This window comes from Rhinolophus hipposideros (genome assembly GCF_964194185.1).
Source record: "Rhinolophus hipposideros genome assembly, chromosome: 1".
NCBI lineage: Eukaryota > Metazoa > Chordata > Mammalia > Chiroptera > Rhinolophidae > Rhinolophus > Rhinolophus hipposideros.
The window spans coordinates 51,179,994-51,301,889 of NC_138047.1; the positions used below are offsets into that span (position 1 = coordinate 51,179,994).

Genomic DNA, 121,896 nt, shown 5'->3' on the forward strand with positions numbered 1-121,896 from the left:
AGAGACATCAGAACAAAGACTGAGGGAAGAAGGCTGAAAACTGTGGTTTAAGCCCTGTCATGCAGGGCGGCCTGCGGGGTCTCTGATCCCGCTCCCCACATAAAAATGCAGGATATAGTGAGGCCAAAAAGGAACACCCACAGAGCCATAGATAGGGGAGTTATCTCACTACAGTCTCCTTGGCAGCTGGGTTGAAGACCCAGGAAGCAGGAGTCACAGAATCCGCAATCCACACTCCACCACATTCTGCACTTGCTAGATGCAATCTGTGCTTGTTAGCTCAGCCACCATCTTCTTGCTGGTCCCCATTTACTGCTAGCGTAGATAAGGAAGTTATATTAGTGGCCAATGGCTCACTGGTTACAGCTGACGGCCAACTAGCCACAGCTGATGGCCATCCAATCACAGTTGATGGCCATTTATTACCCGAGCCAGCACCTTTTCACATGAGGCCGAGAGCCTGGAAACTGCTCTCTGGAGCTCTGTCCCCACAAGCCCTCAACACTGCAGAGCAGAGAACAGAAGCCTTAGGCACTGAGACTAGCCACCCCGTCCCTACCATCCCAGAGCTCGACCTGCCCCTACTTGCCTCAGGCTAGAAGCAGAACAGTAGCGGTATCAGATCAAAAGAACAGAATATTTGCTGTTCTGAGAACTGTGGTCATCAGACACAGATTCACAGACCAACTAGTTCCAGCAAAGGGGAGGGAGCTGTGGAAGCAGGACTGGCTGTGGTGGAGGGCGCCACCATTGCTCTAGGCCACCTCTCAAAACATATCCACCCCTGCTCCACCTATCTGGGCAGATCCCTGCAGGAATAAACAGAACTGCTGAAACACACGGTCTCTGAAACTGGTGCAGGAAGAGCTTTGGAACTCCAAAACCTCTCCACATACCCACACGGACACTGCGCCCTATGACCCAGCAAACTGTTAACAGAGAAGAAGCCCATCTCTCAGGGAATCCTCACATTGTGTGAGAAACTGGAATAGTGCAGAGAAAACATAGCACTATGGTGTGAGAGAGAAAAAAAGGCTACAGTTGGAGAGAAAATAAAATATTCTACCAACAAGTACTAGAAAACAAAAGAAAGACCTCTTCTTATCAACCTGTTGCAGAAGCCACTCTTGTAGATGTCTAGGAAGAAAAATAGTAAATCAGTAATTGCCATAAATAACCAAGGCAACAAGACAGCTCAGAAAGAAAGTGAAAAGTTTCCAGAAAAATGAACTTAAAGATATGGAAATACGTGACTTAAATGACAGAGAATTCAAGATTGCAGTTCTGAAAAAACTCAACAAGATGCAAGAAAACACAGAAAGACAGTTTAATGAACTCAGAAATACAATCAAAGAACAACATGAACAATTTATGAAAGAGATTGAAATTTTACAAAAGAACTAAATAGAATTTCTGGAGATTAAGAACTCAATAGAAGAAATTAAGAATGAAATAGCCAGCTTAGGGAGTAGAGTTGACCAGATAGAGGAAAGAATCAGTGACATCCAAGATAGAAACCTGGAAATTATACGAATGGAAGAAGAAAGAGACTTGAGACTTAAAAGAAATGAAAGAACTCTACAAGAACTTTCTGTCTCCATCAGAAAGAGCAATATAAGAATCATGGGCATACCAGAAGGAGAAGAAAGAGAGAAGGGAACAGAGAATATATTCAAACAAATTGTGGAGAACTTCCCAAACTTGTGGAAAGAACTGGATCCTCGAATCCAAGAAGCAAATAGAACACCAGTTACCTGAATCCCAACAGACCTTCTCCAAGGCACATTGTATTGAAGCTGTCTAAAATCAATGACAAAGAAAGAATCCTCAAGGCAACCAGGGAAAAGAAGACGGTAACCTACAAAGCAAAGCCCATTAGATTATCATCAGATTTTTCAGCAGAAACTCTACAAGCCAAGAGGGAGTGGAACCAAATATTCAAACTATTGAAAGAGAGAAATTATGAGCCAAGAATAATATATCCAGCAAAGATATCCTTTAGATATGAAGGAGGAATAAAGACCTTTCCAGACATACAAAAGCTGAGGGAATGTTCTAATACATGACCTGCACTACAAGAAATACTAAAGGAGGCTATTAGACCACCATCAACAGGGACAATTTGTGGCAACCAAAACATAAAAAGGGGGCGAGTAAAGGCCTGAACCGGAATATGGGAATGGAGAAAGTAAGCGTGCTGAAGAAAATGGAATACTCTAAATACCAAATTTTCTTTTACATGAACTTAAGGGTAACTACTCAAAAAAAAATCCAGAACTGAAATATATACTATAATAAAAGAAGAAACAGAGGGAAACATCATAGAATACCACCACACAGAAATAATAGACAACAACAAAAAGGCAAAGAAATAATGGAGACACAGCCTTACCAGAAAACTAAAGACAGAATGACAGGATATCCTCACATATCAATAATTACCCTAAATGTAAATGGACTAAACTCACCAATAAAAAGGCACAGAGTAGCAGATTGGATCAAAAAACTAAACCCAACCATATGCTGTCTCCAAGAGACACATCTCAGCTACAAGAACAAGCATAGACTCAAAGTGAAAGGGTGGAAATTGACAATCCAAGCAAATAGTATCCAGAGAAAATCATGTGTATCCATACTGAAATCAGATGAAACAAACTTCAGTGTGTAAAAGGTAACAAGAGACAAAGATGGACATTTTATAATGGTAAAGGGGACTATACAACAAGAAGACATAACAGTCATCAATATTTATGCCCCCAATCAGGGAGCAACGAATTATACCAAGCAACTACTAATAGAACTAAAGGGAGAAATTAACCAAAACACAATTATACTAGGGGACTTAAATACATCACTGACAGCTATGGCTAGATCATCCAAACAGAAAATAAATAACGAAATAGCAGCCCTAATGACACATTAGATGAAATGGACATAATTGACATATATAGAGCACTTCATCCTAAAACACCAGACTATACATTTTTTTTAGTGTGCATGGAACATTCTCAAGGATAGACCATATATTAGGACACAAAATCAGCCTCAGCAAATTTAAGAAGATTGAAATCATACCAAGCATATTCTCTGATCACAAAGCTTTGAAATTGGATATCAACTGCAAAAAGAAAGCAGGAAAAAACACAAATACATGGAGTTTAAACAACATACTTTTAAAGAACGACAGGGTCAAAAAAGAAATTAGAGGAGAGATCAAAAGATACATGGAAACAAATGACAATGAAAATACATCCTAACTAAATTATTGAGATGCAGCGAAATCAGTTTTAAGAGGGAAATTTATATCATAACAGGCCTATCTCAAAAAACAAGAAAAATCCCAAATAAATAACCTCATGTTACACCTTAAAGAACTAGAAAAAAGAAGAACAAATGAAACCCAAGGTCAGCAGAAGAAAGGAAATAACAAAAATCAGAGCAGAACTAAATGAAATTGAGAACAAAAAGACAATAGAAAAAATTAATGTGACAAAGAGCTGGTTCTTTGAAAAGATTCACAAAATTAACAAACCCTTGGCTAGACTCACTAAGATAAAAAGAGAGAAGACACTAATTAACAAAATCAGAAATGAAAACGGGGAAGTTATCATGGACACCAAAGAAATACAAAGGATCATCCAAGAATACTATGAAGGACTATATATATGCCACCAAATTCAATAACCTAGAAAAATTACAAGTTTTTAGAAACACATAGCCTTCCTAGGCTGAACCATGAAGAACTGGAAAATCTAAACAGATCGATCACCAGTAATGAAATTGAATCAATCATCCAAAATCTTCCCAACAGCAAAAGTCCAGGACCAGATGGCTTCACTAGTGAATTCTACCAAACCTTCACAGAGGATGTAATACCAATCCTGCTCAAACTCTTCCAAAAAATTGAAGAAGAGACAGTACTCCCTAACTCATTTTATGAGGCCAACATTACCCTGATACCAAAACCTAGTAAGGACAACACACAAAAAGAAAACTACAGACCAATATCTCTGATGAATACAGATGCAAAAATCCTGAACAAAATTCTAGCAAATTGAATACAACAATGCATTAAAAAGATTATTCATCGTGACCAAGTGGGGTTCATCCCCGGGGCACAATGATGGTTCAACATCCGCAAATCCATCAATGTGATACGTCACATAAACAAAATAAAGGACAAAAATCATATGATTATATCAATTGATGCAGAAAAAGCACTTGACAAGATACAACATCCATTTATGATTAAAACACTTAATAAAATAGGTATAGAAGGAAAATACCTTAACATAATAAAGGCCATATATGACAAACCCTCAGCTAATCTCATAATTAATGGTGAAAAACTGAAGCCCTTTGCTCTACGTTCAGGAACATGACAAGGCTGTCCCCTATCACCTCTGCTTTTCAACATAGTGTTGGAAGTCCTTGCCACAGCAATCAGGCAAGAGAAAGAAATAAAAGGCATCCAAATTGGGAATTAAGAAGTTAAATTGTCACTCTTTGAAGATGACATGGTGCTATATACAGAAAACCCTAAAGACTCCATCAAAAAGCTATTAGAAACAATTAACGAATACAGTAAAGTTGCCGGCTACAAAATTAACGTACAAAAGTCCACTGCATTCCTATATACTAACAATGAAATCACATAAAAGGAAATATAAAAAACAATTCCTTTTGCAATTGCAGCAAAAAGAATAAAATACCTAGAAATAAACTTAAACAAGGATGTGAAAGACCTATATGTTGAAAACTATAAGACATTTTTAAAAGAAATTGAAGAAGACACAAAAAAATAGATAACCATTCCGTGCTCATGGATTAGAAGAATCAACATAGTTAAAATGGCCATATTACCCAAAGCAATATACAGATTTAATGCAATCCCCATCAAAATCCCAATGGCATTTTTTAAAGAAATAGAACAAAAAATCATCAGATTTGTTTGGAACCACAAAAGACCCCGAATAGCCAAAGCAATCTTAAGAAAAAAGAACAATACTGGAAGTATCCCACTCCCTGACTTTAGCTTGTACTACAGGCTACAATAATCAAAACAGCATGGTATAGGCAGAAAAAACAGACACATAGACAGATGGAATAGAATTGAGAACCCAGAAATAAAACCACATAAATATGGACAGACAATTTTTGACTAAGAAGCTAAAAACATACAATGGAGAAAAGACAGCCTCTTCAATAAATGGTGCTGGGAGAATTGGATATCCACGTGCAAAAGAATGAAACTGGACTGCTGTCCGTCACCATGTACCAAAATTAATTCAAAATGGATCAAAGACTTAAGCATAAGACCTGACACAATAAACTGCATGGAAGAAAACGTAGGTACTAAACTTATGGACCTTGGGTTCAAAGAGCATTTTATGAATTTGACACCAAAGGCAAGGGAAGTAAAAGCTAAAATAAACAAATGAGACTATATGAAACTTAAAAGCTTCTGTACAGCAAAAGAAACTATCGACAAAATAAAGAGGCAACCAACTGAATGGGAGAAGATTTTTGCAAACAGTGCCTCCGATAAGGGTCTAATATCCAAAATATACAAGGAACTCATGAAACTCAACAACAAGAAACAAACAACCCAATTGAAAAATGGGCAGAGGACCTGAAGAGACATTTCTCCAAAGAGGACATACAAATGGCAAATAGACAGATGAAAAAATGGTCAGCATCACTAATCATCAGAGAAATGAAAATAAAAACCACAATGAGATATCACCTCACCCCAGTCAGAATGGCTTTCATCAACAAGACAAATAGTAACAAGTGTTGGAGAGGCTGTAGAGAAAAAGGAACCCTCATACACTGTTGGTGGGAATGCAGACTGGTGCAGCCGTTATGGAAGGCAGTGTGGAGGTTCCTCAAAAAATTACAAATAGAATTACCATGAATAGAATAGAAAAAATTACGAATAGAATTACCATATGACCCAGCAACCCCTCTCCTGGGTATCTACCCAAAGAATTTGAAATCATTTATACATAAAGACACGTGTGCTCCAATGTTCATTGCAGCTTTGTTTACGGTGGCCAAGACATGGAAACAACCAAAATGTCCTTCGATAGATGAATGGATGAAGAAGTTGTGGTATATATACACAATGGAATACTATTCGGCGTTAAGGAAAGATGATATAGGAACATTTGTGACAACACGGATGGATCTTGAGAGTATAATGCTAAGCGAAATAAGTCAGACAGAAAAAGTAGAGAACCCTATGATTTCACTGATATGTGGTATATAAACCAAAAACAACAAAAGAACAAGACAATCAAATGAGAAACAAAAACTCATAGACACAGACAATAGTTTAGTGGTTACCAGAGGGTAAGGGGGTGGGGGGTGGGAGATGAGGGTAAGGGGGACCAAATATATGGTGATGGAAGGAGAACTGACTCTGGGTGGTGAACACTCAATGGGATTTATAGATGATGTAATATGGAATTGTACACCTGAAATCTATGTAATTTTACTAACAATTGTCACCCCAATAAACTTTAAAAAATAACAATATTGAATATCAACTGTAATTGAAAATAAAAAAAAGAAGCTACCACATGCCCACTGTCACCCCAAATGGAAGTCAAATCTTCAAAGTATACCTGCCCATGGAAAAGATTTAAGTCCAAAGGGAAAGTTTGTTTTTCTCCTACAAAGTATAAAGCAATAGAGAAACATAAACTGTGATTTTCATGAGAGATGAAGGGACTCTTGTCTGTAACTGGTGGGGGTGACTGCACCAATAGCCCCTGTGGAGTTGTGTGGGTTGAAAGACTTGACTCTGAACTGAAGGACTGTTTTGCTCATTCTTGTGGGCACTGTTTGTGTGCTTGATCAACTGATGTAAGGTCGCTTAATTATAACTGTCTCTCTCCACCCTCTTTCACTCTGATGGAGGTAGTTGTGGGATTACACAGAGGGAAAACTCTCATACTATAACAACTATAGACAAAATTTCTTCATCACTGCTCAAATCAGACTTTATGTCAGCAAATTTCTCCTAGTTAATTACCAATCATTTACCCTCTCCACATCCCATCTGCCCCATGCACTGTAATTACAGTCTGACTTGCTTTTCAAAGAAATGTCTCACAAGGCAAATCGAAGCTAGTTGCACAAACGCCATCTTTAGAAACACGCTTAGGGAAGCTTTCACACCATGCCAAACAAGTGGTTACTAGGTGAGTCTGCTAAAAGTTATGACCTTACATTCTCATATCTGATCAAATCTCAGTCTCTGAACCATTACAATAACATGCACATTTAAATGTTTTAGTCTTAACAATTATTCTAAGTGCTTTAAAGAAGTCAAATAGGGGGCATACTATATTGTTAAGACTACGCTCATGACATATTCAAAAAGGAATCATCTTTCCTCATATTCCTCTTTCTGCACCCTCTATTTTTGTTAATTGTCCCACCATATTCTGTATCACCAAAGTCTGTAGCCATCATGACCCTACTTCCCTACTCTCCTGCCCATCACATCCAATCAGATGCCAATCCTCTCCATGTCTGCTTCAACTTCCTTGTCAAATCATAAAGAAAAGTAAATGAGGTTATCTTTTAAAAAACACTTGGTAAATTGTCCAGCATATTGTAAGAATGCAATAAAGGCTGGATATTTTTTATTATTATTATTATCATTATTATTATAATTATTATTTAAGTATTACTTGTTTTCTGACCTGTAAAAGAAAATTTGACTTTTCTACTTTCACTTTCAAAGAATATAGGGATGTTTTAGGGAAGCAGAAAAGAGTACCAACCAATAACTAATTTTATGTTCTTAGAACTTAATGAATATTCCAAAGCCTAAATTTTGAAATCTAAAAAACAGGGATGATAATAATTATCCTATCTTACAGAGCTAGTGAGAATAAAATGAGACAGAAATTTAAAACTCCTTTGCAAAATATAAAGTAATATATAAACATATACTGTTATTTCCACACTCCCTTTATAACTATAAAGTGAAAATAAACAAGCTGGACTACATGATGTCCAAGATCAAAGTCTAAAGATTATGAAGAGAAATTTCAGAAATACCTATGCCAAGAAAGATGTGTATATAATATATAATTTTCATCTCACAGGAACAATGTTTCCAGAAGTTCTGACAGTGAAAGAGTGATTATATAGTCACTTCTATATTGTACAATGAAATGATCACTCTTTGCAAAAGGAAAACCTAATTACATTTTTTCTTCTTTTTCATAAAGATGGTTATACAGTCATATATTGAGAAATGAGTCAAGAAAAGAGGCATAGTTCAACCTTTTCTTTTGTAGTATAAACAGTATTTTTATGTTTTAACATTTTTGAAAATAATTTTAGATTTATAGAAGCATCACAAAGTCAGTTTCCATATACTCTCCAATCAGTTTCCCATAGTGTTAACATCTTGAATATCCATGGTACAATTATCAAAAGTAAGAAAATAACATTAGTACAGTATCATTAACTAAACTACAGACTTTGTTTGGGTTTCACCCGTTTTTCCACTTCTGTCTTTTTTCTGTTCCAGGATCCAATTCAGATCCCACATTTCATTTAGTTGTCATGTTTCCTTAATCTCTTCCAATCAGTGACAATCCTTCAGTCTCTTCTTGTCTTTAATGATCTTGACACTTCTGAAGTGTGTTAGTGGGTATTTTGTATACTATCCCAATTTGGTTTTTCCTGATGTTTTCTCATGATTAGATTGAGGTTATAATTTTGAGGAACAATATCAGAGGTGATGTGTCCTTCTCAGTGCGTCATTCAGGGGGTAAATGGTATCAATATGTCTTATGTGATGTTGAAGTAGTGTCTGCTAGATTTTGCTGCCATAAATTTACTATTTTTCTCTTAATAAATATTTGGGGGAGACAATTTAGTCTATACAAATATCCTGTTTCTCCTTAAAATTTTCACAATTTATTTTGATATTCATTTGTGGATCTTGCCTCCAGCAATGATTACTGTGAAATTCTAATGGTGATTTTTTATTTTCCTTATTCCTTCTATATTTATTAATTGGAATCTTACAAGGAGTGATCAAAAAATACAGTAAATGTTTAAATTTTTTTAATTATTACAGTAAAAGTTACATTGCCATTAATCCCCCTCAAAGTACTCTCCCTCACTTAGAACACACTTATCCTATCATTCTTGCCACCTTCTGAAGCAGTTCTGGAAATGCTCTTTCGTGAGTGTCTTGAGTTGCACTGTTATGGCTGCCTCGATGTCTTGAATCAATTCAAAATGTCTACCTTTCAAGGTCATTTTGACTTTGGAGAAGAGCCAGAAATCTCACAGTGCCAGATCCAGTGAATAAGGTGGATGAGGACACAACATAAAGTTTTTATTTGACAGAAATTGCCGCATACCAGAATCCATATGTGACACAGAGTGTTGTCATGATGGAGGATGATTTATGGCACACTTTAAAACAGACCTTCCTTCAACCATAACTCACACCCAACTGGCTGCACTGAACAAGTTGAATCTTGTCACACACTGTTACTAAGTTTCAATGCACTGCTTCCCGTATTGAAGATCCCTGCCTTTCCATTCATTGGATGGCACTTGGCAGCAGTATTCACCGCATTTTTTAATCACATCTCACATGCATATGTAAAGAAAAGTTGTCCATTTTCTTCCTCAGAAAACCTTTGATTTGTCAACCAATAGCAATCACTCTTCAACTCGCTGGATGGTTTACAATCCAAATGTCCTGACTACCTTACAGTGTTATCATGAGAATTGAATAAGATAGAACACATACATGGTAAGTACTGAATGAATTGAGTTCCATTCCTTCCACTACCTATTGTCTACTGTCCAGAAGACCCCAATGTCTGAGCCATCCAGTTAGCACTCAATTAATCATAATCAACAAAACTTTTTATCATCGGTTAACTTTGCATATATGTAACCACACCAAATAGATTAAGGCCCCAAGATGAGCAAACAGATTTCCTTTATGGCCACACAGATTCTCAACACTAATATAGTATACTATATAGAGATAATCATAAAATGCATTAAATAAATGGATGACTGAGTATTTGATGGATGTTATGAAGAAAGATATAAATGTTACGAGCCCCCAAATAAGGATCAAACACTCTTCCTTTGTTCCGGACGTTCTCCCCTATCTCTTTTTTGTGTAATGTACTTCTAGATAGACTTAAACTTCAATGTTAATAGGTCTATATTTCATAGTTCTTTGATGTCATCTTTTAAACTTGTCAGTTTTTCTATATCTTCAAGCATCTGAGATTATAGCCTTAATCTTAAAACAGGCAAAGGATGGAAATGGACAATTTAAAAAGAAGAGCTAGAACTAGATGATAAAAATATAGAAGGGAAAGCTTAACCTAAGAAGTTGAACTGCAAGTTCAAATAAAAACAAGATACAGTTTTTGCCTTATTAAATTAAGAAAAGATATTTTACATCAGTGCTTCTCAGACTTTAATGTGTGTTCAAATCACTAAAGGATTATTGAATCTTTGATCCTAATTCATTGGGGCAGAGGAAAAAAAACAAAAACAAACAGAGATTCTGCATTTCTCAGAGTCTCCAAGTGAGGCCAATGTTGCCGAACCTGGGGACCACACTGAACACTCAAGTGATCTGTGAACGTAATGAGTGTTGATGAAAATAGCTGTGTGCTACATGTAACTGATTCTCTTGTAAATCAGTACAACCTTTTTGGGAAGTAGTTTGGGTGTGTGCTTTAGAGCAGTGATTCCCAGTCCTGGCTGTACATTAAAATTTCCTGGAGAACTTTGCACGATATCTATGCTCAGATCCCAATTCAGACTATTTAAATCAAGATCCCTGGGAGTGGGGCACAGTAGTGAGTATTTTTCAATTAAAGAATAATGAATACTTTTTTCAAAGATAAAATTGTGATTATGTGGATAATTAATGAAATATAATAGTAAGTGTTAAAATGTAACATAGGAAAATGCTTATACTATAATATTAATTTTTTCAGCTTTATTAAGGTAAAATTGACACATTAGAATTGGAAGATATTTAGTGTACATTGTGGTGATTTGGTAGACATGAACATTGTGGAAGGATTCTATCTAGTTAATTAACACCCATTGCTTCACATATTTATCATTATTTTAGATGTTAACATTCAAGTTCTACTCTCTTAACAAATTTCAATTATAATACAATGTTATTAACTATAGTCATTATGTTTTACATTGTGTCATCAGACCTAGGTGAAATTTGTACCCTTTTAACAAACTCTCCCTACTTCCCCCTCCCCACCCCACAGCCCCTCGCAACCACAATTCTACTCTCTGTTTCTATGAGTTTAACTTTTTTTTGAGGTTTTATTTTTTAATTGATGTATAATTTGTATATAACATGATATTAGTTTCAAGTGTACAACATAACTCCATATTTGTATATATTGTGAAATGACCGCCACAATAAGTCTATTTAACATCCATCACCATACATAATTATAGAATTTCTTTTTCTTGTGATGAGAACTTTTAAAATCTACTCTCTTAGTGGCTTTCAAATATGCAATACAGTATTACTAACTAAATAGTGGCCATGCTGCACATTATGTCTTCATGCCTCATATATTTTATAACTGAAACTTTGTACCTTTGACTGCTTCATGTATTTTACCAATTCCCCACCATCTGCCTCTGCCAATCCCCAATCTGTTCTCCGTTTCTATGAGTTTGGTGCTTGTTTTTTTGTTTTTGTGATATTTTTTGTTTTAGATTCCACATGTAAGTGATACCATGCTGTATTTTTCTTTCTGTATTTGCTGTCTAGCTTATTTCACTTAGCATAATGCCTTCAAAGTCCATCCATGTTGTTGCAAATGGAAGGATTTCCTTCATTCTCATGGCTGAATAACATTCCTTTGTGTGTGTGCCTGTGTGTGTGTGTGTGTGTGTGTGTGTGTGTGTGAGAGAGAGAGAGAGAGAGAGAGAGAGAGAGAGAGAGAGAGAGAGAGAGAGAGAGAGATTCTTTTTCCATTCATCCTTTGATGGACAATATAATGCTAAATAAAAATGACACAATCTATATTACAGTATAATTTTAATCATTGATCAATTAATTCAACAGTTTATTTAGTTCCTATATTTGCCAGGCACTATAATAATAGGTGCTTGAAATAATTCAATACATAATATAAAAATTTCTTTCCACTCTGCCAAGGCCACCTTTGATGCCATCTCTAAGACCTACAGCTATCTTACCCCTGACCTCTGGAATTCACGAAGTCTCCCTATCAGGAATTCACCGACCATCTCGTAAAGACCCACACCAGAGTTTCTGTGCAGAGGACCCAGGCTCCAGCTGTGGCCACCACATAATTTTATACAAGAAAAATAAAGTGAAAGTCAAGCTTGAAAAAAAAAGAAATAAATAAAATAAAAATAAAAGTAAATACAGCTAAATGTATGTCATAGTTCTAGGTAATTTTTACTTTCTCCTTTAAACTTTCTGGTAGTTTCATGTTTAAAAATAAAATAGATATTTTCTTCTAATCTGTTATCCACATGGTATCAAGATTAAATAGAACTCCAAAAGTAATCATTTATTGAAAATTTAAATTAAGCTCTCTTGGCAATTTTAAGTTTATCCTTTTTCTTTTTTTTTTGACAATTGCTTTTCTACTGCCAGAAATTTCCTCCTTTCCCCATCTTGTTCTCTGATCCTGATGTGGATCTTTGCCTCCCTCTGCTGTCCAGACAGCATTAGCAGAAGATTGAACTGAGAATAATTCTGGAAAAATCACGAAGCACAGCAACCAACCTACATAATCACGAAGCACAGCAACCAACCTACTTCTTCATTCATTCAATCAAAAGAAATTTGTTGAATGCCTATTATGTGCTAGAAACCATGACAGGTGCTAGAAATACATAAGAAATAAGTACAATCCCTGTCCTTAAAACCATCCTATACTTTCCTCCAGGAAGTTACCAAATCCCAAAAGATTACTTGGGCCTGGGACACAAGATAAAGCATCCACCCTCTGTCAAGAAAGGATGATTGATATGTATTTATGCTGGGCTATGGAAATAACTTATGTCTCTGTGAAAAGCAGGGAAACCTTCCTAACAATCCCTTCTGGAAGATACTGAAATATTTAAGCTTTAAATTTTCCTAAACGAAGGCAGTCACCATACAGTAAGAGACCTAGGTACTAAATGAGAAAAGTGACCCAAAACCATAAAGAGCCTGAGGTAAAAATAAGATCAGTTGTCCCAAGAAAAATCAAGTATGTTCTTTATTCTTTCTTAACTTAGACATGATTTAAAGATTTGCATAGTTGCAAGACTATAAATTCTGACAAAACAAAAATTCTGGCAGACTTGCTGTTCTTACCCCCTTCATTACATGACCAGCAGTTATCCATTTGATGTGGTTAGCAGAAATGATATTCTAAGAATGACATCCCTGAAATGAACATTCTCTACAATTGATGTTTTAGACATAAACACCCATGGCAGACAGTTGGGATTTGAACTCTGCTTACATATCCACTAGTGAGTCAATACAACTTGTAAACCCACTGTTTTTTATCCAAGGAGCTTGATCCTTTGAACTGTGATAGCATAAAAATAACAGACATGAAAAACTACAGAGGTGTGAATTTTAGACAAAGTTAAGACATTAAAACATGTTAATAATTTCTCGAGATCTTTAAAATAAAATCTACAATCTTGGATTTAAAAATCTCTACCAGTTGGCTCTAACCAACAGAAGGCCTCCTCACTCTCCTTCAAATCCACTATACTACATATTTTACAGTGTAACTTAATTTAGCTTAAGCTTTTTTCAATGTTGTCTAGTAACAGAACCTTTGAAGGGAGATGAGACAACCCGATGGGGAGTATTTTGGCAACTTTTACAGTGTTTGTGTGTGTGTGTGTGTTTCTTAGCTGTCAAGATTAAAGCTTCTATTGATGTATAGTGAAATATCCTGCAGTCCATGGGAAAGTGCCAAACAAGGAAGATTTGGTTCACATACTGCATGACTTTCAAGTTTTCCACCAAATTTTTATGGAGGTAAATAAAGCAACTTGCATAGCTGAGCTTAGAATCCAACTCTTTTTGATCCAACACAATGTATTTTTTGCACAATATTAATATATGTGGGCTGTTTTAATCTACACCTTCCTTTTAATCATGGGAAGTGAATATTTTGTCCTAGTACAAACTTTTACAAGGGTTGCTAACCATTGTGGAAAATCATATCCCTCCCTAAAGACAAGTACCACTCATAGCATTTCAGCCAGTGCCCCATACTTGAATCATCTGTATTTGTAGCTGACATTTGCAAATATTTTACGGTGTAGATTTAAGATACCATTAATGTTGATACATGAAATGCAAAGATCTTCACATTTTACTAACAATTTTATTATTGTGGCATAATGGGTATTTATTGTGTATATTATGAAAAATTACTAATTGGAATATCTTGAAATTGCCTCATGTTCTTCAGTTTAACATTCCTTTTAATCTTACAGTCCTCAGATCTGCCACATTGTCCCTTGAATTGCTATTTCTTTTTTCAGTAGATTTCTAATTTCCTGTTGACTATCAAAGCATATGGTCTCTGTGATCCTTTTGGATATTCAAGACAGAGTGTGCATCTTAACATGTGGTTTCCGGATAGAATTTGTTTAATGGAATATTATGTCTCATTTCCATCCCAGGCCACACAAGGAATTATTTTGACACATGTAAAAATAAGAGTCCAGATCATTGCAGGAATTATCATACTTCCTCATTTTTTTACTTTAACAATCTGTAATTTGTCTTGATACATTATCCCTTGTGCAGTTAAGGTTATTTTCCTCTTTGTCTTATCATATATAGACAAGTCTAGTCTGTCGTTACTAATCCTAGCACTAGTTTTTATCCCATGTCCACTATACCTCTGCTCTTTCATTTTTCTCTACTTCTTGTTCAGCATGGCTTTTAATTTCACTTCTTCTAAATACTATCTGAGTCATTACAGATAGTACAAACAGCTGACTATTTCACTTTGGCTTCTTCTGTAGTCATGCTCAAGCATTATGTATTGAAATGCACACTGCTTATTATACTTTTCTATCTCCTTTAAACTACAATAAGGGTACAATAACTACAATATTTAATATAATATAGTTTTTAAATAATGTATGCATGTAGGTTATGGAATGAATTTAATTTCAGCAGAGGATATATTTACTATATAAAGAGGACTTTAGGTTTGAAGAAAACAAAAGGTGTACACTATTTGCCATCCCTACCTTCAGACACCTTGTCCCTCCTCTGTGTTCTATGGTCCTATTTGCTCTTCAAGGCTCATTCAAGGAGCTTTGAAATCAATGTTTTGAAATTGCTCCTATCTGTGAAGTTCTTTTCTCTGGAGTTCCATGGGCATTACTGTCTCCCCAGCTAGACTGTAAGCTTTGAGAAGGCAAAATTACTTATCATGTCCTATATCACTTAGCATTATACATTGCACAAAGATAGAACTGAATATATTCTGGTTGAGTAAATAATCCAACATCTAGACTTTATATGGCAGCACAGTTCTTGGCACATCCCTCTACTATAACACTTGCCAGATGAAATTTTATTTAGTTCTTTATGTCTCTGACTCTCTCACAAACTTTTAGCTCCTTGAAAAAAGGAACCATGATTATTCATTTTTGTAATCTCAGCGTCAGAGCACACTAACTATTTCATAGAAATCATCAATGAGTGTTTGTAAATGATGAGATAGAAGAACTAATTAAATCCATGAGTAGGAGTGAAATATAAGTGTAGATTATGTGGAAGCAATTTAATGGGAAATAATGCAATTAAAGTCTATGCAAATAGAGGAAATAGTGGAATAGAGGTTCCCCGAACTTCACCTTCAAGTTCAGATTATCATCGTTCTGTGACTTCAGATCTAATTTTCAATCTTCTCTTCAGCAAAAATGTTTTCTACAATAGAATTCTTTTAAAGAGATCTGGGGGGAAAATACAGGGGAAAAAAGATAGAGTTCATCCCAAGGTTAGAAAGCTTTCATCCTCCTTAGAGAAAAAAAAACCATGACCTAGAGATTGGATGTGAGTAAGAAAATGTTAATGGCCTCTCTTTCAAGGGTAGATTCTGCTTCATATACTCCAGAAGCTCCACATTAGTCATGACATTCCTAAGAGACCCTAGAATGCCAGCTTTGGCTTGGTCACATCACAGTTTTGGGGGACAATAATTTCTACATGGACCACTGTACTCTGGCCCAACAACCACAATGGTACATAAACGACCACAGTCTTGGCTAGGCAAAGGTTTGTAACTGGAAGTAACAAGAAAGGCTATGTATTATTTTTACAATAACAAAAATGTTTTCCTGTTAAAAAAATAATTTTTAGCTAAAAATAAAAAATTAAATATTATTCTTGGAAAAAGTTGAGTCACAAATATCAGTAGTACCTAGCCAAATATTGCCTACTGAAGAGCTCTTTTCAGGGAAGCTTCAAAATTCCAAACCATTGGTAAGGCCGTCTCTAATGTGAGAAAAACGCAGAAAGTTGTAGCTAAGGAACTCCATGTATTCTAGGCCTGGTGGAAATCCATCCCTATCCTGAACTGTATGTGTCAGAATAACTTAGTCTTTTGCTACCTAGCATCTGCATTCACAAATAATTACTTGATTATGATTTAACTTTTGAGGTAGATCTTTCTTTGGGGAGATACTAGAAGTGATTGTAAACAGCGTGACCAGAAAGACAGAGTTTTCCTGTTTGTTATAAATTAATAAAATAGTCTTTTTTTAACATTTTTTTCTTAATATTACCATGTGTCAAGAAGCTTATAACTGGAGAGGCCAAGAAAAGTATCTGATATTCAAACCCCTGTGAGGGCTTCAAAATTCCTGCCAGGCCACATCCCCTTCTAAAAGGTTCTTTAATAATGAATCTTTTCCCTTGCCTCCTTCAACACAACTGATTGGACTAGGGATGGATACTTTTTCTGGCCAACAGTCTATGACATGCTCTGATTCCAAAGCTCTGCCCAATGCAGACTTTTATGGAATGGTGACTTGTTGAATCAGTCAGATCCTCTGTCTTGGGAAATTTAGAAAAGAGGCTGTTAGTAACAGCTAGGTCATTCAAAGCAGCACAGGGAATAGCTGTGTCTCCACAAGGGTGACTGCCACTAGAGGAAAAAGAAAGCTATAGTGCCTTCTAAGCTGTGAAGCCACTGGCAGATACCAGAGCAACCACAGTGTATTAAATGACATCCTGCCTCCATGAGGTCGGAAAATGCATCTGTTCCTCTTTTGCTTTCATTAATTAAGAAGTATATTTTGTTCTTACAACTTATAACAGTGTAGGCCACATTACACTGTAAGCTCTGTAAAAGAATGGAAAGACACTTTAGCCAGTTATCCTGTATGCTGTAATGAAAGGTACATAAGATTTAGAGTGGGCATCAAAACCCAAAAGGCCTACCCAGGCAAGGCAGGTAACACATACAAGTGTGAGCGAAGCCAGCCAGGTATGAGAAAAATAAGAATGCTTGTCCAACTAAAGGAAGCAGTTTCTCTCCAGCTTCGATCATAGTTACCATTCAGAAAGACAGACACTGTTTGCCAGAACGTCCAAGTTTTAAATGAGATAATGCATGCCATGCATTTAATATATGCCCAGCACATTACAAGAGTTCATTAATATTATTATCACTTTATATCATTTACAATTATCATTAGCAGTCCCACCTCTATAGGAATCATCTGGAGAAATGAAACTACTTGGCAAATTTACATTTTCTAAATCAATACTGGGGGTGCCCAAAAAAATGTATACAGGTGGACAGTTTGGTCAACTTTGCTCAAGCAGTAGTTCGCCATAATCAGAAGTATCTGGGTGCTGATGGTAACCACTTTGAGCACCTCTTGCAACTGCAGAAGTCAAACGTGACTTATATTCATCTTTTATTATCAGAATATATTGAGTATTACAATTTTAATAGTTTTTCTTTCTTAAAATGTGTATACATTTTTTGGTACACTCTGTATATTTATTTATCTCATAAATATCTTTATGACATAGTTTTTAAAATACTTTTCTGTTTAATTAGTCTCTTCTCTTAATTGAATCATGAAAACCCTAAAATTTAAGGTACGCTGATTCTACTGGTTTACTTTCTGTTAATGATCATTTCTTTGGTTTTCTGGGGAAAGGTAGTCCACCCATTTCTTGGTTTTTCTAGTGTATATTTTCCCTGGGTAATTATCCTCATAGATGCCTTCAGACATTGCCCCTTAGACAGAAATGTTGATTGAACATAATGTGATTTTTCTCCAAGTTGGTTTAGGCCTATAATCAGAGACTGCCAGTTCTGACCAGTTCTTCCAGAAAAAAATCAGTAAGTTTTCTCGCCTTTGAAGTATTGGTAAAAGTGATGAAGTTTAGCTAAGAAATTAGCAGAGACAGTGTCTAAAAAAGCGACATGGTGGAAAAAAAAAAAAGGTATACACATGCAGAGCACTCACACCATAAGTTACAAGTCCAGGTTTTAGGATGGTAGAAACTGACTTTGTTTAAAAAATTAAAAAAATGTAGACGAGCCTATAATCGAATGATAATAATTGAATCAATTGTCTGGGCTTCCTTCCTCATTAACAACTACTATGAATTAATATTACAACTTCATATAGAACATATTCAAAGCACATCAAAGTCTCAAAGTAAATAATGCTGCATTGATATGATCTATTCAAATCCAGTTTCCTACCTAGGGACAGTGTAACGTAGGGTGAACAGCATGTACGGATTTGGGAGTCAGACTGACCTAGATTCACATTCTGACATGCTTATCAGGCATGTATCTTTGGCAAGTTCCTTAACCTCTTGGAACCTGTGTTACTATCTCTAAAGATAGTACAGTAGGCTTACTTTATAAGGCTGAAATTTACATGAAAATTACATGAAATAACAGAAAAAAGTGCCTCTCCATGATCTCATTTAACAGAAATTTAATAAATGCTTCCATCCCATTTTCCCCCAGCACAATGTGGGGATCAATCCAGTTTCACATATATATCAGAAGACATAAAGAGAGACAACTTGGACATGATAATGAGAGTAAAGGATCTTGCCTGTTACACCTGGAGTAAGCACAGTTCTGTGCTGCCCTTTCATCTCAGGTAGCTCTGTCTGGAGTAGATATTAGTTCACTTATTTGCTGAGTCATTTATTTAATAAATATTGAGCCATATATATGAACAAAAACATGTACCACGTACTGGAGATACATTACAGGCTGTCACAGACTTAACCTTAAATAGCATTTCCTAAGGTATGTGCCACAGAAGATCAGTTCCAAAGGTTAACATACTAAGAAAACCAAATTTGGGGGAACATTTTCAAAGTTTCTAGAAAACTCTAGAGTTTTCTAGAACCAGTAATATGCTTAGGAACATAGAATGCAATGTTTGTATTTAACCACAGGACCTATTTATCAAAGAGAATCTCCATACGTTTCTCAGCACATACTTTGGAAAGAACAGAACTGTAAGAGTTCTCCCATCCAGCTGCTCTGGCAAGACTTTGGAGGAGACAGAATGGAAGGCAGGCATTCTCCCCTGACACCACTGAGCTGCTATTATTTCAGCCGTATGTGTTAGGCTACATGTCTGCAGTGGGAGAGCTATGGGCTTGGACCCAGACTAGATTGGAAATTTGATTCTACAATTTACCTGCGTGACCTTGAGCAAGTTGTGAATGCTCCTTGATGCTCATTTCCATGTCTAAACAATATGGATGAGAATAACACTGGTCCCCTGGGGTTGTGAGGAATAAATGTAATTATATAGGTAAAGTTCCAGGCATAGAGTGAAAATGGAACTCAATAGATAGTCTTCCCTATCCTCCTTATTCTATGCTAGACTTTATTATACCCTGGAAAGCATAACACAGCCAGTCAGCGATAAATACATCCTGCTGCTTTAAGAGCAAAGACATGTGCTTCATCATGTGTACTTGCTCTATTATTTTTGCTTGCAGTTTTGTACTCTCTGCACTTCTGTGTTTCAGCAAGAAATGTTAAGACAAGATCTTCATTTTGACAGAATAAGAAATCCTGGCTGCTTTCTGGGAGAAGCCTTTCTTACATTTGCAGATTAATTAGTTTATCATCCTACATTTTACCACATCAACCAAACATTACCTTGCTCTATCAAAAATTCAGTAAAATCCTGCAAACTCTTCATTCCTGAGACTCTCACGGTCATGAAAAGTTTTTTTAAATGTTTTAATGATGTTTAACCCAACATCTCATACACCTAGTGAAAGGTAATGTTTCAAAGTCACAATAAAATTTCTTACTGTACAATCATTACTGTAATTCATGTCTGTCTACAAATAGTTGAAATTTACTGGTCAGTGATAAAATAAATTTCAAAGAATCATGTGAAACACAAATCTTCATATACCTTATATCATATATATTAGAATTAACATATCATGTACAATATAATTTATATTACATATACTTGTGTATTATATAACCAATAATGCTCTATTCATTGGGTTTATCAGAAAATGTGCTGTTCCAAACAAGTGAATTTTCATGGAAATGAAGTTTAAAGTTGGCCCACTTCCTACCCCACTCACCCCAACTTACTTAGAAAGGAGTTCTGGAAAGCAGAAAAATAAATGAAGAAATGTGAAGACAGAATCAAGGTCCACATCACAAGTCGAGAGCAGTGTGGACAACCTGACTAGAGATTAGGGCGACTGGGAGCCACATCCCCACCAAAGGCAGAAAAAGCCACCGCAGCCCTTCTCCTCCTCTCCATCCTGTCTAGGTGCAGACACAGGATTGTGGGGCATGGTCTTTCACAGCAGGGGCAGAGCTGCAGATGGCAGGTTGGAGCGATTTGGAGAAGTAGGCTTTGAAACTAGAGGTACTTGGATTAGAAAACTGTGTGGTTTTTTTAGTCTATAGTTATTGACCTAAAACTGAAAGATTTGAAGGCATTTGATCTGAGGAGTCTTTGGAGCTTAGAGTGAGCTTTGGGGGTCTCTGTAGGACAATGGAATGTGTCAAGAACCTCGAAAAAAAGCAAACAGGGAATTCATTGAAGGGGCTTGTTCTAGGTTCCAATTTTAAAAGAAAGAGGAATAGAAAGAGCTTTGACACTTTCTTCTGGTTTGTTAAGCCGGCTGTCCAAGGAAGGACGGGAAGTCAGAATTCCGGACTAGAGCTCTGTGCATCTACCAGAATACTGCTTGTGGTTGCCCTAGAAATTGATAAGGGTAAGAAATTCCAACACATTTCATTATTTTAGAGGCAAAACATCTATAACCTCTTTGTGTCCTTGACTTAAAGATAAAAACATAATCTAACCTGATTTTAACGGCAAATGACCATTACAAACACCAATTCCTATTTTAACAGGGGCTTTTAAGGCACTGAGAAGTACATTCTTTATCAAGTGTCCCCAGGCTGTCTGATTTTTGTTTTTGTTTGGTTTTGTTTTGTTTATTTTTGTTGTTGGACTCAGCTATTATGTCTGGTGACTATAATGTTTCTAAAATTAGGAAACTAGTTTTTACATTTTGGAATATGGATATATTAATAGTAATAACTGGGAAAACAGTGAGGCAAATCAGTTTCTCTTCTTTTTCTGCACGTAAGTTAGCTAAATTCACTATGTATGGCATTATGATTATATCACACCCTATTAATTGAATACCTTTTTCACTAGTATCATTTAACCTCAGCAGATATCCTTTTCTTTCACCATCATGTAATCAGCTTCTTTCTTTTTACAGGTCATTCCTTCAGTATGGAAGCGTCTTTCACCTTATAGCGTCTGTCTATATTCTTTATTCACTGCAATACTGGATTTAAAACTCGTTTTCTACAAGAATGCTTCTATGAGTAAGCCTATCCCATTCTAATAACCTCCTTATTTGACATCCCTTTAATATCTATGCTAAATCATTAATCATTTGCATGAATTATATACTTACAATGTACTAGACAATGTTTTAACAACCTTAGTGCACTATTAATCTTATATAGAATCTTTCATATATGAGGAAACTGAGGCACAGAATGATGACATAACAGCTAGAGAATCATGAATCTTTATCTCAACCCGACCAGTCTGACCACAAAGCCCATATTCTTAGCAACTAAGCAATTTGTACATTATCTTTTTGTATATGATATTTCATAATAAAGCTCATGTCAATTCATATATCAATGTCATTTGTGGTTTCTAAATTAGACTTAATATATATTTTTTAATTAGTTTCAGGTGCACAAGACAAGGTAATACTTAGACGTTCATCATTTATATCCCTCACACTGTGGACCCCCCTCCCCCATTCCCCCATCCACTATCCCTCCTACATCGCATTGAGCCATCACATTATATATATAAAATTATAGTTGGCATTCATTATTGTTCAGCTTCAGGTGTACAGTACATTGATCAAGCATCTACATCTTCCCTGAGGTGGTCTCCCAAATGGGACACATGTCCATCAGATACCCTACAAAATCTTTATAACATTATTGATTACGTTCCCCAAATTATTTTTCAAAAACCCTGAGGCCATTTTGTGGTTACCGACTGTTTTCTAATCCCCTCACCTTTCCCCTAGACTTAATATTTTTCTTTATTTTATTTTCTTTATTTTATTTTTTTTATTTATTTATTAGTTTCAGGTATACAAGACAAGGTAATACTTAGACGTTCATCATTTATATCCCTCACACTGTGAACCCCCCTCCCCCCATCCACTATCCCTCCGACCTCACACTGAACCATCACATTATATATATAAAATTATAGTTGGCATTCATTAATGTTTAGCTTCTGGTGTACAATGCCATGATCAGGTATCCACAGTATCCCTGAGGTGGTCTCCCAAATAGGATGCATGTCCATCGGATACCCAACAAAATCTTTACAACATTATTGAATACCTTCCCCAAATTAATTTTCAAAAAAACCCTGCGGCCATCTTGTGGTTACCAGCTGCTTCCAAATCCCTTCACCTTTCCCCTTATCCCCAACCCCCCCCCACACCCATCTAACAACTCTCGGTTTTTTCTTTGTGTTCCCAAAACTGTTTCTGATTAGTTCATTCACATATAGACTTAATATTTTTGAGGAAAAGAAGCTTGAGTGTCTCTCTTTACATCATTAAATTTAATATGATGGTCTGTTCATAGCAAACCTTTAATAATTGCTCTTCAACAAACTCAGCAGTTAAGTGACTAGCATAAAACATGTTTCCTAACTTGCTTTCCAATTATTTATATCAGAGGCTTCTTCTGGGCAAGGCAAAAACCAAATATCATCTCTACTATAAAAATAACTCTAATGTCAGCATGTAGGGTTAATGTGTAAAGAGCTGAAGTCACTCTGTATTGTATTCTGGTCAACTCTCTCATTCTTCCAAAAGATCTTCTGAAGTGGGCTTAGAATGGGTATCAGCTATCAGATGATAATAATCCTGAAGAAAAACAAATAAATCAGCACTTTAACGTACAAAGCAAGTGGGTATTTTACCTGGCAAGCTTTGTATCCATTACAGATATTTTTGCCATAAACTCCCTTGTTTCTGAAGGACCAATGCCAAATTTGTTTACTGTCAGAACTTCCAGTTATGTGTCTTTGGAATCCACATGCAAAGAAAGGCATGAAGGACACAAAATGAGCTCAACCTGACTCCAATAAATATAAATGAAGTGTACTGTGTAAGAAATTGCTGTGAAATATAAAGCCTTTACATGGAAGGCATTTTAACGTATATATATTTTTAATGTCTGCCAAAAAATTACATAAAATATGGAAAGACATTAATTTGTATGTTATATAAAATGTTTTATAATATATGCTCAATTATATATAGAAAACACAAATTAATAAGACTCAATTTCTCTGTGGTTAACAAGCTAAAACAAAAATTCTGCAAAGGTGGAAATATAACTAGTAAATAAACATGTGAGGAATATATTTAAACTTGATAATGAATGAAGAAATATAAACATTAATGGAATACTGCATTACATCTATTAAATTGTGGGGGGGATTAATTAGATTAACAAATTTTGGCAGGGCTATGGTTGGGAAACTGGTATACATAAATTTTTGATAGCATACAAATTTGGATAATTCAGTAATACTTGTCAAGAGTAATAAAAATGGGCATATTTTAGAGTAGGAATTATATACATGATAAATTACACTAAGAAAATAAATCAAAACATAAATTTTTTAAAAATATTTATTAGTTAAAATATTTATGGTAAAAATTAATCAAAAGTCAAAAAATAGGAGTCTTGAGCATCAATTTGAGAAGCTACTACCCAGACAATTTAAAATATTTATCCCTTGAACTATACCTTAATATTTATAAAGCATAAAGCTGAATACAAAATTATACTTAAACTACAATTGTAGCTATGTTAAACATGAATTCAGCATGAATAACTACTATAAGAGAAAAAATGAAAACAGTTGGTGAGGTAGTAAAAGCCTATCTAATTTGTCTTCTTCTGTATTTATATAATCATCATCACGGTTATGACTTTTTTGGTTATTTTTATTGATTATGAAATTAATAGAAATCAATAAAAAATAGATCTTCAAATATTGTCTGCAGTTTTCAAAATAAATGACTATCCTATTAGCAGGCAAAAATAATTCAAATTTGACTCAGATGTTGTAGGACTATATGATAATAATGTACCAATAGATTTCACAGAAATATATTATCCATTTTATGTAAGAATTAAAAATCAGATATTTAAAAATTAGATATAAACATTAGCCCAAACCAGCATGATAATGGGTCTTACATAACACTAGGTGAAAACAGTCAATGTGGGCGGCATGGTCTTTAGAGATTGTCTCCCAGCTCTGCTCCTTACTAACTCTACAGGACACAGTACCCTTTGTAAAGCCCAGTTTTCACAGAAAGTAATGGGTGGTTCATGAAGATGAAGATAAGGAATATAAAGCACAGCATCTGGCACGTGATAAGTGGTCAATAAAAATAAGCTATCAATATTATATTTTAGTGTAAGAACCATGAAATGTTTATTATTCCGTTTATTATTAAAAATTGGTCTTTTTCTGACACGACCATATTCTTTGCCCTTATTCCTAAGGCTTAATGCGTAACACTCTATCAGATTCTTTCCCTGGAACACTTAATACTTAGCAATTCACTCAATCACTAGCTATTGATTGAGCATCTTGTCAAATCTCATTCTGTTTCAGGGATCATTCTCCTCGTACCTGACCCCAAAGGATTTCTCCAGCATCAAAAGTTTTGTAGCATTCTTCTGTAGCAGAATTTTCCAACCTCACTACTATTGACATTTGTGGCTAGATCATTTTTCTTTGGGGGAGGGGTGCTATTCTGTGTATTATAGGGTGTTTAACAGCACCTCTGGCCTCTACTCACTAGATGCCAACAGCAAATCCTTCTTCCCTGTCACCTCCCACGGATAAGCTATGACAACCAAAAATATCTCCCTATCTCCCAGAAGGCACATTTAGAAAATTGCCTTCATACACTTCTAAACGTTCCCTGGGGTGGGGAGACAAAATCATCGCTGACTGATGGCTACTAGATTTATCAGTGATCACTTTATAAGTTATATAAATGTTTAATCACTATGTTGTATACCTGAAACTAATATAATATTGTATAATATATTGTAATTAAAAATAAAAATCCTTGACTGAGAATCACTGTTCTGTAGCTTTCTTATTTTGGCAGTTAATCCATGTGGGATTATGCCTCCTGATACTAAATGTGCTTTTTAATTAAATTATAATTGATTTATTATATGCTTCATTAACTGTTTTGTGTATCTCTCTTCTTTGAGGAAATATCTGATAAATTTCCTACAAACAGTTGTATTGTGTTGTACTTCTTTGTATCTGTCAATGATTAATTTGTCCATGTCGTCAGCCATTGGGTGATTGGTGATTGATTTATTTTGGCACAGTACATAACAGCAAGGACTCTGGAGCCAGATGTCTGTGTCTAAATTCTGGTTCCACCACTTACTGTCACTTCATGCAATTTACTTCACCTCTCCATAGTTCAGTTTTATAATGTGTTAAAAGCGGAGAATAGGTCTTTATAAAATTCTTGTGAGAATTTAAAAAATGAATATATATAAAACACTGAAGTAATGCCTTTTCCACTGTACATACTATCCAAATATTACCTATTATAATGAGCATAAAATCCCAAAGGATGCAACTTAGCAGAATGGGTGATTTCTGCCCCACAGGAATGTTTTATATGGTTGAAAGACATGAAAATCATATTCAAAAAGCTAGATGATCACACGCAAAATAAAATGTGAAAGATCTATAACAAACAAGCTGTCACAATGTAGTGTATGAATGATTGCCAAATGACTGACAAATATTTGGATTTCAGAAAAGGAAAAGTCACAGGGGAATGGAATGATGGAGTAAGAGGTCACAGAAAAGGTAAAATTTGAGTAAAACGTGAAAAAAAGTTATAAAGAGGTGAGAAAAGTGTCTAGACATAGAGAAAAGTTCAACCAAAACCCCAGGAAGAAAAAATCATGACACATTGTGGGAAGAGTAAATAAGTCCAGCTGCAGTAGAAGGTTGAAAAGGATGTCAAAACAAAACAAAACTCAAAGTCCATGCATGGTTTGTCATGTGGGATCGATATACCCATAAGCAATCAAAATCATTCCTATACATTTTGGTTAGTTGTTTTAGTTGCCATTGGTGGCTGGAATAGCTACAACCAAGGCCCACAATCCAATATGAAGCAGATTTTCAGCATACATGTTTCTTTATTTCAACAAGAATAATAATAATAACTCATAACCATTGAACATTTTCTTCATACCAGAGAGTGTGCTGAGAACTTTTTATTATTATATTTAAATTAAATTAAATTAATTCTGTCCTATGGTAGACATTTCACAGATGAAATTACTATATGAAAATACTATATATATATTAGAGTTGAGTAGCTCACCCAATGTCACATGATCAATGTCACAGAGGGGATTTAACTAGCTGTGCTCTCAGCTACTATACTAACATCTTCCACAGGATCTTCTTTCTCTAGATTTTTCTTTATAACTTTTTCTGTTACAGATGTCCCCTCATGTGTCTCAGAGCTTCACATTATAAAACTTCTGTTATTCTGAGTTTTTTTCTTTTCTGCTATACTCTGGTCACAGCATTTTTTTTAAATTGGTCTTCTCATTGTTCTTTATACAGACACATTTTTAAGCAACATTAACAGTTTCCATAAGCTGTAGTAACTTCCTTAATATCTATAATCACTATCAGAAGTATATTTGTATACTCATACTAATTTCCAACTTTTTTGTAATTAAAATACTTTTCATAAGATGTAACAGGATTATATTTACTAACTTTCCAACATAAGCCAAAAATAAAAACTGTTTACTAGATGCAAAATGAAGCCAATTTTAACTGATTAAAACAATCATTATTACATCAATGCACTGTGTCTCACATAAAGCAGGAGATATGATTGGAAAGATGAATTGAAATGTTAATTTGACTGTTTAGTTACAGAGGGTGAATTTTACATTAGAGCCTTATGGATCTTTAAAAAAAAATTTGAGTAGGACCGTGAAATGCTAAAACCAATATTTTATGAAGGTAAATTTGGTGTGAGAATGTAGAAAATTAGAGGAGAAAGCAACGAACAGGTAAACATCTGGAAGATGATAATCCAAGACTGAGTCTGAAGGACATTTTAAAAAGATGGAAGCAATAGATATTTGGCTTAAGACCAAGACAGAACATATGTATCTACCAAAACAACGTTATTAGGATGTCATTATTATGCTCATAAACCATAAAAGACACACACACACACACACCATTTCCCTGTTTAACAGTCAGTTAGGAAGCTTAATCGCATGGATTTAGTATCAACTTCCACAGAAAAGAAGTGTTTTCCATTAGGTCCCTGTTCTGCCCTCGTTGGAGCTCATAGATCTAACTGCCATTACTCCTCCTCTTATAACACACACACACTCACACTCACACTCACAAACACACAGTATCTTTGTGGTTCCATGTTTCCTGTAGGTTCTCCCACAAACAAAGACAATTACCCCATTTATTGAGCATCCACTGTGAAGCAGCTGCTGTATCTTCATCATCTCACCAAATCTTCAAAAAAAAAAAAAAAAGCCTGTGTACTAAATGATTATCCTTATATTACAGAATAAGAAACTGAAGCTTAGAGAGATTAAGGGACTTAATCAAGCACCAGAGCTGAAATACAGAGAGATAGAGTAGGAGAAGAAGAAAGAGAGAAGCCCAAAATAATGTTTTTTATTTCAATAACATTTTGCTGTTTACAAAACATATTCACATTCCTTATTTCTTTGCATCCTAAAAATAATTCTGTTATCAATGGGAAATAGTTTTTCAGGGACAACTTCTTGGATAACATTATTCGACGCTGTTAGATCTACACTTAGGTATGAAGACATCTTTCTTCCATAATACCAGCTTCCTCCATGTTCCCTGTAATTAGCAAGATCCCTACTTCCTTAAAGAGTGTACTGACTCATCCCTTCTTAAGAAACTAATCTTAAATGCTTATCCCTCCCAGGTCTGAAATCATACCTTTGGAAAGACAAGGAGGGGCAGAGAAATAACAAAAGCAGCTAAAGTTCAATCCACATCCAAGACATTCTTATCTGTTGGTGGAGAAAAACTCAATCCATGTTGATGCTAGCAATACAAATACAAGTTACTAACCTGGCTTCACACTAAATGCCTAAAAATGGGTCTATCTAAACAGTGAATTGAGAATTGTGTCCATTGACTTGATTGGTTCACGGAGAATGTTCTGATTTATGCCCCTCTCCCCACAAAGAACATACACCAAATATTTACCTGAGGTGATATTTTTCCGAGTGTCCAATTGAAATTTCTCACAAAAATTTGGCTATCTCTAGTCTAATATCTTCAGGAAAATATCTAGGAAAAATCTAAGATACAAAAATAGGAAATTGTGAGGGGAAAAAATATAACATTATCTATCCAATATTTTCATCCTCTTTCAAGTTCAGAAAGTTATTTTAGTGTTTCTTTCTAGACTGTGTGAGTGTTGGCGGAAGAGAATGGAGTTACTTTTACCTCAACAAACATGAGGGTGGAAATCGTGAGAATGTTAGCATTAAGTTACTAGCTTTATCTACAGATAAAAACCTACACAAAACACATAATGGTTTATTTAGCATCTATTTTATATATATTTCCCCCAGCTCACCAAAATGATTGTCTTCAAAGCTTATATCCATTATTCCTTTACTGTCTTCCCTGCAATCGAGTTCTCTGAATAAATACAAGGGTTGAGTTACAATTAAAAATAATGACACTCCACTGTGCCAAAGTTCTTACATGCAGTAGAAGGGTGTGGGCTAATTACAGGAGCAGAGCTTGGGGTTTTTTCCCCCCATTTGCTTCACTTTGATTGGTGGATTGGCACTTTAAATAAAGATTTCAGTTCTTCCCTGAATGAGAGATACAGAGCGAGTCCCAGGCACACACAATCCAGAAAAAAAAAATAATCTTCTTTTCTTAGAACTATCTTGGCATCACCAGGCCCTGAGAGCACAGTGCAGGCCAGCATTGAAGGTAAAATGTGATTTTATCATTTCCATCTGATTCCTGTAAGTTCTTTTTTCCTATCTCCATGAAACTTTTTAAAGAGGACTTATCATTTGTCACCAGAAGCTGAATAGTTGATTATTGTAAACCATTAGCATGTTGCAGAGAAGACATGCCTAATACCCTTCCATTACAGACAAAGACTTATCTATGGACTTTTTTTTTTTTTTACTGTTTGTGATTGTTAGTGACCGTGCCTAATTTATAAAGTATTAGAAGATGAGCAAATCTCTTGGTTAGACAGATTTCCATTCATGTAAGAGTAAAGAACCTTCTGAACTTATAAAATAATTTTAAAGAGACAATTAATTTTAGAAAAAGGATAACTCAATTTAGAGACATATTTTCCACTAATACCATAGGAAATTTAAATATTAAGGTTATTCTTATTTTAAAAATGTAAGTTTGGGCATGGTAATCTGAGTAACCAAAACATGGAATGATATACCCTATATATCTGCAAATAAAGGTTTGTTATGAAATGTCTTTATCACATTTCAAATGCATTTCAAAACTTGCTCTGGAAGGAAGCAAAGCATGAACTCCTGTGAATGATACTGAATAGACCAAACTTTCACATAGTGGAAGAGATTTTCAAATTCATCATTCATTTTATAAAATGAAACACAGCAGTTAAAGAATATGCAGGAAGGATGTTCCTACGTGTTCATTTAGATTGTAGTTCCATAAAAAAAAAAAAAGTACTTGAAATTTTTTTAATTGCTGTTAATTCTTTCCTAAAACTAATACAAATCAGTTGTTCAGCAACATTTAGTTTTTTGTTTTGAACCTGGTTGTGAAGAACAGAGACTTGGCTTATTTGAAATATTGCCTTTTAACCATTCTGAAGTAAAAATCAATTGGACTTAACTTTCCAATCTAACTCTGTTTTAGATCCCAGTTTTCAAAATGAAAGACCTGATACTGATCTTGTGCCTCCTGGAATTGAGTTCTGCAGTGCCGGTAAGTCAGTCTTCTAGAGTGTGTCCTAGAAGAGACATTGTCAGGAACCACACAATACTGAAGGACGTGGGCTGAGAATCTCTGCCTGCACTCATTTGAATTAATCCAGTGGTACATTTCCTTCTGAGCCAAAAGTCGTAGTTGCCCAGACATCAGTCTTAGTATCCAACAGCCGTAAGTCAAACATAATTTTTCTATTTCAAAAAATAATTAAAATATCCCAAAGACAAGTTCTATGCCTTATTCCACTCATTAAAAGATAAAAGACATATGTGGTCTCCACAATGCCATGGCATGATTTTATTATCAACTACTTGCTACCACTGTGAAATGGAAATGCAAAGAGAAAATTCTCCAAATAAGAACACTTTCTTCATATTAAAAGAAAAATATTAGCCAAATTACTGTGGTTATAAAACTGAACTAAGTAATTCCATTTGAAGCTTGTAATTAAGCAACAAATTTGCCTTAAAGGGAAGATATTATGTGACTGAGAGCTGAAGTTTCTTTAATCAAAACATTTCCAGGGCAATGTGTCAGTCCTACACATGGTCCACTCTATCCTACATTGAAGTGATCCCATACGAATACAGTTTCCTTTGAGTACTGCAGTACTCCAGCCAATAGTGTGTGATTCTGTTTTCATGAGGCCTTTATTCAGCTGCTGTATGCATTTGGCAAATATTGACTGAGTACCTGCAGTGTGTTGGGCAATGGAGACCCAAAGGTAATTACCACATGGTCACTTGTCTTGAGACCTCAAATCCCGTGGTCTCAAATATCTTTAAAGTATTTCAGTTCCTTGAGAAAAAAAGTTAGCTACTTAGGCTTCTTAAAGTTAAATGTTTTGGAGAAAAGTAACGAAAACTGATTCCAAGGATGAAAACCGTAATTCTACAAATAAAAGGAGTTTCTGTTCCATTACTCAACATGAATTTTAAGTGAAAAAAAAGGCAAAGCTGCCACCCTAGCCTACCTTTGTATGATACTAACATTGGAGTCAGCCTCAGTCATCCATCATTAGTTGAATAGCTTGACAGTCTTGGAACCCATGCTGGTCCACACTTGTGCCAGTCAGGTCTACTCTGAGGAACAGGGCAACTGCTTAGGATGGCCAGCTGACTGCCTGCCAAGTCAGATGTTCTTCTTCTTTTACTTAGGTATGGGAAATGTATCCCCTGTTTCTCTATATTCATGTAATATTGTTTAATTCATGACTTGGAGCAGATGGAAAGCAAAGTACACTTTGTCCTATAGTTGAATCTGTTCAAGATACCTTGTTCGTATACTGGCCAATGGGAGGAAAGAAGGCTCCACTCTCACCCACCACACACACACACACACACACACACACACACACACCACTTTTCCTGCCCACAAGTAACCTTTTTCTCTACTTGGAATATTTATTCACATTTGTAACTCCTTGTCCTCTATTTCCAAAACTGAGTTATATGGAGAAATTCACACCATGACTCAGAGGATAAGATTTTACCTATATAAAACAAGTAGGAGGTGGAGGGTAGATAAAATATTCCTGATCTTCTTACTCATAAAGGAAAAATACATTTCAACTACATTTAGTGGAGACATCATAAATATTTGTGGTGTAATGAAGGAAGGAAGGCATTAAAACCCCTTGACCCTAGATAGCAAAATATTCAAAGAACTAGAGATCCTTAAATCCAATTTACTCCATCCCTGCTCTTCCATTCTCCATTTTTCCACTGATACTTGTGTATATTAATAAGGATTGGTTTAAAAAGGAAAATAATTTACATTTCAGAAACCTAGCTATAAATATAGCTACATTTTAACTTTTAAACAAACATATAAAGTACAACAGTACTTAGAGCTAAAATGTTTTTCAAGAAAACACTTTTGATACGATCCCCAAAAATATCAACACAGATCAACAGGTTTATACATAAAAGAATCTTGCACTAAAGAAGATGGAGGATTTGTTGAAGCCTATGAATAAGAGGCAAGTTAGGTTTTGCACGTGGTTTTGCTGAATGCCACATGCCATATTCCATAAACCAGAAGCATGTAGGTTTGTCAAACACACGAGAAACTTTGCTTTTCTATGTGATAATTATTTCAAAACATAAAGTACTCTTCGTTTTCTATTTTGATGCTTTATTTTACTTCTCATTTGTTTTCAATGTAATTTTCAAACTAAATCAGTTTACTTTTAAAGCAACATAGTATTAAGATATAGACAAAGGGTAGATGATTCGTATGGGAGCAAGGTTATTAAATAGTATGCTAATTCCCCAAATAATTCAAATTCTTCATTCTGCCCAAAAGTTCAAGTCATTGGGAAAATAAATCAAATGGGGACCTCTTAGCTATACTTTATTTCCAGTGAGTAAGGAATTTCTCACCAACAAGAACTCAAAATTATTCTTGTTTCCATTTAGATGTTTCCTCAGCAACCTGGAACACCAGGCATGGCTAGTTTGAGCCTGGAGGTATGTATTGTCAGAGCATTTGCATTTAATTTTTATATTTGTATGTTCTTGATAGGGGAGTAACATGATGGGCTATTTCTCAGCTTGCCCTAGTCAGAAGTCAGTGGCTGTCCTCCTGTGCAGTTCTAGTCTCAGCCTGTAGAATGTCTTCTGTATGTGAATCAAAACAATACTAATATTTAATATGTAATGATATATACATTAGCATAACTACTGTATTAATATAATTACTACATAAATTAAAGCACATTGTCCTTGTAAATGTAATTGATTTATATTTAGTTCTTCTCCTTATAGTATCTTATATGATAAATTTCCCATGAAGAAAATTAGCCTTACAAAATTTAGTTTAAGAACTCCCGCAAATAGCATTAATTATACTATGGTACCTGCTTCTTAACCTGTGTTAGTCTCATTGCACTTCTCACAACTAATATATATTCTGTTTAGAAAACTCCCAGCAAAATACAAATGTTTGACCATATTAATAGAAAATATTGACAGTTGCGAATAGCAAAATATTTATGAAATTACAATTTTTTTCACAAGACCTTGCAAAATTTATTTGTATCATGACAATCCGAGGGCATTCAATACCTGCATTGGCTAGGCACTTATTTCACCTGGAAGCTAATTTCACTGAGTTATTTTTTTATCACTTTCTAGCTTCCTTCAAAACGCTCTAAACCTCTTCCCATTAAATTAAAACTGACTTTCTGTTGAATTGGCAGTATTTTTGACAATCTATCCAGATACAATTTTTCCCAATGTTTTTTAAAATTTTTTATTTTGAAGACTTTTTTATTTGGGAAGGAGGTACAGATTGTCTTATTTTGTTTTGTTTGCCTGCTTTTTCAAATTCTTCAGGTTGAATTTTAAAAGGCAAAGTAAGGTAAAGGAGGAAAAAGGAGTCAATGAAGCAATGTCCTTGGGATTATATTTATGTTTCAGTTGAACGAGCTATTTTCCCATGTTTCAATGGGACCTCAATTAAATGATGTTAATTAACTAATAACCTCTTTTAATTAATCATAAAAAGCAAGCTCACTATTTTAAGAGCAATAATACCAACAGTAGCAGAATTACATTTAACATTTCCACATTTCAGTGGAGATTTATGTCTACCTCTATTTTATTCAAATTGACCCACCCCAAACTTTGTGCTAATGATGTCATATGTTGAGAAATCAATTGTGTCATATAAAGAAAATGTGTTAAACACTAACCCACTTTTATTTTTTCTTTACAGACCATGAGGCAGTTGGGCACCTTGCAGGGATTAAACATGCTTTCTCAGGTAACCTTATTTTCAAATATTTCTTATTGCAAATATTAATGGTGATAGTGGGAGTGATATTAGCAGTAGCATTGTCATTTATAAAATGTTTGTGAACAGACATATTAAATATTAGAACAAATTAGTATAAGGGATAACCTAAAACAAATTAAAACACTAGGATGGGATAGCAAGGGCAAATAAAAACAGTGTTTTCTATCTTTTTTTGCATTATCAGTTTGATTATACATCCCAAAATATGAGTACTTAAAAGTCTAAATCTCGAAAAATTTATGGGAATATTGCAGTCTGACTCAGAACGGAAGATTTATCTACTCATATTAATTAACCAATATCACTCTTACTTTTGCTATCTCTATACTTTCTGTAGATTTTTAAAGAAAATTACAAACATGTTTGAGCCAATATTGAAATATAAGTCCCTCTCTCTCTTCTCTCTCTCTCTCTCTCTCTCTCTCTCTCTCTCTCTCTCTCTCTCTCTCTCTCTCTCTAGTATTCAAGATTTGGCTTTGGAAAATCATTTAATTCTTTGTGGATGCATGGTCTCCTCCCACCACATTCCTCTTTCCCATGGATGAGACCAAGGGAACATGAAACTCAACAGGTAAGTTAATTATATCAGTGTGTTTGGAATGTCAAGCTTTAAAATCTTCTCCTACTTACCTTCTCTAAGTTGTCATATGCTAACCACAGACAGGTAAGAGTAATGAACAAAAAATTATCTAAATACCAAGGTAATCAAAACTTAAAAACTACTGTTTTTAATACTTTCAAAAATTTAAAATAAAATGGTCCAAATTTTCAACCCATTTGAATTTTATTTCAAATAGGAAAATACAGCCTCCAAAAGAAGAGACCCACATTAAGATATCAGCAATAACAATAGCTAAACTATCTTTAAAATGGAAATAAGCTAAATCCTGGGCTATTCTCACTTAATCAAGATTTCCCGAGTAATTATTCAAAGGCAAATTTAAAATGATGCCAAAGTTCTGGTTCAAACACCATGAACCCTACAGCAATCAATTATTTGATGCCTAGTAAATACATAAGCCAAACTGTAGATTGGGAGTGAAAGCGAAGACATTTAAGAATGGCTCCAAGGCTCATGAAATTTCAGATCTGGTTGGGAAATAAGACAAGACAACATATCACAAGGGGCTAAATTGTGAAGTATAAGTAACAAATAAGGATTAAGTGATGAAAGCCATCGGAGTTTGGAGATGGGCCACGGTTGAAGATGAGAAGCAGAGCCAGACTGTTATGCGGTTTCCAGGCCACTTTGAGGAACTTGAAATCAATTTAAAAACAACAGGGAGCCATTCACCACAGACAATTTCAAAGAGCAACAAAACATGGTTGCTTTGACAGGAACTTTTCATTCCAGATGGCCCTCTCCAACAGACAGCATTGCCTACCAGGCCACATTTAGTGGGACAGTAAATTATGTTAATGGTGACTGTTTATCCATTTGATTGTTTCCAAAATGGACTGCATGGTGCAGAAATTTGATTAGTATTTTATTTAATTACCTTTCTTCTTTCATTAACTAAAAAAAAAAAAAAAAATGTATTAAGTAGCTATCATATGCCAGGTGCTTCCTAAGAGCTATGTTAAGTCCTGGGGCTATAAAGGTAAATAAGATGTATTCTCTCAGTTGACTGGGGGGACAAAGATTTGTAACAAATAATTGTAACCCAGACAGAAAGTAGTATAATAGAAATACAGAGTGGCCAACTATGAGAACCCAGAGGATGAAATGACTCATGATATCAGAAAGTTCACGTAGCTTCCCACCTTCATGAGCAGACCACAGTCTCCCAAGTAGAAAGTTTTCCAAGCTCTTTTGCTTTAGAAGCTCTGGATGCCACAGTTCAGTGAGTCATCACCTGACACTTCTTTCAAATTTCTCTGCAGTATGAATATTCTTTGCCTGTACATCCCCCACCTCTCCCATCGCAGCCATCTCTGCAGCCTCAGCATCCAGGACAGAAACATTTCCTCCAGCCCACCGTTGTAACCGCCATCCAGGACACAGCCCAGAAAGGAGGACCTCAGCCTCCGGTTTATCAGGGACAGCCACCCTTGCAGCAAGCAGAGGGGCCAGTGGTTCAACAGCAGGTGGCACCATCAGATAAGCCACCAAAGGCGGAGGTAATTCCTTTTCTGAAGTCAGACCAGGATCACCCACTAACTTAATGAAAGAAACCTGATGTGCAGAATACATTTAACTAATCGGAGCTTTCAGGCATACTGCACAAAAATACAAATACTTTTTTATCTAAGAGTAGAAACTAAATATGCATTCTTGTCCTTTGCCATCTGAGATGGAACATGTACTCTCAAAGATCCTGTGCCTATAAAACTTGATTTCTCGGCTGCAAAAGATGAAAGCTTTCAGAGGAAATAGGGAAAGATCAGAGAAGTCCAGTCTTTCTATCACCAGGATCCTTTTCTTATTGGGAAGGACTGAGAAGAGTGATTGATTCCTCAGCATTGCAAGGAATCAATGTTAGTATTGCAAGTAGTATTTTGCATTATTATTTCTCTATCTGATACCATGTTTCCCCGAAAATAAGACCTAACCGGAAAATAGGCCCTAACATGATTTTTCAGGATGACATCCCCTGAACATAAGCCCTAATGCATCTTTTGGAGCAAAAATTAATATAAGACCCAGTCTTATTTTGGGGGAAACACGGTAGTGGAGAAGGCAACCATGCCAAAAAATCTTGTAATAATGTAGAGAAAAGAGCGGAGGATAGAAAAGGAAGGTACCATGGAACTAGTATGCTGCAGGCATTTAACATTCCCCCATGTCATCCTAACTTACACTCCTCTAAAAGTAGATATTAATTGTCCTTTTTAAAAAGGAGAAGACTTTGAGAGGTTATAAAATTTTCCCAGTATTATACAAATATTCAGTGGCAGGGTTAGAATTCAAACCAACCTGGAATGCTCCGATTCCAAAACTCTTACTTTCTACCCTACAAGACATAGTGAACCCACGATAGACATGCCCCGTCTCCCTGCTCGTACACTTGAGTCGTGTCACTAAAAGGCGATGGTAATCTTTCAGTTTGTATTCCCCAAGACTAATGAAAGTGAAAATCGGGAAACTCATTTGAAATTGTTTTATCATATTTGTAAATAAGTGTTTGGTTCACTTTGTCCATTTTAGTGGTTTAGTAATTTTAATATTTATCTGTGATTCAGCTACCAGGAATGGATTTTGCTGGTCCACAAGTTCCATCAGTAAGTACAGATCTCAATGAGACTTTCTTGGGAAAAATATCTCTATACTTCAAGAAAGAAGAGTAAAAATTTTTAATGCCCCATTTATTATAAATATGAAGTATAATGAGTTCCTTCGTTTACTTAAAAGTTAAGTACTTCTTTGTCATACAAATCTATCTGAAAATGTGTTTCATATAACTCTTAGAAGTGATTGTAAAGGGAGATTTGCCTGTGTTGTAGCAAATAATTACTTATTCTGTTTTTTACCACTTAAAGATCTTCTCAATAGCCCGTTTGATATCTCGGGGACCAATGCCACAAAATAAACCATCTCCAGTAAGTTTTTTTTAACATACCACCTTTCTCTTTGTAATTTGCTTAAAAGATTTTCCCTTAGAAAATGCATTTTGTGGTGATTATTGTATTTATATTTAGCTTTATCCAGGAATGTTTTACATGTCCTACGGAGCAAATCAATTGGTAAGTCTGTCTCATAAAAAGTATCATTTTTTTAATTAAATGTTATCTTAGGAGCTAAAATTATAAGACCTAGGCTTTACATATTAAATTCCATATTCTCGGAATGCCTAAGCTAGCTACTGAAATGGCAAGGAGGCACACTTCTTATTTGGATAATTCTGGACACACACACAGAAGGCATTAAAGACAAGTAAACTTTCTATCTGAATTATCCAAATTAGCTATATTTATTCAACAATGGCTCATCTCTCCACTTTATTCTATCTCTGGAGACAGCATTAGTATCAAGGGTTAAAGAGAAATCAAATGACTTTTAACTTTCTCTTGAGTAGCTACAACAGGAGTCAGCTTGTTCATAATATGATGCAGTGTTTCTATTTGAACAGAATGCTCCTGCCAGACTTGGCATCATGAGCTCAGAAGAAATGGCGGTGAGTAATATCTTAAAACTTTCCTTAAAATAGTGGCCAAGGGATAACAGTCACTGATGACTGGCTGCAAGAGACATCGGTCTTGAATGTCTCCAAATATACAACACAGGACTCCAAAACCAAAAGCTTGACTCTGAAGCAGCGTGCAAAGAGATCAGCACATTTCCCATAAAGCCATTTCTGAGTGAAGACCATTTTTGTGCGTGAGATTTTGCCCCATTCCTGAATATGAGGAGATGAGAAACCTCTCCTGAAAAGTCACTGAAGGGCAAACACTTTAAACCAAAAAAATATATATGTGGTTCATACAAAGTTCCTCTTCCTTCTCGGACCATTTAACCCCTCAAAACAAATTCGACAGTATCAAAAATCATTTAGACCTCAAAATTGAGAGATCAAAAAGAAAGAAAATTAACCAGCTGTAAAATGTATTATTATAAAATTCAAAGTATGTTAGTAAGTTCATTCAAGTATATTCTTATTTTGTTATCATATTACAGTTTTAAAATGTGAGGTCGAACCTCAGGGATACTGAGGATGCCTGATCATGGCACTGTACACCAGAAGCTAAACAATAATGAATGCCAACTATAATTTTATATATATAATGTGATGGCTCAATGCGAGGTCGGAGGGATAGTGGATGGGGGGAGGGGGTTCACAGTGTGAGGGATATAAATGATGAACGCCTAAGTATTACCTTGTCTTGTACACCTGAAACTAATAAATTAAAATAAAAAATAAATAAAATTTAAAAAAATAAAATGTGAAGTCGATAGACACAGCACAATTTGACTTTCTCTCTTAGAAATTTCTACATTACACCTGTTAGAGCATGCTGAATTAACAAATCATTATCAAGCACAAATACTGTCAAATTAATAAATACACAAAATTTTCATCTTAATACTGAGTGCCTTCTGTGAGCTAGACACATAGATATGATAGAGACAAAATAAATGTTTCCTGTTTCAAGGAGTTTAATCAATGGAAAAGATCAATATGAGAGCCGATAATGTCAAAATCATGTAATAAGAGTATCAGAGCTATGACAGGGAAAAGGAGAGGAGCAGTTAGCCCAGCCCAGGGATCAAAGTGCCAACCCCTGGAAGAGATAATGTGAAAAGCTAAGAGTAGGGAGCCCGGAGAAAGTAAGAGAAGAATGTTATATCTATATAACACCACCACCACTGGTTGAAAATTCAAGTAAATGTTGATCATCATCTTATAATATTAATTTATTTATGTTCTGCATTATTTTCAAAAGCTTTTGCCGTAGCTTATGTAAAACACACAATAAATGTAACCAAAAAGTTAAGTATAGAACATAAAATGAATCAAAACTCTGAGGGAGTGAGAATACAGAGATGATAGTTGCAAAGCCCTGCAGAATTGTTGTAAATAGCCCAAGATTTTGAGATCAAAATTAAGGGCAGTAAAGGAAAAAAAGGAAACATGACCAGTTCAAGAATTCTAACTGTCCACAGGAAAAAAAAAATACTTCTGTTCCTCCAGAGAAATCAAGCTTCTTTTTCTTATACATGTGAAAGGAAGAAGGAAGGAAGGAAGGAAGGAAGGAAGGAAGGAAGGAAGGAAGGAAGGAAGGAAGGAAGGAAGGAAGGAAGGAAGGAAAGAAGGAAGGAAGGAAAGAAGGAAGGAAGGAAAGAAGGAAGGAAGGAAAAGAGAGAGGAAGGGAGGGAGGGAAGAAGGAAGGGAAGGAGGGAGGGAGGACAGGGAGGGAGGAGAAAAAAGAAAAAAGATCTTATATAAGCCTTAATTCATTTGGAAGATACTGAGAAATGTTATTGACAAGATCCTCCAAAACTTCCCTCAACAAACTCAGGAACAGATCGGTTTTTGTTTGTTTGTTTTATGATGGTACTGCCCACTTCAGCTGCTTGTTTTCTTAAAATTAAATTAAAATTACCTTTTGCCTGTAGACTCAGTTCTGTGCTGACTGGCTTCTCTCCTTCCCACCCTTTCCACCAGGCATAGCAAAGTGTCTCCATCTCCCTTTCACAGCCGTGGGCTCCCCCAACCCAGAAAAGCATAGAATCCTCTCCCTTATATTTCACAGCAAGTTGGGTGAGAAATGTGCTTACACAAAACTGTCAGTCAATTCCCTGTTCCCTATCAGTTTTTTTCTGGCTTCTTGGTGTATCTCACCAGGTTGAATCGCATGGTATAGGAAAAGCATATGATAATGGTGTCTTTGGTGAATGGTTTTTTCCAGGGAGGCAGAGGAGGCCCCATGGCCTATGGAGCGATGTTCCCAGGATTTGGAGGCATACGACCCAGCCTTGGAGGGATGCCCCACCATCCGGGCATGGGCGGGGACTTTACTCTGGAATTTGACTCCCCAGTTGCTGGAACCAAAGGTCCTGAGAAGGGAGAAGGCGGTGCACAAGGCTCCCCCATGCCAGAGGCTAACCTAGCCAATCCAGAAAACCCAGCTCTGCTTCCAGAGGTAGCGCCTGGTACCCTTGGAGGGCTTCTTGCTCTCCCTAAGGGCAGTGTTTTGGGCCTGGCAAGGGGCCCTGCAGGACAGAGCAAAGGACCCCCCAGGGTCACCCCAGCAGCCATTGACCCACTGATGACCCCTGGTTTAGCTGATGCTTATGAGACCTATGGTGCTGATATGACAACACCCCTGGGAGAAACGACTGTGGATACCACAGTGACCCCAGACACTCAGCAAACATTGATGCCAGGAAGCAAGGCCCAGCAGCCCCAGATTATGCATGATGTGTGGCATTTCCAAGAGCCCTGAGAGCCTTGTGATATCAGCTACTTTCTACATGCACAAGCTCCCCAGCATTGTCCCCATAGTATATCTTTTGGTTAAAACACCTATTACTCTTCTGCAGCAAAGGCATTAAAAGTGTGAAGCATATATTAATAACTACAAGTGGCTAGAAATAGTGTAGGTTCCCTTCTTGCTTTCATTCTCTTATTGAAATAAAATGTGTCGACTATCTCTGTGATTTAGAAATACTATTAATCTTTGCATTTGAAAATCACTGTTTCTTAGCTGTCTTAGGCACTACAAAATGTCTCTTAACTAGTGTGACACTGTTATATCTAGGAAATGTGACACTGCTTTGAAAATTTTTCTCCAAGCAAAGGCACATAATCCCAGAACTATATGCTGTTTCATTCAAATGTTATTAAACAGGCATCGGTGGACAATTCCTGACTGATATCACTGGGTTTGGTATATTGGATTTAACATTCTCATTTGTAGAGTATTTTATTTAATCTATTAAAACATCTAGCCTATTTTAAATAAAGAATTTTTCTCACTGAAATATGAGGAATTATACGCTTATTATTTACATGTATTTCAATGGTTAAGAAAAGCGCACTCATCCCCTACCATTGCTACTCTTGACCCCACTTTGTGCAAGTCATTCATTCTTTCATGGAAAGTTTGTTGAGTGTGTCCTAGGCACTGTGCTGAGCAACAAGGACACAGTCCATGCTCTCCCTCAGAGCTTACAATGGGGATGATTGACAAGTAGACAGACAACCACAACAATAAAAAAAAAAAAAGCCACTCCAGGCCAAGCTCAAGTTCTTTACATATATTGTCTCACAACAACACTGCAAAATAGATACTTTTAAACCCACCACACATGTGAAAAGTGCTATAAAAAGACCAAGCACGGTGTGTCCCTGAAGCCACAGAGAAGAGGCACCTAACCCAGCCTAAGGGGCATTGGAGGGGCTGGGAGGGATGAGACAAATTTTCTCAGAATAATATAGAAAGCATCTGCAGAACAAGGCCTCTGGGAGGACGAAACACAAGAAGAGTCGTGTGGGTCCCATGTGAGAAGTAGCTCATCCCTGTCAAATTTAACCAAAGCTAGGTATGTATCAGTCAAGGCTATTTGCCTAAATTAAGAGATTCCAAGGCCAGGTCTGATCACCCCTGAAAAGTAGCCCCCCGCTACATTCTTTCTACATCCTTCCCAGTTGCCCATCTAAGGTCTTATATTCCACAGAACTCAGACTCTTCTTCATCCCCTGTGGATTCTGGGGATGCAGCCCAGGAAAAGAGCCCTGAGGTGCCTGTGGGCCTGGGTACTTCAGAAAGCTCAGCAGGAGCATGCAGCCACCACCTATGTTCTGCCTCTCTTCAAGCCCCCATTCTGTGGCTAGAACCAAAGGAGACAGGCAAGAGACTAAAATTCAGTTTGTGTCCCACAGTGGCTCTGGCAAAGGTGCGAGGGTAGGACAATGACCTCCACTGTCGCCAGAAGCTGCCCACTGAGACCCATCTGAGCAATCCAGTGCCCTGCAAAGCAATGTGGTAAAAGACATACAGACGGATTTGGGTTTGAACCTTGACATCGCATCTAACCATCTAAGAATCTTTAGAATTGAGACAGTGTCTCTGCTCCTGTGTTTTCATTACTATTATGGAGCTACAACCCAACCCACCTCACAAAGTTGTTGTGAGAAACGAGGTAAAGTACAGAGAGAAAATTGCTGAATCACAGCAGTTTGCTTTTTTCCCTGCTGATTCTTTTCATTAAGGGAACCTAGCAAAACAGCAGCAGTAATAATGGAAGAATGGAATTATTCCCATTATCTGATGAATTTTTGCTTTCCTATTCACACTCCACACACTTGGTAATTCAGAGTATGCATCTGTGAGATCACATATGCTGGTTTGCCTCGGCTTTTGGCAGGCTGGGCACTTAATAGTGTTAGTAGTTAGATCAATTTTTACAAGGGGGATACCATGCTGTTGAGCCCTTGAATAACTTCTGTCCCTGTCACCATACACTTCAAACACAGGCCCATGGAGCAAACACCAAGATGGCCAGGGGAAAAGGCTAAAAATCACCCACAGGGCAGGATAGGGGGCATCTTAATTATTGAGTATCTCCTCCACCAGGGCTTCCTTCTACAGGGTATTTACATGAGAAACGAATGTCTTCATACCACATCCCATTCTGAGAAATGTATGCAAATAGCCTACTTTTGGACCTCATTATTACTAACCTTCCAGTTTTATCCTTTCAAAGTCCCTGACCAGCTGACCAATCTGGTGCTGACACAGTGTAAATCTGTATCTCAGGCCATCTCTCCTTCCACATGAAATGGACAACCAAGCATGCCTTTGAAAGTTCTGCTCACTGAGTGGGTTGTGATGCATTGACTGTCTATTTCCAGCTGATGCCAGAATACCATACAGAAATCCATGAACCAGACACACACTATTTCCTCTCCATTAATTGATCATAGGTAGGCTAGCCATATAATTGATTCTCCAAAGTGGGACACTTTTGCCAATGAAAAGTGGCATCAAGAATGATGAATTAATGTTGGACAACAAGTATAATCCAGTGCTACCTAGGGAAAAACCTGAACATCTGGTTATTCTAGTCATATGTAGACTGAGAGAGGGCTTCAAAGTTATAAAGAGGAAGTATATAAAAATCTGCACCACTTGTTTGGGCAATTACTTCAGCCTTCTAGACCTGCTAAAACCTGGTGTCACACATATAATTTTCATTTGCAGTAGGAGGCTGTTGTATTCAGTTTTACGGCTCAGTGGATCATCTATCACATAGTTCCAGATGAGCAACTCTAATAGTGTAGTCAATTGGCATCCCATAATCAGGCATATTATTTCTATCAGGGTCCAGTAGAAAGGCAAAAACTACTTTTTACAAAGAAAACATAAGGTGCTGTACTATTATTCTCCTGGCAGGGCTTGCCAGAGATCCCATACAGCCATAGATACTTCCAATAGAGTTGGGTCCCTGAGTCATAATGCCCAGGTGATAGGAAGGTGTATGCTACAGCACAAACCCCTTTCTTGCCCTAAGTTTTACTCAAAACTGGAAGCCTTTCAAGTTATACAGTATGCAGTATTGCCTTCAATACACAGAGAACCAAAAAGCATTGTGGTTCTCTCTTCTCGTAGGATGGTACAAGCTGAAGCAACCTGCCTTTCCCTTTAACTATCCTGACATGCCCCAGACCTCTAGAAATGTTAACAGTCCCACAAAGTTTTGCACTATTTATCGTCCACCCTCTGGCTTGCTGTTTCATGCTAATCAAAACCTATTGCATTGTGTGTCTTCAGTGTAATGGAGTGACATGGTGTCTTGTGTGATATGAAGATGATCGAGGATCCTCACTCAGGACTATATTATGACAGATGGCAGGAGAGGTGCCGCAGTCTTGGGGCAAGATAGTTGACGTTCTTATTGGCCCTGCCTTTTAAAAACAAACTGCTTCTGGTTTTTCTTACTGATTAGAATAGAAAAAAAAGCATCTGCCAGATAAATAACTATATACTTGGTGCCTTGGGCTATGCTGATTTGCTCCAAAAATGTACCAATCTAGAACTACAGCTACAACTGGTGTCAGCACCTTATAGAATTTATAGTAATCCACTGTGATTCCTCATGCTTTTGCATCAGCTGAGCAGGTGAGTTAAATGGGGATATGGTAGGACACCTTTTCTGTATCTCTCAAGCCTTCAAATGTGACACTATGCTCTGCATTTCTCCCTACAGGACTCATCATCTTGTTGGGAGGCAGGGAGGGTGGTAGAAGGAGTACAGTTCCAGGAGCTTCCTTCCTCTTGGCCCTTCCTACCATAATAGCTGTCATTCCACTGGCATAGGAATCAATGCAGGATTCTGCCAGTTATTAGGTATATCCAGTAAAACTATACATTCTGGGACTAGAGTCCAAGATAGATGCATGGCATCCATTGTTAGATGGATGTGGACCAAGAGTCCATCTCTCACCTGATTTCTATAAACTTTAATTGGTAAATGATAAAGGTTTTTCAGATTCAGAACCACTATCTAAGAACCTCCAGAAAGTCTGGGTGTTTCCCTTCCCCTACCCCACCCTACATAGTCACTATTTCAGGTTCCCCTGGAGAAGGCTTAGGGAGACTTCATGGCCTACACATGTTGTCAAATTCAGTCTTTCCTCACAGGGACATGGTCTCCCCTCAGCTGAGGGGGCTCTAAGTCTGGAAACTTAGATAAGATACTGTAAATCCCACCTGAGTTAGGCTCAGTGAACCCAGAGTTTTTTGTGTCTTTTTATGTCGAGCAGTACCTTAACTGGATGTCCGATTGTTTTTTTTCTAGAGACTCGTTATCTATTCAGTTGGTGCAAAAGTAACTGCGGTTTTTGCAATTATTTTTAACCTTTTAAACCATAATTACTTTTGCACCAACCTAACAGTAGTCATCACCACAGATTCCTATTGGGCAAAGCATCCAGATTACCATCCCGTGGCTCACTGTGGTCATTGCATCCTCCTTGTCTCAGAGATAAGCACCATCATCTGGCCTCTGCTATTTCAGAATCTTATTTCTCCCATTGAGATTCCAAAACAGCATTCCCCATCATCATATCTGTCCTCCAGAGGATAAAATCACAAAGCTCTTCATAATGCCTTAGTGAAGAAAGTGCTTCCTGGGCCCTTCTGGATGGAGAAGGGTGGGGAGTGAATCTGGAGCAGTAAACATACTATATCCATTATACCTGTGTGTCTCAGGTGTGGCACGCCTATCATCAGTGTAAAGACCATTTTTTTGTAGAACTTGAATAATCTTACTTTTACTTGCATCAAGTGATGATGGTTTTCCATTTGCAGATGCAAAAATGAGGTTCCTTTTAAAATAGATTTTATCTTTTAAGTGTTTAAAAAATATTAAGTAAATGTTACAGGTTATAGTAGGCAATAATCACAAAGGCAGTACATAAATGACTATGTACATGAACAAAATTTGGGAAAACATTGATTTCATTTAATCTGCTCATTTATGGGTGAGGAGACTAAACACAGAAAAGCACTGTCTTTTCTCAGGTTCTGGTTGGTATTAGAAGGTAAAAAACCAAAGCCTTCAGATTTCCTGTTCAGCACTCTCCCACACAAACTCTCCACAGCAGTCAAGCATTCATTTGAGAAGTTAATGAAAGCTGTGAATCACCTTTCCTTAAAAAGTAAATAGAGAGAACACATAAAATTCTACCTACAACTTCAGTGATTACTCAGACAGTCTAAAGTCTAATCATTCAAATACCTACCAGTATATAGTATGGTACAAGTTGAAACAAATAGTCAAACTGACCTAGACTCACAGCCTGAATTTTTTTAGAACTTGAAAGTACTCTTTGGGAAAATATGTCCCAAACACATAAAAGCTTTGTTTCTAAGTGTGTTCCTGTCATGTAGGGACTCTGCTCCCACTCCCTGCACAGGTGAACGCAGGATATGGTGAGGCCAAAAAGGAACCACAGGTAGGGGGTTCATACCACTATATTCTTGATGGAGGCCGGTGGAGACACAGGAAGCAAACATCCACCAGAACCCCAACAAGAGGTCTTCCTGCACCAGTCTCACTGGCGGGGCGACAAGACACAGGAAGTAGGATCCACACAATCCGCACCATGATCCGCACCATCCACAACCTGCCCTTGCTAGCGTAGCCACGGCAGGTATATACAAAACAACAGTGGCTGATGGCCAACTGGTTACAGCTGATAGCCATCTAATAACTGAGCCAGCACCTTTCCACCTGAGGCCGAGAGCCTGGAAAGTGCTCCCTGGGACTCCATCCCTACAGTTCTTCCATCCAAAACTGCTCAGCACTAAAGGGTTGAGTCGTGTAGACGACATGTGGCTACTAGCTAAATGACATCCACAGACAGATTGTGCTCCATTTCCCAAAGAGAGATCTTTAGACAATCCCTTTCTTCCACGAACATTAGAGACTAGGGGAAAAGTAGAAGTACCAACAACCACACTCCACAGAAGCCAGACATTAAGAACAAAATTCCCAGCTTTGAGAAATGATCATTATGAAGCTGTTTGTCATGATACCTTTTGCTGATGCTTTCAGCTCTCCCTGCACTTTTATCTTTTCCCAGGGTTCAGCAGCTTTCTACCAAGAGACCCACCTAACAACCACTTCGGTAATGACTTTAAAATAAGCTGTAGTGAGCACAGTGAAGGAAATGACTGTGGGTTTTCCGGAGTGGATGGGGATTTACATTCTAATTTATTCACAAAGTAGAAATGTCTGGGTGTTATTTAAAGATGTGTTTTGGGGAAAACTGACATAAAAAAGGTCAACCCTGGAGTTATGTGTCTAGCACAACTTGGACACCGTACAATATGACTGTCATGCAGGATGGCATGCAGGGTCTCAGCTCCCGCTCCCCATATAAGAATGCAGAATATGGTGAGGCCAAAAAGGAACACCCACGGAGCCATAGGTAGGGGAGTCATACCACTATATTCTCGCTGGCAGCTGGGCTGTAGACACAGGAAGCAGGAGCCACACTATCCTCAACCTGCCATCCACTTCTCTGCAAGCCGCAACCCGCACTCCGCCGTGCTAACTGCAATCTGTGCTTGCCAACTCAGCCATCATCTTCTTTCTAGCCCCCATTTTTCTGCTAGCATAGCCACGGCAGTTATATTAGTGGCCAATGGCTTACTGGTTACAGCTGACGGCCAACTAGCCACAGCTGATCCAATCACAGTTGATGGCCATTTACTACCTGAGCCAGCACCTTTCCATGTGAGGCCGAGAGCCTGGAAACTGCATTCATGGCTCTGTCCCCACAATGACTGTCTAGAGCAGGAGGGTCCAAACCTTTTTCAATGTTTTTTACCAAGGGCCATATGCGGTAAAATACACAAACAGCAAGGCCACTCACTCGAGGTGAAGTACGTATTGCCTCACCTTGTTTATTTAACTAAACCAAATATATTTTTGGAATTTGCTGCAGGCCAATTAACAATGGATTGTGGACCGCAGTTGACCCGAGGGCCGCAGTTTTGACACCCCTGGTCTAGAGCTGTTACCTACATGAAGCAAGGAGGACTGAGTCCCCGATGGCAGTAACTACAGCATTTCTGCAGGAAGCAACCTTGAAGAAAATGGAAGAAAGAGAGAAACCTTGATAGAGACTGACTCTCTGTCTTTGATCTCTAAACTGTTCTTTCATATCCACCCAAAGCTCAAATATGGCAAGTCATCTACTTTTAAGCCAAGCTTATGAAATGCATAGTTTTCACTTTAACAGCGTGTGGGAACAGAGCCAGAAGTGCAGTTTGCAGGCTCTCAGCCTCCTGTGGAAAGGTGCCGGCTCGTGTTGTAAATGGCCATCAACTGTGATTGGATGGCCATCAGCTGTGGTTAGTTGGCCGTCAGCTGTAACCATGAGCCATTGGCCACTAATATAACTGCCATGGCTACGCTAGCAAGAAAATGGGGCCTAGCAAGGGCAGATTGTGAATTGCGGATTGCAGAGAGGCGGATGCCGCCAGCGAAACTATAGTGGTATGACTTTCCTAGCTATGGTTCCGTGGGTGTTCCTTTTTGGCCTCACCATATCCTGCATTCTTATGTGGGGAGCGGGACCAGAGACCTCGCCTGACACCCTACATGACACAGCAGATGCTTAAAACATAGCATTTGTCTTTTTTTTTGCAGTTTCAGAAAGGTTAGCACAAAGCATACATTTTTGCGAAATATCCCATGCTGGTTCTGAGCATTGTTATCTCCTAGAAAATACATTTGTTCAGCAATGATTCATGTGAACACCATGCAGTAAGCACTGTTCTAGGAATTAGGAAAACAGCAGTAACAGAATATGAAATCCCTGATACAATGGCAGGTAGTGATAAATCCTGTGAAGAAAACTAAAGCAGAGTGAAAGAAGAAAGAGGAAAAAAGAATTATGGGTGGTCAGGGAGAGCTCCCTGAAGAGGTGACATTTAATGCAATGATTTCACAATTGAAAAGTCCTTAGAGAGCAACAAGTCAAATGCACATAAAAAATTAGAATGTGGTATCGGTTGCTAGGAATTGATCAAAATAAAATGTCATGTAGTGAAATGGACACTAAATTGAAAGTCAAAGCTCCCAAAGTTGACCCTAACTACCAGTGGAACCCTGGAAATATCAAATAATCTCTCTAGACCTCAGTTTCGTTATCTATATGATAAAGGGGTTAAATTACCAGATTTTGTTTAATTCTATTCATTCCATTAGTATTTACTGAGTGTCTACTAACTTTCTAGATGCTATGGATTCAGTAATAGACAAAACAGACAAAACTCCCTGTCATTATTGTAAAAGAAGACAGACAAAAAAAGTTTAAGTTAGGAAGATATGTGTTAATTGATGATAAGTACAAGAGAGAAAAATAAAACAGGAAAAGGAGTAAACTATGTAGACTCTAGGAAAACATATTCCAAGCATAGGGAACAACTGGTGCAAAGGTCCTGAGGCAGAAGCATACCTGGTATAATCAAGATAAAGTAACAAGGCCAGTGTGGATGGAGAAGATAAAGGATAAAAAGTATGAGATGGACATCAGAGAGGTGGGATCAGGTCCTTAAGACCAGATAAGGACTGTCTCTAATGCAGGATGAGATGAGGAGCCATGACCAAAGGGTCATGATCTGACTCATATGTTTAATATATCACTCTGGCTGCTGATTTGAGAACAAACTGAAGAGGAACAAGAAGCAGAGAAATCACTAAGTTGCTAAGATTGGACCACAATGGATAGAGGTGGTGCAAAATTGGCCAAGTCAGTATTATTTCAAAGGTAGAACTGACAAGATTTGCTAAGGGATGGGAAAAGAGAAGAGTCAAAGATATGCTCAAGGTTTTAGGTCTGTGAACCTAGAAGAACAGAGACACATCCCTTTAGATGATCCTAAGTTCTCTTCTGACTCTGAGATTATATGATTTGGAGAAGCTTTTTCTTTCTTCATGGTGGAAACTTCCACTCATTTAGAAACTAGTTCTTAAAAAACTGAAAAAAAATATATATATATATGTATATATATATACATACATATATATTTTAAATTCTTTTCTCTCTTCAGGAAGCTTTACAATAAAGAAAAATCTATGACAAAACCATTTTTTAAAAAAAAACAATGAAAGAAATTTGTCCATTTGTTTAAAAATCCAATCTTTTTCGGTTACTTATCTTTTGAATTCTAAATTATGCTAGATTAGGAATCTAATGACATTTCTTATAGATAAGGCAAATACAGAATTGCTGACATGCCCAGAATGGTCTTGTTTTCAGAGGAAAGCATAATGGGCCCAAGCCAGAAACAGAGGGAAACTACCTACAGGCGAGACTCTGACTTACTAACTCTGGTGGCTCTGGTCAAGCGGCACCCCTTGTGCGGGTGTTTGCCCAGCCTTGTGAGGAAGGTATTGTGGCAGGTGAAAGTGGAGGCAGACAACGTTGGTGCAAACCCAGACTCTACCTGTGGAGCCTCAGCCCATATTTGTACCTTAATCACCCTGAGCCTCCGTTTCCACCAGTGTTAAATATCTACCATTCAGAGTTGTGAGGAAAAGACAACATATCTGAAGTACACAACTCTGTCTCTGGGTCACATGCTGAACAAATGAGTGGCAGACAGCACCTTGGAACCCAAGGACACGTTAGTCTAACATCCCAAGGGTGGGCTTATGAAATCTATTCCCTGTGAACCGATGGGTGAATGTGGGTGGTAGTGGGTGTGAAAGGGAACCCACACAATACAAAAGCCATAAACACAGGGCCTGTTTAGGAAGAATTGCTAGAAATGTATGTATCATTTCAATGTAGATGTGTCAGTGTAGATGCTAGCATTTCTGAGAAAACTGATTAGATGATGTCTGGTAAGAAATGATGTGATAGACTCAACAAGCTTCAACTTAAGCAATTATCTAGTCTGCTCTAACTGTTTATTTAAAATTGATTCATCTTGCCCAGCATGCTCTATACTCCCAATGCCAAGAGAGAGTCTCTTGTTTTCAAGAAAAGCAAGGCTTTTTTTTTTATTTTCATGCAATTGGACTTAAAAAATCATAATTCATGCTAGTATTTGGAATTCAAATTTCACAAACCTGTTTAAGTTGACAACCAATTTCATTTTTACAGCAAAGTCCTTTATAGAATCTTGGTCCTGGTGTCCTGACAACACTGGTAAAAACATATATAGTGTAAATGCCTCCACTGTGTAAAGTAAAATGGTTAACCGCAGGCAGACCTGGTTTCAAATTACCATTCTACCTCTTAGCCTTGATCGAGTTGTTTAACTTTATTAGGATTCCATTTTTTCAACACTGAAACGTTTGTGGACGGAATCATAGTACCTACCTCATAGGGCTTTTGTGACTACTGAATAAGATAAATCATCTAAAGCACTTAGCACAGTGTCCAGCACATAGTAAATGAAGTTACTACTGTTGCACATTTCAAGGTGCTATTACCATAAGGGAATGATAACTGAAAGGTTTATTGTCATTATTTTATTTTATTGATTAATTTTTTATATCTATCTCTTTTCAAAAAGTATTTTTAGATACTTTACAGCAAGAAATAGTAGCAAAGTTAATAAAATTAGAAGGCAGACACAACGGAAAGGAAGTTCACAAGACAGGCTCAATGTAGAGTCAGAGGTAGTGTCGCGATGAAACTAATGCAGCACAGGCCCGTTCCACATCCTTCGAGGAGCCCAGGCAATGTGTCCACATGGCCATGAGTTTTTGTAAAATTTGCCCACACCTCCATCCTGCTTCTCATAAATTCTAATGACGTTGGAACCGCCATGGGCATTTTACAGAAGTTGAAATGGGAAGACATTTAGTTTGAATTTCATACGATGTATTTATGTGATCCACAGTCAACTTTTGTATATAGTTAAAATATTATAAACCATTGTCATGTAGTAATGGCTTCCAGGAATATTCCTACTGCCCATGCCTAACTCGCAATGTCTATTCATTCTACAGGTCACCGAAAAATGCAGGACCAGAGATCATGTTGTGACATGAGCATGTCTTTGGCAGCTGGCAATAGAAACATGTGGGCAGTAGAGGAGACACAGGCCTAAAGTGTACAGATGCTATGACAGGGGTCAGGCAGTTAGTAAAAATATTGTTTTTCTAGATTTTGTGACGTTTGTATTATTTGTCACCTTTTTAAAATCTGAAATTTGTTGCTGTATCTTTTCTTATCAAAACAAATATTTACTTTCTTGCCTATATTTTAGTGTTCTTTTTCTTAAAGAAAGTCCCTTAAATTGTATCAGCTTAGGCCTCATATAACCTGAATCCACTGTTAACCATTAAATTTATCTCTGAGTTTCCTAGGAACAGATTGATAGGGAAACACAGAATTTTACATGCTTCTTATTATGGCAAAGAAGGAAATAAATCATAACAATAGTTGTAAGAAAAGTGATCAATGTTCCTTAAAAAAGACGTAGAATAGAAAGACACTGGTCTGGATTCCCCTACTAGCAACATGCCTCCAGAAAAATAAACTAACACATGTCAAGGACAGCAAGGTTTTTCCTGAAATGAAATTCTAGAACAAATTTCGCCTGTACTGTTTTATCTGATGTCTGACAATTAAGTTCGTGAACTTGCTGCAATGATGTTGCTAACCTTTTTTGATATCAGAGGGATTTTTCATTATGAATTTGTACCACCTGGACAGTTAACCAAGTTTACTATTTGGAAGTGCTGAAAAGGCTGCATGTAAAAGTTAGACGACCTGAACTTTTCCCCAACAATTCATGGCTCTTGCATCACGACAACGCACCAGCTCACACAGCACTGTCTGTGAGGGAGTTTTTAGCCAGTAAACAAATAACTGTATTGGAACACCCTCCCTCCTCACCTTATCTGGCCCCCAATGACTTCTTTATTTACCCGAAGATGAAGGAAATATTGAAAGGAAGACATTTTGATGACATTCGGAACATCAAGGGTAATACGACCACAGCTCTGATGGCCATTCTAGAAAAAGAGTTCCAAAATTGCTTTGAAGGGTGGACTAGGCACTGGCGTCGGTGCATAGCTTCCCAAGGGGAGTACTTCGAAGGTGACTGTAGTGATATTCAGCAATGAAGCATGTAACACTTTTTCTAGGATGAGTTCACGAACTGAATTGTCAGACCTCATATAACGCAGTGCAGTTTTTTATTTTATTGTATGGAAAAGTCCTTCACTAGACTTGAGATTCCATTTGACTACCCATGCTCATCTCTTCTAGCCTCATCTTCCACCACTCTTAGTCCTGGAGTTTTTTTCCAGCTGTGCTAGATTTCTCTGAGTTGTTCATACTCACTTTGCTCATTCATCCTCCAGACGTCACCAATACTGTGTTCTGCCTTGAACACTTTTCTGTGCTGTTCTGACTACCTTCAACTCAGGCATCAGGTAACAGCTTATATCTCACTTCCTCTGGGATGCTTTCCATAAAATTCCTCGTACATGCTCTGAACTTCTCCAGTCTTATTCCTTATTACACAATATTACACCTGACATTTCAATATCTAGACCCACTACTGGATAAAGGTTTCCATGAAGGGACAGGCTCTTTCTATGGTGTTCACGATTATAACACCACTCACTTCCACTGTGCCTGGCACATACTGGACATTCAATAAGAGCAGATTTCCTATGTCTGTCTCTCATTTTGGAGCTTTAGCAAATGTAACTTAGTAAAGGTGATTCTTTAAAGATGCTAAGCTAATCTAAATATATGGGCTACCAATGGTATGACTTGATCCAGGAACAGATCTTGGAGTTCCCAGGACCATGGCTGAATAGCGCTTTTCCCGAAACCACTTCTCTCAACCAGGCATTTCATCAGAACTGAAATGCACATATTTAAGGTTATCTTAGACTGAAAGTCCAGACTATTCTACTTTTGAGGGCAAATATCACATGCTTTGGAAGACAGATAGGTTCTTGTTAAGAAAATGGAAACACAGTGAAGTGTCATGGCATTCCCAAAGTCCCAGGGTTGGGGAGTGATTGATCAAGAACTACAAGCTAGATATTCTGACTCTCTGTGATGTTTCTCCAGTTAAAATCAAGATAGTAAAATAGAGACAATGGCAACCATTGTATGAAAGAAAAAGCTAGGGAAGCTGTGTGCTGTCCTCATTGCTTCCATTGAGGCCAAGGCAGCATGGAGTGGAGGAGAGAGGGGCTCTGGAGCCAGAATACCTGACTTTCACCACTTGTGGCTGTGTAACCTTGAACCAGCTACTTAATCTTTCTGTATCATGGTTTTCTTATACTAAAATGTGGACAATAACAGAACCTATCTCATAGGGTAGTTGTGAGAATACATGAGCGTTAATGCACGAAAAGTGCTTAGAGCAGCACCCAGTACATGTATTAAATGATCAGTAAATATTATTGATCAATAAATATTATTTCCATGATGAGATGATATCATAACCAATTTACATGAAGTATGATAGGTAGAAAAACACCTGACTTTTATGAAGCACTTACTATGAGTCAGGTACTATCTAAGCACAGTCTATACATTTCTCAGTATTTCAAATCCCAGGGCCTATGTTCTTAATCATTGGGTTACATTTTCTTCTCAGGATGAAGAGAAGATGGAGACCAAAAGAGTCGTCTTAGATCCTGAATCATTTTTAAGCTGATCTTGAGTATTTGTATGAGAGTAATTACTCAGAGCTCCAAGAAGTAAACACGACCTCTGAGGGTGGTCCAAGTAAATAACCACCCACCAGGCATAACTCACTGACATCACAGAGTAACTTTTGTATTTGTAGACCAAAAGTTGGACTCAAACTGGATAAATCTGATAAACTTTATGACTCAGTTTCCTTTTTCTTTGTTCCAATTATGTACATGTTTTTTTACTGCTAGAGATGTTTTTTTTTTTTGTTTTCTGTTTTACTTTTTTGTTTGTTTTGCTTTTTTTTTAAGATTTTATTGGGGAAGTGGAACAGGACTTTATTGGGGAACAGTGTGTAATTCCAGGACTTTTTTCCAAGTCAAGTTGTTGTCCTTTCAATATTAGTTGTAGAGGATGGCGTTCAGCTTCAAGTTGTTGCCCTTTCAGTCTTAGTTGTGGAGGGCGCAGCTCAACTCCAGGTCCAGTTGCCGTTGCTACTTGCAGGGGGCGCAGCCCACCATCCCTTGGGGCATCGAACCAGCAACCTTGTGGTTGAGAGGACACACTCCAACCAATTGAGCCATCCAGGAGCTCAGTAGCAGCTCAGCTCAAGGTGCCGTGTTCAATCTTAGTTGCAGGGGGCGGAGCCCACCATCCTTGCAGGACTCAAGGAGTTGAACCAGTAATCTTGTGGGTGAGAGCCCACTGGCCCATGTGGGAATCGAACTGGCAGACTTTGGAGTTAGGAGCACGGAGCTCCAACCTCCTGAGCCACCGGGCCGCCCCTGCTTTGCTTTTTAATGAATAATCACAGTGACGTGAAACAGTCCTCAAAAATCTTTAGGAAATATATCACTGGTCAGTTTTAAAGCAGCTATTTAGCAAATGCTAATTATAATTATAGTTAATAGTTACATATCTAGTAATTTATAACATTTATTTGTACTCTGTGCTCAATTATCTCATTAAATTCTTAAACCAATAAAGGAAATACTATTATCCTTCAGTTTATAAGTGAAGAAACTGAGGCTTAAAGAGATTAATTCACTTGACCAAGATTTTAAAGCAGGTAAGTCATAGAAGCCAGAATTAGAACCCAATTCTGAGTTTTGACTCAGAAAATTTCTTATCCTAATATCTTATGCAGATGAGTGTATGCCTAATCTGGGGTTTTGAGTGAAGAGGCCACTCAGGATATATTTGTGGAATAAAACATTATTAACCATTTAATCTGTGGGAGGTTAAAGTACACCTCCTCTTCTCTTATGATAAAAGAGTTTCTCACATTTAGAGTCTGAGGATATGCTATATGAACGGTTCCAGAGAAAAGTCAAGATTGTGGATTCTTAGACAATATTTGGTCACCAACAATGGATTTCTAAAACACTACTTTATCTCAAGTGTCTGAAATTCAGTAACTCTGCAGTGTTGGAGTGTTCTACAAATAATAATCTACAGAACTTCAGCTTGATACTTGCACTTAAAAGAGAATCTATTTGTTCAGAGATCGATGATTGCTTTTATTACTTTTACTTTTAAGTCCTTAGTAAATCATTATAAGGTGTACTGTGGAACCATACACATACCTCATGTGTTGGTCAGTTGGTTACTGATTATCACTCAGTTCTTTCTAGGTACCAGACACTATATGTACATTATAAAAATTATGTACATTATTTCATTTACTTCTTAAAGAAACTTACTAAACAGGAAATTGAATAGTTGGATAATTCATGGAATGTTTAAACTCAGGTCTGGCAATGCCACGCCTGTCTCTTTCCACCATATCTAGAATAAATAATCAGAAGATTTTTCTGCTCCCAGAAGCTTAAAATCTAGGGCAATGAGAGGATCTTGATAACTGGAGGAAAAGAAAAGTGGGGAGGTCACAGACCCTTGGAAGATATGGGTTCTTTACTGGGAAGAAGGGAGGAAGAGCATTTACACATGCATACACAAATTGTTATATACAATTTTATGGGTTTATAGATCCTGTTTAAGAAGCCTTGTTTTATGGACAAGAAGGGGGAATATATAGAGAAAAATGTAAAAACAGAGAAACAGAAAAAATTTTTAAAAGCCAAATCATAAAAATGTTCACAAAAAATTATAATTGTTTGGAGGGAAAAATAATTTATAAAATAAATAGATATGATTGGAATAAGGGGGGATCACAAAGAACTAGTTTCAAATATTATATCAAATTAAGTGCCTTTTTAGAGTTTTTAAAGAGAAAACGAGATTTGGTTGTTTTCTCAATCTGAGCCACCAGTACTAAGAGTTCACCCATTCAATAGCTTACCTGGATTTTTGAAACATGGATTATTTCATCACCACTAACCACCCTTGTGGCAAAGGGAACAGGGTAAATTGAAAAGGTGATCAAAAGTGAGGTTTAGTGGCAATGCCCAATAACCTTCATGACTAAGGCCAAAATCAAAACTCCAACCTCAACGTGAAGGGCGCAGGCAGAGGCCAGAGTCATCCATCATCAAAATTCTGATTTCACTTCCATGAATACACTGTCCCCAAGGTGTCTTATCCCTTGCAAATTCAAACATACACACAGTACATACAGTATTACAATTCCTACTCAGTTTCTACAAAATCAGACGAAGACAACCAGACACATGGATCAGACATTCCTTTTCACATCTTGCATACATAGAGACTTAAAAGATAGTCAGAGTTTAAAGTCAAATATTCTGGAACTATTCGATTTTTTGTGGTACTACATTCAGTGTGGGAGAGACACTAAGAAATGTAATGTTATTTGGCCCAAGAGGAAGTACATGGCACCTCTCAGGCCTTGGAAGAACAGCAGCCTGTGAAATCACTGGATGAACTGATGTGCACAATCATACCAAGTTGGAACCAGCTTTTTGTTGTCAAATTCAAACGTTTTTAACTTTTAAATGCCAACATTAAAATAAGCAAACATCACCACTACAAATGTTTTCTCTCGTGGAGCCATAAGAGAACAGGAGAATCCAAGTTCAGCAAAAAATAGCAAAGCTTGTTCTTGTCAATGCAAAGTACAATTGTCCCATTTATTTAGAAGTGAAATCTTTATTATAGAAAGTCAGATTTCCAAAAAGAAAAAAATATCATAACATAACCTCTTCATTGAATTTCTCGACTCATATTTTCATGAAGTTTGAATGTCTTCAAAAGCTGAGCGTTCATTTGCCATTTTGCCCAGCCTTTCTAAAGCTCTGAATCCCCAGTGACTAAACTGTGTTTGACTTCAGAAAGAATACTGTGCCCTGGTAGGCTTATGTAATTTGAAGCAAATCAAGCCATGAGTTGTCTATGTACATAATGTTCCAGTTAATTTTATGTTAAATATATATTAACTAAATATATCAAGTACATATATTGGCCTGCCTTTTGATGATCAATATTTTATGGCAATAGCATATAGTTAGCATTCACCTTTGTTCTCTAAATATCTTTGTACATTTGAAAAGACCAAAATCCACCAAGGAAAGCATCTTCTAAATCTTACTGCTGAAAGCTCATTTTCCTAGACTGTTATTATACATAATAAGAGACTTGATTTGACAGCTACTATAATAACACATTATAAATTTTACATTGGATGTGTTTTTTGTTTACCGTAAATTCTTGTGATGGCAAAGCCATTTTTCTTAAAGCTGATTGGTTATGCAGGTCTGCAACAGTGCTTAAATGTGACCTTGCTATCCCAGCTCTTCTGACAAGGAGGAGCCTTTTTAGTTGAGCCTTTTTGGTACAGAACATCTTCATGAAGAATTTTTGTTTTATGATTAAGAAATAAATGTGTCTTGCTCCTTGAGATCTCCCTGGCTTCAACAATTTGTAGTCATTTCCACTATAGACCATTAAGAATATATGTCGAGGACGGGGTAACAGAGTTCAAGTAAAAATTAATTTTTTATATATCGGAGCTTCTAACTCGCATTGGGTGAGTAATAGAGATTATCAACATAAATAATATAGTGCCAAAATATGAACTTAATTCATAAATATTGGTTGATTTCCTTATTGCATTTGATGTTGGTTATATAATCATTGTTTGCAGACTGATCTTATAAAACTTTGAATTCCTTGATTTATTTTGTGTATTTGCTTTTCTTATAAGTTTTCTTTTGACCTACTTAGATCTCATTTAATACGGTACTTTTGTACATTTCCCCATAGAGCAGTCAAGTTTTGTCATTTTGCTAGAAGTATTTCAAAATACTTGCCCAAGTCATTTTTCTCTCTGATTTAGGTTTCACCTCTCTTTAATTTAAAGAAATTAACGATGATTTTGAAAACCCTCTAATAAGGGTATGATAAAATAATTAACATGATGTGCTGCTGTAGAGCTGAAACTTTACTATTCATTTCATTTACTTGTTTTTTTTCTTTATTTGGGGTTCTTCTCATGCCTAGTCTATATTTTTCTTAAAGGCTTATGAAAATTTTGGTGAAAAAATGTTGCTGCTTCAGTGCAGGCATGGAGCCTCTTTTCCTAAGCTAGAAAACTTGGTGGGTATTTTCATTCATTTTTCCTAATACACACAGATTACATATCCAACTAAATGTGGTCAGAAGTACACTTTGATGGGATAAAAGACTATTCACATATGTCAGAAACAGAGCATCTGAGTTCACAGCTGGAAGGGAAGAAGTAAGAACTTACACAGTCACTGTACTCCATAGCAAACATTATGAGTGTTATTTTCAGTTTAAAAGAAATAATCATAGACTTCCATCTAATCATGAACTTTTAGATATGGAAGGAATCTTAAAAGTCATCCAATATAACATATAAATTTTACAAAAGAGAAAATAATTGGCATTTTATATTTGCAAAAGAAAAGACCACATCTTCCTATATGAGTATGTAATGTTACCAAGAATCTTCGTGACAGCTACTATAGAGATTAAATGGATGATTAAGTAAAAGAGAACTTAAGTATCCAAAAGTTCCCCTAAAATCTTAGGCCATAATCTTAGACTGTAGATTTAGAAAAGAAAAGCATTCACCAATATTCTCTTTATTAGCTTCTTTGTGTTGTTGTGGCCTATAATACACGCACTAATTTCAGTTATTTTTATGTTTATGTCTAAAATGTTATGACTCTGAAAATCTTCAATTAGGAGGAAAGACATTTACATATTACTGTTTCCTTTGTTTAATTACACTCTCCCAATTCTCTGATATATAAAAGGTAATTGATTACACCTACAATTTGGAAAAATGCTGACATGTCCTTTAATTATATTGCTCCTATGGGAAGTAAGCAGAAGGGTGAGCATTGCCTCAGATCACTACTAGATGCATTTCATGTTCAGAAAGGAAGAAAGAACAAAAGGAATGAAAAACTACTGGTAGCTATACGCTGGTTACCATACTAGAAATTGTGTTTTATCTGATATGCCATGAAAATAAATCATTCTGATTAAATCTTTATTTTCCCCTTTGCATATTGTATATGCAAAGAGAAAAGAGTTTTCTTAAGGAATTACCCAAGGAAATGCTTCAGAATAAACCTTGTTCAAGATGTAAATAAACATCTTAATTATACAAACCTAGCATAATTAACTGAGTGGGATAAATAAAATCCACAAAAACAATCTCCAAATTTCATATATAAATCTATAGTTTCAATCTTTCCCTCTATATGTTTAATGAAAGTACTAACAAAGAGACGAATTCATAGTTTTGCCTATGTTTTCCTATTTCTCTGACCAGCCCTTGAGTAGAAGTGATTTTTTAAAAGATAACATAATAATAATAACAATAATAACAAAGAAACAATAGAGGAAAGAAGAAAAGAATGGGATTCTGGAATATTACAGCTTACTTAATTGGCCTTTATATAATGGAATGTTATCTCCAGCATCTTCAAAAGTAACTCAAATTATTCATTTTGGAGTGTGCCTTCACTGAAATTCAGACTATTCTGAACAATGAATATAGTCAGACATACTATGCCTTTTTAAACCAGCCTAGCAACTAGAAACTCAAAACTTTCAATATACATATTTTTGAGTAAACTCATAATTTCTATATTCCAGTGCTATAAACCATCTTCCATTTTCTCAAGCATCAATATATTTTCTCTCTCTCTCTCTCTCTCTCTCTCTCTCTCTCTCTCTCTCTCTCTCTCACACACACACACACACACACACACACTTTTATCTTTCATTTTTAATCTGACCCTTTGCATCTTACAACAATACCAGGTAATAACTATCTAATAGTTTTTTAATATAATATAAAAATGGCAGCAGAGGCCGCATCATGGTCTGTTTCTGTCTCTCCTTGACAGACAGGTGGGTCAACGCCTAGATAAGTGCAGAGTGCCCCAAGAATACTTATTTCACAGTCCAAAAAATAATTTCCGGCTTTTTATTCCAGGTACCAAGTGGAAAAATGAAGATTCTCCTGATCTTCTTAGGTCTGCTTGGTAATTCCATTGCTATGCCAGTGAGTATTAAAAAGATTTTAGGACTTTCCTTTGTATTCTATTGTTGCATAGCTTGGAGACAATTATTGGGTTTATTTCAATTGATGTTCTGAATTTGTCACTTCCAGATGCAAATGCCCAGAATGCCTGGATTTAGCAGTAAAAGTGAGGAGGTAGGTATGTTTAGTCTCTGGAGAGAGTTTTCCAGAGCCCTGCCCTCATCAAAAAGAAAAATACTGGAAAACTTTTGGATATATAAAATCTCTTATGAAATAGGTAGAAGGAGGGAGATTTGAAAAGACTTAAACTCTAAAATCAAGGCAAAGTAGTAATTTCCCCAGCATCATTCTACCTATCTATAATATGTCAACATTCCTTTTCAAGGTAAATGTGAATTTGTGTTAAAGTATAGTTAATGTTAGCTTTTCTGCTGTTTTTAAGCTAGCGAAGTTAGACATTTGTACCAAAGATTGTTACAAAGGAGACACTTAAAGCACATAAATATCTTTTACATGACTCATACCCAAGATCATTAGCCAAATTCACTACACATCAGAAAGGAGAACTGTTTTTTCATAGAATTATCACATTCTCAAATTCTGAACTCCAAAACAGTAGAGTAGAACATTCAACAACTTAGAAGTAGACAAGAGTTTTGTTCTCTATTATTATTCTCTATTATTTTAAAATTTTGAGTAAAAAATTCAAGTGCCATAGAAGCTTTTTAATTATATATTTTAAATGTAGGCATAACTAATAAAAGACATTATGATTGTTGTACATTAAAATCAGAAATTCAACTTATTTCTTATGAATTTTGGATTGATTGAAAATTTTTCATTTTGCGCCACATTAATGGATTCCTTTGTTCACAGATGATGCGGTACAGTCAATTCAACTTTATGAACTCCCCACATGTACGTTCCACTTTATATTATTTCTGGCTACTTTTTTGTTTATATACAGATAATTACATTATAGTTTGTCTTAGCTAATACAGACTCCAATAACTATCCACATGTTTTAATTACAATATAATCATTATAAGAGTTTCAAGAGGGAAAATTTATTTCACCTGTCCCCTTACACCAAATTTTCTTCTTATTCATTATTATTGTTCTTTCATGTAAATAAAAATCATTTATTAATTACAAGAGTCCTTTAAATCCAAGAGAAATTGGATCTGGGAAAAGATCAACAAGATATATTCACACATAATGAGAACAAAAAATAACATAGCAAGTACTTGCAGGGGCATCAATTTTATTTGGATTATCTTGAAAGATAACACTAAAATTATGAAATAACTTTATTTAAATAAATGTAGGTTACACTTACCACTATGTGCTAATTATTCTTTTTATTGTTCAACTTTTTTATTATACATATAAAAAAGGATTAATCTCTTTTCTTACATTTGACAACATCTATCAGACCAAAATGTGCTCACAGCAGAGCATCTGGGTCAGTTAGACTCTCATTAGCACTTTTTCTCTTTTTTTTTTAACTTTTTATTAAATTTATTCTTTTCTATTAAAATTTATTTAAAATAATTAATAATGAATCATATATCAGTTGGATCTTTCGGCATAATTTTTCTGACAAAATTGTATTATGATACAATAACATTATATGTTATTTTTGACTTTTGTGACATGATCATGAGAACAATTTGGGGAAAATCAAGAACTTCATCAGTTTTCTCTTAATTCTTTTCATTCAATTCATTCTCTTTTAAAGTCCCTCACATAAAATTATCATCATTGTCAATTTTCTTCAACTACGGATTGGCCCAACTCTTTTAAACTCTCATTCTCAGTTTACTGATTTTGCCTGTGATTTGAAATTTTCACCAACTTAATTGTCAAGAAATACTGAATCTTAATGCAAGATTTGCGGTTTTACCTTCCATCAATCCACATGACATTTATACTGTATTACGTGTACATCATCCAACAGACAGGAACAGACAGACTAATGAAGATGGGAGCTAGAGACTGGTGTTAAACCAGAGAGGGAGTGTTTCAATGGGAACTGATGTAAGAGGTTAATTCATAAATTAGCATTTTCAAATTATAATTACTTTTATACTTCCCTGCCAACCCAATAATTGTGGAGCTTCTGATAATGAAAATGGAATTAATGAGGATTCACCTGCAATCAAGAAGCACAGGCCCCATTAAAGGTGTTTACACACGCAGAAATTTTATTCTCACTCCCCTTTTCTTTTAACTCTCGCTTTAATTTTCTTTTTGTTTATTTCCTCCTTGTCTAGCCTGTGACAAGTCACTGGGGTTTTGAATTTGACATCAACTCCTCTATCAATTGACTGTATACTTCTAACCTGAGTCAGGGCTGCAGATTTAGAAAATCACAGTCAAATTCTTAAACTGAATTTTCTCACCCAATTCTGCCTTTTGCTTTGTTTGGTTGGTTGGTTTACTAGAAGACTGAAGTTTATTTCTGTAAGACATTTAAAGGAACGCTAGCTAAAGACCTTGAAGCTTCCATTGTTGAGTTACATTTCATAGGATTTTTAAGATCTGTGGCTGAGTTTTAGAGACTGACACAAGAGAGTGGGAGAGCCAGAATCTCAGCTCCCATGTGATTTTACTGTTATTTGCTACCCCTGCAGATGGCACATCTGGGCCCCTTGTATGGAAATCGTGTGCAACTCCCTCAGCTCTTCCCACAGTACCAGATACCCATGTGGCCTCAGCCACCACCCAACACGGGACACCCACAAAAACCTTCATCTCCTTCAGCACCCAAACATCAGAGCAAGACTGATCAAACCCCAGAGACCCAGAAACCCAACCAGCCTCAACCAAAAAAGCCACCACCAAAGCGGCCTTTAAAGCAGCCACCACCTGCCCCAACTCCACCCCAAGAGGAAGCCCAGCCACCTCAGGTGAGGTTTGCCCAACAAAATTCCAAACCAGAGTCATATGGCCTCTGCGATTTGGAGGGCTATGCTACCCCCACATACATACTTCTTCCAATTCTCCTCAATATGGGTACTGCTATGTACAAAATAAGATCTTTAGTTTTGACACTTTCTTCCAAGGTGATGCTGCCACCACCTATCCAAAACTGCCTGGTGAGTCAATGCCAGTCTTCATTTGATTAAAAATTACCCGAACACTCTGGCCTTTTAAAGCTCCCTTTAAAGCTCCTTTTAAAGCTCCTTTATAGAAGCTCCTTTTAAAATACAGAGGCAAAATGAGTTCTAATGGAAGAGTCAGGGAACAGAGATTCAAGTTCTTCCCTCAGCCCTCATTAGTTGTATGATCTTGAGCAAGTCACTTCATCTGTCTGGACTCCAGGTTCTCCACGAATAAACGAAATCATCTCTAAGTCCATTTCAAGACCCATGCTTTGATGATCCAAAATATTGCCCTGAAAGGTAATACTGCTGCTAGTACTTCAGGATGACATAAGCATAGTCCTTACTTAAGGCAAGATGTACAACCGGTTTCTTAAGATCTCACCTAATGAGGAGCTTCTAAAATACTATCTTTGCATCAATTAGCATTTTATTATCAGACACTATTATAGGCATAGATAATATAAAATTTATTAAAAAGACAACTCTGGATTTCACCCTGGCTTTAATCATTTACCAGTTATACAATTTGGGGCAAGTGACTAACTTCTCTGAATCTCAGAATCTTAAGTGAAATGGGAACAATAATAGCAATATCTTCTATGGTTATGTGAGGACTAAATGATTTTACCAATATAAAATAATGGCACAGTACCTAGGACATGTGTTCAACAATACTAATATTAATTGTTGTTATTATTATCATCTCTGCCTTAAAATTTAAAAAAAACAACAGTTTAATTAAAAGGGAGATGTAAACTCCCAAGTTTCAAATAATTGTATTTAATACGTTTGTTTCATTTTTCATGTATTCTTCTCTCTTTCATGTCATTCTGATTCTTTCTTTCTCTCTAGGCATTCCCACCATTCGGCAACGGGCTCTTTCCCTATCAACAGCCACCATGGCAAGTTCCACATGTGAGTTGTTTTTTTTCTTTACACTAGAAGTGAAAAATAACATTAAAATGTTATATCTCAAACTAATATGAGTTCATACATTCTAAAAGGAATGCTATATGCCAATCAGTAGAGAGTATAAAGCAAAATCATCACATCAGTAATCATGTAGAAAAAAAGAATATTTAAGTGAATTTTTTATTCAGACAAATTGGTGACATGAACACAGTCTAAATCACCAAACAGCTACCTATAACTTGGGTAATAAATTAATTTTAAAGGGTTGTGCTACTTCATTACTATCCCCACTTCCTTAAAAGATTAGAAAACACAAAGATTGTTCTCATTTAATATAATGGAGAAACTGGGACAAAATGTAGCTTGAAAATCTTAAGATAAGCTATGATTAGACATAGATCTTTCCATTATATCTTACTATTTCTAATCACAGATATTTCATTATGAAAAATCTTACAAAATAATATTTACAAGAATCTTTTAAAGTTTAAAAATCATTAAAATAAAAGTTAATATTAAAATTGCATCATAGGCACTAAAAATATGAATTACAAAATAAACTATTTGAACTAAAGAAATATAAAAGCCAGTTGCTGTTAAAATAACAAAAACAACACCATAAAATATTTGATGACCCTTGATTAAGCTGTGGCATTGGTTTTTCTTGTCTATGATTCTATAACCAAGAAGACTTCTTATCAACAAGGAACAATTCATTTCTAGAAGTAAGAGCTCCTTACTTCTTTTTTTTCTTAAAAAAGTTAGTCCTGTTTACCAGCCATACTGTACTAAGGGAACTAAGGCAGTACCAGGCGAAGATTTAAAAAGCAGACGAGTATGATTCTCATGATGAAGTAGCTATTAATCTCATCTACGCAGAACTTCTTGAAGGTCTGTGGGAGCTGAACTGCTTGGCTAAATACTACCCTGGGTAAAAACTCAGCTTCTAAATTTGATTTGGAAAATAAACCTTGGTCAACTAAAAATATTATAGCAATAATCCAGGAATGATGGTCAACTTGTAACCCTAAATGTGAAGTAGACATTCTAAAACTAACATGATTACATGTTCTAATACGGATGTTTGCACCCTAATAGCACTCAAATCTCTCTGTCTCTGTGTGTGTGTGTGTGTGTGTGAGTGTGTGTGTGTGTGTGTGTGTGTGTGTGTGTGTGTGTGGAAGGTGATGGGGTGGGGTGACTGCTAGATGATATTTTTATAGGATCCAGCTGAAGCCTTTGTATTTACCAGCATTCAATGATGGATTGTAATTATAATCATAATTATTAATAGCGGGATTGTGAAAGCTAATGACTCAGAAGCTAAAAACTAACAGTGCTGAAGCCAATCATTGACATGAACTATATTAAGATACCTGGAGTCTTACAAACAAATGGCAGTATAGAAAGTGGTTTTCTCCTGTGTTCACTGTGTTTTTCACCTTTCAGAGGATACCACCAGGTTATGGACGTCCACCAGTCAGCAATGAAGAAGGCGGGGTAAGTGCAAATAAAGCTACATTCCTCTATTAGGAATTACAATCCTTTAGTCTCTGCTCTTTGGATCCCTACCTATTAAGAAAGTTACAATCCAACATACAAACCTGTAGCTCAAGCACCCATGATATAAGAAAAAAAGTGCAACAAATCAAGACAGTAACCTAAAATAAAATAAATGTGATACATCATTTCTCCTCTACATGTATTAAAACTTCCCTTGCTCCCTTCTTACCCCAACCCTCGGCAAAGAAGGTTAACCTAATACTCTGTGCTCCAGGTTGATGCGAACCCTAGACAGTGATGGAGCAACTAGTAAACAGAGAAGGAAGTAAAAGCATCGTAGATCCCTGCATGATGTCAGAGACATCTCCTCAACCATCTGTCTTATCCCCTGGAGGGAATTAAATAATCATCTAATTCCTTCAGTGTACAAATATATTGAATCCCACAAAAGATAAATCACTATTCAATTTCACTCACTGAGTTAGTGGATAAAGTGGACACAGAACTCATCTTCTGACACCCTGTGCAATGACTTTACCACACCACACGAGGAGAAAGGCCAAATGCATGTCACAGAGTGATGTATTGTTAAAATATTCTAGACCGTATCATCAAAAAAAATCATTGTGGTGATTGTGAAAAATCTCCCCATCTCTGGAGTTTACTTTCTCTTTTTTCCCTAGATATGTGATATGTTCACCATGAAATCTGGAAACCTGATAACTCTTGGGGGGCGGGGGTGCAGGGCCTGGGGGGAAGTTACATAATGACATTGAAAATTACTATGTTAGTAATGGCATAAGGTACATTCAAAAGTATCACTGTGAAATCACCCCAAATGAAAATGAGTCAGATAATTGTATGCAACCTCAAAAGTGGCACTTCCAATTTTCACAAATATAACATGAGCGAGTGAAGCAGAATGACCCAGGCAGTTAGCTCGGGCATTAAGAAATCCGTATTCCACCTCTTGAGGACACTACCTGATTTCCTGCTTGATACCGGAGACATCTCCTCACCCATCTGTCTCATCATCTCCATCCACAAGCAGGGATTAAAAATATTTTTTCTCTAAATTGGATTTATTTTAAGGGAAAACTAATTGACTTAAATGTCACACAAATGTCTAACAAACATACTGACAGAGCTCATTATAGCTCATCATATAGGTTGTTATAGCAGAAGTCTATGCTGTTGTGGATACCTGGAAGTAGAGCCTAATTCTGTCCATGGAAGTCAGGACAAAGAAGGGAGCATTCAAGCTGAGTCCTGAGGATGAGTGAAGTTTATCATGAGGAATGAATGTAGGTGAAGAGAAGGTTCAACATGAAGAAGCCATGTGCAAAGGCACTGAAACATAGAGGGAACAGAGTACTCAGAGAACTGGTAATAGCTGTGATTTTTTTAAATGTTATTTATTATGGTACTAAAAATTCTTAACGTGAGATCCACCCTCTTAACAAATTTTGAAGTGTGCAATACAGTTTTGTGGACTGTAGGTACAATGGTGTGCAAATCTCTAGAGCTTATTCATCTTGCTTAACTGAAATTTTATGCCCGTTGATTAGTAAACTCCCCATTTCCCCATCCCTCAAGCTCCTGGCAATCACCATTCCACTTTTTGATTCTGTGAATTTAGCTATTTTAGATACTTCATATAAGTGAAACCAGGCAGTATTTGTCTTTCTGTGATTGGTTTATTTCACTTAGCATAATGTTCTCAAGGTTCATCCATATCGGTGCATATTGCAATTTCCTTCCACTTATTTTTAAGACTGAATAATATTCCATTGTACGTATATACCACGTTTTCCTTATCCATCAACTATTAATGGACATTTAGGTTGTTTCCGTGTCTTAGTCATCATGAATAGAGCTGCAAATAGTTGTGATTTACAACTGCAAAAAGTACAGGGGGAGAAAACAGCCTCGATGTAATAGTTATGGGCAACATGATTATTGAAAATCATTTACTATTATTATTATTATTATTATTATTATTATTATTCAGTTTATAACACTTGTTAGGCCCTTACTAAGTCCAGGCACTGAGTTTCTTTACATGTTATCTCATTTGACCCTCATGACAACCTATAAGGTAGATATTTTATTATCTCCATTTTTCAAAGGAATAAACTGAGGTTAGCCCAGAGTCATACTACTAATTCTGGTGGAACTGGGATTTTAACCCATATCTGTCTAGAGCACCACTCTTCATCACCATGCTGTACTGCTTTGTATTTAAGCCAAAGGGGTTAGAATTTATCCTGTAAGGTAAAGGATAACTTTAAATAATATTTAAAGAGGAAAGTGACAGAACTTTCCCACATACCCATCCCCAACCTCCACTACTCTGATGGCCATGGAAAGGCAAGATTAGAGGAAAGTAAAATTACATCTACAGTAACTGGTATGAAAACTATTGCAATAGTTCAGAGATATTGGAGATGTAGGAGAAGGGGACAAAAGAAGTAGTTGAAAGTTTAGGTGTCATAGGATTTGGTCATTAATTGTCTGGGAGACATAAAGGAGAGAGTAGAAACTTGACAAGCTAGGCAGATGGTGGTAAATGCTGCTTAGATATAGAATATTGTAGAAGGACATTTGGGGGGGAAATGAGTCCAGTGTGAGTATATTCAGTTGGAGGTACTTATGAGGTCTTCAGTGAAGCAATCTTGCTGTCTCACCCACAAGAGAGAATGCCAAAGAGAATGCCAGAGTGGGTCAGAGTTATGGCTTTGGGAGTCACTGGCATGATCCATACTGAAAAAATTGTCCTCCAATAGGTTGTTTAAGGCAGATGTGTAAGATGAGAACAGAAGAACAAGGGGGGTGAAGGATGGAACCCTAAAAACAGAACAAAACACTTCAGATTTAGAATCCTGGCCTAGGAAGAAAAAGCTGATAAGTAATGGTCAGAAAGTTCGAGTACCAGAAAAGAGAACCAGAAGGGAATAGGACCATAGAAACCCATAAGAAATTAAATTTCAAGAACAAAAGCATAGCCAAAAGTGTTAAAAGATGCACACAGGTGATAAGATTTCCCTATCACATTAAAAAATTCTGAACAACACTATAGTGGGAAACAAAGACTAATTACTGATGTCCATCTTCTTCTCTACAGAATCCTTACTTTGGATATTTTGGATATCATGGATTTGGAGGTCGTCCTCCTTATTATTCAGAAGAGATGTTTGAACAAGATTTTGAAAAACCCAAAGAAAAAGACCCTCCTAAAACAGAGAGTCCAGCCACTGAACCCTCATCTAATTCAACAGTTCCTGGGACTAATTCTACCCAACCAAATGCACCAAATACAGGAGGAAGTCAGGGCGGAAATGACACCAGCCCAACAGGAAACCGTGGCCATGGGCCAAACACTGCAAGCAACCCTACAACTCAAAATGGGGTCATTCCACCCCCTGCAGTTAATGTTTCAGGCCAGGGGGCACAAAGAGGTCAAATCCCATGGGGACCAAATCAGCCAAATATTTATGAATACTACCCAAATCCTAACATCCAAAGTTTTCCTGCAGGAAGACAATGGCGTCCCACTAGTACTGCCATGGGGCACAGACAGAATGGGCCTTTTTACCAAAATCAACAAGTCCAAAGGGGTCCTCGGTGGAACTCCTTTGCTTGGGAAGGCAAACAAGCAGTTCGTCCAGGAAATCCAATTTATCGCAAACCTTATGCTTCCACTGCAAGAGGCAATTCTCCCAGTCATACAGGAAATCCAGCACATTTCAGAAGAAAGCCTCAGGGGCCAAATAAACATCCTGTGGGAACCAGTGTTGCTCCTTTGGGTCCCAAACATGATACTGTTGGCCACAATGAAAAAGTCCAAAATCCAAGAGAGAAGCCACTAGGTCAAAAAGAAAAAATAGTCATTCCTACAAGGGATCCAACTGGCCCCTGGAGAAACTCTCAAGATTATGGAGTTAATAAATCAAACTATAAATTGCCTCATCCTGAGGGTAACATGCTAGTCCCAAATTTTAACTCTATTGATCAACATGAAAACTCTTATTACCCAAGAGGAGATTCCAGAAGAGCCCCAAATTCTGATGGACAAACCCAAAATCAGAATTTGCCCAAAGGGATTATTTTAGAGCCAAGAAGAACCCCATATGAATCAGAAACTAATCTGCCAGAATTAAAGCACAGTACATATCAGCCTGCATACCCTGAGGAAATCCCTTCCCCTGCAAGGGAACATTTTCCAGCCGGAAGAAATACTTGGAACCATCAAGAAATTGTTCCACCTTTTAAGGAAGATCCTGGGAGGCAGGAGGAACTCTTACCTCATCATTCCCAGGGCTCTAGAGGAGGATTGTACTACCCAGACTATAACCCCTATGATCCCAGGGAGAACTCACCATACCTTAGGAAAAATACATGGGATGAGAGAGATGATTCTCCCAACACTAGGGGGCAACCTGAAAATCCTCTGTACCCCATGAATAATCCAGACCCAAAAGAGACAGTCCCTTATAATGAAGAGGACCCAATTGATCCAACTGGAGATGAACCTTTCCAAGGACAAAGTAGATGGGGGGTGGAGGAGTCAAGCTTTAAAGAAGGCCAAACAGTTAGGCACTACGAAGGTGAACATCATACCTCATATCAACCAAAGGAATACCTTCCCTATTCCTTAGATAATCCATCAAAACCCAGGGAGGATTTTCCTTACGGTGAATTCTACCCCTGGAACCCAGATCATTTGCCAGTTCCCACTGTACCACCACCTGTGGAGAACAGAGGCTATTATGCTAATAGTGCTGTTGGACCAGAAGAAAGCACTCTGTTTCCTTCTTGGAACTCCTGGGATCCCAGAATACAAGCCCAAGGGCAGAAAGAAAGAAGGCCATATTATAACAGAAATTTCTGGGATCAGCCAACATACGTACACAAAGCCCCTGCTGGTCAACCACACCAGAAAGAGAACCAGCCCTACTCTAGTAACTCCCCAGCTGGGCTTCAGAAAAATCCAACATTGCGTGAAGGTGAGAATTTGAATTATGGCATGCAGATTACTAGGTTAAATTCACCAGAGGGTGAACATTTGCCTTTCCGGGACTTAATTCCTCCAAGTTACTCATCAGGTCCAAAAGAAGCACATTTATTTCATCTAAGCCAGAGAGGCCCTTGCTGTGCTGGTGGCTCCATAGGGCGAAAGGACAATCTGCTTGCTCTACAAGACCACACTCCATCTTTTGGTCTTGCCCCAGGGGAGAACCAAGACACCAGTCCTCTGTATACAAAAGATAGTCACACTAAACATGCAAGACATACCATCTCCCCGACAAGCACCTTACCTGGCCAGAGAAACAGCTCAGAGAATAGGCTGCCTGGAGAAAGTCCAAACCCAAGTCCCTTTAGAGATGATGTGTCCACTCTGAGAAGGAACATACCATGTTCTATAAAGAATCAACTGGACCAAAGGGGAATTATACCCTTTTCTGAAACCAGTTCCCTTCAATCAAAAAATACTCCTTGTCTTAAAAGTGACCTTGGAGGAGATGGAAACAATGTTTTGGATGAAATATTAGAAGGCAGCCAGCTCAATGAAAGGACTGTTGCCCTTACTCCTGAGCAGCTTGTTATTGGTACACCTGATGAAGGCCCCAAGCCAGAAAGACTCCAAAGGGAAGTGCAAGGAAATGAGGGCGAGAGGCAACAAGAAAGGCCATCTAGCATCCTACAGTTACCATGCTTTGGCTCCAAATTAGCAAAGTATCTCTCCCCCAGCACTGGAGCTCCATCTGGCATGGGAAGGCAAGGCCCATTCAATGGAGATCCAATGATGCCTACTGAAATTCCTAACTCATTGGCTGGCTTAGCTACTGGGGCCCAGTTTCAGAGTATAAATGTAGACCCACTTAATGCAGATGAACACACTCCATTTGATTCCCTTCAAATAGGGACCAATCCACAGGACCAGGTACAAAACTGCTTACTACTTCAGGCCTAGGACTCTCTCAACCAAGAATCCTTTGGGGAAGGAAAATACCTGATATTCTATAACTAATATTCTACAGTGGTTCCCAAACTTTTCCCCCAAGACTTGATTAACTATCTAACCTTCTTGGTGATCCTTAATTTTTTTCCCCCTTCCAGCAATAGGAGTAGTGGCCCGGATGGTGCTGGGCCTTTGGGACTTCCTAAATCCAGTACTGTCACTATTAGTACAGAACTGAAAAAAAAAAAAAATGAAAAAAAAAAGGCAGGAAGGCTATGACCACCATCATCTTGAAACTTGGAGGCCACTTGTCTGGGTTAATTTCCATTAGCTTGCTTCTTCTTCCTTTTTTTTCTCTCAGTTCCATACTTGCAAAATTCTCCGGTTTTGCAAGACAGAAAAGCAGATGAACTTTCCATTTTATGTATGGAGATCAATGTGTCAGTATAATTCTGATGATTGTACATTTTTTTTAGTCTTTATCAGTTTGTGGTGTTTTTTTTCCTAGTTAATGTTCTCTTTGGGCATTTTTTTCTTCCACTACCGCTTTCTTTACCTTTATCATTTCCTTTCTTACCTTCCTTCCTTCTTTTCTTTCTCTCTCAACCATTCTATACTTAGCTTTCTATTTTTCCCTTCCCCATCTTTCTCTCTATTATTTCTTACATACTAAGATATCTTTAACCATCACTAGTCATTACCGCTACTTTCTCCATTCTCCGTTATGTCTTTCTCTTTGCCCACCTTTCTGTTATGTCTCCTGATGTATCACTTGTCAATCAATTCTTTTCTTCTCTGACTCCTGTCTTCCCTTCAATCTATCTTTTTCCCTGCTGTGTTATTTTCATATCTTAAGACTACTTGTCTCTCTCCCTTTTTGTATCTACTCTCTAAATTCTACCCTCATTTTTTTTTTGCCTTACCTAGCCATCACTGTAGAATATATTTCATAAATAGTAGACACTAATACCTACTGTTATTTTCAGTTTTCTTATGGCCTTTATCAGGTAGAAATAACTCAGGCAGAGGAACACATTCAAGAAGTATAAAGTTAGACAGACTAGTAAAAACTAACAGCCTGGGGACCAGGCTTAGGAAAGTAGGGAGAGAACGACTGCCACTCTGCGACTGAGCATCCAGATAAAAAAAGCAAGACTTCCAAACCCTATCACCAACTGATGAGCTGCAGGATTTAGGAAACATTATCCTAATCATATAAGAGAAGTACTCAATGGTTAGTTCTCTTTAATAGTACATAAAATCACTTGAATAGTGATTCTACCGGTATATGCTACTATTAACATAAAGACTTATTCTTCTTGTCCTGGTAGAATTATTCACATACACTCTTCATATCTTCATTAAATAGTGTAAATTGTTTTATAAAGTAGACATTTCTATACTGCTTTACTTAGAATACATCTAGGTACTTTGTTTTGTTTTTGATAATAGCATTTTGGCCTACAATCTGTATAATCCTTCCTGGAGAGAAAGAATTCTCAGCATTATCTAGAAAGTTACCTTCTAACTCTAAGGAGTTTCTTAGAAGAAAATTTCCTGGGACAGATTTCATAAGAATATCTCAGAAATTTGGGAAAATACAATGTTGGAAACTTCCAGAGGAAAGGAATCTTGTCCTTTGAGTCTTCTAAAGTTTCTGGAACAGTGTCTTGCACACAGTAGCTGCCCAATAAATATTGATTGACTTACTGATTTTAAAACAGCTTTTAAATCTCCCATAAAAATACCACAGTGTGCTTTTCCTACAGGTAGAAACCTTCTGGGATGCTAAATGAGCCACCATACTCTGTAGCTTTATATATTCATCAACATTTGCATTGTAGAGTCTCAGGGTACGAAGGGATCTTAGAGGTAGTTGTCCAAGCAATCCACTAGTTACTTACTTCTACCCCTGATGCCACCATGTTTTATATTTTAATTATGCATTGAGAAATCATTAACTTATATTATATAAAACTGTCTCTTAAGAATTATCCTCATCAAAATAAAACTACATTTTATGTTTCACTACTTTTTTCATCAAAAGATTTTTTAATCTAGATATGAATAGTTTCATTGTAAAACACTTTCATTTCAATATTTCATCAAAATGTATGGATCATAGATTGATTTTGGCAGATATGTTGACACACCACTTATGAGTCACCACAGCTTAATTTATCATCTGAGGCCTCTGTAATGTAAAATGTAAAAACATAGTGGAACAAAAACATCTATTAAACTTAAGAATGTAGAGTGAAGATAAAAGGGAAAATGTCCCTGTAGAAAATGACTTTTATCTTATCAGCACAGGTATCCTTCTGCAAATCTGGATACCAGGCCTGAGTTCCTTACAGTAAAGAAATCATTGTGTTCACGCATGTTAAGTTACTGATAAAATTTTAAAGTCAGCCATAAAGTTAAGGTGCACGCAGTAGAGATGGCAGGCTCTAAAGGTGATACCCTCTTGTCTCTAGCACCTCCAGCCCAGCACCATGGTCCCAATTCTGTGGTAAGTTCCTACATGTAGTAGCCATCACCCGATAATTTTTAAAAGGCCAGGCAGATCCTGGTGATGTGTTTCATTGATAAAGTAAGTAAATAAAGAAGAAAATAACACCTGCGGATGGCAAACACAGGCAATAATCCAGCAAGTCTGACACACACCTATCGGCCCTGTAAGTTTTCTATCTCACAGCCTATAACAGATTTCTCTAGACGATAGTTGGGCATTGATCCTGTGGGCTGGGGGAAATCTTGAACTTTTCCACTTTAATTAGGAAGCAAAATAGGATGATGAAATGTAGGGTCCAGCCACCTCAGAAAACTCAACCTAGCAGCCATTGTTATGGAGATTCTTCCTCTGGTGGTTTGGATTCCCTGAACGTGTTTTACTTTGTTACATCCGTCTTAACTTTATATATCCTCAAAGAAAATTCACAAGACATGACCTTTGAGTTACTTTCATTACTTGTTTTTCCGTATTTGCGCCTTCTCATGTCTCCTTCAGTCATGACCTGAAGGACCCTAAAGAAGATTCGTCTTACCCTCCGGAAACCAAACTTCATTTCTAAAAACCAAAAAGGGAACTAGAAATGTTGGATTTCAAATCAACAGCTCTGACCCTCCTTCACAAAACCTCAAAGGTTTCACTATGACTCAGACCAACTGCCCAATTAGAACTCAGAAGAAAACTGCACTTGATGGAAAACAGGTAATCACCATTTCACAGCGGAATCTAGCTTTGGGTTTTGCTCACCTGTTCTTCCTCGCCTCTGCACCTCACCTCTAACCGAGTAACACCAACCATTGGAAGTAACATCTCTCACTTTGAACTCATAGCCAATAAGATGCAGAAACAGGATTCAGCTGGTAACAAACAAAATTCCATGCTGGTAGAGAGGAATTCTTCAAATAAAGGAAGAAGCTGAGCTGTAATTCAACACAGACATAATTGTGAAATAGATGAAGCTGCCTTCAGTGTCCCATCATGTCCCCAATCAAGGTCCTCTTCACTCATAGTGCCCATTTCATCTGCCTAAGGACCCAGCACTCTCGATTTCTGTGCTTTATCGGAACTTGGACAGTGATTTCCTCTGAGCGTATCCAAATAACCATGCCTCATTCCTTTCTGCACTCTACAAAACAGGCATTTGTGATTGACCTGGTTAATGATTCCTTCTCAAGTGTTGGCTATTACTTAGTCCTCCCAAATTATCCCCCATACCCTTAAAGATTGAGTCTAATCATGGTATATATAGGGAAGGATAATGGTAGAAAATGTTTGGGGAGGATCTTGTCAGTCCCTCAGCTATTCAAGCACACTGACAGCTGCCTCCTTATCTTAGGATTCAGGCTGTTTCTGATAGTGTTGCATATTATGCCAGCTTTTCTGAAGTTTAGTGTGCATGTGAATCTTGTAAAAAGGCAAATTTTTGATTCCGTGATCTGGAGTGGGGTCTGCAATTCTGTATTATGAACATGCTCCCAGGTAGTGTTGCATCAGCCAGTTGGTGGACCAAAGTGGGAGTGGCGAGGCGCTAGGCTATTTCCTGCAAATAAGGGACACCTGCATACTCGCCAGGGAAAGAACAGAAAGGTCACGGCCACTGAAAAAGAAATGAATATCACCCATTTGAGGGGATGTGTATAAATGAAACGTGTAAGTGAAAGATTCGATAAAGAACCCAAAGAGAAAAAGAGCAGGCCAATCCTGTCACTAGTCTTACATTTATGTTATGCTTCTTCCGTCTCTTTTCCTTGCTCAAGTAGCTCTAGAAAGTTCTACATCCATCCATGAAGACCCTATTCCGTTAATAACTTCTCCAAGATTACCCCAGCTTCCCTAAAGCTCACAGCACGTCGTATGTTATATTTAATCACATATTGTCTTATATCCTGTGCTGATTTTTTCTTGTGCTAGTTCTTCCTATAGAAGGAGGAAGAAAACTCCTAAAAAGTGAGGCCCAGTTCTTATTCTTCTTATGTAACCCTCAAAGCAACTGGCACTGTGCTGAGCACAGGGTAGATGCTAAATAAACATCACTTTTTCTTTAAATACATTTTGTAAATGAATAGAAATTTCTAATTTCCCAAATTTTAATGTAATAATTGATTCAAATAAAAATTAATGATTAATGTATTTCCAATTACAAAATATACACTCACTGTAGAATATTTGGCAAATACTGAAAAGTAAAAGGAAATAGATAAAAGTAACACATAATCTCACTATCCAATGTTAATATTTTTGCCTTTTCTCTTATATTTGTATATTAGAGGGGGTCTTAACGTAATTTTTAATGAATTATCCTACATTTCCCTTTTCACACTATATAAGCAATTTCCATAAAATTAAAAATACTTAAAACTTCATTTTTGTTGTCTGTAAAATAAGCATACCTATATTACCATTCCCTTTAATGATAGATTTTGTTTCTTATGAATTTTCACTACCATAAATAATGTTGTGATAAGTATCTTTAGGTCTCTTTGTCCATATTCTTATTATCTCCTAAGAAGTGGAATTACTGGGGTAAATAGTCAAAAAATGTATTTTAGACAGGACAAAACACTGAATGAGAGCGTTGGTTTTGGAATCTGACAGTCTTGGATCCAATGATCAGTTCTCCATATACTTTTTGTAAAACCTTAAGATTACTTCACCTCTTTGCATCTCAGTCTTATCATTTGTAAAATGAAGATAGTACTTAGTTCATAGGGCAGTTATGAGGATTAAATGAAACGTGTGTTAAAATGGATGTGATGGATCTTGAGATTACTATGCTAAGTGAAATAAATCAGACAGAAAAAGTCGAGAACTATATGATTTCACTCACATGTGGGATATAAAACTGCAAGCAACAAAGGAACAAGACAAACAAATAAAGAAACAAAAACTCATAGAAAAAGACAACAGTTTAGTGGTAAGGTGGATAGGGGGATGGTAGGAGAGGTAAAGGGGATCAACTATATGGTGATGGAAGAACTGACTCTGGGTGGTGAGCACACAATGTAATATATAGATGATGTATTATAGAAATGTACACTTGAAACATATGTAATTTTACTAACTATTGTCATCCCAATAAATTTAATTTTAACAAATGGGTGTGTTGTATTCCACAAATCAACCACTAGGTGGAGATGGAGGCTTATAATTCTAACCCAGTGGTTCGCAAGCAATTCCCAAGCATCAGCAGCGCCTGGGAATTCTTGGAGAAACGCAGTTTCTTCTGCTGCACCCCAGAACTACTGAATCAGTACCTCTGACGTGGGGCTCAGCAATCTGGTCTCAGCGAGTCCTCCAGGTCAGTTTCGTGCATGCTAATGCTTGAGAATCACTGATCCAATATGTTTACATTTTTCCATAATTTGTCAACTAGGAAAAGAGAAGGGCCAAAGGTCAATTAACACACAGTAACAACTGCAATTTACAAAAGTTTACTAAATGCTATAATAGCTATCCTAAGTGATAATACAACACATATCCTTATTTTTACAAAAAGCTAGGAGATAGTTATTTTTACTCCCATTGTCAGATTTAATGAACTGCCCTTAGTGACTTGTCATTTAGTTACTAAGTATAGAGTCTGTATTCCAACCTAGGCCATGGATTTACCTACTACACTACATTGCCACCCCAAAGCCAAACCTGGAAAGTCCATCAAAAGGTGATTTTCCTATCCCACTGCTCCCAGGTCAGGGAGTGTGTGCATGTCTGGTTATGAGGGTGCATACATCTTTGTGTCTGTGATTGCAGAAGGAAGGATAATTATGGTTCATTTTGAATAAAAATGACAAAAGTCTTAAAGTGAAAACTGAATGCTTGGCTTGGATCTACTGGTTTCTAAGGGCCTGGCACAAAGGCACATTACTCTTATTGTTAATTAATGTAATTTTTTTCTGGCTGGTGCTAAGTGTGCTCACTTAAGCAAATGGCTGAGAACTATGCAGAAGGAAAACATTCTCACCAATAATACCCACTTATGATGATCTTCGTAAAACGTCATCCATTTAATTCAAATTTTAAAAGGAGGACAAAAAATATAAAAATAATTGACTTCTGACAGGTTAATGTATTGGTCACATTAACCTCAAAATGCCATGTGAACTGTAAGAAAATGTTATAGTGGGCATAAATAATTAGCAAAGAGCTTCTATTGATATTTGTTAAGGCTGTGGCAGTGATGCAGAGTTTTTGTTGCCATGTACTAGATGAGTGAACCAGTCAATCTGTTAATTACCCACTGAGTTGGTTTTCTCATTTACAATATAAAAGTCAACCCAAGAGTTATTCTGAGGATAAAATGAGGTGACACAGGTGAATCATGTGGCATGTAAAGAATGCTCAGTATAATCATCATCATTAAATCAGATACTTTATAATTGGCTCGTATGTTAATTCAGGCCCTACAGAAGCAGAATCCAACATGAGATTAAAAGTACAGAGATTTATCAGGAAAAATGCCTGTAAGAGAAAATAGGGTGGAAGCCCTAGAATGTTGGGAAAGCCATCAGACTCTGATGCAGGTATGACCCATACAGAAGAAAGAGGGTAAAAAGGTCGAGGAGGTAAAACTAATGGTGGTGCAGTGCTAAGATATTTTCAGTGAAGCTGAAGAGGAATCCTCAAATCAGTCACCCATCAGAAGAGTCCTGTGTCTCCCGGGAAGTGGCCTGTCTTAATATCCTTACCACACTCAACCATCATCAGCTGGGAGCAGCCCAGGAACCTCACACAAACACAGTAGTAGGATGGATACCAGAGCCACAGGTCAAATATGCTAGCGGCAAAGAACCGAGAGGCTCCTTTCACAGCTGCATCATCTACATTGATTCCTTCGTGTTTCCCTGCTAAGTTTTCCATAATACAAGCAAACGTATGAATGAAACTGATAGGAAGGCTGTAATCTTTCTTCAGTAACTGTCATGTAAGAGCCACCAGCTACTCTGGATTTATATTGAGTAAGTTAATGTTTAATAAAGCATTAGATTGGTGCCTAGCATCTGGAAAGTGCTAAATTGTTATTAACATGATGGTCTTACAGTTTAATGGAACTTCTGAAAGAAAGTAGGCCTACAAGACCAAGTTTGCTGTCCTCTTCCAGCTGGTATTTAATGAGGCAATAATGCTGGAATAGGAGCCTTTCCTACAAGAATCTGCAACCTGGTGACAAAAACTTTCTATATTGGGTATGCAGAAAGAGGAAGGCAAAAATGGGGAGAGAGTAGAGAAGCCTCTTTAGAAACAGTCTCCCTCTAAAAGTTCTTACAAGGGAAAAAAGAGTTTTTGTAACTATACAAGATGATGGATGTTAACTAAACTTATGTGGTAATCATTTCACAATAGACAATAAACACTAATACATACATATGTCAAGTCATTGTACTGTACACCTTAAACTTAGACAGTGTCATACATGTCTATTATATCTCAATAAAACTGGGGGGAAAGTCTCCCATAAATTCTCGTAACACTTTGGAACTTACTTCTATGCCTTTATGATGAGATTCTGCCCAATGACTAATTATTTATGGATAAATGATGTCTCCTCATCTAGGCTGTACTCACGTTCACTCACTCAACAAACATTTACTCAGTACGTCAATATGGCAGGTGCTGGGGATGCACCGCCAGGCAAAATAAAAATGCCTGCGCTTGTGGAACTTATGCTCTGGTAGGGGGAGACAAACCATAAACAAGATTAGTAAGTAAATTATACAGTTTGTTTGAGGGTGATGAGTACACGGGGAAAAATCAACTAAGGTCTGACAATAGGTGACAATTTTTAGAAAATGGTCAGGTAGCCCTCATGGAGAAGATGACAAGTGGGCAGACTTCTAGAGTTTGAACGGCGATGATGACTAGCTTGAGGGCACTTTTCACAGCTGAATCACTAAAACAATTTAGCACATTTCCTCACATGAGGTAAACATTCAATAAATGTTTACTGATTAAATAAAATTCATAGACTTGGCTAAAACCAAATGCTAGATTGAAGATTAAGAATGACGTATCTTTAGCACATCAAAACTATGATTCCTACTGAAGCACCACCAGAGTGTCTGCCTATTCCTTCAAAAATAAAAAAAAAGCCTCAGGGTTTTTTGAGAATTACTTTGTGGAACTTATTCAATAGTGTTTGGGGATTTTGTTGGGTGTCCGATGGACATGTGTCCTGTTTGGGAGACCACCTCAGGGATGCTGTGGATGCCTGGTCATGGCATTGTACACCAGAGACTGGACATTAATGAATGCCAACTATAATTTTATGTGTATAATGTGATGGCTCGGTGTGAGGTCGGGGTGGTGGTGGATGGGGGGAGGGGGGTTCATGGTGTGAGGGATGTAAAAATAAAAAAAATAAATAAATAAATAAAACCACTGAATAATCCACATGAACACAGCAGACGTTATTAAAAATTACTATTACCATTAAAAAAAATAATAACTCCTCTTCAAGAAACTCACTTTTACTAATCCGCCTCCCATTATTTTAAATCCATAATCAGCATTTATATTCCACAGTACCTTTAGATATGTAAGTCAACTGGCAGTGGCTTTCTGCCATAAATATTATGGAGAGTTCCGGTCAAGACGGAGTAGTAGGTAAACGCTGTGCTTACCTTCTCTCAGGACCACATCAAAATTACAACTAAACTACAAAACAGCCATCGTTGAGAATTGCCTGAAATCTTGCTGAACCAAACAAAGCCCTACAACCAAGGATATGCAGAAACCACTTCAAGACTGGTAGGAGTGGCAGAGACGCGGAACAAGCTGGCCCCACACCCACCTGTGACCACTAAAAATGGTCAGGTGCTGGGGTGCTGGAGGTCCAAGGAGTTCCAGCCCCTTCCCAGCCAAAGTTTCCAGTGCTGGGGAGAGAAGTCCCCATAATTTCTGGCTCTGAAAACCAGCAAGATAGTGACTGAGTGAGACAGAGGGTGGCTGTACTCCCAAGCACTCCTCTTAAAGGGACTATGCAAAGACTTACCGAGGGAATCATTGGCTCTGAGTTCCGGTGCTGGGGCAGCAGCTGGAGAGACAACAGGGGCATATGTGGGGAGCTGAGTTGTCTAGTTTCAGGACGGGGGCTTAAGGGGCAGCTTTCTCCCAAATGGCAGAGCTGGTAGAGGCCATTGTTTCCTTTGTGAGCCCTCCCCCTTCCTGGCATGCAGCCACAAGTGGCCTCCATATCTGAGTCTCTGCTGTTTCATCTTCCATGCTCTGGTGATTTGAGACTTTGCCCCACCCAACTTTCAGGCATACCCAAACCAATTCCAATGGCTTTTTTGTACAAACCGCCTGCCTTGGATCATGCTGCAGACTTTCCTAGGGTCTCTCAAAGGATCACGGAACCCAGATGAGCAGCATCTGGCTTGAGTACGTCCAGTACCTCTGGTTGAGCAGTCCTAAGCTCAACATTAGCGGCAGCCGGCTTTGGTTCACAGCTTGGCCTCTTGAGGCACTTTCAACCATGGCATGGGTAGTGTCCAACTGCAAATTGCTTTGTGGCTCCTGCCGGATGGCCCTAAGTGGAGCATGGGCTGTGGCTGAACTTGACTTGCAGTGGGACCCCACCCATGTGGCCCTGGGTCTGGGCCCCCAAGCAGCCAGCTTCAAAACGAACTAGAGCATCACCCAGCTGCCTCCCAACACACCCAAGTGGCGGATTGGGCAGGCACCAGAGCCCTGCGGAGGCGGAGCCTGCTCTGTAGTTTCAGCCCCTGCACTGCAACTCCTCCACTGTAGTCACGGCCAGTCCTCACAACCAATTGCCAGAGGGTCAATCCCTCCCACTGACATGCAAACACCAACCGAGGCTCAATTACAAGAAAAGGGCACACACAACCCACACAAGGGACACACCTGGAGTGCATGGCTAAGGTGACCAGAAAGACTGTGTCACTGCACCCCACAGCACAGCTACTGTAATACATAAGGCCACTCTACTAAGACCGGGAGATATAGGAGCCCTGCCTAATACACAGAAACAAACACAGGGAGGCAGCAAAAATGGGGAGACAAAGAAACATGTCCCAGATGAAAGAACAGAACAAAGCTACAGAAAAAGAATTAAACAAAATGGAGACAAGCAATCTACCAGATGCAGTGTTCCATCACTGGTTATAAGGATGCTGAAGGATCTCAGGGAGAACTGCAACAAAGAGATAGGAAACATAAAAAGGGAGATTGAAAACATAAAAAAGAACCATAAATAAAGAATACAATAATGGAAAAGAAAAATACATTACAGAGAATCAACAGTAGATTAAATGAAACAGAGGACTGAATCAGTGATTTAGAAGATAAGGTAGAAGAAAACACCCAATCGGGACAGAAAAAGAAAAAAAATGCAAAAAATGGAGGAAAGTTTAAGGGCCCTCTCAGACAACATCAAGCATACCAACATTCACATTATAGGGATACCAGAAGGAGAAGAGAGCAAGGAACTGAAAGTCTATTTGAAGAAATAATGACTGAAAATTTCCCTGACCTGGTGAAGGAAATAGATATACAAACCCAGGAATCACAGAGTCCCAAACAAGATGAAACCAAAGAGGCCCCACCAAGACACATCATAATTAAAATGCCAAAGGTTAAAGACAAAGAGAGAATCTTAAAAGCAGCAAGAGAAAAGCAGTTGGTTACTTACAAGGGAGCTCCCAGAAGACTATAGGTTGATTTCTCAACAGAAACTTTGCAGGCGAGACGGAATCTGCAGGAAATATTCAAAGTGATGAAAATAAAGGACCTACAACCAAGATTACTCTACCCAGCAAAGCTATCATTCAGAATTGAAGGACAAGTAAATAGCTTCCCAGACAAAAAAAGCTGAAGGAGTTCATCACCACCAAACCAGTATTACAAAGAATCTTAGAGGGACCTCTTAAAAATGAATATAAATAAATAAATAGTCAATAACTACCTACCTATCAACAGTTACTTTCAATGTAAATGGAATAAATGTTCCAATCAAAAGAAGAGGGGTTGAATGGATAAGAAAACAAGACCCTTACATATGCTGCCTACAAGAGTCTCACTTCAGATCAAAAGACACACACTGAAAGGAAAGGGACAAAAAAAGATATTTCATGAAAATGGAAACAAACTGAAAATCTGGGGTCTCAATACTTATACCAGAAAAAAACAGACTTTCAAACAAAGACTATAATAAGAGACAAAGAGGGACCTAGTAATCCCACCTCTGCGTATTTATCCAAAGAAACTCAAAATGCTATTTCAAGGGGTCTGCATCCATATTTCCGTTGCAGCATTACTTACAATAGTGAAAATATGAAGACAACCTGGGTGTCCCTGAATGGATGAATAGATAAAGAAGTGGCAAATACATACAGTGGAGTATTACTCAGCTGTAAAAAAGAATGAAATATTGCCATCTGCGATTACATGGATGGACCTATAGGGTATTGTGCTGAGTGTAGTAAGTGAGACAGTGAAAGACAAATGTCACATGATTTCACTTATAAGTGGAATCTAAAGAGCAAAATAAACAAACAAAACAGAAACAAACTCATAAATACAGAAAACGTTTTGATGGTTGCCAGATAGGAAGAGGGTTGACGGTGGGTCAAAAAGGGGAAAGGATTAAGAAGTACAAATTATTGTTATACAGTAGTCATGGGGATGCAGGGTATAGCTTAAGGAATATAGACAGTAATATTTTAATAACTATGTATGGTGTCAGATGGGTACTAGATCTATCAGGGTGATAGATGGGAGGGGGTTGGTTGCAAGGTGAAAAAGGTGAAGGGAGTAAGAAGTACAAATTGGTAGCTACAAAATAGCATGGGGATGGAAAGTAAAGCATAGGGAATATAATCAATAATATGGTAATAGCTATGTATAGTGCCCGGTGGGTACTAATCAGGGGGATCACTTCATAATTTATATAAATGTCTAGCTACTATTATTATACACCTGAAATTAATATAAAATTATTGAATGTCACTGTAATTAAAAAATTAAAAAGGGGGGGAAACAAAAGGGAATGAGAGGTTCAAAGTTCCAGGTAGTAAACATAAGTCTTGGGATATGTAATATACAGCATAGGAAATATCGTCAATAATATTGTGATAGTGTGGTATACGGTGTCAGATGGATGCTGGACTTACCATGGTGACCACTTCTTTAGCAGAGGGAATATAATCAATAATATGGTAATAACTATGTATAGTGTCAGGTGGGTACTGTTGAATAACTATGACGTACACCTGAAACTAATATAATATTGTTTGTTAGCTATATTTTAATAAAAATCTAAAAAGAAAGTTTATGTGCCATGATAAACACTATGTTTGTCAGAAGGGACCTTGCATTGTTTAATTTTAGGTTTAAATGACAAAAATATCTCAAATATGTACATGTATGATTCAGTGATTATTGTATAATTACATCATACTTACAAACTATCAGTAATAAATTGTTTTAACTCACATACAACAGTTAACATAAACTTTTCCAATAAATTATTCCACACATGTATATGCTTATTGAATCTATTTAATTGTTCAAACTGTGTTAGAGAATAATATTTTGGAATACATATTTCATTAGATTCAGTTACAACATAAATGATTTCCAATGGGAATTTCTTACACTATCCTGATTATCAAAAAACATTTTTTATCAAAAAAATCTGTATCATATGCTACCAAATCTGTTATATCACAGTATTTTTTCAATTATGCAGTTAATTATATCACCTTTAGCTAATTGGTTTCATAAATATTAGCGATCCCATATTAACTTATTTTTATAGCCATTTCTAAAATATGTTTTCCAATCATTATTTTTCTAATGAAAACCTATAATTGACCTGTGTTTACATATCAATTTTCTCTACACAGTTTTACTTTTTAAAAAGAGAATAGCATGGAATGCGCAAAAGCTCTGGTTCTCCAAGGCAAAGCCAAAAAAAAAAAAAAAAAGGCAAAATTTAATTATGTCTTCTGATTTTTAGCCTTGAGTTTTATTGTCTCTCCCTGTCTATTTTTTTAAATGCTAGAAATCATTTTCTTAAGGGCGTATACCCCTTCGGGCAAGGATGATAAGTGAGAGATTCAATACTTAGAGTGTGAACGTATACTTGATTAAGTAATTACCTATAAAAATAAAAATGCTACCATAAATTATTGGGGGGGGGAGTTTGTTTTACATTATCAATAAATTGTGGTTTCAAATTCATTGGTAGTAAATATGTTAACTTTCTGGATCAAAATGGAGAACCTTTCAAGATAAGGAGCTATGCAGTCAGCAATGACTTAAATTAGTCAGAAAAGCAGGAATCCGGGGTCAAGGCTGTTTCCACCATTATGGTCTTACCACCATATAAAAGTGGGACCCTATTTGTGTAGCACTTGTTTCTGTCATAAGTGTAACAGGTCTCATTGTCTTCATCACAGATATTGCTCTGGGTGACAGTAATTATTTGATTATCCAGCTCCACTTCCGTAGGATCACATTTTTTACAGCTGGAAAACAAATATATGCATTAGACAATACCCATCAAATCTTGTCTCGGAATCTGAGCAACTATACATTTCTATGTGAAATAAATTACTTCTTGCAGGTCTGACCTGACAACTGACAAAGGGTAACTCCTTTCAGAACTCAGCTGTTCTACAATACACAACAGTTTATGGAGATTTTCTACCTTTAATATATAAAAAATTAGTTGACAGTAAGCAATATGATATGATAATATGATTGTTTTGTCTCTACCATGCAGCAACTTCTACTCTGGTAGGTTTATTCCCAATTATACGTATATTGGGATTATAAAAGTTGCTTATAGTGACAAGGAAGGATTTAAAATAAAAAATAAAAAGGTTTGAAATTGGATTCTACAGTTCCCAAAGAATCACCTGTATGTTGATGTATGTCTGTATGTCTGAAATCCAATTATCGAGTTAGTAAGACAAACTGACCCTTCCTGTACTAGTGGCAAAATTTCTTCACAATAAACTTATAGCTACCTTTTATTTGCAATAAAGTTTTGTGAATTTATGATACCTAATTATTAACAAAAATTAATGTATTCAAAAGTTCAAATTATATTGGTAAGTGTTTATACCTCAACATATTTTCCAAAACACTCTTACTAACAAGTTCATTTTTAAAAGTTACTAACTTCCATATCTATATTAGTATGAAGAAAAATCTCTTACAGATCAGACAAATGGTACACAAATTTGGTTCTTAATGGTGAGGTGGGATCAGAGATATTCTCCCTGTTATTCAGAGGAACCCTAAAAAAAGAGAGAAAGAAAACAAATCAAAATAATGAAACTGCAGATATTACTATTTTGGGTTAATAGGCATATGGCTAGGACAGTACTTACTCCTTCATGAGGCTATTTAGTACATTTAGCACTCTATAAGCACTCTATAGTAATACTCCTACTCAGAGTTCACAGTAATTTGCTATACTTTAAACATTTCCTAGTGAAAATAAACTTCACTGCAACTCCTCAGTATCAATGATCTTTGCTTACGTGGCAAATCCCTGCTTTTCCTTTAAAAATCAGCTCAAGTTTTACCCTCTCTATAATGGTTACTGTGATCCCATCCTCACCCCTCAATAAACTCCTTCATATGTTAGTCTCATTAATGTTCGTATATCCTTATTATAAAAAGTGTCATATCATAGTTGCTTATCTACAGAGTAATTGCTTCCCTAAACTACACTAAGTTCCTTGAGGCAAAAACATGTACGTATTCCCAGTGCCTTGCTAGATGTGTGGCATGTAGAATACGTTTAACAGTTGTGGAATGAATGGACAGATATTATTATCCACATTTTTTGAGAGGCAAAAGTTATAAACCAGAGAGGTCAGCAACCTATCCAAGATCACACAACTATAACTGGAATCCACATTTCTTGATTTGGTGATGTTCCATGAAAAAATAGATAATCTTATCAACTAGTTCAGTTGATTCCATTAACTTTTACATTTTTCATCTATATCATCATTTCTTCTCATATGAACTCCTCCTTGCCAAAAGATACAAAGAAAAACTTTTTTTTTCCTCACTTAGTACTTAGCAATACCATCCACATAAATATCCAAGCAAAAACTTGGACACCATCCTTGAGTCTTCCCTCTCTGTCATGACCTATATCTAATCCATCTCAACAGTTCAACTGATTCTAACTCTTTGCATCTGTGAAATCCATCCACTTGGTTCAGGACGCCACCATTTCACTCCTAGTAACACCCCACTTCAGTCTTGATCCTCCAATGCAATAGCCACATTATTACTAAAATGCTTTTCTAAAATACAAGCCCAATTTCCCTCTCTGCTTAAAACCTACAGTGTCTCCCCACAGATAACAGGGTCTCCTTAAGATGGCCTGGAAGACACTTACTTTGTGGTATGCCTCTCACTCTCCAGCTTCATCTCTCACCATGCCACCCTCTTTACACTAGATGCCAGCTGTAATAACAGTTTGCAATTCCACGTATTTACCATGCTGTTCTCATCTCCAAGTCCTAACAATAACAACAACAAAATAACAGTTCTAACATTTACTAAGTGCTTACCATGTGTCTCGTACTAAGCTAAACATCTTACATGATGATCTCCTATAACCCTTCCAGCAACCCTGTTTCCTTTTCTTAGAATGATCTGCCTCACCTAGCAACCCGGTCATTCCCCACACCCATTTACCTAGTTAACTCCTATTCAAACAGCTAACAGCCATCATCCACTTCCATCATTTACTCCAAATATCCCTTCTTGCTTCCCACTGCCACTCTCGACCTGTCCCCCAGGACTGAACTAGGTGCCACTCCTTTAGTGCTCCTGTAACATCATATGCCAATTCCTGTCACTGCATTTACAATACTGTATTGTAATTGTTTAAAGTTCCCTACTCGACTATAAATTCTTCAGTGGTCCCAAGCAATCATCTGTGGTATTCAGTAGTACTCAATAAATGTTTGCTGAGTGAATGAAAGGATTTATTCTTTATTAGACTGTAAAGGCTCTAGTAGTATCAGAAAAGGCTTTAAATAATGAGAAAGATAAGGGAATAAACATGTGTGAGTGTCTATGGTGGGTCAAACACTATTCTAGATGCTTTTATACATTATCATATTATTATGTCAATCCTCACAATTCTATAAAGTATGTGTGTATATCTACATATATATACATATACGTATATAACTATACATAGTCATATACGTAGTTATATACGTATACGTATATACGTAACATATATACATATGTATACATGTATACATGCTTTAGATGCCAATGTCATGGATGCCATCCTTCAAGTTATGTGCTTCTCCAATTGTTCTGTCTCTAATAGGGACCTTTGTGGTATAGAGTCTGCTAGAGGAAGTAATGTCCAAGCTGAGACATTCAGGTTGAGGAGGAGCTAACCAGGCTAAGGCGGATGAGAGGAAGAGTTTTTCAAGCAGAGGAACTAATATACGCAAAAACAGAAGAAAGCACTGTGAGTTTGGAAAAATAAAGGCACTACAAGGTTGCTGGATTTTCAAAAGAGGCAAAAAAAATGGCTATGGAAGAGAATGAGAGTTATGCTGAGTGTTGTAGGTTAAGCTGAGGCACTTGTAATGTATCCCAATAATGTTGGGGAAACCAGCAGAGGGATTTTAAAAAATATAGTATTAACTGACACAAAAGTTAGGTGAATAAATAACAGCCAAATATTTCTTGCCAGAAACTATACAGTCTTTAAAAGGAATAGATCTCAATTTATCTTTATAATAACCCCATGAAATACATACTATTTCCCCCCTATTTGGAGATGAGAAAGTTAAAGTTTAGAGTGGATCAGTAATTTGCATACAAGAGCACACAGCTTTAAGTGACCCAGTCAGAACTTAAATCAAAATTTTAAATACATTATACTTCTCCCATTGATTAAATGGGATTGAATGCCATGTTCTGTTTCAATAAGTACTTGATCAGGGGTAAACTACTCACGGTAGGAGTGGTTCACAAGGAAGACATTTACTGATTGGATCCAATAGGAATCTCATTTCTTAAATATTATTAGCAATTTTGCTATTGAATAAGATGATCATAGCTTATAACTTAGACGATGTGTGAAATGAAATCTGAATATCTGAAGTCCAATATACAAGGGAAGACTAAAACAAATTAGTCATCTGATTAGTCTAGCTTACCTTTATGCAGATAATTGAGTTCAGTGTAAAATACTAAGTAATCCATATATGGCACAAAATAAGGCTTTGAGTGTTATCTCAAGTTTCAGTTTCAACTGATCAAGGACAATTAAAAGTTCTGATTCAAATAGAAATAACTGCATATAAACAGAGCATGTTGATGATTCGATCTGAGCCTTCAGTTCTAATCTGATCTAGCTGACTGGTTTTAGATCCTGTGGAAACCTTGTTCCTTTCCCAACTTGTTGATAACTGGCTCAAACCCATTGATCAGATTCAACTTGATGTAAGGTGCTGCACATCAAAAAGAGGAGCAAAGATACAGATATTACATTCAAACAATGGCTAATATCACAAAGGATCTCTGCTTACAACATGAAAAAAAAATGAAAATACAAAATACCACATACCTAATTCTGATGTTTCTCTCCACAACGTCTTGACTAGGGTCTTCGGGAGAAGGGATGATCCTGGAAGTAATGCGTGCACACTTACATTTGTTGTTAACAAGGAGAGTGCTTTCATCTTCATCTTGGGCTTGAAAGATAAAACATTAGAAGACATGGAAATGAAAGTCTATTTATAAACTTCGTATTGAGTTAACCTATCTTTTCTCCTGCAGAAAAACTAAGTTTTGTAGTTGATCAGTTTCAGCTTTCTGAGTTTGTTCTCCTTCCTAATCTAAAACAGCTAAATGGAATTTCAAAGCATAACAAAGGAAATCCAAATAGAGCACAAAAGGAATTTTCTTTTTCCCTGGAACCAATCTATGGGAACCTGAACTGACAGAATTCTGGTTTTAATCTAATGCTTTACATAAAGGCACAGCTCTCTAAATGATATAGCCTTGGAAAACATCAGTGCCAAATGCCAAAATAAGAGGGGAAAAAACCAAAAAGCTAGACTGCATTTCTCTCAGACCAAAATAACCCATTCAAAAGTGAATAAAAAAATAACGTTAGCCTTTATAAACTCAGTTGGAAGTGTTACATCTTTCCATATATATTTTTTGCTTAGATTGCATGTTTTCCCCTAATACAATCTTATTTTGTAAGACTTTTAAATATTCTCCGCTACAATTTTCCTAAATTTAATTATATCCTTCTTTTTCATAATAACAATTAGGATATCATGGTATAATGATTCAATCAAATAAAATAATAGGTGCTATATTAATACTTCTTATAAGAATTATCTTAAAAGTTATAGTATATATAGAGTGCCATAAATTTGCAAAAACAATATAGAAAATGTTGAGAAGTATAAGCTGTATTTAATATAATAGGCCTGGGTAAAGAAAAAAATTAATAAATGAATACACAGATGACCATTAAAGCCTTAACTCTGAATGTCAACATTTATTGTTTAATCTGAATATTAGACAAAGAAGTCTGGTAAGTATTGCAAAGAATAAATTTGAAAAATATCTTATTATCTGGACTTAGATCAGTTAACTGATATTTAAAGAGTTAATAATAGCTTTATTTAATAGTGCTAATTAAATAATAATAATGTTAAATATCTTTTTTTCCTATAATTTTAGCTAAGTGGCCTTTAAAATTTCTTCCCATCAAGTCTCAACTAAAAAAACAAACAAAAAAGATTTAGAATATGAATTCAATTTATAAAGATTAAATGAGTCAGATAAACATCATTGTAACTGGAAGTCTAATTATTCCATAGATGATCCCAGAGCACAGAGGACCTAATGGCAGTATTTCAATCTTAATGATAAGTCATTACAGACATTTTAAGACTATTGTTATTGTGCTTATAATTGTTTGAAGTACTTTATAATGCATTATTGTGCTATTATTCATAGTTCTTAATAAATCTTCCCATAAAAGTCTGTAAGATATTGGAGAAGAAACATTATGAAGTCAATTCTAGATAATAACTCTTAACATTTTGAAAAAAGATGACTTAAATGGTGTCCTCTTCCCTACTTCTGTACTCATGACTCTTAGTTTTTCTCAACAAAATACAAATGTGCATGTAATACCTGACCAAAAATATAGATTGAATCAAGTATGTGACTTGACAATTAAGTCTTAAATAGAAAATGTCTATGTTTTATTTATGGCGTATGATTTCTTACCAGAAAACCTAGGGGAAAACTATCATTACTGTTATTATATAAAAATATTAGGCAGCCTAATATACCTACCAGAAAATGTACAAATACTTTTAATTCACCAAGATTTCTAAGATTCTAATATGCTGTCTCACTGATGCATTATTTTTCCTAATAAACCTGTTGTTATAGACTAGGCCTTAATTTATTTCAAGAGCACCTGAGACATAGCTCAATAAATATTTGTTAAATTTAATTCAGATCAAACAAATAAGAAAATAGACTTAGCACATACAAGGTATGAACATAATGAGTTTACTAAAATGTGATTCTCTCACACAGGCAGAATAAGATAGTAGTGTGAGCTACAGGGTCAGATGGCCTGGGTTCTCCCTACGACGTGCTGGCTGTGTGACATGAGGTAAGTTATTTTGCCTCTCTAAATCTCATGGGCTCAACTATCTGTCAGAAATTAAAATAGTACCTATCCTCAAACGGTTATGAGAATTAAATGAAATATTAGGTTGGTACACACACACACATACATACACACACACACATATGTATTTTACATATATGTTTTTAGGTATATAAACATATATTTACACAAAAGATATAATATACGTTTTACTATTACTACCAGTATCTTTATATTGTAAATATTATTAGAAATTCATTATTCTTAATGCTAAATTAGTGCAAAAATACATTTTAAATGACTTCTTAATTATATCATACTCAGTCTTTAAATAAGATTAAGTCCAGTAAGTGTTAGAAACAATCCAGCCAAATTATATCACTTCTAATTCATGTGCCCTTCTAGATGAAAATGATTAAATACTGTACTTCTATATTCAGAATGTATTCCATTTTCTACAATAGTTTGAAGGGTTAATAAACAAAATAACTGAAGTTCAGCCATCAAGTTATAGGCACACTGTAGAACATTAAACATTGCTAAAGGGTCATAATAAATCTGTAGGCTCAGATCCAAGTTGCTAGAACTAATACCAATCTCTCTGGGAAAATAAAATCCCAATGCATTCTATGTTGTATTTACAGTAATTATTACTTCATTTCTCCAGAATATTATTTTAAGACACTTGAGGAGAGGACTACTAATTTTCAAGGTTTAATATGGATATTCACATAAGTATAGCTATTAGTACTTATATAGAAATACATATTTTTATTAAGCAAAATAAATAGGCAAAAAAAATAAGATAAAAGAAAAAGAATACAAAGAATTACAGTGATTCTCGTCTGAGTGAAGATCACTGTCCATATAAAGATGAAGGCATGTTAGAAAAATGTAGCCAGCTAGCTGATCAACCAAAGCACAAACATATGTTTAAATCTGAAGAACAGATCTGTGTCATATTTTTCCTTTATCTGGGTTCATTTTCAAAATACCACATACCTGTCACAAGAACAGCCTTAACAAAAATGGCGAGGACTCCCCAGAAAAACAAATGGTTCTTCATCTTGACTTCACTTCTTTTGAAAACTGGAGCTAAAAATGTCAGGGTTAAGGTGTGTGATGCATAAGGAGTGTGCAAATGATGGTGCTTCTGCTTTCTTAAAATAATGCTCCAGCAGCTAACCAACGGAAAACAATCACAACTGCGGTTGAAGTCTGAAAGTGTAATGCACTGGAAAGAAATGTATGGCTCAGATTTATGTATTTTCTTCCAAAGCCTCCCCAAAAGCCACGTTTTGATGCAATTACTTTTTATTTTACACTTACTCTACATACTTAGACCAAGAGACTAACAATAATTTCAAGGTAAGAGTCCGCATTCAGAATGTTTAAATAGGACTACTCAACTTTATTACCAACATAATAAAGTTTTCAAATATCTATGACATTTGTTGTTCCTAGAACAATACATGAAGGGAAGAGAAAGAGGACAAATGAATTCAAGCTCGTTAAGGTCCCAATTGTATCTTTATGTCAACTTTTTCTTCTAGTCCTATGAACCAAGCTACCAGATTTAAATATACACATTACATGTCACATATATAATATATACATATTCTAATAAAATTCTGATAACTTTCAGTTACTTTATAAACTTAAACACGGAATGGGAAATTAGAAACAGGTGGATTCTGGGTGTAACAGTTACCACATTTTAACCTGATAGCATTAAGGCAGACCTTGTGTTTACTCATCTAGTAACACCTTTCAGAACTGTAAACCCATGAAATGATTTTCATCTGAGATGCTTCAACAGCAAACTGAATCACTGTAGTATGTCTTGTAAATTGTTTTTCATTAATTAGTGCAAAAGTATATATATAAGCTTTTGGACAGGGCAACCCCCTCCCTTCTTCCCCAACATGCTACGATTTCCTGTCTCTTAGGCGGGCTTGTTTCAAGAACATGTTGGCTACATTTATATTAACATCAAATCTATGTTACTTTTGGTTCTTGTTATCTCATTTTTTAAGGGTCTCCTAGAATTTTGAGAGATACTAAAGAAATATTTCAGGATCGTAAGTAGACAAGCAGATTTCACAACTAGCAGTACAAAATGGCAGAATAAAAGCTATTAAAAGGCTGGCACATAATTGCATTCCTTCAATCAATATGTATTGAAAGTATAGCAAGAACAGAGTGCCAGGCACTAAAACACACAATATTACTATACTGTCAAACTTTACTTTCTTTTTATTTCTACTATTATAGCATTTAGAAACTATGTGGGGTTAAGAAAAATATACTGGATTCACATGAACAATTATGTATAGTAGAAAAAGAAACAGATCTGAAAGCACATTATTTTAGTATGTGGTCAGGATGTCAAAACAAATATCAACCATTCAAGAGCTCCTCATTTCTAACGATAGTTTCCAAATAACTGATCACTCCAAAAAAGAGTAAATAGAAGTTAGCTGGACACTTTTTTTAAAGTCATTATTCCCCTGAAAATAAACTCACGGCTAAACTGCCTTGAAAATAAACTCAAGGCTAGACTGTCTCCCCAAAGCAAGTTTGTCCTGGGGACAAACTAAAGCTTCCCCCAAAGCTTATTTTTTATAAAAGTAAAGATTATCTGATTCATAAATACTAAGCTAAACAAAGCTCTCTATTTGGTGTTTCTATTCTTTCAGTCTTATAGTTTTGTATTTCTATTATGTAAATTATGCATCTAAAAATATCTTTTTCTCTTTAATTAAAGTTCATTGGGGTGACAACTGTTAGTAAAGTTACATAGACTTCAGGTGTACAATTCTTTAATACATCATCTATATCTCACATTATGTCTTCACCACTCAGAGTCAGTTCTCTTTCCATCACCAATATTTGATCCCATTTATTCTCTTCCAGAACCCCCCTCTGCCTTTACTCTCTGGTAACTACTAAACTATGGTCTATGTCTACGAGTTTTTGTTTCTTCATTTATTTGTCTTGTTCTTTTGTTGTTCTCAGTTTTGTATACCACATATCAGTGAAATCATACGGTACTCAACTTTTTCTGATTTATTTTGCTTAGCATTATAATCTCAAGATCCATCCATGTTGTCACAAATGTTCCTATATCATCTTTTCTTACTGCTGAATAGTATTCCATTGTGTATATATAGCACAACTTCTTTATCCATTCATCTATTGAAGGACACTTTGGTTGTTTCCATGTCTTGGCCACCGTAAATAAAGCTGCAATGAACACTGGAACACATATGTCTTTATAGATAAATGTTTTCAGATTTTTTGGGTAGATACCCAGGACAGGGATTGCTGAGTCAGATGGTAATTATATTCTTAATTTTTTGAGGAACCTCCACACTGCCTTCCATAAAGGCTGCACCAGTCTGCATTCCCACCAACAGTGTATGAAAGTTCCTTTTTCTCCACAGCCTCTCCAACACTTGTTACTATTTGTCTTGTTGATGATAGTCATTCTAACTGGTGTGGGGTGATATTTCATTGTGGTTTTTATTTGCATTTCTCTGATGATTAGTGATGTTGGACATTTTTTCATTTGTCTATTCACCATTTGTATGTCCTCTTTGGAGAAATGCCTCTTCAGGTTCTCTGCCCATTTTTTAATTGGATTGTTTGTTTTTTGTTGTTGTTGAGTTGTATGAATTCCTTATATATTTTGGATATTAGCCCTTTATCAGAGGCATTATTTGCAACAATCTTCTCCCATTCAGTTGTTTGTCTCTGTCGATGGTTTCTTTTGCTGTGCAGAAGCTTTTAAGTTTGATATTGTCCCATTCATTTATTTTAGCTTTTACTTCCCTTGCCTTTGGAGTCAAATTCATCAAATGCTCTTTGAACCAAGGTCCATAAGTTTAGTACTTATGCTTTCTTCTATGCAGTCAGTTTATTGTTTCAGGTCTTATGTTTAGGTCTTTGATCATTTTGAGTTAATTTTGGTACATGGTGACAGATAGTAGTCCAGTTTCATTCTTTTGCACGTGCCTTTCCAATTCTCCCAGCACCATTTATTGTAGAGGCTGTCTTTTCTCCATGGTATGCTTTTGGCTTCTTTGTCAAAAATTATCTGTCCATATTTATGTGGGTTTATTTCTGGGTTCTCAATTCTATTTCACTGGTCTGTGTGTCTGTTTTTCTGCCACTACTATACTTTTAAAAAATATCTTAATAAAAATAAGGTATGGATATCCAAGTGGCACTTTAGCCACCAGAAGACTTACCTATACTTGCAGTATAGTATCAGGACCAGTGTTCTGCCAAGTGTGGTCCATGGGTCAGCTTCACCTAGAGTACTAGTCAAAATATGGATTTCCTAGTTACAAACAATCAGAATTTCTGGAGATGTGACCTTGAAATATGCATTATTAAAAAGAATTCCAGTTGATTCTCATGTACACTAAAAATTGAAAATTGGTAGACCAGCAGTATTAACTATTTATGGAAAAGCAAGAAGTTACTAAAGGTAATTTTTTTTAACAAATAGGCTTACACTGAAAACAACTTAGCTGAGTCTTCTATTTATTTTTACAATTCTGTGCTATACGCAAATTGTTTCATAATCTTTTTAGCACTGATCAATATATCTCTATATATTGATATATCTCTATAGAGATACATATCTATATCTCTAAACTATATATACATACATTCCTAGGTTAACTTTTAAACCATTTCATCTCATTTTTATCATATTCTTCCCACAAAAAAAATGTAAAGTGTGAATAATAGAACCCTTTCCATGCAAGTGAGTTAAGTAATTGGGAACTTAACTACATGTTCTAAATTTTTCACCAAAAATGGTTTATTTTTCCACATTTATACATAATATTCTACAGTAAGAAGTTCAGATTCATCTGGATGAAAGAGATCTTAAGGTAATTTATCTTCACCTTCTTTACTCACACTCAAATTTTGTTACCATTTCCTGTACAAGTCGAAGTTCAGCATTTGTTTCAAAACCATCTAAAATAGGTCAGTGCTTCACTTCCTCTAACACAACTTATTATATTTGGAATACTCAAATCATGACAGACTTTATTCTCTTGAGAAACAGAGAATACACTCTCTTTGTTTGCTCCTATCTCATTGGCAACTCCTTTTCAGTCTTGCTGAATTTTCCTCTGAATATTGAGGCTCGCTCCTCAGCCTTCTCTTTTCTCTCAACCTCTCCCTAATTATTTTTATCTGATTCCATGGCTGTGAATATAGGACATGCTGTGACTTTCAAATATCTAACTGTAGACTTTACCTTGCCCATTGAGCTCCATACTTCCAGCCAACTTTCTATTTGATATCTCCACTTGGCTGTCTAACAGGTCTCTAAAACTTAACCAGGCAAAGCAGTCCTCTTGGTGACCAAGCCATCCTCACATTCCCACTCCAATCCTTTTCTGTCTCTCGGCTTCCTCATCTCAGTCAATGGCACTTCCATCCACCTGGTTGCTCAAGCCAAAAATCTCTTCTTTGATTCCTTGTTTTCTTCTCCCCAACATTCAGTTTACCATTATGTCCTATTGGTTTTATTTTTAAAATATATCCCAAATTTATCTGATTCTCTCCATTTTCACTGTCACCCTAGTCCAAGCGTCCATCCTTGTTTTTAGACTACTACAATAGCCTCAGTAATAAGAGGTGATTTTTCCTTTGCAATGGCAACTAGGACTCACAGCTGACAAACGACAATGGCTATGTACCCCAAATTCTAAAGAGAGTCAGACACTTCCTCCAAGGTTTAACAAGAGGCAACAGAACTCAACTTACTGTCATCAACCACCCTCACCTCTCCCAAGCTCCCTCCTCCAGTCTTAAGAGAACTTTGCGAGGGAAAGAGAATGCCGTCATAGGAGCTATTGACCTTGTGGAAATAGTAGTGTTTGTGGAAAGAGACTTTCTCCCCTTTCCTCTTGGGAGACGGAAAGACAGGGTGCTCTTCTCTCCTCAAAGTCAAGTGAGGAGAGATTCAAGAAAATAACTCAAAAAGATCCAGGACCATGCAAGAAAGGGAAATGGAGAAGCATAATAGTTAAGGAAAAGGATTCTGAGTCTGACTACTGGAGTTTGTCTTCCAATCCTCCACTTACTAGGTACCATATGTCCCCGAAAATAAGACCTACCCCGAAAACAACGCCCAGTTAAGATCGTCAGCCAGACGGACGCATTTAGTACGTTACAACATGTTCCAGAAGAAGATGACATGACTGTATTTGAATAAATGTAGATTGTTGTACATGAAAAAAATAAGACATCCCCTGAAAATATGCCATAATGCATCTTTTGGAGCAAAAATTAATACACAACCCAGTCTTATTTTCGGGGAAATATGGTATGTGACACTGGGCAAACCATGGACACACTAACCTTTGTTTTAATTCCCCTACCTGTAAAATAGGAAAAATAACAATATATATTTCATAGGGTTATTGTGAGGTTTAATATGTATTACTACATATAAAAAAGTTAGGGCAGATCTTTGTATATATGGTAAATGCTATATAAGTACTAGTGACTATTAACATCATCATAACCATCATCATTATCATGTTGGTCACTCCTTGGTGAGTTGCAGAAAATGAAAACCCAATCTGGGGATATCAACTGCAATGAAGTTTGAGGAAAGCATTCCTGGGAGAGCTTCACATTTCCCTTTGCACGGCAGACATATGTGCTCATGCTATGTCGCGTCCCGCGCAACATAGGGCAGTGAGGATGCGAGAAGAGGCGGTTTGGGTTAAGTTTTTAAGAAAGAAAGAAACAAAGACTTAATGTTTTTAAATCTCTCAGAAGGCCAGGGGTCTCTCAGTCTCAGAGGACTGGAGCCCAGAATAAGGCTGACTAAAGGTTTTTATTGATAGGTATACAACTACAAGAAAGTAACATTGTTTCTTACAAGGTCTGTGAGACTCATTCATCATAGTAGAAAAATGTCTATTCCAATCTCCCTTTGTCTGTATACAGCCGAAGTACAAGGTCCCATGATGTCTTACCTAAGGTATGTACCTTTTCAGGGTCAAGTCTCTCATATTGTAACAGCTCCGTTGAGATAAGTGGAGAGAACTGATCTTTGTTGTCCTCATGACTTCTCTCACAAACAGGTGTAAGGGAAAAGCCAGGGCCCATAACAGACTTTCCCAGGCAGGTGGAAGGGGAGGCAAGGCCCCTTCCCATATTTTTCTAAGGCAGCTTATTGGGGGTCCCCACTCGATTCCATCTGGCTTAGGTTGTATCTCCCATGAGATATCTCACCCGTCTTTGGCTGCAAACCATCTTTTGGGGATCAGACAGAGACATAAGGTGTAAACACAAGGATGGAACAGAGTCCCAGAAAGGCACAATCTCACAGATTCTTCTTTCCTTAAGGAAAGACATGAAGGGACAGTAGCTAGGCTGTTGTGTGACTACAATGCTATATGAACCTTAATAACGTATGAATGAAAATATTCAACAAAAGTATAGTGGTGAAAACAGTATAGTACTGGCATAAAAACAGACACATAGATCAATGGAACAGAATAGAGAGCCCAGAAATAAATCCACGCATATATAGTCAACTAATATTTGACAAGGGAGAGAAGACTCCAGTGGGAAAGAATAATCTCTTCAGTAAATGTTGCTGAGAAAACTGGATATTCACATGCAAAAGAATAAAATTGAACCCCTATCTTACATCACTCACAAGAATTAATGTGAAATGGATTAAGGACTTAAATGTAAGACTTGAAACCATAAGACTCATAGAAGAAAAGAGGAAAAAAGCTCTTTGACATAAGAGTTGGCAATGTTTTTTGGATATGACACAAAAAGCATAAGCAACAAAAGCAAAAATCAACAACTGGGGCTACATCAAACTAAAAGCTTCTGCACATCAAAAGAAATAATTAAAAAATGAAAATGCAATTTATAGAATAGGAAAAATTATCTGCAAACCATACTTCTGGTAAGATGTTAATATATAAAATATATAAGAAATTCATACAACTAAATAGAAAAAAATCTGATTTAAAATTGGGCAGAGGACTTGAATGGACATTTCTCTAAAGAAGACATACAATGGTCAACAAGTACATGAAAAGGTGCTCAACATTACTAATATCAGGGAAATGCAAATTAAAACCAAAATGAGACATTACCTCATACCTGGTAGAATGGCTATTATCAGAAAGACAAGGGATAACAAACACTGGTAGGATATAGAGAAAAGGGAACCTTGGCATACTGTTGGTGGAAATGTAAACTGGCACAGCCACGATGGAAAACGGTTTGAAGGTTCTTGAATATATCAAAAGTAGAACTACCATATGATCTAGCAATCCCACTTCTGGGTCTACATCGAAAGGAAATTAAATCACTATCTCAAAAAGATACCTGCACTCCCATGTTCACTGCAGCATTATGCACAATAGCCAAGACATGGAAACAACCCATGTCCATGGACAGATGAATGGATAAAGAAAATATTCCAGTGTGTGTGTGTGTGTGTGTGTGTGTGTGTGTGTGTGTGTGTCTGTATGTGTATACACACAATGGAATATTTTCCAGCCATAAAAAAATAAGGGAATCCTGCCATTTGTGACCAACATGGATGAAACTTGAGGGCATTGTGCTACGATTATGTGAAATAAGTTGGACAGAGAAAGACAAATACTGTATAATCTCACACTCGTATACTGAATCTGACACTACTGAATTCACAGAAACAGAAAGAGAAATGGTGGTTGCCAGTTGAGGGTGAGGAATGGGGTAAATGGGGAGATGTTGATCAAAGATTAAAAACTTCCAGTTAGTTTCAAGATGAGTAAGTCCTGGGGTTCTAAAATATAAAAATTTTAAAATTTATGATTGTATTTATATTAAATTTCTCATTGTATTAAATATTATATATAATAATAATAATTAACATATTTAATAAATTTAATATAAGAAAATGTGAGCAAATCTATAGTGACAGAAAGCAGATCAGTGATTGCGTGGGAAAGTGGGAACAGGGAGATAAGGAGGGGAGGGAAGGATTACAAGGGTATATGAGGAAATTTGGGGGGAGGATGGGTATGTTCATTATCTAGATGGTGGTTATAAATTCACAAGTGTACAAATGTCAAATTTCATCATACCGTATGTCTGAAATGTATATAGTTCATTGTATATCAATTACATCTCATAAAGCTGTTAAAAATTCACATCTTCAGAATTCAGTATTTAAATATGAGGTTAGGATTTCTTGAATGTCCTTTATCAAGTTGAGGAACTTCTTTTCTGTTCCTAGTTTGCTGAGGGTTTTTTTAAAATCAGATATTGATGTTGCATTTTTTTCAAATGCTTTTTCTCTGTCTATTGAGATGACAATATGATTTTCCTTTTTCAGTTGGTTAATATGGTGAATCACATTGATTTTAAATGTTAAACTAACCTTGTATTCCTGGGATAAACTGTACTTGATATAATATCCTTTTTATAAATTGATGTATTCAATTTACTAACATTTTGCTTAGAATTTCTGCTTTCAGGTTCATAAAGGATATTGGTCTGAAATGTTATTTTCTTGTAATGTCTTTGCATGGGTTGTTATCAGGATAACACTATCCCATAGAATGCATTTAGAAGTATTTGTTCCTCTCCAATTTTCTGGAGGAGTTTGTGTAAAATTAGTGATACAGGAGAGTTAGCATATCCCTAGATAGACAGGGAGGTCCCTGGTGGAATAAACAAAGACAGTCATATCCTAAAACTTCAGGTTTTGAAGTCACTCCTTCGCTCCAGGACATAATGTAACAAGGCCTCGAGGTTAATCATAGAATTCATTTTGGCCTGACAAATGGAGCAGATCTGATAGATAAAGAGTGGGTTACTTTGCTAATTCCTTTAGGATGGGCAAGCAGAACAAACCTGGTACACAAATTTCATTTAGAAGACGCCAATTCCCTTCTTCAAACAAGTTCCTTTCTTCAAACAGCTCCCCTTCCCCAAGCAGGCAAGGGAAGGTATAAAAGTAGGAACTTTTGCCTCAGTCATGGGGCACCCCCCCATTCGGGACTCCCTCCCTCTCGGGAGGTGCAACCTCTTCTCCTGCCTCTAATAAACTATCTTTTTAAAAACTTTTTGCCTCTACCTGGTCCGTGTTTCCATTCTTCGGCTTCACGAGACACAATCCCGGCCCACACTCAGAAACTGCTAGCAGATCCAACATCACCCACATCATTAGTATTATTTTTTTCTTTAAATTTTTGGCAGATTTCACCGGGGAAGCCATGGCCTGGAAACTCTCAAGGGAGCAAGCTGGTGTAACTGAAGAGATCTCATCATTTGCTTTCCATCTCTCAGAGATCACTATCTTTTGCTGCCTAATGTCCAATGCCTTAAAAATCATTGTTTCATAAATTTTGTCAGTTTTTTTCAGTTGCTCCAAGTGGAAGGGTAAATCTTGTCTGTTATTCCATCTTGTTTTGAATTGATGTCAGAAACTTGAGTTTGAGATATAAGTTTATAGACTGAACTAGACATTTTGGACTACTTTTTAGAGCAGTTTTAAGTTCACAGCAAATTAACTAGACGTTTAATAATAGAAAACTACCAAAATTATCGAAGCTTCTTAAAACATTGTTAAGGGAAGACAAAGGAAAATTTAAGTATGGTAATTTGGAAGCAATGATGGAGAGGGCGGGAATGGTTTCATGCTGAAAACTCCTTAAAGTAGTTATTGTTCCAAATTCCTCTCTACATCCAGTCTTACCCCATAACTCACGGTGCACTCAACAGATAGTGATCTTTTCAAAAGGAAAATCAGACTACATCTGACTTAAAACTCTCTACTGGCTTCTCATTACACTTAGAATAAATTCAAAATCATTATCTTGCCTGATTTCCCACAACTCTCCTTTTCAGTCATCAGTCTCCAGCTACTTCTACTCAGGGCCTTTGTACCTTCTAGTCCCTCTGCATGAACACTCTCCATATCCTTGCATGGCTGGCCTCTTGCATCATTCAAATCTCAAGTCAAATGTCATTGCCTCAGAGAGAATTTCCCTGGTTGCTAATCATCCTAACCAACTGCCAGTCACTGTCATATTACCCCATTTTATTATCTTCATAGTATTTATCACTGTTTGAAATTCTTATTAGTTTATTTAGTATCTGTCTCCTCCTCGTTAGAATAAAAAAACTCCTTGAGAGTGGCATTTTCTTGTTGCTCCCATTTGTTTCCAAGAATCAAGCATGGGAATGCCTAAAATTACTGACTGAATAAAAGATGAACGGGGAACATTTGCACAAGGAGTTGAAAACTCTAATTTTAAGTCTTCTAACAATATAAGTCTCTGTTTTGGACAGGCTCTATATTGTCAATCTCACTTTTCTAAGTGTGCATCTTTTTTAGCAGCTGTATTATGCTATTGGCTTCTATTAAGTGTATAGCCAACTAAAATTCCATTTAAAAATGTGTTTCTGTAAAATAACAACTTCTCCACATTTAATACTTAAACAGTTGAGATTTGGGTATGAGATTTAGCATTGATCCCTATGTTTTATCTTGCTAAACTCAGACCAACATTACCACTTATTGGATTCCTTTTGAGTCCAGATTCTGAAATCTAGTGGTTATTTCTCTCAGCTTCACAGTATCTACAAACTTCATACACATGCCATCAGAATCCTTATTTAAGTTATTAAGAAAAAATGTTCAGTGGGATAGTGGTGAAGATAGACTTCTACAGCATACATCTAAAGTGCCACCTCTAAGCTTACACCAATCCATTAATAAGCACGTTTTAGGTATAGTAGATCATTTCAAGTTAACTCATATAATACCATACCACACAGACTGTAATTCTCCCTTTCGTTCATAAGGATAACATGAACACTTACCATAAGTAATTGATCTTTCCTTAGCCTCTATCTTTAATATCATGATTTCTCCCCTTAGAGTCTTCAATAATATAAAAGGATCCTTGATATTCTGGCATCTTGCCACTTAAACACTTAAAAAAGATGATGATATTTTTGGGGGCTTTAAATCCAAGACGTACCTGAACTTCCTTGATTTTCCTTTTAATAGATTATATTCTGCATTTAGTGTGACAATTTATTGTTCCCATTTGTCCTTAAACTTTGTATGAAAAAGTTTTGGTAACGGTTAGTATTGCCCAAAACAGCTCCAAAAACAAAGCTCCTAAAATATTACAGGGTCATCAGGAACACAGCCTTTACACCTTCCCTGTGTGTACTGTATCCCTACCTTCTACGCCTTTGAGACACTTGACAACACAAAAATAACTTTTGAATTGACCCAAAAAAATAAACCGAAGGAAGAGCCTATTGGAGAAAAAGTCTTCTGCCAAAAGAAGCTAACAGCAAAAATGATCTCCAAGATAAGTGAAAAAACATAAAATACTCAAAAGTGGAAAATTCTTCATGTGTACATATCCACAGTACACTGAATACATAATTGTTACATTTAATTTTAAACATTCTAAAGGTCCCAAAACATCCTATAATCAATCATTCAGTTCCACAAATCCGTTGTACATAAAGTTACTCACAAGATTAAAGAGGGAGTTTTTCTATGACAACAGTGAACTAAAGCTTGATCTGACTTGCAATCTATTCCTCCCCCAAGATCCTGCTGGCTAGCTGGGGACTTCCCAAAACTCCTGGAGAGCACTCTCTCTCCATTTCCACAAAAGCAGATGTAACTTATCAAGAATAATTATCAACAAAAGTTTAAAGATATGCTTAATAATGTTAAGGAGTACACAAGCTATAACAACTGTATTTGTAATGTTTTATTTCTTAAACCAAGTTAATAGTATATGGGTGTTGTTATATTATACTTTACAACTTGCATATTCATAAGAAATTAAAAATAATTGAGTCATTATCCAAAAAAAGACTAATTATCACTCCAAACAATGCATGCTGTCTCTCCCCTTTCAGAATCTTAACCCTGGATCTACTTTGTAGATTAAGAATTAAATAATGGCCCAGTGGCACAGTCTCCCTGGCCCTAGACTAGTCAGGGGAATCACTTCTTAAATTATATAAATGTCTAACCATATGCTATACACCTGAAATTAATATAAATTATATTGACTGTCAACTGTAACTGAAAAATTAAAAAGGGGGGACAGGTGAAGGGGGAATAAGAGGTCCAAATTTCCAGGTATAAAACAAGTAAGTCATGAGATGTAACGTACAGCAGAGGGAATATAGTTATTAGGTTGGTGCAAACGTAATTGTGGTTTAAAAGGTCAAAAATAATTGCAAAAACTGCAATTATTTTTGCACCAACCTAATAATAATGTTGTGACAGCATAGTACAGTAAGATGGTTTCTAGACTTATGGTGATCACTGCTTTAGGTATATAATGTTGAATAACTATTGTGTATACCTAAAACTAATTATAATATTGCATGATAACTATATTTTTAAATAATAATCTCTTTAAAAACTTAAATAACGACCCCACATTTTGCATATTATTATATGCAAATAGTATTAAGTTCAGAATTAAGAATACTAAACTTTATTTCCAAAATTAAATTCTAATCATTAAAAGCATATACAAATGCATTTCATACAATTGTACTTTTGTGCCAACTATTTTGTGTTCCTTTTTGTCACACATATATACCAATTTCCAAAAATTGATATAAAAGACATGTACGTTAACCTTTGAAGTAGTTATGTAATATTCCGTTATGTTGATACACCATGGTTTGCCATAAAGTCTCTACTACTCCATTTGGGGTTACCCTGTTTACTATTAAATCAAAAACAATTTTTCAACAAATGTGCGTTGCAGACCTAATGTGCCTGATGTGTTGTACCCTTGATGCTAAGATATAGATAACCATGACCAACCTGGCCCTGCCTTCCCAGAGTTTATACTCTAGTGGGGAAGACAGATTAAAATATATATATATATATATATATACATATATATATATATATATATATAATAATCACAGTTTGTGATTAATGCAAAGAAGGAAACAAAGTAGTGCGACAGAGACCACCTAGGGTAGGACTGAGGCAGTCTCCTTTAGAAGGCATACTCAGGAAAGGCCTCCTCTGTGAGGAGGTAACTTCTAGGCTGAAACAGGAGCAAATGGGAAGGAGCCTGTACTAGTTTTCTGTGCTGCCATAACAAATTAACACAAATTGAGTGGCTTAACACAACACAAATGTATTATATCACAGTTCTGTAAGTCAGGAGTCTGAGTAGACTAAACTAATCCCTGTTCTCCACTTTCACAATGTGGAAACTAAGCAGCTGCCAGAGGGCTCTAATCTTGACGCTCCAGGAGAGAATCCATTTCCAGGCTCATTCAGATTGTTGGCAGAATTCAGTCCCTTGTCACCTTAGGGCCAAGGTCCCTATTCCCTTACCTGCTATGGGTCGGAGGTTGTTTTCAGCTTCTAAATGCTGACAGCATTCCCTGTAGAGTAGCCCCGTTGATCTTCCAAGTCAGCTAGCAGCAGACCAAGTCTTCTCATGCTTCAAATCTCTCTGACCTCTGCTTTTGCTTCATCTCTCCTGCCTCCCGCTAAAGAAAGTTCTCCGCTTTTGGGGGCTCATGTGATTACATTGGGCCGACCCACATAATCGAGGATAATCTCCCCATTTTAAGACCCATACCCTTAATCACATCTCTAGTCTCTTTTGCTATGTAATAGGTCCTAGGGATTAGGGCATGCACATTTTTGGAGGGATATTACTCTCCCTACCACAGAGTTAAACTGTGTTCCAAGAAGAAAGGAAATAGCAAGTAAAAAGGCCATGACAGGCCAGAGCTTGTCCTGAGCAGGATGAGCACAAGGAGGAAGGGCCCTGGAGCCGCAGCCGAGTGAAGGGAGGACAGGGTAGATGACACCAGGCACTTCTTTATAAGGGTCATTTTATTCCCCCGTTTGAATTATACTAGTTTAGAATCTATTTTGAATTTTAGAATCAATCGTAGTCATTCTAAAGCTAAAGGTGGAGCACAGACCTCCAAACTTCCAGTTCATTTCACCTCCCACAACACCAGGAGCCACAGTTCTTTCTTTCACATTTATATGGAGAAATTTCTTCTAATTGACATTTTTTTAACCCTAAACATTTTGGTTCTTGCATGCAGAATTTCTTCAAATAAGTGTCTATCCAATCACAGTGTATATAAAATTTATATTTAGATAGCAGGAGGCAACAGCTAAATTAACAAAGAACCCAAAACATAAGAAGCTGCAACCCAAATTCTTTTTAAAAATTAAAAAATTAAGAGAAAAAAAACTGAATTCTTTTCCCAAAGGCTTTCCACATAGACTTTCAGGGTAGGGTATTGTGGTTAAATGTTTGTAAGGAGAATTGCACCTGTGTTGTGGTTGTTTTTAAATAAACTTGCACCTGCAGGGACTTTTCAGAGAATAGCTATTTGGGATAGGACATGTCAGTCATTTGACCATTATACAGAGCTCTTCCCCTCACCACACCACCTTCTGGGCAGGTCCTAATTTACAAAGAGCCTGTTTCCAAAAATTCATTTGAAAAACAGTTTAGATTTCATAATTTCTCTAGAGATATAATAGTAAACAAGGTTCCCAGGAAATCTCTCAAATGACACTACGCTCCTTTCAATTCACTGACTCCTTTGGTGTGGTCCATCACTGCTTCAAGGAAATTCAAATCTATTTTTAGGGGAAGCCTCTGCTCTAGTCAAATATATCTGGTTCCTTTTCCTGTATATGATTAGCTAATTCCTGTTTCAGAATCTTTTTCAGTCTGTCATTTTCCTCACCAACCCTTCCTGCCAACCCTTTTCAAAATCCTAAAATCTTTAAAACTAATTCTAGTAAGTCTTCCCATCTAATGTCATCCCATTCTGTTCACCAAATTACTGTTTCTTCATTGCTAATAAATCCATCTTATATCTCTGTTTTACATCATTTTACATGAGTTGATATATTACTTTACATTTTTATCACTTTTCTTAATATGTATATAACTTATATCTTATAGTGAATTAATGCTTTCTAGATGCAGAGAGGTGTTCATAAAGAGCAGTAGCAATTGGCAGTCCAAAAAAAAGGATATGAGGAAACACCAAAGGGGGACTATAAAAGACTCAGGAAAATGAGTGAGAAAATAAAATTTTTCTATTCTAACTCTTCTATTCAGTTTTTACATCATAATGAAGTGCCATACTATCTGTTTACCCTAATAACAAGGAGAAAGCATAAATCTATAGTGGAGAATATCCCGTCAATTGTTTTAAAAATATCTGATACATTCTTTCAAGACAATCTTATTAATTGTTTTGTATCTCTTTCAGAGTTTGAAATAAGTTGCTTTGGCCCAAAAGGTGTGCAATAATTGATCATTTCCCAATGAACTTTGCAACATTATATTATAAATATATCATATATTCAAGTAATTTAAAATACCTAAAACAGCATAATATTTTACATTGTAAGGATTGGTCTTAAGAGACACATCTACTCCATCTACCATCTTCCTACTAAACAAAGAGCAAAGGCTCTGAAGTCGGATTGTCTGGATTCAAATAGGATTTTAGTAAGTTATTTAACCTCTCTTTCCCTCAATTTCATCTATAAAATGAGCATGACTGTAGTACATTTTTCACAGGTTTTATAAGAATTAATAAACGTAAAGCACCTAGAACATGGCTGCAACATATAAACACTCAATTACTTTAGCATCTATTATTTTCTTTAATGTGGAGAAAAGATATCTTCTTTCAGACTGACATAAATGCTAAGCTATTATACGAGGCAGAATAGTGGCCCATCGAAGACGTCCATGCCATAATTCTCAGAACCTGTGAATATGTTACATTACATGGCAAGGCAGGATTGTAGGTTGCAGAAGGAATTAAGGTTGCTGCTCATCAGCTGACCTTCAGATGGGGATATTTTCCTGGATTATTCAGGTGGGTCCAATGTAATCACAAGGGTCCTTGTAAGAGAAAAAGGAAGGCAGGAGAGTCAGTGAAAAGAGAGAGGTATGAAGATCCTGCACTGCTGGCTTTGAAGTTGAAGGAAAAAGGCATTAGGTGGAATACAGGCAGCATCTAGAAGCTGGAAAAGTCAAGGAAACAGAATCTCCCCTAGGGCCTCCAGGAGGAACGCACCCCTGCTGACACCTTGATTTTAGCCCAATGAGACCATGTCAGATTTCTTACCTACAGAACTGTAAGGACAATACATTTGTATTGTTATAAACCACTAAGTTTGTGGTAATTTATTATAGCTTCAATAGGAAATTAAAATAGCTATCTTTTTGGATAATTTCCTTATGTAATTGGGGCAACCATGTATTTTTATTTAAAAGAATTTTTCTTTAAGACACTGAAATAAAGTTGCCATTATAGCAAAGTTTTTGTGGTCAGTAAGGCTAATGCTGCTTACCTGTCTCTGATTCAAATGGTCATTCAAACATTTATTCTTTCTTTAACAAATGTATTAACTAACATCTATTCTATGTGTCAGGGACACATGTGAACAAGATAGATATGACCTTTGGTCAGTTGGGTTTACAGTTTATTGGGTAATGATAACATATATTTACATGATGACAAAGCACAATGTGCCTTAGAAGCACAGATGTGGGGGTCGGGGATAGTGGGGAGAGCAGCAGGATCAAGAAAAGCTTCCCAGAGGAATTAACATGCATGCTGAGACTAAAAGTTGATAGAAGTCAGGCAAAAAAGGGGTAAATACGGTCTAGGAGAGACTATAACATTGACAGTTTAGAGTTGAGAGAAAACATGACTGTTTGAGGAAATGAAAGCTCTATATGGCAATATGAATCCAGAAACCATATATTTTATGTTTCAACATGACTACTCTTAAACATCTAGTATGGTGCTGTGTACTGTGCAAAATTAAAACATTTTACAGGAATGTAAATTTGGTGTTATCATACGATATGGTTGTAGAGTAGTGAGTTTATAGAGACAACTGTAACATTATACTTGATTATTAAATATCTTCCGTCAGTTCCTGAGCAACAGGAAATAAGTTTTCAAACATACCAAACGATGAGTGATTAATATAAGAGGAAACTCTTAAGTAATGTGTTCACTGTTATTTTAAATATTGTATACCATAGAGTGTAGAACATAAATTTTCGTAGTTCACAATCACAGTGTAAAGGAACGCTCTGAGAGGGTAATCAGTACAGACAAAAATAAAGCCGAAGAAAATAATTTACAGTGAATAAATAATTTTACCAAAAGCACAGAAACAAAAACCAAACAACAAAAACCAGCCCAAAATTAATCAATGAAGGAACAACAGACCAATCTCTGAATGATATCCTCTAATTATACTTTATGCTTATTTGCCTATACACATCTACCACATTCATGCTTTCCCAGCACGACAAAACTACAAAGATTCAGTATGGATGATGCCTCCTAATTCTCCTATTTTTCCGTCTTTATATTGGTTGACATTGATACTATATCTCTGAGTAATCTTTATCGATCTGAAGTGCCAAGTTTTTTCAATACACCTTGAAGCATATGTCTCTGGGCCATACAAGTTTTTCATTAGTGATAAACTATAGACTAGGAAACAGTATAATAAAATGGTTCAGAAAACCAACTTCAAAGTGAGAAAGACTTGGGTTTAACCACCAGCTACATAATCTTGGGCAAATTACATTTCTGAGCCTCACCTGTGAAAAGAGGAATAATGGTGCCGTCCTTATAGATACAGTGTGAGAATTAGATAAGATCATGTACTTCAAGTACCGAGTATAGTCCATCATGCATAATTGTATCTCCCAAAATATTCAATGACACTGACAATAGCAAGTGGAGAAAGCCCAGACAGGTATTAAAACTTTTGGACATGATAAAAAGTGTGAGTTGAGTACACACAGAGGCTTTATTCAGATGCATTTTTTTTTGGTGGTGGTGGTCATTTTTAATGATTAGTTTCACAGGGTAATTTGAGAGGTCTTAAATTTGAATAGGTTTAGACATTTAATTACATATAGCTCATTCATTAATCTAAACCCTTTAAATCTGACACTTGGTGATAAATCGTCCTATAACTGTAGTGGCTAGCAGGTACTAGATCCCTTCTGGTCTACTCGTTCATGTGTGCTAGCTACTTAAGTAAAAACAACCCCAAACCTTATTTTTGTTGTTGTTTTAGTTAAGTATCTAATAGAATCCCATGTTCCACTGAATGTGGAAGACCCCCAAATCTCTTCTCCAGTTCAGATATTTCTTCCAAGCTTCAAATCCGTACATCCTACTGTCTAGAAAACATTAGACACTTGAACCTCTTCACAGACAATTCAAATACAGCATGTCCAAACTTATTTTCCCGTTTCCTGCACGTTGCTAACCTCTTCCCTCCCGGGTTTTCTGTCTTAGTGGACAGTACCATCATCCACTCAGTTGTCCAAGAAAACCTAGGAGTCACTGTAACTCCTCACCCCTCATACTTAATCAGACACTAAGTCCTATCATACCATCTCTTAAATAGCTCTTAATCTGTCCACTTTTTGATATCCTTATTCCCAGGGCCCTAGTTTAGACACTAAAATTCATCACCCAGATGACTGTAACAGCCTCACACTGCCTATAATCTTACCTACCCATCAATTCTCTACTCGTGCCCTGTTTAAAACCCTCCAAAGGTTCACCATTGCTCTTAGCATAAAATCTAAGTTATCTCTTCATACCAAAAATAGATATAAATTAATGTCACATTTGCAGGTAGCTTACTAAATTCTTAGGTTGTTTTTACTCGCTTTAATACCTTTTTGAAATTTAATAAAACTCAATTTAACTCTCAGTACTTACTAAGTATAAGTAACTGAATTAGATACTGTAAAGGTTACAGAGATGAATGGTGATATATCTGGTAGGAAAGATAAGTATATAAATACCTGTAGTTTTAACACAATAGAGAAAATGTTTTAAAATCCTAACATAGGAAGCGTTAAAGGGCCAGTAGATGCTAATGGAAGGAAGCATATCAGAGAATATATCTTGGAGAAGATATTTTAGCTGGGCTTTGAAGGCCATTAAGAATAAAGATGTGGGGCAGTCTAAGCAAAGGCCAGGAGAAAGAAATCTCAAAAAGAGAAGCAGAACGCTTACTGGAGGTTGGCTAGAATGTAGAACTTCTCAAGGAAAGTAGTAGGAAAGCAACTGGAAAAATATGTTGGGGCCAGATAAAGGCAGTCCCGCAACAGTAAGCTAAGAGCTAAGGATTTTATGCTATAGAGAATGAGGAGTGACTAAAGAAAAAAATTTTACGTAACCTGTATTTCAAAAGATCTTCACCATCAAAACTATAATTATCATTGGATCAATAGGTGAATATAAAAATAATTGTATCTAAAGGGTTCCTCAGGACAAGTAAAAATAAAAAGGGGGTAAAATAATGTTTAGTAGAAAATAATTACACAGTATTTCATTGGATAAGAGTTTGGAAGAGAAAGCAGTCTCACAATTTCATTAAATTCTTCATGTTGTAATTAAAGAAACCAAACCAAGTCATTTTTAACTAAAAGCTTAGAAGGGTTCATATGTTTAGCCCATATTTCAGTATAAGTTCTATATTTTACTTCCAAATCACTTCTAGGATTTTTGTGTCTTTAAATAGATACAGACTTTAGTTGCAAAAAGAATCTACAACGTACTGCTTTCAGAGTAAGTGGTTTCCAACAGAAATGAAAGCAGATGGCAACTATACTTCATCTTTTCCATTTTCTCACATACACCTAAAAATAATCCTTTCCTTTTTTGCACCCAAAAATAGATCAAGGAGTTTCTGTGATTATATTAAATTATCTAAATAAGTTATAGCAATGAACACCAAGAATACATTTTCCCATTATTACTCTCATATCAAATTATTTTAACTATTACTACTTCTCTGAGCAAAAAAAAAAAAAAAAAGAAAGAAAGAAAGAAAAGAAATAGAAAAAAAACCTATTTCTTTGACAACGTCAGTTATCAAAACCTAGTCTGTGATGCTGGGATAAAGTAAATGCACATTTAACTATTAGCTTAAGTTCACAAAAGCTATGTATTAAATACTTCATCTTTTAAATGTTATTGTTATTTTTTTTAAAAATGTGCTGATGATTAGAGAAGCACAAAAGACACTGCAATTCATTGTTAAAGGCTACTATTTTGATATGCTGACACTCACCTAATTTCTAGGATTTAAAAAATAACTACTTGGATCCAGACTTACTGGGGCTTGTAGAGTTGGTGGAAAGAAAGCAGTAAGTATCAATAGAGATATGTATAAAATGTGGGAATGCAACAGAGGAAGTTCTTCACCCTGATGAGGCCAGGAAAGGCTTTTAAGGTGATATTTAAAATTAGTTTTAAAGGATGAATAAAAATTCTCTAGAAAGTAGAAACATGTGCAAAGGAAAAGAGGCAAGAAAGAGCACAGCCTGCACAAGGTTCATGAGGAAACTTGCAGATATAATTATTTATATACAGAGGATGCCAAAATGATGTATACACATTTTAAGAAAGGAAAAAACTGTATTAAAATTGTAATAATATATACCGATAACAAAAGGTGAATACAAGTCATGTGTATACATTTTTTGGCACTGTTATTATTGATTTAATAATTATAGCTTTGATAGTGAAGGTCTTTTGAAACATAGTTCATTTAAATTTTTTTCTTTAGTCAGCTCTCATTTTCTATAAAGGCTTTAACTCTTAGCCTATTATATATTTTAGGTCAGTGCAAAAGTAATTGTGGTTTTTGCAGTTATTTTTACCCATTTAAATCGCAACTACTTTTGCATCAACCTAATACACACACACACGGCTATGCCACACATGGCGGCAGCAAGAGTGTGGTAAGATGTGAAGTTAAAGATGTATGCAGGAGTCAGGTCATAAGAAATGTGAACTAATCCTATAGATGTTGGAAGCTTTTAAAGGACTTTAAGTCAGGGACCTAGATCGTTATTTTTTGTCTACTTGTTTTGTAATTGAACCTCAGATGCAAACAGTTAATTATTCTCAGTTCCTGCCACATTCTCATTATTGGTCCATGGCAGGTTCCTTTCCTATTCCTTCTAATCTCCAAGCCTCATCCCATTCTTCTTTGCCCCTCCATAAGAACTGTTTATTTTGTATTTAACGGACATTATTTTGTTGGTATATGTTCTTACAAAACATGTTATTGTATTTATGTGAGTGGTATTATATTACATATCTCATTTTTTACTTTCTACCCTAAGCACATTGCTTTTGAGAACCATTCATGTTGCTATGTGGATATATATAATCTACTGTTTCCAATTACTGTGTAGTTAAAATGACCATATAATTTATCATCTAAATCATGAGTGCAATTACACTGGAATAACAGGTTAATAAGGGCTGTAGTAGGCAAACCAATATGTATGGTCACTCTATGCTCCCAACTTACATGCTGTTTACCCATGAACAGTTTACTGACCTGCTCTTCCATGGATGGGCATCCAGGTTGTCTCCAACTCCCTGCTGTCAATAATGGCTTTTCAAACAGCCTCATACAGGTACCATCACATAGGACCTGTGTGAGAATTTCTTTGTTAACCAAAAAGATGTCTGTAACGCTTTGTAAATCTCCAGCATAGGTAATTATGAGAACACTGAAAATATGAGCAAAAGGACAGAGGAGGAAATTGCAAAGCAATGCTTGGGGAATAAAGAGTGACAGAGCACTTAAATCAGAATGTAAAGTTTTAGTAAGGGGTTAATGAAAGGTACAGCGGGAAAGGTTGCTTTGAGACAAGACTGTGGGAGGACTGTGTGTGTGCTGTGAACTTTATAGTAACAGAGTCATTTCAAGTTTTAGAACAAGGGTGTGGGATGATGGAAACAGTATTCTAGGACGATATATGTGAAAATACTGAATCAAATGTTCCCAGCAGAGACTGGAAACGAGAAGACCTACTAAGGAAATATTTGAAAGCCAGTGTTAGCTACAGTACAGTGTGGATTCTGAAGCCAGACTGGGTTCAAATCTATTCTACCATTTACTAGCCTGTGACCTCATTTAGTGTCCATGTGCCTCAGTTTCCTAAATTAGAGATTATCATAATGTCTCCCTTACAGGGTTAAATGTCAAGAGCTTATAACAGTACCTGCACATAATAACTGCTCTCAATGTTAGCTATTATTATTATTGCTACAATAGTCTAGGGGAAAAATGAGATCAATTTAAGCTAACCTGGTGGTAGTATACCTTTAACACCCTTTAACACTAATATCAGTGCGCCATTCACAAACCCCTACCTGCCATAGTCAGAAAACCTCCTAAAAGGCTTAGAATAAGGCAAAAGAGTATTCTTTGAAAAAAACTTTGGCCCTCATTATGTGGAACTTGCTAACTCCTGAGCCAGGTATAACAATAATGTGATAAAAATCCCAGTTGATGATAAATTATAGTTGCCACAAATGTAATAGTTAAATATCAAATGTTATTTAATATTTATTCATTTTCTCTGGGGACTCAGTGCTTTTCTTTTTTAATTGGCATAGTGTTATGATATAATAAAGCTATTAATCTGTCTTTACAGCAATACAAAGTTATAAGAAAATAATTCCTCACCTAAATGGGATATAATTATAAGACTAGACTATGGAAGATTAGTCCATGGGAGCTACTGGAATTGAATAATTGGCTTTAACTGTTCTTTATTAAAAATCTGAGACTGTTAGAATACAACACCCTCTGAATATGCATTGGATATTGTAACTCTATTAGAAATAGTTAATGTAATGTGATCACTCTTATTAAAAATATCCAACATATTTTTCTAACTTCTCTATAATAATTATGTATTTTGGTCCTGAAGTATGACTATAAATTCTCAAATAATGTTCAATAAAAATAAATATGCCGAAATAAAACTTAGTATTTAGAAATTATGAAAACTCAATAGTACATTTAAAACAAGAATATAATTACAGTTCCAGCTTACATTATTTAAACAATATTTCTAGAATAACAATCCAGAGGCAATCTCACCCCTCCAATCTCTCACAGCATTAGGCTTACATCACATACTACCTTGTATTTTAATATTCTGCATGCATCTTTTCTTTTCTACCTGATCATAAGCTCCTTAAGGGAAGAGACTGTGGCTAATTCACCTTTGGATCTACTACAGTATGCAGCATTCTGCTACAGTTAGTAAGCAGTTAATACTTGTTGAATGACAAAATATATTAAAATTCACATTCAAAAATGAATTCTGTGAGGGCGAAGCAGAACATAACATTTTTATCCACATCTTTTTTATTCACAAAATTGTACTTTCTGAAATATTGTAAAGGTTTTCAAATGTGTAAGGTAACTTTTAGCACTTTGACAATGTTTAGTTAGAAATGCCACTTTTCTAAAAATTTGTATTTTTCTTAACCTAATGACACGTATTTTCTGCAAAGAAATTGTATGTCACCATTAATTTTAGCAACATATCAAAAGGTCAGCTCCCAACAACCTATATTTGAAGGTGTCATAATACTAACTCTGTACCTACCATACGTAACGTCTGAAAACTTAAATCTTGAATTATTCTAAAGTTATAAGACAGTCTTTTCATACTTCTAGCTCTAGTAATACTTCTAAAGACAAGTTTGACTAATTCTTCCCTTATTACCACTCTCTTCCTCAAATAGTAATACTTTAATCTGTGCTCTTGGTTCCTTTCATGCACCCAGCAAAACACACTCTCTGTAACAGGTCTGAAACTCATTCACATTGGAAAGGCAAAGGACCGATATAACAGCTGACTATGAATACCTACTGTGGGAGCACTGTCCGATTTCTGTGCCAGATTTCCTAGTGTAATCTCCCTGAGTCTGTTTCCACATGTGTAAAATAAAAGTATGTAGGTGGAACTCATGAGTCCTAAAATCCATTCCAACTCAGGTTATCTCCCTTAGAGATGTTTGCAGTCTTACACGTCATTTACTCTATTTTATCTAGCACCTGAGAGACATATAATCAAATACTGTAATTTCAATACTTATTCATTAAACAAATCTTGATTCAACACCTACTCGGTGCCAGACACTGTACTGGATGCGTGCGATTCAGCGTTTGTAGAGATCTACGAGGTAATAAGAGAAGAACTGAGAAAAACACAACTAAAGGAGTTAAAGAAGAGACCAAAGAGGTGCCGCTTACGCTGCCTCTTCAGCACGGAAGCTTTCCAAGGTCAGGGGGTAGTACTACACCCTACCTGAGTAAGAAGGATGGCACCTATAGAGAGAGTGATGTAAAAGCCATGCTAAGTGTTCTCAGCGGATGAAGGTTGGGTTAACACCAGACCAAAGGCCCACAGTACTTACTCCAGTTATAATTTGGCATGTTTTCAATGATTACTTGGTCCCCTGCTGGACCACAAGTTCCACGAGTACGGGACTGTTTTTGCCCATTGTACTCCCAAACCCTCACACGCTGTCTCGTGCATAAATGTTGGAAGAATAAATGAATAAAGGGTACAGCCTTCACAGTTCAATGTGTCATTTCCAAAGTACCTTTAAGAATGAATCTTTTCCACTAACAGGAAGAAACATCCTGGGGCCTTCTGCAGCCAACTTTTGAGTTCCTCGGAAAGGGTCAAATCCCCGTGGGGTCACCGAGCCCAGAGGGCAGGCATCTGGAGAAGGGTGCACACACCCGCCCTGAGGCCCGGTCTGCGCTCTCGCCAGGATTCTCCGGTCCAGCGGCACCGCCGCGCCTCAGGCTATGGTGCCCAGAAAAAGTATTCGGACGTTGGGGAGAGAAAAAACACAACCTGATTAACTTCCACACACTATAAAACAATTCCAGTGAACAGGGGAATCTTACACACCTGCATTGCACTCCAAGTCGGAGACGCCCGGTTCATGCGCAGTACAGCTCACTGCACAGCCCCGGGGCCTCTCCTAGGAGTAGAGGCAGAGCGCCCTCTACTGGTCCCGGCGACCTCGCCTCGCGGGTCCCTCGCGGTACTGCCCCCAGCCCCGCCACGCCCAGGCTCGCGAAAGGAAGAACGGAGGTTTCCCCAAAGGGCTCTACGGAACCGAGCTTCCTATACCTGTTGTTCCTACACGGAAAGATTTTAATTCACTGGACTAGACTGACGTTAAAGGGCAAAACGGAAAAAGCAGTAGCTGTTACCGCGAGCAGGCCTGCGGGACCGAGCGGAAGTCCTGGTTCCTACGCCACACGAAGAGCATCCTGGGGGCCGGAAGGAGGTCGAAATTCCTGCCGGCGACCGGAGCGCCGGCGTATTCGCGTGGTAGGAGGTCTCGTGGCTGTTTCAAGAGGCGTGTTGCCGGAACGCGTGGCTCGTGCGCAGAGGGCCGAGGTGGCGGAAAGCCCGAACCTGAGACCACGAGCAATGGTGGGGAGATCCCGGCGGCGCGGAGCGGCCAAGTGGGCAGCTGTGCGAGCCAAGGCAGGTGGCGGCCCAGCGGACGACAAGGAAGACGATTTAGAATTGCCATCCTCGCCAGGGGACTCCAGGTACTACCAAGATAAGGTAGATGACTTCCATGAGGCCCGATCTCGAGCCGCCTTAGCTAAGGGCTGGAGCGAACTAGAGAGTGGGGACGAGGAGGAGGACGGCGAGGAGGAGGAGGAGGAGGTGCTAGCCCTAGACGTTGCTGATGAGGACGACGAAGATGGAGAGAGTGCGGGGGATGAGGAGGATGACGATGACGATGGTGGCAGCTCCGTGCAGAGTGAAGTGGAGGCCTCTGTGGATCCCAGTTTGTCGTGGGGTCAGAGGAAAAAACTTTACTATGACACGGACTATGGTTCCAAGTCCCGAGGCCGGCAGAGTCACGAAGTAGAGGAGGAGGAAAAAGAGGAGGAGGAGGAGGCACAACTCATTCAGCGGCGCCTAGCCCAAGCCCTGCAAGAAGATGATTTCGGGGTCACCTGGGTGGAGGCCTTTGCAAAACCGGTACCTCAGGTAGATGAGGCTGAGACACGGGTCGTCAAGGACTTGGCGAAAGTTTCGGTGAAAGAAAAGTTGAAGATGCTGAGGAAAGAATCCCCAGAGCTCTTGGAGCTGATGGAAGACCTGCAAGTTAAATTGACAGAGGTGAAGGATGAGCTGGAGCCATTGTTACAGTTGGTGGAGCAAGGGGTCATTCCACCTGGAAAAGGAAGCCAATACCTGAGGACCAAGTACAACCTCTATTTGAATTACTGCTCCAACATCAGTTTTTATTTGATCCTGAAAGCTAGGAGAGTCCCTGCACATGGACATCCTGTCATAGAAAGGCTTGTTACCTACCGAACTTTGATCAACAAGCTATCAGTTGTGGATCAGAAGTTGTCCTCTGAGATTCGTCATCTACTCACATTTAAAGATGATGCTGGAAAGAAAGAATTGCATCCAAAAGCAAAATCCACCAAGGCCCAGCCAAAATCTGTTTCAGGGATTGTTGCTGCTGCTGCTGCTGCCTCAGCTGTTACAGATCTTTCTGATTCCGATTTTGATGAAGGAGCTGCACTGCAATATTATAAAGAAATTGAAGACAGGCATAAGTTAAAGAGAAAGAAAGAAGAAAGTAGTGCTGAAGAACAGGCTCTTGAAGATCAAAATGCAAAGAGAGCCATTACCTATCAGATTGCTAAAAACCGGGGACTTACACCCAGGAGAAAGAAGATTGATCGCAATCCCAGAGTAAAACACCGGGAGAAGTTCAGAAGAGCCAAAATTCGCAGGAGAGGCCAGGTTCGTGAAGTTCGTAGAGAAGAGCAACGTTATAGTGGTGAACTATCTGGCATTCGTGCAGGAGTTAAAAAGAGCATTAAGCTTAAGTAAAGTTTTTACTTTTTTTTTTTTTGGTAATGATTGCAGATCAATAAATTTTAATTTTTAACTGGTGAAGTGATTTTGTTAATGTATAATACCTAATCTTAAATTTTAAAAATTCTTGTCAACAGGGAAATTTGTTTGCCTTATTGTCCAATTTGTCCTTCAATTTTTGCAGGTGCATGGGAAAAAGATGGTGTTGAAAAAAGTTCTCCAATATTCTGTCAAGTAGTAGCCTAGAAAAATTTCAGATAGTTGTGGAGCAACTGTCAAACTGAACAGTTTTAAACTTTTTCACGTAAAGTGAAGAGAATGCACCTTTGGCAGTCATCTTATTTGCAAGATAGCCTATAGAATAGTCTGGCATTACTTTATTTACCTAAGTATAATTCTTGAGCAGGATACTTATTAATAAATAGGTTTAATATTAACTTCAGGATTTTGTACACTGTATGTAGTAAAAGCTTAGGAATGAAGAGGAACTTTGGTTAAAAGTAGAAAGAGATATGCCTTTATTACATTGTGAATATTTTCTAATAGTCCCTATTGTGGTAAATAGGTAAAAATTCCATTTCCTTTTCTGTACTGCTAACTTGCAGTGGTTGCTGTTTGTACGCTCCATTTGCTGAAAATTTGGTGTGATTCTAGTAGGTAAGTGACAAGTTCAGGTGATAACAAAGTTACATTTTTCTTAAGTTGCTCTGGTCTTTACAGTAGGAGACAGATATTGAGATGGTAAACTTCGAAATATTTGGGATGATGCCAGAGAAGGAAATGAGAGGACTAGTGACGGAAAGCAAAAAATATATCTTAACATGTCACTGTTTATTCGTTAAACATTG

General features: G+C 36.8%; 4 protein-coding genes across 8 annotated transcripts; 3 read left to right on the forward strand and 1 right to left on the reverse strand.

Annotated features, from left to right (window-relative positions):
* Nucleotides 1-24,918: 24,918 nt before the first annotated feature.
* AMBN (ameloblastin) lies at nt 24,919-41,409 on the forward strand (the record flags this gene model as incomplete). The annotated part of the gene is made up of 10 exons (XM_081052447.1): nt 24,919-25,005; nt 30,652-30,720; nt 33,144-33,194; nt 34,444-34,491; nt 34,985-35,095; nt 36,409-36,645; nt 38,005-38,064; nt 38,164-38,208; nt 38,595-38,639; nt 40,873-41,409. 10 exons carry the CDS (start codon nt 24,919-24,921, stop codon nt 41,407-41,409), a joined length of 1,290 nt encoding a protein of 429 aa, XP_080908573.1.
* An 18,158-nt stretch (nt 41,410-59,567) lies between these two features.
* Nucleotides 59,568-73,047, forward strand: ENAM (enamelin; the record flags this gene model as incomplete). Its single annotated transcript, XM_081047648.1, has 8 exons — nt 59,568-59,621; nt 61,501-61,569; nt 61,678-61,722; nt 62,425-62,466; nt 64,185-64,460; nt 65,511-65,573; nt 67,020-67,070; nt 70,198-73,047. The coding sequence occupies 8 exons, from the start codon at nt 59,568-59,570 to the stop codon at nt 73,045-73,047; spliced, it is 3,450 nt and encodes a 1,149-aa protein (XP_080903774.1).
* A 12,815-nt stretch (nt 73,048-85,862) lies between these two features.
* On the reverse strand, nt 85,863-119,460 carry JCHAIN (joining chain of multimeric IgA and IgM). 5 transcript variants are annotated; one of them, XM_081057297.1, is made up of 7 exons: nt 119,096-119,231; nt 118,779-118,987; nt 115,705-115,800; nt 94,224-94,316; nt 91,140-91,266; nt 87,733-87,813; nt 85,926-87,036 (listed from the first exon to the last, which is right to left on the reverse strand). In XM_081057297.1, the coding sequence occupies exons 3-7, from the start codon at nt 115,724-115,726 to the stop codon at nt 86,832-86,834; spliced, it is 528 nt and encodes a 175-aa protein (XP_080913423.1). In that variant the 5' UTR covers nt 115,727-115,800; nt 118,779-118,987; nt 119,096-119,231; the 3' UTR covers nt 85,926-86,831. The 5 variants fall into 5 exon arrangements, with proteins under 5 accessions (XP_080913425.1, XP_080913423.1, XP_080913424.1 ...); XM_081057299.1 differs by lacking the exon at nt 94,224-94,316 and having other exon boundaries at nt 85,863-87,036; nt 119,096-119,460; XM_081057298.1 differs by lacking the exons at nt 118,779-118,987; nt 119,096-119,231 and adding an exon at nt 118,299-118,348.
* Nucleotides 119,439-121,125, forward strand: UTP3 (UTP3 small subunit processome component). Its single transcript, XM_081057271.1, has one exon. The coding sequence runs from the start codon at nt 119,627-119,629 to the stop codon at nt 121,061-121,063; it is 1,437 nt and encodes a 478-aa protein (XP_080913397.1). The 5' UTR covers nt 119,439-119,626; the 3' UTR covers nt 121,064-121,125.
* Nucleotides 121,126-121,896: the final 771 nt, after the last annotated feature.

What these genes read in the sequence shown, in the direction of transcription:
- JCHAIN (XM_081057297.1), bottom strand. Translation starts at nt 115,726, where the DNA reads ATGCCCATCCATGGAAGAGCAG. An exon ending in GCCCATCCATGGAAGAGCAG is followed by an intron (nt 94,317 to 115,704) that starts GTCAGTAAACTG and finishes TGACATTTTTAG; the next exon opens with CTCCAGTTTTCAAAAGAAGT. An exon ending in TAAGGCTGTTCTTGTGACAG is followed by an intron (nt 91,267 to 94,223) that starts GTATGTGGTATT and finishes TTATCTTTCAAG; the next exon opens with CCCAAGATGAAGATGAAAGC.
- UTP3 (XM_081057271.1), top strand. Translation starts at nt 119,627, where the DNA reads ATGGTGGGGAGATCCCGGCGGCGCGGAGCGGCCAAGTGGGCAGCTGTG.